The sequence below is a fragment of the Tiliqua scincoides genome, chromosome 4 (genome assembly GCF_035046505.1).
Source record: "Tiliqua scincoides isolate rTilSci1 chromosome 4, rTilSci1.hap2, whole genome shotgun sequence".
Taxonomy (NCBI): domain Eukaryota; kingdom Metazoa; phylum Chordata; class Lepidosauria; order Squamata; family Scincidae; genus Tiliqua; species Tiliqua scincoides.
The window spans coordinates 186,238,522-186,382,700 of NC_089824.1; the positions used below are offsets into that span (position 1 = coordinate 186,238,522).

Consider the following 144,179-nt stretch of genomic DNA (forward strand, 5'->3'; position numbering starts at 1 on the left):
GAAGAGCCGGAAGATAAACTGCATTGCTTATATCATCCCTTTCTAGAGTGCTTGCTTTTGACATGTTGCTTTGCCTATGGTTGTGTGGAATCAATCTTACAGCACAATCCTGTGCATGTGTTCAGCGGGGCTTACTCCCAGGAAAGTGTGCATAGAATTGCAGCCCTAGGCATTTGATAAGATTTACCACTAGGGTGTAGCGATGTCAATGTTTGTACCAGATTGTTATTGATAGTGCTGTTGTAAAATACTTCTAGCATGTGCACATTGGAGAAAAATAGTCAAGTACACCCAGGGTAAAGGTGCATAAAGGTTTACTAAAGTGCTCAAAACCAAAAGGGGGGGTTTCGATCTGGGGCTAGCTGAAGTACTTCACACATACTTATTCTAAACAGCTTTGTCTCCTGTTTTCATTGTCTGATCTGTGGAGTTGTCTCTGATCTCTGTCTCTGATTGATCTGATCATTGTCAGAACACTGTGGAGTTCTGAAGGGGGTGTCTGTGGATGATTTTGATTTGGATGAACAATTCAATTTGGGTGAACAAACTCAAATCCAGCCAAGATGGAAGTTTTGTTGACGGGGATCTGATGAGGGTGCACAACCTGTTTTGAATGGAGATGCACACACTTCTGTTTGGCAATTTGGAGATACTCCTTGATTCACTGCTACTTCTAGATGCCCAGTGGGGATCCTGGGTAGGGATGCCTTTTACCTAACTTCATATGGTGCACCAGCTGTGCCCTTTCCTGGAGAAATTGGACCTTGTCTCAGTCTGCTGTAGTCACCACCAGGCTGAATTATTGCAATGCAGTTTACATAGGCTGCCCTTGGACAGTCCAGAAACTTCAATTTGTTAGAATGTGGCTGCCAAAGTTTTGTGTGGGGTCAGGAGTTCAGACCATGTCCTTTACCAGCTTCCTTGGTTATTAGTTTGTTCCTGGGCTCAGTTCAAGGCACTGGCTTTGACCCTTTAAAACTGGAAGTGGTCTGAGATGAGATTATTTCAAGAACTTTCTTCCCACTTTCAAGACTGCCTGAGCACTCTGTCCTGTTGCTGAGTCCCTCCTCCACATACTCTTGCCAATGGAAGTCCAGGGTGCGGACAACAAATAGGACAACAGATTTTCTGTTGTGTTGCCTAAGTTGACAAGTGTCCTCTTGAAGAAGCTTGCCTGGTCCATCACTGCCTCCTTTTATATGTGCAATGACAACATACTGTGGCAAGCCTTTCAGAACTTGTCAGTCATCTCTGTAGTGATGGTATTAATTTGCTGTTTTAAGTGCAGTTGATTTTAATTGTATGTTTTTAGGTCTCCCAGTCTCCTGGCCACACACAGCTACCCACCCATGAGTGTGCTTCTCCACCCAAAGAATCTAACAGAGCCCCCAACAAGCAGACACCATGAGAGTTTTCTGAAAGGACGTTTGCTTGCTGGGACAACTGGACTGTTCCTTGCAGAATACAGACTCCAATTTGTTCTTAACAGAGCTGGTATGACTGATCAGCCTTGCCCCAAGAGAGCATAGAAAGAGGGACAACTATCTTTGAAAAGACTCATTTCTGACTTGTTATGACAGAAGTGAAGGATGTAGAGCTGGGAGCCCCTGGTTGGTCTGAGGTAAAGGAGGCAGCGTTCCTGGGGGAGCTATCCATTGGGTAGCTTGTGAACCCCCTCCCCCTGCTGAGGCCATGTTAACAGCTCACTGGTTGAAGTGTGGACTCATTTTAAAGATAGGATTGTGACTTTGCCCTTTGTGACAGGATGTGTGATGAGCATTCCTGAACCCCACACTCTCCTCTGTTTTCAGCAACAGCAGAACTGTTAATAGTTCAAGAAAGTTGGAAGATAGAGAGTAAATTCCAGACTTGGGCAGACCACGTTTTGTTAGGGTTTCATCTGCTTCAGGATTGACACAGGGCAGAATGGATAATAAATGAGGACTCAAAATAAAACCCGATAGTGAGACCACAAACTTTGAGACCTGGACACTGAAGCATGTATCTGAATCCAAACACACTGCTTGAAGGCAGAGGACTGAATTCCTCTGGGAAAACCAGGCTGGACTAAAATATTGTTGTTTTACCCCAGTGAACTTTGGAGGAATAAAAGCTTTTTTTTTTTTCAAAAAAGGGATATTTCAAAATAGAAAATCTTTGTGGATTTGTGGCTTGAGTACAGAGAAAATGCAAACTGGAAATGTTGGGGTTTGTTCCCAGGTCTCTAATTGATGCTGGTAACCACAGTTGGTGTACTCTGAGCAGAAGAGCAGCGTGTGCCTGGTTTTCTTATACATACATTCATCATCTGGGCACTGAAGATCCAAAGATATTACTTGCATTTGCAAAGCTATGATGTGTGTTATAAGTTTACAGGAAAGAGCATTTAAAAACCTCATAGCTTATTCATTGCATTCAGGCAAATCACCCTGGAGAATTGCACAGGCCAGGCAAGGTCTTCTCCCTTTCAGCAAAGTGACTGTAACTCTTTGTGAGTCATCAAGCCCTTTGTCTAGTTTTGTGCAAGTGATGCCCTCTCTGAAATTGCACAGGAAAATATGCAACCAGATTGCAAAATGTTCCTCTTTCTCTATGCGAATCTGCTGATTCACTAGAGCCTCCCTTCCTTTGAGTGATAGTTATGACACAGAGGGCACAATCCTAAGTAACTTTCCAGCACCGAGGCAAGGGCAATGAAGTTCCGAGGTGAGGGAACAAACATTCCCTTACCTTGAGGAGGCCTCCATGACTGCCACCCAACTGCAGGATGCAGCACATGCCCCATTGACACAGCTATGTCAGTACGGGAGAAAGTTGGTTAAGATTTTATGCCATTAAACAACAGTATAGTAACATACAGTCAAGAATCATGTAAAAATTTAAATGTTTTCTCCCACCGGACTACAGAAATGTGAAGTAACTAGCATTTCCCCAACACACTAATGCTTTGGAGGGTCACTCAATACCCAGCTGTCATTATATGACTTTCCAAATGGGGATTTGGTGCTCTGCATCCCATGTGACTGCTGGCCTGCCTGTTCAATGCTACTTTAGCAGTGCAGAGCTGATGCAATATAGAATTCAGCAGTGCTACTGCCCAAGGTACCAGTAAGTATTTGGTTACAAGTCCTAAACATAAGAGCAGCCAATCTGGGTCAGACTAAAGGCCTTCCTAAATCGTCACCTTGTTTTCCTCCAATCGGAAGTGACCACCACCACGAGCAGGACAGCCAATGGTATTCCTGCTCCTGAGTTTGGAGGCTCCATTCAGCCATAATGACTTAGAACCACTGACAGATGCATCAGGAATGCATCTAATCCTGTTTAAGAGGTTTCAAAGCCGGCTGCTATCACCAGAGTTTTGGCCACAAGTTCTGTTATTTATTTAAATATTTATATCCCACTTCTTCATGGGAAAATGCAAACGGTGGCCAAAATAACTGGACAACAGTAACAAAATAGAATGAATGTGGTGTGAACAAGTACTTTCTATCTGGAATCTACTGCTAATCCATTTCATTGGATGATCCTGAGCTCTAGTAGAATGTGAAGAAAGCAAAAAATAAAATAAATAAACCCATTTCTCTCTGCATCCTGCATGGTTCTTTCTCATGTATCCCCTTTAGTTGTCTTTTTTCTACATTAAGAAACCCCAAGTTATTGTAGGGAGGGTGCTCCAACTCCTAGGTTTGGTTGTTGCCTTCCACAGCTTTTCACACTCTAGTCTAGAATAACCTTTTTTAAGATGGGCTGACCAGAACGGTGTTGTGGTTTGACTAAAGACATTGCGAAACATTGCTGCTTTGAATGCCTTAGAGGGAGAGAAAGTGGGGTATCAGTGGCATCACTAGGGTTCACGTCACCTGGTGCGGGATGCCAGCGCGTCACCCCCGTACAGTGGGCGGGGCAGCACCCCAGCTTGTGGGTCTGGTGATGTACCATCACTCCACTCCCACTGGTTTTTTGGCTGTACCTTTTGATAGAACAAAGACAGAACACATTCTGCATGAAATTACATTGCATTGATTGATATATAACATGATGGTATTATTCCTCCAAACTGTGATTTTAGTGATTTTGGTCACTAGTGGTGTCACACACACACACACACACACACACACACACACACACACACACACACACACCCAGGGTGTCAACTTACTAACACTTTATTGCAGAAATTCTCAAACTTTTTGCACTGGAACCCACTTTTTAGAATGACAATCTGTCCAAGACTCACCAGAAGTGATGTCAAGGTGGAAGTGACATCATCAGGCAAATTAAAATAAATAAGTGTAAATAATTAAAGTAAAACAAATAATTAAATAAGCAGAAGCCAGCCCTGGTCCACCAAGTGAATTTCCTCTGTAGCCTGCCTGCAATAACACCCCCCTCCAAAATCAGTAAGATCTTCAGCCCTACCCAGTGCCCAGTTCAATTTAAGAACTTCTGTTTAAACCAGACCACTGTCAGGATCCACCTGGCTTTGCAAGTCTCAAAAAAGTTGACCTTATAAGCTGAAGCCTCTGTTTTGATCCTTTTTAGTAGGGGGGGGGGGAGGCTGCCTTCTGGAGCATTTGTTTAGCTCCAGGTGCATAGGATCAGGACCATTCTGATAGCCTTGTACTCTCCTTCACCTGATCTTCCACACCAGCCAAGGCACGTTTGCTTACTTGCGAACAAACACAACTGTGAGGCTTAGTTTCGCTTTCCATAGGGCTCAATACATTCATCTGCTTGGAGGGAGGGACTTTTTTCTCAGGTGTTTTTTTTGGGCTGCATTCATTGGATCAGGACCATTCTGGTGTCGTTGGATTCCTCTCAGTCTGCCCTTTCTGATGGACTAAGGCAAGTTTGCTTACTCACGAATAAACGCATGATACGTCTTACTTTCACTTTCCATAGGGATCCATGCTATTTTTTGTTCTCCAGTTTCTTGGCCATAACTTTTGATAGAAAGGAGATATTTGACTCCGGTTTTTTTCATTGCATTCCACTCGAAATTCCACATCCAATGGTATATAATATGACGGGGTTACTCCTAACCACTGCAATTTTAGTGTGTCACCCCAGTGCATGTCACGCCCCTGTGCGCGTCACCCGGTGCGGTCCGCACCCCCCGCACCTCCCTAGCGACACCACTGTGGGGTATAAATTTGTAAATAAAATAAACTATTAGCTATGGTTTCCATTTTTTTCCACATGATCTTCAGTGTGGAATTTTTTCACAATCTGGTCGCACACTGAGCTGATGTTTTCACCCACCACAACCCCAAGATTTCTTTCCGTGGTAGTCACTGCCAGTTTAGATCCTATTAGTGCACGTGTGAAGTCGACTGCTTACAGAAAGGTAGTCTTTCTGTTGCTTTGTTGCAACAAAAACAATCAAGAGGCTTGTGGCAACTTAAAGATGACATTGGTTTGTCAAGATTCCTTTTTCATGTGAAATTAGGAAGGGTTTTTTTCTGGTCCATTACTTTATATTACACTTGAGCATTTTTTATTTTGTTCACCCAGTTTGGAGTGATCCTTGTGGAGCTCTTTACAGTCCACTTGAGATTTTGTGGTGAATAATTTGGTGAATGTCCTAAATAATTTGGTGGTGTCATACCAGCTGACTGCCCTTGCACTGCAAAATGAACCTTGACAAGGATGACAGAAGGATCTTTGTGTGGCAGTCACCTTGCTTTGGCACACTGTATTGTTGCCTGATGACACACGGTGCCTTAGCATCTATAGCTGTGTTGTGTCCTCTCTCTCTAGTACTTGTGTGATGTGGAAAACTTTTCTGTTTTTTTGCATCTGCATCTTCCCTCCTTTCTCCAAAGCAAAAGTGAAGCAGAGGGAGCTGGAACCTCAGCAAAGAATGAATTGGATATAATTTTAAGAATCCATGCTATTGTTTTCGTTGTATTTATTTTTTCCATAAGACTCTCCCCTATTTTTCCCTACAAAGCATCTCCCATAAAGGCTGTGGTGGGTCAATTAATATGTTTTTCATTTGACTCAAGTCAATATAAAGCCATGTTCTAATGGTCATCCTAGTGATGTAAAATAACAGTACATCACAAGTTTTCTCCCAAATGAGTGTCAGCATGGTGCAATCCTAGGCAGGTCTACACAAAAGTAAGTCTAGTTGTGTTAAATTAGGTTAATAACGGGAAAGTGTGTACAGGATCACAATCTAAAACAGCACCAGCAATTGATGAAACAAGTATCAAAAATGGGCCTAACTGGTGCATTAATCAACTAAATTGGGGACAAATTTTAAAACAGCTGAGAAATAAGGTTGTGTGCTTCTTTTTTGAAGTTGAATCTAATAAACCTTTTTGAAACTATTTTACACCCCAGTCCTCCCTAGCTGTTATGCTGGCAGCATGCAGATTTCACTGGTACAACATGCTTTACAGCAGTCACAAATGTGACTACGCCAGCGCATTTGACACGGTTACTGCTGAAAGCAACAAGTGGTTGGCTCAACATTCCGACAGACTGGGGACATCCGCGGGAGCAGGAAAGGCTGCACAGGGAATGGAATGGGGCTGGGGGAGGGCACAGGGTGGGCTAGAATGGGTTAGCGATTGCATGGGGAGGAGGGAGAATTGGGCCCAGAAGGGTTGGATTTGGCAGCCCTGGCACTCACCAAATTCTAACCCCCTTCCCAGGCCTGATCTATCTTCATGAATCAATTCAGTCTTGCACCATCTATAGAGCTGGTGCAGGTCAGAGTTGACCCAAAGCAGCTGCTGGGACTTATCCCAGTGCAAGGGAACAAAGCAAAGGAGAACGGTTTCAGGGTAATGATTTCATTGGCTGGTTGTGGTAGTAATACAGTCTGAAGGTGGGAAAGGCAAAAGTACACATGGAGAAATGTTCGGGTTCAGATTTATACCCTTGAGAAGCCTGACTTTTCTAATGTTAGCCTTTTAAAAAAAAATAAGAATGTGACAGTATCATCAAACCAAAAATAGTATTAACTTTCATATGGTTTCACCATTTCACCTGGAATGGTGACCCAGTGTGGTCACAGAGCTATGTGATGCAAAGGATAGGGTTGAGCTTGAATCTAGGATCTCCGATGTCAAATGCCAGCTCAGCTCTTGATTCGGTTACTGGCTCGGGAAAGTCACTTTCTCACAGTCCCAGTTCTCCATCTGTTCTAATACAGATGATTTATGATTATTATTTTAAAGCATGAAGTGCACAGTATGCTAAAAAGTTGTTGGAGAAGTGATCTGTGATCATGATGCCTAGCCAACGTATTCAGCTCACGATCAGTGGGCTTGCAGTGTTTGCAAACTAAGGCAGGGCTTTGGGTCAATTGAATCGTCTAAATCTGATGGACACTAACTTGACTGTATTTAACTCAGCTGTACTTCAGCTGATACAAACATTTCATCTACACTTATTGGCACTTGTACACTTCCAGACATGCGGCAGATTTTATTTACAAATGTGGAAGTGAATCTGCTTATGATTCTTTCCAAGTTTTTGTTCTGTGAACTGGTGCAAGCACACATCAAAGTACAGTTGACTCCTCCGTTACTACCTTGAAAGAAATAGAGTAATCCCTCTGGGCTTTGCTCCAGCCTTTTTGCTTTGAGTGAACTGGGATAAACGTCAGTCTTCATCAACTGAAAGAATGAAGGCTTGGTGCCACAAAGCCAATAAACATCCCAGTCCTGAAGAAGGCATTTCCATGGTGTCTGATGGCTTCCCCACATACTAATGGTTCAATAACACTAATCTATAATGCCTTTTTTCCTAAATAAAAAGGGTTCTTGCTAACTGTTTTGCCAAATCCCAATCCACTGGGCCTTGTAAACCAGTCCAATCAATCAGAGTTGCCAATAAGCCAAGTTACAGTCCAAAGTCAGGTTCCAGGTAGGTCAGTCCAATCCGTCAGGGTATCCAAATCAAAGTCCAAAGCCCAGTCACAATCCAGTCTGATTCCCAATTCCATAAACCAAGTCAGTCAGTCAGTCAGTCAGTCAGTCAGTCTCCCCTCCCCTCCCCTCCCCTCCCCTCCAACCTGCACTCCTTCAAAACAAAAAACCCCAAACCCTTTCTGCCTCAGGTACTCCCTATATACCTGAGGGATCTCCTTATGCTCTAGTGGCTGCAGCTGTGCAGCACACCGCCAGCTACCACCTGGGCTTTAATCCTGCATTTACTCAGAGCAAGAGGCACTGTGGACATCACACCCTATCTCCTCCGTAATATCTTCCGCAATTCCAATACACTAACACCACCCCCATTTGTAGAATTCTGGCTTCTTTCAATCAGTTTGATTCAGGCATAGTGTCTTATCAGAATAGGGATTCCAGTGAAGTCATTTTCCTAGTAACTTAAACTTTCACTTCCAGTTAGCTTTTGGGCTAAAATATCTCCTGGCTACGTTATTCCAGCTGAAAGTTGCTGCAAGACATCTGTGCAAAAAAAAATCTAGTACAGGCAAGTTGATTATCTTCTAGCTGGAAACCAGGGTATTTTTTTCCACACATTCAGAGACTGTTCAGGACAGAGTGTTAAGAAACTAGCTGGATTTTTCTCCTTCACCAATGTATGGGGGTAGAGTGGAAAAACAAATGGTTAGAAGAAAAAAAGAATTGTATCTCATATATTTATGCAGGCCTTGACCTTACTCTTCCTTATTCTCAGATCTAAAGCTGTATACGTATTTCAGTTCTCCCTGCTCACCCAATTCCAATGCCATTGAATAGCAAATGAGGTGTGTGTGTGTGTGTGTGTGTGTGTGTGTGTGTGTGTGTGTGTGTGTTGGGGATCATTACAGTTGTGTGGATTCACTGGTGCCTTCACTTTCAGAAAAAGGAAAGTAATCTGCATTCACCTTATAGCAAGCAGTAATAGAGTGGTAGTTAAATCTGTGCTGGATGGGGACACAATTCCTCAAGGGGAGTTATTTCCTTTGAACTTGTCATAGGGAGCAATCCTAACCAACTTTCCAGCACTGACATAACTGTGCCCATGTGGGCATCCTGCAGTGGGGAGGCAGTCAAGGGGGGCCTCTTCAAGATAAGGGCATGTATGTTACCTTACCTTGGGGCTGCACTGCGGCTAGGCCCGTGCTGGAAAGTTGGTTAGGATTGCTCCCATAGGCAGTTAAGAGCAGTGGTGCTTCTATGCCGAGAAGACAAAAGAGCTGGGGAGAGGCTTCAACATTGTGCTCCCCAGGATCTTTCTTAGGGCCCAATCATATCCCCCCCTAGTGCTAGTGTTGAGCTCCAGCACCGCTGCTGGGTCTCACAAAGACTCAGCACTGCAGAGGAGGGGCCGCTGGCTCTGGGCCAGTGCCAGTTGGCACTGAGCCTCGGTACCTGGGTGTAAGTCACACTGCTGGGTGGTGGTGCAGGTTTTCAGGGCAGGGGGAAGGTGGGGTGGGGGAAATGATCAGCCCAGGAAAGGGTTGGATCCTATCTTCCATGTTGGGCTGCAGAGCCCGGCAAAGAAGCCAGTCTGCACTGGCAAAACAGCCAGCATAGATTTGAGTAGCCCCATTGCAGGGCCTGCGCCTGTACTCAGGGGAAGGGGACAAATATCCCCTTCCCCCAAGGAGACCTCCTGCAGCCTCCACGGAGCCTCAGGATACAGTGTTTGCCATTTTGGTGCCACTGCACCCAGTGGCCCTGCTGGGGATTGGATCAGGGGCTTGTTGGTTTATGGCTCAATTGTATCCTTACAGGGGATAGGAATGGTTACTGGCATGTGTAATCTGTTGTAAGCCATGATGGGGATCATTTAGATAGAAAGGTAATGTATAAATCTTTAAAAAAAATAATATAGTAGTAATAATAATAAGCCTTTGGAGACTTGCAAGATAGTACTACAGCCGTTTGTAGTGTCATATTGTTTTCTGTGGAGGTCCTTTAAATTTGGCTTGGCTTGTGGATTCATTCCTGTAAAACAATTGTCTGGTCAAGATCAGAGCCAATAATGAATATCTTCATGTTTATTGGTTAGTGGATCTAAGGATTTGAGTTTGGGGGACTGAGCACATTCCTTCCTTTCTTCAGCAGTTTAAATCATCTCAGTAGACTTTGAAATATCCCAGTTGTTTGTCCTGGCTGCACAAAGTCTAACTTAATGAGTGGTTGCTTCAGTGTTCTTCATTCATGTCGGCAGGGCAAACACTAGCTCTGTGAAGAAAAGTTCACAAAGTTTGTGGTCTGTTGAAAAGTTGCTGGCCTTACCCCACAGCCACTGTTGTGGTTGTGTCACTGTTGTGCTGTGTCAAGTAAAAAGAGAATTCCCACTAAGGCATCAAGCTGCTAAGAGTTATTGATATTATCTCAGTAGACATGGATAACTAGAAGAAACATTTTTTAAAAAAGCATTAATGGCCTTGATGGCTGGTGGTGACAGTTGCAAGGAAAATCTTATATGTTGGGAATGGTGGTTGTAAAAACTGCTCAGCCAACTTGATTGCAGCCTATGAAGGCAAATGTCTGAGTATTGCAGCTGGTCTTGGGTAGGGTAGCTGCTAATGGCGGTGGTTTTCGAGCAGTTGTTCTCAACCTTTAGGTTCTCAATATGCATGGATGGCAAAAATGTTGCCCCGGAGGCAAAAATTGGAATTGCTGTGGACCATATGCAACCCCCACCGCCACTCTGCACACAAAAAATACAATTAAGTTTGGTATTCCTTGTGGGCAAGACTCTGGAAGTGCCATCTGCAGCTGTGGATGGGCCATTCTTCACCTTCTCTGGTGGTACATGGGCTTGCTTGGTGAGATGCTGGAAGTGATCAAAGGTGATCTTTCCCCCCCCCCAACACCTCATGGACCACTTCTCAGGGTCTCCCTGACCACAGGTGGTCCGTAGGTCACGGGTTGGGAACTACTGTTTTAAAGAAACTGATATTTCTTAAAGTCTAGCACTGTCTGTCTGGATACCTGTTTTCTCCTTGTCTCTCCTCAATTTGTGCAATTGTGAAGACATTTGGTCCATCTGCCTTAGTTTTGCTATACTCCCTAGCAGCTGTTCTCCAGGGTTCTAGACAGGGGTCATTCCTGGCCCTTCTTGGAGATGCCAGGGATTTAGCCTGAGGCATTCTGCATACAAAACATGCTCTGCCACTAAGCCACAATTCTTCCCATTCATCTCCTGAGCTTGTTGCTTTTAAGGGACCAGACTCTCTAATGGTTACCTCTTGAAGTTTCTAAAGTACTTTGAAAATTAATGTTGCAAATAGTTGGACCAGTCATGCTTGAAGGCCCCTTGATGTGTGAAATCCTAGGCGGTTTGTTCCCAATGTTCCTTTTAGTTCTGGGAAGGTCTGGATATGGCTACAGTATATGTAGAGTGGGGTGGGGAAGAGGAGGGATTGAACAGGGGCAGAAATATGCAAAATTGAAATGTGAATTTCTGCATTAGTCATCCTTTCTTAGCATCTTGTCCTAGTAAGGGGGGGAAACAGCCAAGTTGTCCATGGCTTTTTACACAACAAAAGGAATCTTGACCCTCTGGTAAATGAGGATCAGTAGCTAGGAGCTCAGCATGAGCAAGCATTCTCAGATGAGAACAAGAAGTGATTGTCCGTATGGAGTGAAAGGCGATCTGTAATCCCATTGAAGTGGCCTCATGGTCATCTAATCGTATTTTATGAGCTACACAGAACAGACAGGCTTGTGGGATGGAGAGAGGAATTTTAACGAAGTATCAGCTTATAGCTCTCTGCGGGGGCACCTTGATCTCTGTTCTGCTGCTTGGCCAAATTTCACATTAATTAGAAAGGCAGGTGATTGAGTGTGGCCTACAATGGAGGAACCAAAGAGTTTGTATTCTTGGAGCCTAGAAAACTGGTACATTGCCCCACATTCCCTCTGCTATTTTCTTACAGAGAATGGCACCAGGCTTTTGAGAGAGATTCATTCTGGCAGGTAAAGGCTTAACTAATACGAACAGCCAGAAATACTCCCTTTGGGAACACTGAGTACATGAGAGGCACCAGAGGGCCACTGTAGAAGCTGGATCTTATCTTAAAAAGTATGTTGCTTTTGAATATCTACAGGGATTCAAAATAGGAAGAGTGGGCAATTTTGTTTGCCTCTGCAAGGTTGTGTTGTCTCTGGTAATCTCTATACTGGCATTAAAGGCTAATTGTAAGAATTTCTAGGCCCAGTATGGTGGAGGCTGAGAGAAGGGCAGAGGCTCCCTGGAAAGAAGGTGGCTGATCCTGACCCAGGCAAGAGACTCCTCAATCCTGTTTGACCTGGAGGGTAATGAAATAACTCCCTTTCTGGAGGTAACTCCCAATGTGCAAAGAGGAGGAAAAGCATGTCAGGACTCCTACCCCAACAGCCCTGGAGAGACCAAGATGTCCCCTCTGCAAGTCTTTACCCCTGACCCAGAATGGGTAAAATTCAGACGCACCAGATATATGGTGAAGTGATGACAACAGTTGTGACAGGACAATCAAACTGTGAACGTATGTAATCCTATGGAAATGGAACACTTGTTTTAAGTATATTTTCCCTTCTACTGCTGCTGCCAGTGTTCAGCAGGCCAAAAGAATTAGCCAGAATCTGGAAGGAATGTTTTCCAGGAGTTAAAAACACAGATGTTCTGGAAATTTAAACAGGCTGTCAAAAGTAACATTTGGGAAGCAAAAAGCACTTTGCATTTAAGGCAATAACAACATAAACTTCTTTCAGGGTTTTTTAAATTTATTTGTAGAAAGACCATCTTTCCACTTCTCGCACAAGGCTTTCATTCTACAGCTCTCTCCATGGGGCATGTGCAATATCTGCACAGCATTACTACCATTTGGTAACGCCCGTGTTCTTTTCGGTAACTATTTGTGACAGTGTCCATGTGAACTATGTTTAAAAACAAAACCAAAACAACATACACAATCCCCTTCATGTGTATAATCCTCCAGAGCAGCGTAGACCTGCCAAAATATGTAGACACGTCTGAGCCCTTCTCCCACTGCATGCTGGGAGAGGAGGCCCTCTTTCTATGTGGGTAAGTATTAACAATCAGATTATTCTTCTGGATGTATCATAAATGGGAGAAGACCATGGAGTGAATGTGACATTTGTGAAGCTACCTCCTGGGCTATTAATGTTTACAACTATGATGATGAGCCATTGTACTTTACAGCAAAGATGTTCTGGTTCCTCCTCTGCCAAAGTTGCAGAAGACCTTCAGAATTAACAAAATGTGTGTAAATGAGGGAAGAAAATGGAGTTGTTGTTTCTTAGAAGATGGGCTGGTTCTGGCAAGCCTGTTCCTGCTGGGGAAATGTGAAGGAGCTTGCTGTGGCATCAAATAATTATTGGGCCAGTTCAGGCAATACTTATCCCATCTGATTGGTCCCAAGAGTTTAATGATATGTGTGCTCATGGTGTGTGTGCATCCTGGCCCCACCTCACTTTCTCCTGCAAACCTTCCTAACTGCATGCGGATTGTGGTTTGTCCAAGCATCCCCCTTTCACATGCTGCTCAACATACGTAAGTTGAGCAGCACATGTAAGGGAGTAGTTAGTTCAAACCGCCCCCTTGCAATTAACAAAATGTGTAAGGGGAGAAGTGAGGGGAGAGCCCAGGATATGTATATGCCATGAGCATGAATGCCCATGAACACATGGCGCTTGTTGCCTGGGGTAAGTAGTACCCAAACTAGTCGATATAAGAAACTTTTTCAGGATCCTGTTGACAGCGAAAAAACCCTTTTTTGTGTGACCCTCAGAGTTGTAGATGCTCTTTACGTGCAATTTCAAAAGAAATAATTTATAGCCCAATTCCTGAGCTGCCCAGCAAGGCTCCCTCCTGCCACACTCCCCTTCCCTGGGAGGCTTCCTCCCCCCTCCTCCCCCCATCTTCCCTGCCTCCCCTTACACTTCCACCTACCTCTCTGCTGCTTGGCGGTCTGTGTGATTACTGAGCGGAGGAACTCCAGCACTAGCCCAGCACTGGCAGTGAGCCAGCGCACCGAGCTCAGGATTGGGCTCTCAGTGTAGTATTTATCACATTAAATAGTCCTGGAAGTTTTCGGTTACAACTTTAACTACTGTTGATCTGCAGCTTTCTTGTGCAAGCAATAATTTTAAATAAATTTTGTTCACACTGCTTTTTAGATATTGTTGTTATCTGTGTGTAATGATTAATATTCTATCTAGTTTTAAATATATTACTTACATCATGTTCCTTGGCTACTGCAAAAATACTTGTCTTGTTCCCCCACTACAAAAGTATCATCATAATAAAGACTAAGACATGTACAAAAATACTTTGCTAGATAAACCAGACAACTCATCTTCAAAGACCTCAAATAATACTCAAATTAAGGTTCTTAGAAATTGCTTCACAAGGAAATCATGTTCTTGAGAAACAGCAAATAAACATCGCACAGAGGCAACATTACTGGAATTGTCTGTAACTGTGCAGCATACTTAGATCAATGGGGTTTACTCACTAGAAAGTATGAGTGAGACATGAGTTTTAAGGACATACTGAAGCTTTCATAATGTCCACAGTAAGAAATGGAATCTGAGCTCAATTCAGCAAGTGTTTAAATTGTTCCTGTGTCCTTCACAAGTCACCCCCTTACATCTGTTTAGCATGTTCCAGCCAAATAGCATTTTAGATCATTCTTGTTCTTACTCTGCAGGTGTTTGGCCTGAAGAACCTCCAAGATACTTGCTACAGTATTCATAGCAGTGTATCTTGTAGTTAACACTGTCTTTCTTCATGCTATTACCATACCAAAAGTCAATAGTTTTTGATATTTATTTGAAAATATTTGTGTCATGCCTCTTTCCCAAAGGACCCAGTGCTGTTAACAGTATAATTTAAAAAAATACAAAAACTTAGATAAAACAATAAAACATTAAGGATGCAGTCCTAACCAACTTTCCAGGACTGGCATAGCTGTGCCAGTGGGGAATGTGCTGCATCCTGCAGTTGTGGGGCAGTCACACAGGCTTCCTCAAAGTAAGGCAATGTTCGTTCCCTTACCTCAGAGTTGCATTGCCCTTACCTTGGCGGTGGAAAGTTGGATAGGATTGCACCCTAAAATATTTAAAACTTAATATAATGTAAGATCTGGGAGGACTTCATGAAACAAATGTGTCTTTGCTAAAGGCAGAAAGGAAGGGATCACAATGAACCTCTTACCAGAAGAAATTCCACGAGGAGGCCACCACCAAGAAGGCCATTCAATGCATCCCCTCACACTGCACCTGCAGCAGTTGAGGGATGAGTGAGAGGGTGTGTCACCACACATACCAGTACACATTCAAAGTGCCTATTTTTAGTAAATAAGTGGCCTTTAGCTACCTTTCACCATTGGATCACCAAAGAGGCTGTGGTGGTTTTTCCCTTGACCCTGCAAAACTGAAGCTCAAACCTTGTACACATTTGTGACTTTTCTTATCTACATATTCCAGTTTTCCTTATTGAAGTGCTTCCTCAGCTCAACCAGTTTTACCCACCTTTGTGAACAAAACTTGGTCAGAATTCTTGGTTTTATTAGTTTATAAGGGGAAATACAGACGAAGTTCCAGGAAGCCATTAGAAAAGTTACACAACGTGTAAAGGTGCAGTTAAGCAAAGGAGCAGATAGGGCAGGGTTTTTCCTTTTCATTTAGTCATCTAGTTGGCTCGGTGACTGCTGGGAAAAAGGCAGCATGTTCCATATATTTGAGACTCCTGCCATATAATACAAACCCTTGACAGCACCCAACTTTAATGGTTGGTTGGCAACCTTCAGTCTCGAAAGACTATGGTATAAGCCTACAGCACCCAGTATTCTCAAGAGGTCTCTCATCCAAGTACTAACCAGGCCTGACCCTGCATAGCTTCTGAGATCAGAAGAGATCGGGCATGTGCAGGGTAACAGTTGCTGCTTTAATAAACTTTAATAAACTGTAAGAAAAATTAAAATGCTGGCCAGGGTTAGGTAATTTGCATCTTTTGCTACAGGGCTGGGGAAGTTGGAAAGTTGTGAGGATTTTGTCAGCTCTATAATTATCACCCGCCCATTTTCACCATTTATATTGCAAAGGTTCAAGAAATCCAATATAGCCTGAAAAGGTGAATTCCCTGGCTGGTGATATGTGTTGATAATCTCTGTTTACTTCCTCCTAGAAAGTAATGGCCTGCATTCAGTAGTGGCAACTCTGCTCCTGTCTGTAGTCCAACAGGTATTTTAAGCAGGAGCATTGTGCTTCACTCTTTACACTGAAACTGCTGTGAGTCAGACCAGTGGTGTAGCTAGCGGGAGGCTGCGGTCCGCCCCGGGTACCACCCTTGGGGGGTGACACCACAAATGTCCCAACATCGCTGACATCGCAAAGGTTAGGAGTAACCCCATCATGCCATATACCGTTGGGTGAGAAATTTCCAGCAGAATGCAATGCAAAAAAACCTGAGTGAAATATCTCCTTTCCATCAAAAGTTATGGCCAAAAAACCGGAAACCCAAAAATGCATGGAGCCCTATGGAAAGTGAAAACGAGCCATATCGTGTGTTTACTCATGAGTAGGCAGACTTGCCTTAGTCCATTGGAAAGGGCAGACTGAGAGGAATCCAACGACACCAGAATGGTTCCTGTCCAATGAAAGTAGCCCCCCAAAAACACCCAAGAAGGAAGTCCCTCCCTCCAAGCTGAGGAATGTATTGAGCCCTATGGAAAGTGAAAGGAAGCCACATGGTTGCGTTTACTCCCAAGTAGGAAAATGTGCCTTGGTTCCTGGTCAAGTTGGGCACAGGGGAGTGCAAGGCTAGCTGCATGGTTTTGATCTGATGAAACTGGAACTCAACAAAAGCTCCAGAAGGCAGCCCCCCCCCCCCCCGAATAAAACAGAGGCTTCAGCTATAAGGTGAATTTTTACTTGTTTTTAGAATTGCAGAGCTGGGTGAGTCCTGATAGTGATATGCTTACTCTCCCCCCCCCCCAAGTCTGGATCTCCCACAGTCTCCCTTTCTACCTCCCCTCCAAGCCTGGATCCCCCACAATCTCTCCCCCTTCCAAGCCTGGATCCCCCACAATCTTCCTAGTGACCAAAACTCTGGAAATTGTGACTTTTAGGAACAATACCATCATGTTATATACCATTTTATGCAGAATTTCTTCCATTGCTTGTGAGGAAATATTCACTGCTTTTATTTTCTGGCCCATTATTATTATTATTATTATTCATTTCATGTCATGACTATTACTATCTCTCAGTCTCACCTACCTCACAGGGTTGTGAGGACAAAATAAGGGGAGGAACCACGTACACCACCCTGAGAGGAAGGGTGGTATAAAAATGTTAATTACTTACTTACTTAATTGATTAATTGATTGATTAATTAATTGAGGTGTATGGGGTGATAAAATTTTATGGGCCCCAGATGTCAAATGACCTAGCTACACTTCTGAGTCAGATCATTAGTCCAACTACGTCTGGATTGTCTACTGTCTGGCTAGCAGTAGCGCTCTGCAGCAGTGTTTCTCAATCTGTGGGTTGGGACCCACTAGGTGGGTTGCGAACCAATGAATGGGTCCCCATTCATTTCAATATTTTATTTTTAATATATTAGATTTGATGCTACCGTATGTGGCTGCATTTGAGGAAATGTTACAGATCTGTACTTTTAACAGGCGTATATGCTTTCAACAATGATAGCAAATGGGACTTACTCCTGGGTAAGTGTGGTTAGGATTGCAGCCTAAGATTGTTAATTTCCCTGCCTGATGATGTCACTTCCGGTCATGACATAACTTCTGTTGGGTCCTGACAGATTTTCATTCTAAAACGTGGGTTCTGGTGCTAAAAGTGTGAGAACCACTGCTCTACAGTGTCAGCTGGGAGGCTTTGAGCCCTACTTGGAAATTCCAGGGATTGAACATGTATGCTTTGTGCTTCTGTTTGCTTTTTTAACAGTAAAGAGTCAGGTTTGGAGCCCCAGGAGCTGTGGTGGGGGAGGGAATGATGGAGGTTTTCATCTTACCATAATCATGATCTGGATCAGTCCTGCCCACTTTGTTGATTATCAAGGGGATCAAAAAGCTTTTGCAGACACCAAAGGGAGCTTTTTCCCCATTTGCCAAACAGCATCTGCAGCCCCTCCCATCCTGATCAGGACTATGCCAGGAGATAGTGTTCAAATCTCCTCTCCTCACCATGGTCCAATATGTAGGAGGTACTCAATTCTTTATCATGTTTTGGTGACCCTGGATGATAAATTGACCAGATTGTTTCAAGAACTTCCTGTTAAACCAACCTGAAAACCTTGAGACCCTTTAAAATGTTGCTCTGCTGCCAGAGGTATGGCAGGTGGTGGACACAAGATGTAGTGCCATTGCATGTGTGATAAGTGATTACACAGGCCAACACACATTTTGCTTCCTTAAACTTTACACCAATTCCTGGGTATATTTGGGGTGCCGATTCCAAAAATGGCATCCATTTTGCCCTATCACGTCTAGTTTTGGAGATGTAGTATAGCCTCATTAGTGAATGGTTCAAGCAGCTTCCTCGTGAGGAAGCCTACACCATGGCTTCCTCATGAGGAAGCTGCTTGAACCATTCACTAATGAGGCTATACTATATTTCCAAAACTAGACATGATGGGGCAAAACGGATGCCATTTTTGGAATCAGCACCCCAAATTCATATCAAACCACCATAAAATTTGGGAAAAACTTTTCTGACCCTCAATTTTGTAAGCCTGTGTTATGTTCTGCTGGTATTTCAACAGAGGAGGTTCTCAACTGCTTCTTATTTTATGTTTCTATTCAGAAACTTGTCATAAGCCACTTTGATTGTGTTTTACATAAAGATAGGCTAGAAGTTTCAGAAATACATATATACAATAAATCATATGTTGTTAGTTGCATAGCATACAGAGAGGAAAAAAGGTGCTGCTCAGGTTTTGGAGGACTCCAAGTTGCAGATCAATGGTGTTACATGAAAGCTGATGGCTGGTTCTTCTATGGATAGAAAACCAGTTCAGCCCTTGTGCTGTACCTCAAGGAAAGTTGTGTGCAATTAATGAAGTGCAGGCCTGTGTTTACTTGCATTTCTGCTGTTGAAAACCATCTGAAAAAGAGCCCACAAGAAGGAATGATTTATATATAAACAGCATCATGTTGATAGGTGGGAATGGCAGCAGAGTTTAGAAAGGAAGAACTTGTTAAACATTATATAGCACTTTATGCCTTTGAGCTATACCAATCACAATGAAGTTTTAAAAAATTCAATGCGCAGCCGAGGAAATCAGCTCACTAATTAAATTGTTTTGAAATAGAAAAAAGCAAGTGGTTTCCCTTGGAAACTGATCTCTTTTTTCTTTCTGTTTCCTTAATCAAAAACAAACACTTGTTGCAGTAGAGACAGCTAATCCAGTGATGCAGGCTCACTGGAAAAAAGGTTTGAGTCTGTTTTCCTTCTTAATACTAGCCATATAAAAAGATATGCAGACAACAGAGTTTAAATGTCTCTTATTTTTACCTTGCCATAGTCTTGATGTACCAAAGCTATAGTGAATCCTTCATATTGATATGTGCCCCATAGAGTAAGCCTCTCAGCAGTGGTGTAGCTAATAGGGGGGTTGGGGGGCAGTCCGCTCCAGGTGTCAACCTGGGGGGGGGGGCCTGACACCACTAGTGACCAAAATCACTAAAATCATGATTGTTAGGAATAATATCATCATGTTATAAACCATTTGATGCGTAATTTACAGCAGAATACAGTGGAACAAATGGAGAGAAATATCTCAATTCTATCAAACATTATTGCCAAAGTACCAGAAAACAAAAATGCAAATGTAACAAAAAGTACAATTTCCTTAACTCAGAACAGACCAATGAGACTAATTGTTCAAAGAGCCAATGAGATGTTAGCATGACACAGCATGGGACCAATAAGGTGTTCGCAAGATTACTCTCTGGGGGGTGACACCAGGGGTGGATCCAGGGTTTGTATGAGGGGGGGGCATGAGCACTAAACTTCAGAGCCCATGTCAACCAGGCGGGTAGTCCTGGGCTTCTGTTGAACTTTGGCCTCTGTGGCCAAGGTTTGCTGGGCAGGTAGATCTAGGCTCCATTCCATACTTGGAGCCCAGATCTATCTGCTGTGTAGACCTGGCCTTGGCACCTGAGTTCACTCCCAATCCTTGTGGGTGTCCTTACACATTGACAATTTTGTCATATGGGGAGTGACAAAAATTTATGGGCCCCAGGTGTCATACTACCTCTCAAGTGCTATACAATGCAGAAGGTCCCCTGGTTTATGACATCTTCAGTGCCTAGAAATGAGTGGAACACCTCACAGATGATTCTGTCCACCCAGGAAACCCATTGGTTTTCCCTGAGGTAGTAGATCTATAAAGGCTCAAGTATTAGCTTGAAGCTAATAGGAGTCATGGCAAGGTTCATACCTCTAAATCACACTTCATTTTTCATTATCTCAAGTGCTACAGAAGATGCACTTGTATTAAAATATGTTCAATGAGTGAAAGAAAAAAAGATGTACAGGTTGAGCCTCATTATCCACTGGGGTTCTGTTCTGGAACCCCCACTGGATAAAAAAAAAATCAGTGGATACCAAATCAGTGAAAGAAGAGATTTAAAGACCCACTTCCAGGTTTCTTGCTCCTCTAGTGTTGTCCCAGAATGCATTGTATAGATGCTATACTGCATTCGGCCAGTAGATGGGTGACTAATGGAATCTAATGAATGAAATTATAATTGTTTAACAGCTTAAAGGTAGGAAATTAGATTTTGGTGCTTTTGTTTTCCTTGTTACAAGGCACTTAAAGGTGGACCTCAGTATAAGTGGTGAGTCAAATCAGTGGATACCAAATCAGTGGATACCGAGGTCCTGCCTGTACTGTAATCTCTTTGCAAAGGAGGTACCGTGCACCAAATATATTTCAACTGTAATGCTTCTTGACAGTCAGGAAATTCAGCAGATATTATGTTGCAGGGATTTTTAATTTTCTACTACCTTAATCTTATTCCTGGTATCTTCACCTTCTTCCTTCTTCCTCTCATTTTCTCAATGTTCATTTAACTGAACGATTAATCCTCTCTTCAATTAATTGTGTCACAGATTTTTCCTGATTTTTCACTTTTGCAGCGTATCTTTTGTTTTTCTTCATATTGCTTTTGTTCCTACTCTAATCCATTATTCCCACTTCATTTTGTTCTTTTGATTGATTACTAATATTTAGCCTTGGATTTTTTTTTTTAATCTACTCATGATTTTACAGTTTTATTAGATGGCATGACATTCTAAAATAATTATTAAAAAATATCCCCTATTGTAATTGTTTCGTGTTTTTGCCTTTTTTTTTTGCTAGTTTTCTTTGTTGCTCTTGTTTCCATACATTCATCAAACAGGAGATAAATCCATCAAAGAGTTCAGTCAATCCAATGTCTTGATCAAATACTAATAAGGTTCACAACTGATGATCAGACGTAAAACATTTTTAGATAAATATATTGACAGATAGTCCCATCCTGACACAGCTCTCCTGCATCTCTTGAGAGTCTTACCCTCTGTTTTGCCCTCCAGCATGTAGCCTGCACAATGACTTCCATTTGACATCGGATGCTATAGCAGAGATTTGGAATAAGTCCTGCTGTACATTTTGGGGCTTGGCATATCAGCTGCCTTCCTATTGGACACAAATTTGGAAGAGAGAAAGAGCTCACCAACATGATGATGGGGCAGCAAGAAGGACTTGGGGAAATTGGTAGGTGGTAAAACAGCAGGTGTTTCCTGTAACTGCCCTTGACCAATCCCAAAGAGGAGTTCCAGTGCAGCTTCAAAGCTCTGCTGCACTGCTGCAAACACAATCCATGTGTTTACAACATAGGGGGAATGGCAGATGGCACAAAGGGCACAGTAAAGACTTTTCCTTTAACCAATGCGTGCATGCATAGATACGGTTGCGTGGTCTTTGAACACTTATGATCTAAGCACAGGACCTGCTTTTTCTGGAAGTACCCTGTAAACATGTCTCCTCAGCCCCTTCTCCCATGTTCCTCCTGGTTCTTGGAGTCTTGCCTCATAAGCAAACATCTCCTCCTTCAGGTATTTTAATTTCTAGCAGAAGTTTAGGCATTTGTCTTTTGGCAGCAATGAGTCAAGAGATGACTTTTGAACTTTAAGCTGTTGCTGTTCAACAAAAATAGAGGGGGGAAAAGACTGAAGATGATATTTGCCAACAACAGCATCTACAGACACAAATGGACCATTGAAGCAAACTCAGCTTTTGTTTGTAAGAAGAAATGAAGGCAATCCCAGACCAAGATGAGACATTTCCATTTGGGGTCATTGGTGTAATAGTAGCATCTGTCATGCCATAAACCTTTAGTACTGAGGAGTGGCTTCATGGGAACCTAAAAACGTTCAGACCTAAGTCTGTTGTGGACAGCTCAACTTCTTAATATTTTAGGAAGGTTTCCAACAATATGACCTGGTATTAATACTTCCATCTTCTTAGCCAACCAATCCCCAGACAATATTATTTATTACTAATCTCAAAAAGATAAAGATAATTATATACATGTATATAGAAGCAGCAGGCGCTTCCCTTGGATTGGTGAATCTTAAACAGGAAAGAAAAGAAAGCTACTGAAATAACCGCACATTTTCTAGAGAGAGAACATGGAGAGAAAGATGGAAGGAAGTACAATTATGATGCTCTTTTCTGAATGAGGAACGTCCCCCTTTGTTGAATGTTGGGTTACAACATATTTTGCTGTTCCTCCAGTTATTACATTAAGCAAAATTATGGTTCCTTTCTTATGGTTCCATGATGATTGATAAATGTCTTTCTATAGTTCTTTGATGATTGACTAATTGGTACAACAACAACAAAAAACCATTAGAAAAATGGGACATATCCTCAAGTGCCCAAAATAGAGGATGGGGCTATGAACTTTGTGTTCACAACTGCAATCATCTAAAAGAAAGTTCACTGGACTTATCAGCATTTACTTTTATGACAAGGGACTGGAAAATGCAAAAGTCAAGGGCCCTGCAACTGTGAACCCTGAGAGTCATGGAGTTGCAGTAATTCAGAGGTCACAGCGCTCCATTCAACAATGAAAGAGAATAACTGGAGACCAAAATGATGAAGGCTGCATTCTGGGAAACATCAGAGGGAAGGGCCTGGCATCTGAAAGAGGCAAAGCAGAAGGCAGATGAATTTTCATTGACCACAACAATCCATCAGGAGAGTTATTTGGTTTTTAAACTTGCCCTGTTGTGAGACTTTGTCACAACTGTGTCGCAATATCACAAGTCACTGTTTTTAGAACAAGTAAGTAACAAAAGTACAGGCATATAAAATCAAGATCCACATGTGCCATGAACAAATTATTATGGAGCAGTGGGCAACTGCATTGGAAGGGAGATTGAGATTGAATGACATCTATGGGCACAATCCTAACCAGGACTGCTCAGAAGTAAGTCCTATTTTGTTCAATGGGACTTACTCTTAGGAAAATGTGGTAAGGATTGCAGCCTATTTCTTATTAATCTTTTTGTGTTAAAATGTGCCCCCCTCCTTTTCAGTGTACAGACCTGAAGTCACAGTTCACTTCACCCAACATTTTAGAAGTAATATTTAATCCACCAATTATTAAACTATTATAATTGTGCCTCCTCTCAATCCAATCCATAAATTGTTTGCTTATGGGCTGGAAGCCCAGTTGAAAGGCTCACAAGCCTACACAATGTTCTCTGTTTTGTATGCATTCATACCTGCCATCCAAATCTGAGGTCTGAACACTTAAATACTTCTCTAATGTAATCCATGTGTACTTGGAGAAGAGCTTAAATTAGACCAAATAGGGTTATATCTGTGGTGCGTTGGGTATTTTTTTCTCTCAAACTGTGACTGACTCCACATAGAGGTCACTATTGATCTTTGCTGAGAATGCCCTGATCAGTTGTCACATTTTCCTCAGGGAACTTGCTAAGGGTGGAATTAGTTGGTACAAGGAAAACACAAGGATCATAACCCGGTTTCCATCACAATGCTATGCAAAGCCAGTGAGGAGCATTTGTGAGGGAGAATTAGTGGCTGGGAGTGGTGTTAACCCTTCTCTAGCATGCTGCTTTTCTGATGCACGTGACCCCCAAACAATTGTTATACTGTATATCTTTTTCCATTACTTGGACAGGATAATTGGTGGGTACAGAAGATATTTAGCACTCATATGTTTTTCAGGCAAACATCTAGTTTTGCCCTTAGATTGCATTAGAAGGACACCAAAGTGTGTGTGTGTGTGTGTGTGTGTGTGTGTGTGTGGAGACATATTATGCCTGAACTTACTCTGCACTATCTATTTTCAGGTTGAGACTGCAAATTTATGACTTTCACAGTGTCCTAACCAACTTTCTAGCACTGAGGTAAGGACAATGCAGTTCTGAGGTAAAGAAACAAACATTCCTTTACCTTGAGGAGGCCTCTGTGACTGCCACTCAACTGCAGGATGCAGCACATACCCCACTGGCACATCTTTGTCAGGGAAGGATAGTTGGTTAGGATTTGGGCCTCAGTCAGTTCCAAGCAAAGTTTTTTTCTGGAGCTAAGCTGGTGTGATCTACTCAGGGCTAAGAATGTTGAGATGGCTCTTTCAGGCATCTAGGCACTGCTCCAAGGGCTCCAGTGACAACTGGCACAATATTGACCTTCTTCTCCCAGAGATGCCCAAGTTCTTTGTTCAGCACCTGATATTTTGTTATTGTCGGGTGTACTTTGTCTTCAATTCTGCTGTCTCCTGGGATTGTAATATCAATTATCCAAGCTTGATGTTTCTCTTTGTCAGCTGCTGTTATATCTGACTTATTATGTTCTAGATCAGTGATTTTCAACCTTTTCCATCTCACGGCACACTGACAAGGCAATAAAATGGTCAAGGCACACCACCAGGTTTTTTGACAATTGACAGGGCACACCATGCTGCCAGTAGGGGCTCACATCTCCCATTGGCCCTGTTAATAAATGACCTTCCCCCAAATTCCTGTGGCACACCTGTGGACCACTCGCAGCACACCAGTGTGCCACGGCACAGTGGTTGAAAATGACTGTTCTAGATGTTGGTCTGTAATCTGAAGTCCCAAAGAATCTTTGCTTGATCATTCTCAATGATTTTGTCAGGTTTATGATCGCATGAGTTTTGGTGTGAAGGTAATTTGTATTATTTGCAAAGATTCCAGGGAACCTTTGCTGCAACGCAGTCATTACATTCTTTATAGTCAGTTTAGGTGATCTTGGTCCAGGCACCACCCAAACGGTCAACTTTTTCATGTTACAAAGGCAACGTTTGCTGTTGTCACTGGGCTTCTGAACCTTTGCTCTGATATTGTTTGTTTCAAGTGCTTGTTCCTGTGCAGCGAGGACAAGACCTCCAAGTGTCCATTCTGGAGCCATTTCCAGGAGCTTATCAATCTTGATGTCATTCAAATATTGTCCATGATTTCCTTTCCAGTTTTCTAGGAATGTTTATACCCCGATCACTACTATATGCCAATCACTACTGGAATTATTATTATTTCCATTCTTTTATAGAAAAAAGAGCACTATTCTTTTTGCGACAAAGAAAAAGAAATGCAAGGAAACCAATACTTAAAGCCCTGTCTCCTACCTTAGGGGAAACAGAAGCTGTCTAACTACTGCTTCCTACAATTCTTGTTCCTGAGTGTAATTTTTATTGCATTATAAAAAAGAAAAATATTAAAATACATAAAATCATTCCAAAGTTTGGTACAGACTACAGCTGTCTGTGCTTTCAGCCAACAGAAGCCACATATTCTGACTAGCACTGTGCCAATCTGAGCAGTGTATTTTGGCTTGCTTGGGGCCAATTGCTTGCTACCAGGAAATACTTGGGGAGAGGAAATGACAGGCAAAGTAATTTACCTTAGATGCTTTCATCAGCACAAAGTCTGTAGTTCCCAACTAAGCCCAATCCTATCCAACTTAGGATGCAGCCACAATGCAGCCCCGAGGTAAGGGAACAAACATTCCTTTGACTTGAGGAGACCTTGGTGACTGTCCCCCAACTGCAGGATGCAGCACACACCATGTTGGTACAGCTGTGTCAGTGCTGGAAAGTTGGATCAGATTGGGCCTTAAGAGTCACAACCTGGCTCATGAAAACAGTTCCTTCCATCATCTTCCATGACTGCTTTGTAGGAATGGCAGTATAGTGGTCAATTATATAGCATCCTCCAACTGAATGCACTGGTGAGTATGATACTATGTACACATCTACATTAGAAACATAACTTCCTATAGCTTTGTTTCATACAGAACCCTCTTTTCCAGGAACATATCTACACTGTTATAAGAGGTATTACACAATCACACATTCACCAGATGCACTGAAGCAATAAAATGGACAGAACTTGCAAACGGGATCTTTTCAATTAGCATTCAAAAGAACTTTGCTGACTGGAACTTAACTGTGAGTTGACAATACAGAAGGACCTTGGCCATATGGAAGGGCATTGCTGGATAATATAGTAGTATTTTAAGTGATTTTTTTTAACCTCTATTTCAATTCCGCTTTTAGCTTATTGCAGAAAAGCAATGCCTCAGTCACATTCTGATGTAGAAAATATCGTGTGGAAATGACTTGGGTGGCCTTGAATGTCATAATTTCTCAGTCTTACCGCAAAGAGTTATTGAGAGCTTAAAAACACCACTTAAAGGGCGGGCTACAAATTAATAAAGAGCATATTTTCACCAAGTGCTATAGAAGCCCCAACAAGTATTAGATTTTCTTAAGCAGTCATCAACTAAACTCTTATTAATAGGCATTTTAAAAAAAATTGGGGGGAGGGTAACCTTGATTAAAAATTCCAGTTCCAATTTTCATTCCTATGGACAAATTATGGACATGGAGTCTCGCTTTTTCTGCCACAGAGAGTTAGACTATGTATTTGCCTAAATTCATTTTTAAGAGGTGTGCTTAAAACTGGAGGCACTTCCAGTGCTGGCTTGAGAAATCCTGGTGCTGAGGTGGCATGCCAAATATTGTACCCCCATCTTACCTGCTGATGCACCAGCCTCTAATCCTTACACTTCCTGGATTGGTAATGGAAGAGGAAGTGTGGAAGAAAGGACAGTGGGAGCTACACTTCATCTTCCTTTCTCAATCCAGGGAGTAGAAGGAACAAGACAAAGAGTAGTGGGTGGGTAGAGGTGAGTGCCTTCCACCAACCTGTGCCTGAAGCGACTGCCTTAGGGCCCAATCCTATCGGGCCCGTGCCGGTCCAGCACCAGTGCTCAGTGTTGCAAACCTGCTGTAAAGCACACCTGGGACACTCTGCGTTGGTCCGGCGCTGGCTCAGCATGAGCACGTGTTGAACCAGCGCCAGGGGAGGACCACTGCCTGGAGCTCTGGGTGAGCACTGGGCAGTGGAACAGTAAGTTGTAGTGGAAAACTCCCTTACCCCGAGTAGCCCCAGCACTGCGTCCCAGCCCCATGGGATGCAGCAGTAGCCATTTTGGTGTCACTGCAGCCCTGGGTGCTGGAAAGCACACAATTGGGCTACAGGCCTCATGGATGAACCAGCACTGAATACGTCTTTCATAAAATCCAACTGCAGAGAAGCTCAGTCTGGATGGTCTTGTCCTCCTGAGCTGTTTTCACTTAAAATGAACTCTCAGGAGCTATTTTCAGCCTGATGTGGCTGTTTGTATCATAGAGCCATTTTTTGAGCATATAGTAAAGTTACTTCTCCCACCTTGCATCCCAGAACCAGTCAGGATTTGGATCCCTGTGACTGTTTTCTGTGAAAGAAAAAGCCTGTTTGGTTGTAAGCATTTATCTAAAAAATGAATTTAGAATGATGAATGCATTGTTTGGTTTCTTGGTGTCTACCTCTCCTGTTTACAGAGGAAAATGTGAGTGAACTTTCTCCTGCATGTAAATTCTTAGGGGTCCTGCAAGGCCTAGTTCTTTCTGAAATAAGCAAATCACGTTTTGTGCATCCTCAGCTCTGATCCCTGTATCTGCCTCTTCCCATATGTACTGATGGAAGAATTCCAGTCATTTTTGCAGCTGCTGTGCGATTACACCATTTCTAACCTTAAAAAGCCTTGCAGATGACACATTATGAGTCTTCTGTAATTTTCATTTTGGTTTTTCCCACTTTCCCCCCTGGCATAGACAGAAGCCCTTACACATGAAGATCGTAGGGATTCCTAACCAGGATCCCTACATAATTTCCTACGGTTAAAATACCACAGGAGTTGTTTGTGGTTTTACTGTTTAACTTAAGTGTACCCAACTCTGCCCTTATATGGATGGGCATCATAGTGTACAAATGAGCGATAGGAAAAAAAAAAAAAGTATAATGCCCAACAACTCAGTTCGCACATATCCATTCATGTTTTGTATGCTGCATTTCAGTTCTGAAAAATGGATTGTGCATATTGAACAAATTATATAAATTAATAAATTATCATGCAAAATTTGTATATTTCCAAATATACAGTGTGGGTTTTCTTATGCCAAATGTTTGAAAGTTTAGTTAGGAATACTAACCTCTGATTCTTTTTCCAAGCCAACTAGGGGCCCATTCCTATCCAACTTCCCAGTACCAGTGCAGCTGTGCCAAAAGGGTGTGTGCTGCCTCCTGCTGTGGGGGGGGCAGTCACAGAGGACTCTTCAAGAGAAGAGAAGGTTAGTTCCCTTATCCATGGGTTGCACTGTGGCTGCATTGGTGCTGGAAAGTTGGATAGGATTGGGCCCCAGTTAATCTGTGACCTTAGGATTTATGTACTAGTACTAGGGAAGGTCGTTAACTTATTCTGTCTGAGTTTGGAAATGACTTCTGGAGGAGCTAAATTCCCTCCCAAATGAGAGGCAAAGTCCCAAAACTCAGTTTCTGAACCAGAGCCGAGTCTCGCTCCTGCCTCCACAAGTCCTCTCCAAAAGCCTTCAACCCCCCTCCCCTTTATTAATGTCAGCAGCAGTGGGGACCTTCTTTCTACCTCATTGGTAGAGATTGTATACCAATTTAAAACTCTGTAGCATGGGGCTTTTTTTGCTTCCCAGTTTTCTCAAAACAGTAAGAAACAGGTAAAGTGGGATTTATGGACATTGCAGCCTTTACAAGGGCAGTCGGCTCAATCTTAGCAGCAGTGCTGGGTGCAGTGGCGCCAAAATGGTGACTGCTGTATCCAGCAGCCCTGCTGGGGCTGCCGGAGGCCTCCACGGGAGAAAGAGTGCAAGGGCCACAATGGGTCTCCTCCAGTCCATGCCTACTATTTTGCCAGTGCAGACTGGAGGAGTTCCGTGTCAGACTTTTCAGCTCGACATCAAGGAGAAGATACAGTGGAGCAGGGCTCTGCTGGTTCCACCCCCCTCCTGGCCGGCTTCACCTTCCGCCCCAACCTCCCCTCACTGCAGAATGCCTCCTTCTGCCCCCATAGACCTTACCACCTCCCAGAGTTCTTCCCTTGCTCTGGGTGGTGTCCATCCTGCGTTGGGTCCAGTGCTGGCAGCCCTTATACATAGTGTGCCATAAACGTGCTTTACGGCACATTCATGACACCCAGTGCTGGGGCTGACACGTTGGGCCCTAATTTCATTTTCATAGATCTCACAAAGATCCATGGGTCTCATTGCCTTTCTTTCTTACTGCTTGGGGGAAAAAGAAAAAGCCCCATGCCACACAATTAAAAATCCCCAACGAAGAAAGGAGCTTCCTGCTGCTAATAAAGGTAAGCAAAAGTTTAGTGGAAGGCTGGTTGGGAGGATGCTTGGGGAATGGAAGATCAGCAAAAGCACTGACAGCTTCTCAAAATGACTCAGTAAATGACCTGACCTTTTGAAGAAAAGATCCAAAGAAATCATTTTCAAACAACTTAGAGGTGAACCTCAACCAGGTACTGATCTCAAGTTAGTACTAGCACACTGTCTAGAACAGTGTTTCTCAACCTATGGGTCAGGACCCACTAGGTGGGTATTGAGCCAATTTCAGGTGGCTCCCCATTCAATTCAATATTTTATTTTTAATATATTAGACTTGATGTTACCATGCTATGTAACTGCATTTGGGGAAATGTTATAGACCTGTACTTTTAACAAGCTACAAAGTTGTTTGTTTTTTTTTTAACAAGGATAGTAAATGGGACTTACTTCTGGGTAAGTGCGGGTAGGATTGCAGCCTAGGATTGTGAAAAATTTTCCTGCTTGATGATGTCACTTCCGGTCATGGCATCACTTCTGGTGGGTCCTGACAGATTCTCATTCTAAAAAGTGGGTGCTGGTGCTAAAAGTTTGAGAACCACTGGTCTCTAGAACAAAAAAAATAATCATGGCATTCTTTAACGTGAAGAACATTGGATTGAATGGAGAGCTTGGCTTCAAGGCTTATTAATAGGTTCTGTATCCAACCTGAGATTATTATAGTTTATAAAGGAATTAGGGCTCAATTCTATCCAACTTTCCTGTACCAGTGCAGCCTCAATGCAGACCTAAGGTAAGGGAACAAACATTCCTTTGTCTTGAGGAGACCTCTGTTACTGCCTCCCTACCACAGGATGCAGCGCATGCCCCATTGGCATGGTTGCACCGGCACTAGAAAATTGGATAGGTTTTGGCCCTCAAAACTGCATCCAACCTGTGGTTATCACAGTGCATCTATGAAGAATGGTGATGGTGGCAATGGTGGATCCTGCCCTTCTGGTCCTCCATCCTTATTTCAATGCTACCATGGTCACTGTCTATATTAAGCCATTTCTGCCCAATGTTGCCTATGCGCAACAGGGATCAAATGTGAACACCTGTGGGCTGGGAAGAAATGGGTTAATTAGGAACTCTGCATTATTACACCATCTTTGCTACATTTGCATTCTGTCCAATGATGCATTCCCTGCAACTTAAGTATCACATCAAGAAAAAAAGTTGGCTCAACAAGAGATATTTCTACCCTATTTTGTCTCTTTAATTGGCTGGGAGAAATATGATGATAAGATTCACTCAAACTGTAGTGTGTGGGGGATTTGGAATTCCACTACTGAATGCTAAAGTATCAATCAAGAAGATGCAGCTATTTGAGGTTTTCTTCTGAACTTTGAATATGATTTAATGCAGTTGTAATTTAGAAAATACTATTATCTCATTCACACAGACAGATACATCAGTACAAACATTTCCAGTTTTTCAGAATAAAATAGCGATTCCTAGATCAGGAACCAGACACTTACCTGACAGTCTATTGCAGGACTTAATTCTGTACTTCACATTGACCACAGCAGGAATTACTTAGGAATAAAAATGCAGAGCATTGTGCTATTAATGTTGGGAATCAGAATTTGGGTGGGTAAGAAAGGGCAGCCAGCACACGTTTAACAGTTTGTATGGCGCCTGCAAATGAATTTGATTGGCAGTTATCTCCCCCTCTGGCAAGCATCTGAAGTGTAGGTGTAACTGGAAGCAGTCTAAATATGCTGGATGCACTACACATGCCAGTTCCCCAGCTTGCTTTAGCAATCTGGAGAGTAAGCCTGTGTCAGTTTCCAAGCTCTTTGAAGAAACGCCAGGGCCTACACATGTTTCACATTAATACAATCTGGAGACAGCACCGAAGCAGCAGTTTTGTTATGTCAGTGGTAACATAATGGTTGAGGCTTGATTAAACTAAGAAAGCTCAAGTCATGCCAGGGTTACAATTTGCCCCCCCCCCCCCCAATGTAATGTAGGCCTTAGAATCTGGACAGGTTACATAAACTGATCTCCATGACCAGCACACTCAATCACTTGGGTGAACGCATTTAGTGTTCCTGAATATCTGAAATCCATTTTAGGACAGAGTGTTATTTTTATCTGCCACTGATGTCTCCTTCATGTTCTCCACCTAAAAATCTACAAATCCTTCACATTCATTTTCTAGTATCCATTGGCTGCCCTAGAATCCTCTTCTAATGTCTCCATTCACTTGGCACTTTGTCGGCTCCTTTTCCATCTGGAAAGTACAGTGTCAGATGTAGTAAACAACAGCTACCAACTATAGCACAGCATAAAAATGTGATTTTTTACTTGGCATTCTATATATGCTACTCCACTTTATGCCCAGCTGTGGTCCTTGGACTGCACCATTCTCAGCTCCACTAGATGGAGCTGAAAAGCAGCAGAAACTATCTCAGAGGGTCACATTAAATCAGGGGTGCTCAATAGGTGGATCGCGATCTACCGGTAGATCGCGAGGCAAAATGAGTAGATCGCGGAGTGCCGACCCCCCCCTTCAGGTGCCTCTGGGAGGAAACGCCGGGAGTAAGGCCCATTGTACTCAATGGGGCTTACTCCCAGGTAAGTGTGGCTAGGATTGCAGTCTCACAGCCTAATCCTAGGCATGTCTACTCAGGAGTAAGTCCTGTTATACTCAGTGGGGCTCAAAGTACACCAACATACATTGTACACATAAATGTTATATGTTATGATGGCGCAAACATTGTAAAAAAAACTCTGGTAGATCTCCGGGCCTTGCTGGGTTTCAGAGTAGCTCTTGAGCCAAAAAAGTGTGAGCACCCCTGCATTAAATGTTACCACAACCCCTACAAGAACACTGCTTAAAAGCCCTCCTATAAGATTGGGCCCTTGCAGCAAGCACAACATTAGAAAAGATCGCATTAACACCATATGTGTTAGTCAAATCACATAAGGTGTTCCTGTATCTGACTGTAGCGGATATTTGTGTGGAGACTCTGTATGTTGATAACCTTGACCATTCCTCCCAGGATATGTCCAAGCCAGTAACACATCAAGATTTGAAGCTTGAAATGGCCAGCTCAGACACTTACTAGCAAGCAAATTCACTTGACATTAAGCATCCAGCCTCTGCAATTCCAATGAGTAAGCACCTCACTTCAGTTTACTGAATTTTCTTTCCCACTGACAGCAAAACCAACATGAACATAACATTAAATAAACTGATATTCTTACTGAGATCTGCTTGAGTGTTGCTTCCTCACACTTGCTATGACTCAGGCTGGGTTGCCTACTTAAGGCAGTGACTTGAATAAGTGTCCAAGCATGCTGCTTAACAAGGCAAGCTACCATATTTCCAAATTTATCTGCGCATCTGATTGCAAGCAAATGCTCAAAAGGGCAGCACAGAACTCAAAATAAGGAGGCATAGGTTGTTCCTCCTTATTTGGGAAATAAATTTGACAGACGGATTGGATGCAGGCACAGCCTGACAAGACCTTGAATAACCAGTCCAACTAGTGGCACAAAGGTTGGTATCAATACATGTTAGATGAGGGAGGCCAAAATTCAAATCCTTACTCATCCACTACCCAAGCCAAGCCAGCACCCAAAACAGTGACAAATGTCACCCTCCAAACTTTGCCTTGTGTATGTGTGAACACCAGCATGTGCCTGCGCACCTTTCCTATCTCCTCTGCTTCCATCACATCTTTTAAGCTGGTTGGGCAGGCAGGATCTTGGGAGTGGGACTCCTCGCCAAGCATCCTTTCCAGCTGGCTAATTTACAAGAAACAGTGGGGGAGGAAAGGAAGTGACAGAGGCAGAAGCCCTTTTCCCAGTCACAGAAGTGACTGAGAACAGGACTGCAATAGTGTCTTCCTCCTCCTCCATTTCTGTCACTGAGGTCTTTGGCAGTGCTGCTGGAAAAGTAGGAGGAAGTAAGTCATGACCGCACCTTCCTCTCACTCATTCTTCAAGGACAGCATGTAAGGAGAGAATGGGGCAGGGGTAGGGTAGAACAATAAGCTAGTTGGGGGAGGTGGTGGAGCACAGGGTGCAAGACCCCCTCCCCCACCAATCTGCTGCCTCCCCAAGCCGCTGCTTCACCTAACCTTATGCGGGAGGGTCTGCCCCAGGTCCACAGCAAATCTATTACAGTATATGCACAGGAAGATGTTTAAACAGTGGCTAAGAAATGACAAAATGTTATACATCTTATTATGTCTTTAGAAATGTACTTTGGATGGATGTTTACAAACATTAATATACTTGACTTCATTTACCTGGCTTTAATTTGGGCCAGTGTGGAAGTTTGAAGACTTCCAGGTCAAAGAGATAGTTTTACTATCTCTGGCATTTTTCTAAATGGACAAGCATGACTGCTTGTGCTTTTTGCCAACTTCAAATAATGGTCAACTGCATATGAAGACTGATATGTTTGGTGGAAAAATTAGGATGTGAATGCACTGAAAACTGTATTTCACTTTCAGAGTATTTGAGATAACAGTCATGGTGCAGCTAACATGGTTGTGAGAAACATCTGTTAAAGGATATGCCATTAAATTAATGAACATACATAACACATAGGTTGTTTCCAAAAGAGTTTAATAAATAATGAGGAATCATGTCTTTACTGTATAAATATGGGGTCCTCATAACTTAAAATAATTTACAGGGGGCCGGGAGGAGATGGGTGGTGGAGGGTTGGTCTGTTTCAGAGGTTCTCTGTTTTCCTACTGATTACACACACACAGGCAGTGTCAATCCGAATGAAGCGCCAGGCTGCCTGCTTGCCTTCCATGGTCAGTGCCTTGACAAAGGTGTGTGTAGTGGTGCAGTAGGAATTCCAATGTCTGGCATCAATGCCCCTGCACCCGTTGGAGACTGGCTTAGGGTCTCTGCACTTGGTCTCAAAAAAGTATTGCTTGAAAGCATTGTTGTTCAGATTCACATCCACTAACACAGCCACCTCTTTGCCTTTGATGTCTGTTGCTGTGGTTTTGTTAGCAACCCACACACTAATACTGTCACATACAGAATACTCTCCCCGATTGTGCACAGGGTGTGTTGACCTCTTGGCTCGGGTATTCCTGTTGAGAGAGTCTGTGCCATCAAGGAACTCTATACTCTGCCCATCTCTTAGCAAAGGAGGTGGCTGAGTGCTGAATAAAACCCGTGGGGATTGGAATCGTCTCTTCTGAAAAAGCTTTGGATCCACTATGATGTTTGTAGCTTGTCCAGTTTCTCTGTTCTCTACTTTCCCAATAGCAGGCTGGTTGCGGTGTCCGTGCCGAGCCGTTTTCACCACACGGTGGGCTTTAGTCCGGCTGCTTTCAGAAATGTTGGACGTTGCAGGAGATGCCAGTGGCGCATTATCTTCAGATTTCGGTGCTGCCCATATGCCAATCAGAAAAGCAATGATCAGAGTGTAGCACAGCATGGACATTACGCTATGCACCTAGGAGAGAACAGAACCAGAAGATTTCTGTGAGCAAAGAAGGCATACAAAAAAACCCCATTCCATCTCTAGTGGGTACTGCAGGACATGACATGTCCTTTATAAGGCTGAGGCATGTGGATTCCAGATGTGGAATTCTTTTTTTTTTTTTTCCATTTCAGAAAGCCTCATGCAAATACCAGTAAAGCGGAAAGACTAAGAAATAATAGCTGGATTGTTGTTAATTTCTCTGGTATTTGTTGTTTGCTTACGGAGCACTCATCTGGGGTTATTAATGTAGCAAGCAGATGCTAGTGACGATCTCCACTGTTCCACTGCAGCATCTTCAACAAGAATAATAATAATAATAACTTTATTTTTTATCCCGCCTTTCTCCCCAAAGGGACTCAAGGCGGCTTACAACATATAAAAACATAATTTAAAAACAAATAAAAACATATTAACACATCATAAAAAACAGCAGTCAGAGTAAAAAATAGGTAAAAAGAGCATAGAGCAGCAGCAAGTCATAAAAGAATCAGGCCTGTAAAAAATATTAAAAGATGTTAAAAAGATGTTAAAAGGCCGAGAACTCAGAAGGCCTGTTTAAACAGAAGGGTCTTCAGGCCTCGCCGAAAGGTCTCAAGAGAGGGAGCCATTCTTAAGTCAGGGGGAAGGGAGTTCCATAGCGTTGGTGCCACTACTGAGAAGGCCCTATTTCTTGCAGCCGCCCAAGAGCTATTACTACTACCTTTCTAAAGTGTCATGAGCCTCAAGCTTAGCCAAAGGGCAGTAGAAATGCCAGCACTGTATACATCCGATAGAAGACATAGGCATTTGGTGGGCACACAAAGCACAGTGAACATCAGAAAGGTTTCTCCAAATAACAAAGGCCTACAAAATTGAGGGTCAGAAAAGTTTTTCCCAAACTTTATGATGGGTTGATGTGAATTTGGGGTGCCGATTCCAAAAATGGCATCCGTTTTTCCCTATCACATCTAGTTTTGGAGATATAGTATAGCCTCATTAGTGAATGGTTCAAGCAGCCTCCTCATGAGGAAGCCATGGTGTAGGCTTCCTCATGAGGAAGCTGCTTGAACCATTCACTAAAGAGGCTATGCCGTGTCTCCAAAACTAGACGTGATAGGGCAAAACGGATGCCACTTTTGGAATCTGCACCCCAAATATACCAAGGAATTGGTGTAACATTTAAGGAAGCAAAATGCGGGTTGGCCTGTGTAATTAGAAAACTGATAGGAAACTGGCATTCTGAGACAAAAACATATCAACAGGCCCCAACTCAAGATCATCATTAACTGTAGAACTGTCAGTTTTACCAGTTGTGGAAATCTCCAGGGTTGCGCTGAAAGAGACTACATTCTGCTATGGAAATCAAACACTTCTTACCACCCTGATACTGTGTCAAAGCCACACATTCAGCCATGCCAAGTTACAGCATTACAGCTGCCACACAGAATGCAGGATCAGGGTCACATTTCTACCCCTTCACCAAACTGGGGAGGGAGAGGTCTGCCTGCCAATCAACAGCCTTCAGGCGGAGTTATCTGAGGAGAAGATGAGGCAGCATCTTGCTCAACCTCCCTGCTTCACTTCTCTACCACTGTCATCCACATATTCCTATAAAACCTCACACACACATATGCTCAAGTCTTCTCTGGAGAGTGAGAAAGGCTGAGAAAGGTGACAGGGAAGGGAAGCCAATTGCTCTGTTGGTGAAAGGCAGGTTGATTTTTTTTTATTTTTTAGTTGCCAGGAATTTAGAATATTTGGGGGGTGCTGAATCAAAAAATGGCATCTTTTGCCTGATTGGCTCTAGATACCAGAACCAAGCGTATGGCCAATAACTACTAGCTATTCAGGGTTCAATCCTATGCATCTTTCCAGCACTGGTGCAGCCACCATGCAGTCCCAAGATAAGGGCAAAATGTTTCCATACCATGGAGGAGGCCTCTGACCGTTCCCCACGCCACAGAATGCAATGTGTACCCCATTGGCACAGCTGCACTAGCACTGGAAAACCAGATAGGATTGGGCCCTAAAGGCCCAATCCTATCCAATTTTCCAGTGCCGGTGCTGCTGTGCCTGTGGGGTATGCACTGCTTCCAGTGTTGGGGAAGCAGTCACAAAGGCCTCCTCAAGGTATGGATAGGATTGGGCACAAGGGCCCAATCCTATCCAACTTTCCAGCCCTGGTGCTGGAAAACTGAGCATTGGGAGAGTTCAAACAGACCAAAGAAAATAATTCTTTACCCAGCATGTAATTAATCTAAGGAACTCAGATTAATTGACGCAGGATGTGATGATGGCACCTGGTCTGGATGCCTTTAAAAGGGGATTGGACAGATTTTTGGAAGAAATGTCCATCATGGGTTATAAGCCATGATGGGTATGTGCAACTTCCTGGTTTTAGAAGTAGGCTGCCTCAGAATGCCAGGTTCAAGGGAGTGGCAACAGGATGCAGGTATCTTATCGTATGTGCTCCTTGAGGCATCTGGTGGGCCACTGCTAGACACAGGAAGTTGGACAGGTTGGGCCTTTGGTCTGATTCAGTTGAGCTCTTCTTATGTTCTTATAGTTTTGGGGACATGGCACAGCCACCTTATATGCCAATTCAATCTTCTCAGTATGTCCACATATGGAGAAAAACTCAAGTGAGAAGGTTCAGAGACCCCAATATTGTTGATATTCATTTCGACACCCTCCTGGAAAAAGGTGCTAGTAAGTCTGACACACAATGCCCTTGTGCCCACTCAGTGTGGTCATTCTTTGCTAGGGCCAACTCCTCATATCAAGCTCAAGGTTCTTTGATTTTTCAAGATTCTGTGTTTTTCCTGACATAGACACTGAAGATATTCATAGATTAAAAAGGTACATGGCACCAAGCATTAGAAGTTACTCAAAATTCTTGTCATTAGAAGTGAGAAAAATGTGAGAAAAAAATGCCAAGAGGTAATCTAATTATTCTCATCATGGTGATCTCACTACAAAAGCTGAGGCAGTGAAGGGAGAGATGGATCTCACTGCTGAAGGTGAACGGGAGTCCCAAAATCAAGCCAGGTCTACACTCAGAGTGAGAAATGGGGCTGCTTAGTCTTCTGTGTTATGCAGAAGCAAAGCAGCAATTGCTCCTGTTTGTTTAAGGGCACAACTGCCACAGGCTACTTCCCCCCCCCCCCACTTCCCTGACAATTCAAATTAAAGTCAGATGTCTCAGGACAGCTAAAAGGAATTTTCTGATGTCAGGAGAGAAGTTAATGAAAAAGGTTTGTACAATCCAGGCACAATTTACACACACCCAATAGTAGCTTCCACAGTTGTTGTTTACATATAGCCCTCTGTTTATAACTCCCTTCTGAACAGGGAAAAGGAGGTTAGGGTGGAATGGTAATAAAATGGTTTTTTGGGGTTGTGCTCAAGAAGGAATTTACTGCTTTGAAATGTAGCAACGTTCAAAGATTTATCTCCCTTCCTTGGGGTCTTTTTATTACATAGTTAACAAACATCAGGGTAGTGTTGGCTTCCAGCTTCTAAATTGGATCTTTCTGTCAGTGATTAGATGAGCAGGAAATGAAAAAAAAAAAAAAAGATTGAAAAAGCAAAGAGTATAAGTCAGGTACCTCTATTTGCACATGCATAGTCAAAATTGCCCAGATTCTGTGTAATACCTGGGATAAGCATGGTCAGGTACGGAGACATAACCACAGGTCATTATTTATGTTATTTCAAGAGGAACTTTATAAATATTCATGGAACATGCTACGTGCAACCTGGATGTTCAAGAAGTTACAGTGCCAAGGTCAGGCACACATCTTTCTTGCTAGCCTAGCTAAGAAAGATTTTCACAATAGTTCTCAACATCAAAATGCCATGCCACTGTAACTATAACCACCATTTGCAAACCAGGTCTTCATATATATGCAGTACATTCAGGACCATCCCATAACATTTCACTCTCTGAGGTAGAATAATCAATGAACATCCCTTTCAGTCTTCTCCCAGAACCAAAGGTGCCACAACTGGTATTTTTTTCTAAGCATGTCTATCGCCCAGCTTCTTTCTCTACCATTTTCGCATCATGACAATCAATGGTAGTACCACAAATTTTTAAAAGGTTATTAAAAAGTATAACTAGTTTTAACTGTTTCAACTTGGCTACTGTAGAGGGAGAAGTGAGACAGCAAGGCGCTCTCCAATAGTCTAGAAAGGACCAATATGATACTGTAAGTACATGCAAATGGAACAATTGCATGCTCTTGCCCTGTTTTTCCTTACATTCATTTTCTTTCTCTTATTGTTGTCTCCCTTGTGTCTCTTTCTGACTGTGATCTTTCCTGGGATTGAAACAGAGCCATGTCCTCATTGTGTGTAAAGTGCCATGCACACAGATGTACAATATTATTAAGGATCCACTGAATTTGCAAGTGTTCCTTTTCCAAAAATGCATGGGTACATGTATGAGTTTACATGGTATGAGCATGTATCCTTATAATTCCTGGCTGACCTCTGATTTATTTTTTTAAAAGAAGGCCCTTGAAACGACTCTTATATATTTTTTTAAAAAAACCACCCATTAATGATTCTGTAACTGATTGACAGCCCAAGGAAGGAAGGAAGGAAGTGCTAAAGGAAGTGCTAGCGGAATGCATGTTTTGCAGGCAATGGCTGCTGCAAAAGCACTGTAAAGTACTCTGCAGCAGCGCAGGGAGCTGGCATGCCAGAGAAAGGCCAGAGCTTTCCCATGCAAACTGGTGGAGCAACAAAGGCCCTCGGGACCAGCTAAGCCTGGAGTGGAGGGGGAAACAGGAGGGGAGGAGGTTGAAAGTGCTGGGGAGAGGGCAGAATGGGGAGGAGACAGAGGAAGGGGGTGGGCAGACAGAGACTGAGAGGGGGCAGGATAGGCAGCAGCAGCACACACCAAATCCCGGATCCCTTCCCAGGCCTGATTCCACCTACAGGGATCAATGCAGATTTGCACCAGTGATATCACTGGTGCAGGTCCGAGCTGACCCACTGCAGCTGCTGGACTTACCCTGGGGAAAGAGACAAATGTTACTTTACCCTGAGACCTCCAGCAGCCAAAAATTGTGGAGCTACCACAATCTTCAACCTCTCTGGTTTGCATTTCCAGGTGGCAACAATTAATGGTGAAGAAGTGGTGCAGGAGAGGTCCTAGTAGTGGGTTACTCTTGGCAGTGGAAACAGCATTCTTGGTGGCAGCAGATGTTATAAGTGCTAGAGATGTGCAAACTGATCACCAAAGTGCTGGGCGAGTGACTCCATTACTATTAAGTGCCCTCAGCATTTCCATGCTGAGTCCCATCACAGTAGGTCCACACTCCATGGCTTGCCTCTCCAGGTGGGACTGGAACTATGATGAAGAGAGAGGTGGCAACAGATGGTCCCTTTCAGTGGCAAGAGAAGTGATATGCTTTTGGTGATGATGGCAGTAGGGACTTTGGCAACCTGAGCTTGCTTGCCTTATTTATTTTATACGTACATATACATTTATCTCCCTAATCGGCAGTCAGCTTGGAGTTAGTCCACTTGTATGCATAGGGCTTAGGAGGAGAGAGAGGAAGGGCTTATGGCTATTTTAAACTTTGCGCACAGCAGCTGTTTCCTGGCTGCTTTTCCAGTCCAATAGGGTTGGCAACCTGAGATCTTTCACGCTCTGCAATCTGCTGCCTGAAGTGGCCTGCTTTACGGCAGGGCTGGCTCCAGCTGTGATATCAAAAACAAGTAGTAGCAATAATTCAGTGGCAATTAATGGCAAACAGGCACATCATACATGAGGCTTCTATAACCTGTGGAGCCAACTGCACAGCAGGAAATTCTTGAAGCAAGTTGCTGAAAGTAAATTTTAATAGCAGCCTACTTAGTTGCCTACTTCATAATGAAAGCAGCCAATAGTTACATTGCAGGGGGCTGTCAAGTCAATTTCTGTGATGATGAATTAAGCCCACACTACAAAAAGTAGGCAAAGAACAAAACAAATTGAAGAGGAAATACCGTCACTAAAATAGGAATAAGCTGCCACTTTAGCCTTCCCTAGAAGAAACTGATCAAGCCCAAATTTTAATAGTCCATCCACACACAGTACACACAGTACACCCTTGTGCACTTTTTCTTTGCTTACTAGCAGGGAGCTGGTGTAGACTGTAGCTAAGAGACTGAGCTGCAAATCAGGACTTGCCTGGTTCAAATCTCATTGCTGCCATGATCTTCTGAAGTAGCCTTAGGCAAGCCAATCAGTTCCAGTTGCAGTCTAGGGATAATAATCTGGGTAGGTAGGCCCCGATCCTACCCAACTTTCTAGAGCTGATGCAGTAGTACCAAAGGGGTGTGTGCTGCATCCTGTGGTGGTGGGGGCAGTCAGAGAGGCCTACTCAAGTTAAAGGAACTTTTGTTCCTTCACTTTGGGACTGTATTGGTTCTGGAAAGCTGGATAGGATTGGACCCTTACATAGTTGATATAAGGACTAGAGGCCCAATCCTATCCAAGCTTCCAGCACTGGTGCAGCATATGCTGTGCCCTTTGGCAGGGGGACAGTCATGGAAGCCTCCTCCAGGCAAGAGAATGCTTGTCCCCTTTCCTCAGGGCTGAATTGCAGCTGCACCGGCACTGGAAAGTTGGATAGGATTGGGCCCTACATCAGCAATAATACTTGTGAAGTGCCTTGCGTGCTTAGAATGCACTATACAATACAAATATTAAGTATTATTATCAATTTGTGAACGGCCTCTTGTTAACGCAAAAGCTGCTCCACCAGCAAGGTCTTTACTACATCCAGCGCTGAGCTTAGATTAGGTGTAGTAAGCGGGTTGCACACAGCAAAGAGAGACTTGTGTTGGCAAAATAAAAGTATCCATTAATTTGAAAAATAAAAATAGCCAAGGAAACTTGTCCAGTTTTTAAAAGATGAACAGGGCCATGGCCTGGTTGATATGTCTAAGCTGAACTCCTAAACTTCAGCTGAAGCGGAACTTCAACCAAAATGTCCTTATCCTTGTTGCTGAAATTTAAAACCATGCCAGTATCAAATACATTTACTACAACAGTTGAAGCCCCACTCAGAAAAGCAACTGATTTTTTTTAACTACCTTGTTAAAAGATTCCATGCAAACACTCTGATGTTTTGATTTGTTGGTCAACATATGTTGGTCAACTCTTCAATATCATTACAGTTCTACCAATATACTTAGCCCATGTTCTGTAGTTTACAGTCTTTTGTGAATGGGATTGATTCAGAATAAGGTTGATTGCTATTACAGACACATGTCAAATTCAAGTACAGAGGGGCCCCCATATTCACGGATCCTGTATTCGCTGATTGGGTCCGCAGACCCCTCTATGCACGCCCTCTCTGTGCGCCCCCTCTGAGCCCAGCAGAGGTCATAGACATCCATCCGCGGCCTCTGCCGGGCTCAGATTGAGCTATAGTGCTCAAAACCTGAGAGCCAGGGTGGTGTAGTGAACATAAGAACATAAGAACATAAGAACAGCCCCACTGGATCAGGCCATAGGCCCATCTAGTCCAGCTTCCTGTATCTCACAGCGGCCCACCAAATGCCCCAGGGAGCACACCAGATAACAAGAGACCTCATCCTGGTGCTCTCCCCTACATCTGGCATTCTGACTTAACCCATTCCTAAAATCAGGAGGTTGCGCATACACATCATGGCTTGTACCCCATAATGGATTTTTCCTCCAGAAACTCGTCCAATCCCCTTTTAAAGGCGTTTAGGCTAGACGCCAGCACCACATCCTGTGGCAAGGAGTTCCACAGACCGACCACGCGCTGAGTAAAGAAATATTTTCTTTTGTCTGTCCTAACCCGCCCAACACTCAATTTTAGTGGATGTCCCCTGGTTCTGGTATTATGTGAGAGTGTAAAGAGCATCTCCCTATCCACTCTGTCCATCCCCTGCATAATTTTGTATGTCTCAATCATGTCCCCCCTCAAGCGTCTCTTTTCTAGGCTGAAGAGGCCCAAACGCCGTAGTGGTTTGGGAGGTGGACTTAGACCAGGAAGATCCAGGTTCTAATCCCCCCTCGGCCACAAAGCTTCCTGGGTGACCTTGGGCCAGTCACTTTCTCTAAGCCTCACCTATCTCACAGGGTTGTCGTGAGGGCAAGAAGAAGGGGAGGAGCAGCTGTGTAAAACCACCCTGAGCTCTTCGGAGGAAGGGTGGTATAAAAATGTGAAAAATAAAATTAAAATAAAACACATGTCTTCTGGTTTCTCTATTAAACCAGAAGTCATGCTTTTAATACCTTATAAGGCATTTAAAAAGTGATTTCCAGATTCTCTGTGAAACCAGAAGTCATGTGTTTTGAGCTCTAGAGCTCAGTCTTAGCCTGGCAGGGGCTGCAGATGGATGGGGGGGAGGTGTTTGCCTTCTTCTGTGGTTTCAGGTAACCATGGGGGAACCCCAGCAGATATGGGGGCATGCCTATGTTGGCCTCTTCCCCTAAAATATAAGACCTTCATGCCACAAAATGCACAGAATTAGTTTCGTAGGGCCATCCTATTAAAAAACACGTTGGCCATAAAATCTGTCACTTTAAGCAATGTTAATCACAGAGCTGCTACTACAGGCTTATGCCAGAAATAATTCAACAGCATTTCCAAGCAGTGCCACCCTAAGAAAACAGTTTCTACATCAACTGGCAGCTTGTTTTAACCACAGGCTAAACTTCTATTTCAGCAGATTTTTCAGTGTCCCTTTCCTCTATATTTTCTGGATTCACCATCCAGTCTAAATCCAGTAAATGAAGCAGTGTCAAGCAAAATGGTACTAAGGACAGATCTGTCAGTGTTTCCATTGTGTTCCAGTTCTCAGGGATTAACATCATACGATGAAATGAAACCTCTTCACCAGTTGTCAATTCAGATACTTTTTCTTCCTGCTGTTTGAAATCCATTTAGTTCAACAGCAGGCAGTTATATTTTACCTTTTTCAAAGGCTTCCTTCTCTGTCCATGCACTACAGAACACTACAGATTCCCAGACAAGGGTCAAAATTAGTCAGCTGTAATTTGAAGCACAATAAAATTATAAAAACAACTAATTGCCTTAATGAAATACTATTAAGTACTTGATAATGTATTATACAAGTGACCCATATATGGGTCTTCCCCAAGATTGATCCCCAAGATTGATATTTGTGCCAATTCTCTCCCTGATAACACTGAAAAATAAGCATTAATCTACACTTCTCTGTACAGTAGCAATACCTTGCTAAAAGGAAAGAGGCCTTTTCTGATTATTTTGGAAGAATTGTGTTTAAAACAGTTAATAATAATAAAAAAGCATGTTCGTTGCAGATTATTAATACCACAATCAGTATACTGTTAACTTGGTGCAAACCACCAGGTCACAGGCAATTTACAGCCCAATCCTAGTTTCGGTTGGCCCGTAGTGTGCAGTGGTGCTGATGTGGGCTCAGTGACATGCTATGGGGTGACTTAGGACCATGATGTGATAGAAGGTAAAAGATTTTTTTTCACGTACTTACTCTGCTGTGCCATGGTTCCCACTGGGCCTACATGGACCAATGTCAGCCAAGTCCAAGGGGTGAGTTGTGGCCAGGAAGAGAGCACAGGATACAAATGGCGCTGCTACCTCTGATAACTGTCCCTTGCCCTCTGTTGATATGTCCCTAGTTGGCCCTGATCCCTGCCACTCCTCTCCCCACCAACCAACCGCTGCTCTCCCCACCAACCAACCCAACCACCAGGACTTATGGTGGTTGGGTACACCAGTGGTGCACCCATGTGATCCCTACCTATCCGCACTGGCAGCTTTGTTCCACACACCATCGCTGTGGCTGCTGAGCCAGAAGCCTAGACCTGCTGATGATGGAATGCAAGTTCCATCAGCAGAAGGCTTAGGTAAGGCTGGACCATAAGTGACATCTCAGTGACATGGGCTCCCTTGAGCATTTTCTAAATGGAAGGCATGACTGATAGGAAAGGCATAGCAGATATAACCACTTATGTTAATCATAACAAAATAAGTTGCTATTTTACATAATAAACAAATGAATCTCTCCATCATTGGTATTTGTGCAAAATCTGGTTTGTAATTATAACACAGATATCTTGAACATCAGAATAATCAAACTTCAGTGTGTCCCTATATACACAGGGATTGGTCTTGCATGTACGGGCCTCTCTACTTCAAAGTCCAGGTTCTGACTGTCTCTAGGGATTTGGGTCATTACACCCTCAGAATACCATGGACCATTCCTGATGTGGAGTTCAAGTTGGAATGGATGTGAGCAACTTTCAAACTAGCTGGATGACTCTGTGCTGACATGATGGTAGCTGCCATTACTGCTATGGGGTAGGCTTTTAAATGAGCGCTAGCCTGTGTTTGGTCACATTTATCATGAGACTTCCTCCACCACTGCTCTAGTAATCTTTCCAACTGCTCCATTGCCTATAGCTCTCCCTAAAACTAGGAAGTTCAAGGGTTTTCAGCCTTGAACCTGGACTTCGAAGTAGAGAGGCCCGTACATGCAAGACCAAGTGGAAGGAGATGCTTAGGAAGGATCATGTCACTTGCCCAGGCTATTTTTTCCATTCCAAAGATTAATCAGGTCCACAGTCAACAGGTCCACAGTCCTGGCAACAGGGCAATCCTCCATAGTGGTCAGAATTCCAACCAGATCATCATTCTCCAAGGGTAGACCATTCTACTAGGCCCCTCTCCCTTGCTGAACTTGCAGAAAATGTAAATCCTCATGGGTAACTATCTGTCCATGAGAAGGGAACTACCTGAAATCCCCCCACCCATGTATCAACATCCTGACCAGTGGCAAACATCAAATTCAGGGTTTGTCCTGCAATGTGGGTAGTTGTTGGCAACCTTCAGTCTCAAAAGACTATGGAATTGTGCTCTGAATGGTGGTTCTGGAACAGCGTCTAGTGTGGCTGAAAAGGCCGATTCGGGAGTGGCAATGTGGGTAGGATCAGATATAAACAAAGACAGCCCCATGGTTGTCATAACAGCCCTGAAGTTCTGAGTCACCACAAGCAAGGGGGTTTCAGCATGGATGTTGAAGTCCCCCAGACAAAAACCCAAGGAGAACCCAACATCGCACCACCTCTGTCAGCTCAAGCAGAGAGACCGTTGGCCAGTGAGGTGGACAGTACACCAAGAGAATTCCAGCTCAGTCATCCACCACTAGATTTCCATATTCAAAATTAGGCAACTGCTGGATAGGGCACCTAGAGAGGGAGATGGCAGCACAGCAGATAACTGCACCCTCACCTCTCTGCCCTCCAGTCCTCACTTGCTGCTGTCGAAGGAAACTTGGAGGACAATATTGGGAAAGGTAAGCCCAACAATTGCTAGAAGATTCTCAAACTACCTGCTCAATGAGGAACAAAACTGTACTTTTCTTGTGACTTTTTGGAAAGTATGCAAAGCCTTCATCATCCAAAAGTCCTGCAACTATTAAGTGGGAGCTCCGGTCCCATAGTACTGCTGTTATGCACTGTTCAGGAGATTATTTTCATTTTCTTTTTAATTTTATTGGTACAGCTTTATGGTTCCATTTGCTAGAAGCTGCCTTAAGGCTTCATGGAGGAGAATACAAATATTTAAAATAGCTAAATAAATGTTACATATCCCTGCTGGTATTTGACAAAATGTCAACATCATGGTTGGCTCTAATAAAGATTAGTTATCAAGAGTATTTTGAAGCTTATGTTTAAAGTGGATCTATCTAGCCTTTCATTAACTCAGTAGCAAAGGTCAGGGGGAGATGAAAACCTGCTATCCTAAATTTCTTTGATACACATATAATTACATTTCAAAAACAAAAAAAGCTCACAATCTTCTAGTGTTTCGTATTTCTGGTTCCATTTGACCATGACATCATGAACAAAGGACAACTCTCCAGTCAGTGAATTGGCTCCAGGGTTAACAAGAGCTCCATAGAACCCATCTGCCTCAAGAGACTTGGTTTATTTGAGTAAGAGAATCCTTGAGATCAAGAGCAGATTTCTTTTTTCCCACACCTATAGAATGAAGGAAGCCAGGCGCTCTCTCCCTCACCACTAACTCCATGCAATTTAGATATTTAAGACTCAAAGAACATGAATTCAAACAATTCCCAGCAGAAATTGCCGTCTCTCTTTCTCTCTCTGCACTGTCTTGTTTCAATTATATCCAAAGCCTACAGCTCAGTCACCCACTTTTGGGAAAGAAAAATCAGCTTATTCTGAATAAAGAGTGACACCCCTAAATCAGCCATACTGTGCAGAATTCAGATGCAGAAAAAAGAGCACTGAAATGTCTAGATTTGGGTCTTAATAATGAATGAATACAATCCAAATTGTTGGAATCACGTGAAAGTGCACAAAAGCATTCAAGGAGGGAATGCACTACCTGCCTCAGTACCTAGAATGATGCTCTCTGTTTTACCACAAGCAATGAAAGTGAAATAGTGCAGTGTGGTAAAACAAGTGATTTGACAAGGTTGGCATTTGGATGCACATCTATCTGCACTATGTTTTTCTTCTCCCCAAAAGGATGTGCGTTTGAGAATGAGCATTCCAATGTGCATTCTGGCATGACTAGAGTTGGATGAAGGCTTCAGAACATGAAGGCGAGGCAGTTTATTTGCACTCACTGATGTCACCACATACCCAAATGTAATGATTACCCAACTATGAGATACATATTTATTTGTAAATTTGTACCCCGCTTTATCTCCCCAACAGGCATTCAAAGTGGCTTACAAAAATAATAAAAACATTAAAAAATAATTTAAAAATATAACATTAAGATCTCCTAAAATCCAGTAAGCAACCTAAAAAATCTCATTAAAAGCCAAGAGCATGACAAAAGCAGAAAACTATGTTCGTAATGAGATTCCTCATTGGTTGGGCCTATATAAATAAAAAGAAAAAGCTTTATTAAAATTTTTAAAACATGCTACCAAAGCAGGTTAGGAATCAATGGCTGTGATGAGCCACCCAAAAATCAGAAAAAGTAGATAGCAAGGGTTTTTTTTAAAGAGTGCTTTCCACACTTTGTGAAAACTGCATGAGTGAAAACTCAGCATAACTCTAATGGCCAGCCTTTCATGTGAAAGAATCTTTTTTTTTACTTTTAAGTGAAACGAATCTTGGGAGACGTGCATTTAGATTCACACGTCTGTGTACAAGCTGCTGTCCAGTTGGCCATAGAACTGATTATGTGATACAAATGCTGATAAACTGCTAATTCCTGTGCAAACATGAGTCCTAAAATGTTTCCACTAATAACATGATACAGCCAAAATGCATTCTATTAACAGCTCATAATTCTCACCACGTCTGGTTGGAATGTGTTCGCACTACCTACATTTTCCCTGTTTTCTCTTTTGAGGTCTTTCTCCTCTCATTCTGCAGCCCTGTAAAGAAGGTGATTTCATTGCTTTGTCATTCCTCATAATATGAAACATGAAAGACCAGGAAAATATATTAAAGCCCAAAGTTGCACAATCAGTAATTAAAGCCATACAGCTTTGTGCAGCTTTCAGTGCAAAATGAAAACCAAGGTCTTGAGTTTATGTAAGGACACTCCTGAAACTTGCGCGTAATTGATGGCATTGTCCTCTGCAGGCATAAGATGCATCAGTGAGGGTCTGGTGAGTTTTTACTGGAAACAAATGGGATTCTTCCAAAGGCATCTGCACCCCTTTTCCTGCACTGTATACTGCACCAGCAATTCTCTCCTGCTTCTAGTTAACAGAGATGGCAAAGCCTGATACATGGCTTTATGACAGCAGGTGCATTAATATGATTTCCTCAGTTGAAAGAGAATCTTTCTTTTTCATCTTTCTTTTATGTAGCAAGGTACCATTGTTTTCTTTCCCCTCATCCATGCCGTTTATGTTTTTGAGTTATGAATATGTTGGCTGCACCAATTCACATTTCCAGAACTGACTGTCAGAGGACAACCAGGTCTCTCGCTTAAAAAAAAACCCACAGGTACTCAACTCTGCTTTTGTATTCACTCCTCAGGAATTTCCATCATGAACCATAATGAGTGTGACTACTTTACTTTTCTCTAACCAGCTCTGGAACAAAACACTTCTACTGGAGGAATCCTTCTTCCAGTATTCCAGGATTCCAGGAATCCTTCTTCCATCCAACATTTCTACTGGAGGAATCCTTCTTCCATTGTTCAGATTTGTGGGGGTGTTATGTCTTTTCCTGTTCCATGGGTAGTTTTGAGACACACAACAACAAAAGGATACTTTCCATGATAAATAAAATACAATAACATAATTTTGCCTATAACCAACCCTGTCCCTATTGTTATGATATTTCAGCACAGCCTAAGCTGGACTGGTTACGTTCTGCAATTCAGGATCTAGCGAAGATCCTGGGAGTCACAGGGAACCAACGTTGGACTCCTGCTATTCAAACAGTATTGTTTTCTGAAGCTGAGTGGTGAAATTGACAAGGTCAAGTTGTTGTTGTTACCACTTCATCACAGTCTATGCCAGGCTGGTTATAGTCAGCAATTCGGGATCTAGCCAAGATCCTGGGAGTTGCAGAAATATCTTTGTAGGATTCCAAGCAACGCTTTCTGGAGCTGAGCTGGTGTAATTTGCTCTATTTATTACTACTACTACATCTCACTCTTCCACAACAATAACAGTTCTCAAAGCAGTTTACATAGTAAAGAATGAAAAATAAGGTTCCCATGCTCAAAAGGACTGTCAAATGAAATTGCATGAACGTTAAGGTCCAATATGCATGTTAATACATATGTCTGGTTATTTCACTAAAAGTTTTTTTGGAACTGTCAAATGACTGTCAAATGAAATTGCATGAACGTTAAGGTCCAATATGCATGTTAATACATATGTCTGGTTATTTCACTAAAAGTTCTTTTGGAATAGAAATAGAAGTTTTTTTTACTCTTATATGCATCAATATACCTTTATGTATTATATCCTATACTATATATACTATTATGTATATTATCCACTGCTTTGAGTTTTAGAAAAGCGGTATATAAAGCTTTTAATTAAATATCTTATGTCTTACTGTAGTGTTTCTCAAACTGTGTGTCGGGACCCACTAGGTGGGTCGTGAGCCAATTTCAGGTAGGTCCCCATTCATTTCAATATTTTATTTTTAATCTGTTAGACTTGACACTACCATGGTATGTGACTGCATTTGGAGAAATGTTACAGACCTGTACTTCTAAGAGGCTACTATGTATATTCTTTTAACAATGACAGTCAATGGAACTTACTCCTGGGTAAGTGTGGGTAGGATTGCAGCCTAGGATTGTTAAACGTTTTCCTGCTTGATAATGTCACTTCCGGTCATGACATCACTTCCAGTGGGTCCTGACAAATTCTCATTCTAAAAAAGTGGGTCCCAGTGCTAAATGTGTGAGAACCACTGCCTTACTGCATTCTTGCTTACGATAAACAGACTAGTTTGGTATGTTTTTATCTTCCTGAGTCTCAACAAAGAGAGTATATAGCTGCAAAGATACTGAGCTGCAAACCAGGACATCCCTGATTTCAATCTTGTATTTTCCACAAAGTCATTAAGGAGGCCATAGGTTTACCACCACCACTCAATCTCAGCCCTGCTATTTGCAATATTTATTTATTTATTTATTCACAAATATAGGGATAATAATACTGATCTACCTTAACGGGCTGTTGAAAGAATTTATGAAACAATGTATGCGAAATGTTTTCAGACACTTGATAAGTGCAAATTTACTCCTACTAACCAAAAAAACCAGAGACATATTCTGAAAGCACTTTCCTAGGAGTGCCTGAAGCGCACAGCAAGACAAACATCTGTTCACCCAAGTTCCTTCCCCACCCTCCACCCCCCTCAACACAAGAAATCAGATCTGTAGATTGAAGCACAGAAAAGGTGAACACATATTCCATGTCAAGATTAGGAGCATCAGAAGTACTGAAACAGTGCATGATATTCCTCAAAAGTGATTTTGTCCCGAAATCCAAGAGTCTAGCGTTTGAGTCCAGCTCAGACACAGCTTTGGCAAATCATTCACTCTGTGCATCAAGTTTCTATCTGTCAAATGGGGAACAACAACAGCTTCATTATTGTGGCTGCTGTGCTGATTAAGGAGATAATGAGTTAATAGTGCCATGCACAACAAAACGTTTAATATGAAAGGCAATAATGAAGCAAAAGCAAGATAATCTTACAGTGACTCATGAGGAAGCTTTTCTTCCATTCTGCTTTTCATCATATACTTGTGCAACACACACGATGAATCCAAGTCATGCTGAGTAATCTTTCATCACACAAATTGAACTATTACAGCTAATGAGAACAATTATACCTATGAGAATAATTATATTCTAATTGATATAAAGATAAAACATTACAGTAAGGATCTATAGAAAAGAGGCTTAGGGCAAATACTCCCATTTGAATTGCATCTAGAATACAGCTTGCAAAAATTTGCCTTAAAAAATCTCATTCAGAAACACACATGCTTTTATCGCAAGAGATGCACACAGTGTAGTCAACAGCACACGAGAAGCTCCATTCCAGTCTCACAATCTACTATTCAAATCATGTCAGCAGGCTGACAACTCTTTAGCCTCTCTAACACACACTACCGAACACTTAACTGAAAGATAATGGTTCTTGGGATGTATAGCATACAAACAAAAAACATCCTAGAATTCAAACAATATTTTACTGATTTTTACAAACATCCCATCAGGCCTGTTCTCAGCAGGGTGTAGCCAAGTAGGAGCAAAGCTTTAGTAGTTCTCCTACAGCGGGAATGGTGATATCATCAGGAGTGCTCAGGTGCTGCCTCTGACATTTTTTTTCAAAGAACCTCAGACAAAAAGAACCATCAGGCACAGCAGAAACGAGGGGCATACTTTGGCGTCTAGTCCACCGTCCTTCCAAAGTGCTGCCTGAGAGACCATTTGGAGCTCATGTTACGTTAAGTCCAATCCCATGCATATTTACCTGGAGTAACTCCTACTGAACATAGGGCAACCTAGGGCCCAATCCTATGCATTCCATTCCCTTCCGAAGCAAGCCAGCCAAAATTGCTTGCACTGCCGCCTGTGACTCATAAGAGTGCTAGCATGCCAGAGAATTATAAGTAAGTTAAGTGCATACATTTAATTACTCAGATTGTTGAATAGCCACTGTACTCTGGTTTGTTGCTGAGATTTTGGCTCCAATCAATTCCACGTAATCTGGTTCAGTGTCACTACATGTGCTGGGAAAAAAAAATCTGTCTGTTTACCCTGGCAGTGTTTGTTGTCTCAATGTCAACTGTGTGATTTTCACATAGAAAAGTGAACACTTTATAAACCCAGAAACTGGGTTTATAAACCCAGACTTTATAAACCCAGAAACAGATAATAGTGGCAAATTTAGAAGGGCAGGACATCCTTGACCTCCCCATAGCCTCACTCCTATAAGACTATCCAACCTCCCCCTCCCCCCAAAAAATCAACTTTAAACTTCTTAATTACAGTACAGTGTTTCTCCTCCTGTTTGCCTCCAACACTTCCACAGCCATGCATTCCACCAATCAACCAATCATGTGCTAATGTAAAAAGAACTGCATCCTTTTTATTTGGTCAAGGCAAACACACAGCCTTTAATCACAGTCAGATGCCTCCATTGTGCCTTTTAAAAATTAAGCCTTTGTACTGTTTCAGCATCATTTTGAAACCTCTGATAAATAATAAAATCTCTAATAATATGTCTACTCCAATTTCCCTCCAGGAAGCTCCATTTCAACCATTTGGAGGAGTTCTATTAAACATTTTGAAAAACTTTAGGGTTCCATTCTCCATACCTTTTTTCAAGCTGTACCTCACCTCTTCCCAAAGCAACACAGCTAGAGTAGATTAGTGGAAGTATTATATTTTATTTATTTACTAATTAAAGTATTCCCACCCTGCCTCTCAGTCAAAAATTCCCAAGCGGACTTAACAACATATTTAAAACAAATAAATAAATACTAAAACAGACCCAGCAACTTTATAAAAACTAATATTAAATATCAAGAATCAGAGAGAACAACATCTTTAGTTACTGCTGACACACCATTAAAAAGAGCACTTGATGACTGGTTAGGGCAGAAGCAGTATTTTACAACCAAAAAGGCCCTACTTTGCACTGCTGCTTGCGACAATTTATCTGGTACAGGAGAAAGGTATTTGGAGAAAGGTCTCAGAAGATCTTAGAGGCTGGGCAGGCTCATAGGGGAGCAGGTGGTCCTTCAAGTACTCTGAACTTAGGTCATTTGGGGCTTTAAAGGACAAAACCAACTCTTCGAATAGAACCCAGAAACAAAGTTGGTGCACCTTTGTAAACATGAGCAGGGTGTGTTCCATAAATCATAGTAGCCTTCCTGCTACATTTTGAACCAACTGAAGTGCATGAACAGTGTTCAGAGGCACCTCCACATAGAATGCATTCAAGAAATCTAACCTGGATATTATCAGGGCACGCAAACGATGTCCGGGTCCCATTTCTCCAAGAAGGGCCACAGCTGATGTACCAGCCAAAGGCAGTAAAAAGGTGCTATGAGCCATGGAAGACAACTGCCATGGGAAGAGCTATGAGCCATGGAAGACATATGGACAAGTGCCATCGGAAGAGCAGCAGTCCCCCAGCAAAGAACCAGACAGTCAAGAATGGATAGGAAAGAATGTTGCCCCCAATTTCCATCCAAATTAGTGAACTAGTCCAAATGTTCAGTACCTTAGCTGATGGTATTGAAAGCCCCTGAGAGCTCGAGGAGGAGAGGCAGGGATGTGGTTGACATGGAAGCATCACATATAGGAATCACTTCCAAAAAATTTTTTGTGAATGAGAGAGTTTGTTCTATTTGTCTTTGAGGGTGCTGATGTGTCACAGCCAATAGGTATGTGTGGGATCGCAAGCTAGTTTAACATTCTGTGATCTAGTCACTTTTGTAGGCTTATTTGTAAACCTGAATTAGAATTTGACTACTTACACTGAAGGAAGCAGAGTTATGGAGAACTTTGTGAAATACCCACATGATATCACTGAACGTTACAGCCTTAAAGGAAAAAAAGGAAAACCTCTCTTCCAGTTGCTTGCAGACGATTGCATAGGTGGCCAGATGAGTGGTTGTTTACAAGCCTGGTGTAATCTCTTGCAAGGGTGTGAATCTCCTAAGAAAGATCAGAATGGGCCTCTGATCAGTTGGTGGTTCAGTGAACCATGATATAAATGACAACCCATATTACACTGACAAGTAAGAACCCATTCACAGTTGCAAAGAAGAAGACATCATGTACATAAAGCTGTGGAATATGCTCACTGAGTGTGTTCACTGAGGTCAGTAACAAACACAGGTCATCATGCAAGCCCTCTCAGATACCTTAAAGCAGTGGTTCTCAAACTTTTGGACCTCTGGAGCCCTTTACATTCCTAAACTGAGGGCGCAAACCTAACTAACTTTCCAGCACTGACATAGCTGTGCCAGTGGTGCATGTGCTGCATCCTGCAGTTGGGGGGCAGTCACAGAGGCCTCCTCAAGGTAAGGCAATGTTTGTTCCCTTACCTTGGAGTTGCATTGCCCTTATGTCAGTGCTGGAAAATTGGTTAGGATTGCGGCCTAAGTCTTGGAGAACCCCCACCAGTGCATATGCAGAGTCTTGGGGGGCCCCAGAGCACTGATGCATGCCCGGAATGGCACAGCACCAAGCAGATGGAGGCCACTTATGGTCTGCTCATGCAGCCCAGGTCTTTGGGAGCCCCAGGTCTCCTAGGAGCACACTTTGAGAAATGCTACCTTAGAGGACAGCTGTGCTCTCAAAACCAAGAAGAGGAAAGGAATGTTGTTACGCTAATAATGGAAACAAAGGAATGTAGTTGATAGAGACAATCAGAAAAGAAATGGAAGGATGTACCTAAAGGGATTGGGGGCGGGGCTGGAAATTGAACACAGAAACAGTGACAAAGGAGCTGATATGATCTATAGATATATCCAGTTTTCTAAATTCCAGTGAAAGGGGAATTGAAATCAGGTTAATAACTTTTCTAGGTTATGCTACTGTCTTATTGTTCACTCTTTGTATAGTCAGACTATGCTACTAAATAAAAATAGTAATCTCAAAAGCATCTTTTCATATCTGAATAATGCAAATAAATGATAAACTGCTTCATGAACTACTCTTGCTGAAAAGAGGTATATAAATATTCTAATAATAACAGCAGCAATGTCTCACCTTAACACTGTGGGCTATTTTCATTTCGACACCACATACAGAGGTATCTCTCAGAATACTACCATGCAGTAAATCAGCACATGCATTTCATATGGCAGCACATGCATTTCAGGGGAATATGTAAAATAGCTGTATCTGTGTTGAAGAAATGAGCAAAATGAAACGCAGATCTCTTCTGGGCCCTATAAAAGACCGGTTGCCTTCTTTGAAAATATACCTAATAACACTAGAATGGATATATGCTAGTGTAAGCCTATGAACGAACAATTTTTTTAAAAGCTCTTTCAGAAGTTTCTGAAAAAGTGCTTACTTTTTGTAGAGCTTGGGGTAGTGATGGGAGTGGTGGCTTACCTCCACCAATGTCCAGCACAATGGCTGGTTCTTCTAGTAGCTGGTGGATAATATTGTGATAATATTGCCTGATAGAATACAGGGGCAGAGTTGGCATTTTGGTTTGTTGCAGGTCTGGTCCCTGTGCTTGTTTCTGTCACTTTTGGTTATTAGCTGTTTTGGGTTGGGGGGGGGCGCTGCCTGCAAACAAGAACGGGCTTACCATCCAAGGCCTGTGAGAGGTGGGTGTCCTTGTCCATGATGTGCTATAGGTAATTGTTGTTGCATCAGAGTAGTTTTACAGCCCAATCCTGAGCTGCCTGGGCATGTGGCTGCTGCCGCAACCTGTGTACCCAAAGCAGCCGCGGGCGGCATCTCAAGAGAAGGGGACTTTCATCCCCTTCCCCTTGGTAAAGGGAGTAGCCCCGCAACAGGGTTACTTGATTCATCGCCAACCAAAAGGTCAGTGGTGAGGTAAAAGCCTTCATGTAGGGCGGTGAGCCCAACGTGGAGGCTTTGGATCCGGCAGAGAATTGCTCCACCAGTCCCGCCTCCTTCCCTCCCTGCTCCCTCCCCCCAGCATGCCTCTCCCCACCCTCTCCCCACCTCCGGGTCATGCTTCCTCCCTGCCCACCACCCGCTTCCCCCCTGCCCAGAACGCCTCCCCCCATTTCCCCGCTTTCCTCTCCGCTGCTTGGCGGTCCGTGTGCCCACCTGGCACTAGTCCAGAACTAGCCAGTGCTAGGCTAGCATGGGTGCTTGCCCGGCATTAGGGCATGCAAACACGCCTTCATTGGTTAGGTATTGCAATGGAATACAATGGAATCAGTTAGAAGACAGACAGACAGACAGACAGACAGACAGACAGACAGACAGACAGACAGACAGACAGACAGGTAGGTAGGTAGATTCTACAGTGACTCTGGACTGGATACAGAGCAGTACAAACAGTAGATAAGAACAACAAAAATAATAAATAATAAACACAAAACAAAAATCAACACCACCAGCAACTGATCAGTAGCAGCCACAAAATGTAACCATGAGAAATACATATCAAATGCTTTCATGAAAGTTTTCACTAGCCACTTAAAGTCCCACAGGCTGAGTGTCTGCCTGTTTTGCTAATGTATGTCTTTTGCTACTATGGTGCCACAATTTATAGGGCAGCTGCACTTTTCTGTTTTACAAAGAACTGGGTGTGGATAATTAAGATATTACCCACCTCTTCATTTTTAACATCCAGCCCAGAATACAATAACAACAGTAGGTGGCTTGACTGGTAGATAATGCAGTCTATCAGTTCCTGGAAATCAGGTTAAAAATCACTTTGGAGGCACTTTGATGAGATTTGGGAACCATGTTCATTTGGTGAGAAAATGATGGTAAAGAGGTAAATGCCCTTGCAGAGGAAGCAAAGACAGTTACAAACAAAACTGGATGCTTCTCAGAAAGCGAGCAGTAAAAGAAGAACATTGATGCTGGCAGTCTCAACCCTGTGAAACAGCAACGGAAACAGGAACACAAGCTAGCAATTCCCACAACTACAGATTCTGAACTTGTTATTCCCCTCACCTAGACAGAAAGCACATGTCTATGCACATGTCTAATGATCAGCAACCATCTGTGGTAAGGCAACCCATCACCTTCAGGACACTTCTGTTAACAGTTTGCCACAAGGCCAAACTGTTGCTCTGAAAATCCTAAGTGCTAACCTGGTGACACAGCCACTGCCAAGTTACTTTGACAGAAAAGATAACATAATCTAAATTAGATACCCAAGAAAAAAATGACCTTGCAAAAAACAGTTCTAAAATTAGCACTGTTCAGTCCCAATGCAGTGTGCCAAAGGGCCTGTCAAAATAGTGAAGGAGAATGAATTAATGACCATGCTCCAGACCTGTGAAAAAGCCTCCTTAAAGAAAATGACAGAGGGCTTGAATAGGATTCTTCAGGGAAGAATGGCTGCACATGTGCAACAGTGGAGCATGCTGCTAGGTAGCCTTACCTGAAAAAGTCAGTATTTGGTTAGCCAAACACAGGGCAGTAAATGAAACCACAAAGCGAAGAAGACAGAAACAACCCCTCCACTCCAGAATCCAGACAACATGCTTGCTTTACAAAGTTTCATAACTACTGTACTAAGACACTGGCATACAAGCAAGGAGCTGAAAGGTATGAAAACAAACCAAAGAGTGCACTCACACTATTGTGGTTATAGCATTTCAAGTGGCTTAGAGCATTTTAACATTGCCCAGTGTTCAAATATACATCTGGTCCCTTTTTCAGAAAAGGGAGTTCAAAAAGACACAGATCAGCTGAGCCCCTGCATATATTCCAAACCAGACATGGATAGCCTGAGTCAGTGAGAAGCTTGGTTCCTGAGGGTCCCCTCTGTGTGAATGGTAAAATGGCTGAGGTCTGCCCGGTGCAAATACCTCCTCCCCAAGTATCATAAAGCACAGTATACCTGCTGCAAATGCGTGGGGTTGTGCATGCTTGAACGGCGAGATTTACCAGGCATCCTGCTTTTCAATGTAATAGCACCAGCAGGGAACATTCAACTAGGTCAGGAGCCATGTGGATTAATCTGGAAGTGAGGGTCACTGAAATGTGAGGACTAAGCTGTGAATATAAATGGAGGTCATATAAGGTCAAGCTGAGTGCATTGAAGCTATGGTGTTATACCAAATTATCCCAAAGGAGCCATGGGACAACAACAATCGGAGCAAGGTTAGCTAGCCCAAACACAGGCAGAACAAAAAGATCAGATCTAATGAAATAATGCAGAAAGAGGCTTTAAGGCTGTCCTACAGGGTCAGGTTTACAAAACCTATATTTCAAACTTTTAGACATTAGCATTAAGTTTTTATTCACAATTCTTGTGCAGGATTAGAAAAAAAAAATCCAATTACATTTCATTTGTATGTGCACGGATAACTAGCTGCTTAGGATTTTTCTGGGTCTGGTCACTGGTCACCACAAGCGCTCTTCATACCACAGTATTTGATATGTTGGATATCACTAACATAGCAATATGATTGATTAGTTCCACAGGGGTAGCCATCAATTTGTTAGTCTTTAAAGTTCTACAGGACTCTTTGTTGTGATTAAATAGATTGTTTTTAAATAAAACAGATTATTATAATAGAGAAAAGAACTGGAACAGAGCTTGTTAAGCTGGTAAACAAGTGTCAGGACTAAACCTTTTCAGGCTACAAGTACTATAGTGTCACACATGCACTGAATATTCTTTCATAAAAAATAGAAATAATCCTTGCAGCTAGAAACTAGATGTCAGGGAAACTGCTAGCTAGAAATTTCCCCACTACCATCTAGTTTTCCAAGAGCAGGTTTTTTTCTTATTTTTTTGTAAAAGGAGGCCCATTCAGTTATGTTAGCCAGCCCTTGCATTCTGAGGTCCAGATACAAGTTTGTTCCCTCAGTGAGAACTAGGACTACCAGCTGCCCCTCAAATTATTTTATTCTCCCTTCCAAAGCAAATGGCATAGCAAATTTTGGGAAAGCATTTTTGCTCAGCCCTAGTAGTTATCATTAGGTTTGCCAGTTTGTGACTGGGATGACGGTTCTTATAATTTAATGTCATATTAGTGTCAAACTCAGCAGCAGTGGCTTCCCTGACCATAGTGCTTCAGTGATCAGCTATCCACCCTTCTCGCCTTCCAGCGGTATCATAAGAACAGCCCTGCAGGATCAGGCCATAGGCTCAACTAGTCCAGCTTCCTGTATCTCACAGTGGCCCACCAAATACCCCAGATAACAAGAGACCTCATCCTGGTGCCCTCCCTGTGTCTGACGTAGCCCATTTCTAAAACCAGGAGGTTGCACATACACATCATGTCTTGTAATCCATAATGGATTTTTCCTCCAGAAATTTGTCCAATCGCCTTTAAAAGGCATCTAGGCCAGATGCCATCACCACATCCTGTGGCAAGGAGTTCCACAGACCAACCGCACGCTGAGTAAAGAAATGTTTTCTTTTGTCTGTTCTAACTCTCCCAACACTCAATTTTAGTGGATGTTCCCTGGTTCTGGTGTTATGTGAGATTGTAAAGAGCATCTCTCTATCCACTCTATCCTTCCCGTGCATAATTTTGTATGTCTCAATCATGTCACCACTCAGGCGACTTTTCTAGGCTGAAGAGGCCCAAACGACGTAGCCTTTCCTCATAAGGAAGGTGCCCCAGCCCAGTAACAATCTTAGGGCCCACTCCTATCCAATTTCCCAGTGCTCGTGCAGTTGTGTCAATGCGGTGTGTGGTCATGTGGTGGAGGTGTAGTCACTAGGCCTTTCTTAAGGTATGGGAACATTTGTTCTCTTATCACAGGGCTGCATTGTGGCTACACTGGAGCTGGAAAGTTGGACAGGATTGGGCCCTCAGTCGCTCTCTTTTGCACCTTTTCAATTTCCACTATGTCCATTTTGAGATGTGTTGACCATAACTGGACATAATACTCCCGGTTAATAAATCTTTTATTAACCTCTAGGTTAATGAATCTTTTATTTATTTTACTTTAAAAATTTCTGTCCTTCCTTCCCTTGCCAAGGGATAGCCCAAGGCGTCTATCATTGCTTGATACTGGCTCTACATTAGACTACGGTGGAAAATGTTAGACCTCATGTCATGGCTTTTTTTAACATGGAATACTTAGAGGTACATGTAGAATCAAGCAGGCAATCCTAGTTTACAATAGTTATTCTGGCTAACTGATAAATGGTTGGACTATGCACTGAGGTGAAAGAAGTCACTAACAAATTGTAAAGGGAACAACAGCCACTCAATTTAAGAAAGGCTAGGGAGAATTAAATGGAGAATTTCATGAATCACTAGGGTGGAGTTGAGATTATGCCAACATGGCTATTATTTTCTAACCACATTTCTTCAATGAGATTATAAAAAAATTACGATAATGAAGTTGAAAAATTGCCATACCCTAGTTTAGAGCAACGTCTAGTTTGTGGGCTCCTGAGGTTGTTTTATGTTGTCCACTAGATACTGTTAATGTTCTTAAAAAAAAAAAAGCTAGCTTTCATTTAGAAAAGCATATTTTTTAATGAACCATTCTTTATGAAATTGTAGACATCAGTGTGACTTGGAAATAAGCTCTAAAATTAAAAATGTAAAACCTAATGAAGTAAATCATTTTCATCATTTCAGGGGCAAATAGATGTCCTTCAAGAACTGAATGAAACAACATTCTTCAAATGTACAGAATATCCAGGGGTATCCCTTATACATTGAACTGTCATGTAACTGATTCCTTCCTCCCAGTTCAGTATTGTTTGCACCAGTACTTTTCAATCTGGGGACTTTTGTTTGTTTTTGCATGTACCACCTCTTCCACCAGAGGTAGCAGCTATGCACATGGTGGCCTTCCCCACAATTGTCCCTGCAGTATAGGAGAGGGTTCTTGGGTTGCTACTGCTTTCTCATCTCTCCTTTGCTCTGCATGTTCCTTTTCCAAACTATGCCTTTTGGAAGCACTAAGGCACCTGCACAGACGCATCCTGCTCACTGGTGAACACCTTGTGTTCATAGCCATTACCACTTCTGGTGAGGTCAAGTTAGGTGGGACAATACCACATGGTCACCATGGCAGTGGAATCAAGTACCACCTGCCATGCTGGCTGTAGTACCAATGGATGAAAAGCACTGGCCAATACCGAGTGGCAAAGGATCTCTGGGGCTTCAGGCAAGGGTCTTTCCCAGTGCTACAAGAGAAACATACTTCAAGAATTCCATACCATCATCAAATAATATATCATAAATTATGGCACCTGATGTGACCCTGGAACCTGTGCCTTGCTATTGTCTGTACTGCATCACAAAGCTGGTACTTAAGTCTCATTAGACAGCGGCACGGGTGGGCAAGGATGGGGGTGAAACTAGGTGGGGAGAGGGAGGTTGGGGACACAGTGGGGGTGGATCTGGTGGCAATGGCACATGCCAGATCCTATGCTCTCATTTTTGAGCCACCCTACCCCTTTCTTCTCCTTGGTCTTGTACCAACTACAGGGCTGGCCCAGGTCCAAGGAGATCCACTGCAGATCAAGAGGCTTATGGAGGGGCAAGGGAAAATAATTTCCCTCTAAAGCCTACCAATTCCCCCTCCACCCACTGGATACAGCATGCTCGTTTTTTGCACTGCTGCACTGGTGGGGGGGGGGGGAAAGGATAGGATAGGTCTCAAGACAATGAACCAGGGCACCCAGGATCAAAACCCCAAAACACAGCCTTGTGATAAGCCTTCATATTAGATGTACACCCTCTTTTCTTTGGCTACTTTAAGGAGATTCTTTACTGTTTCTAAATGAGAGAAGCCTGCTATCCATATGAAACCTTGGGGGCTCACTGTTTCTACCACATGAATTCTTTCTTTGTTGCCTCATGTTACATCTCTGAAAATACACTTGTTATGTTGGGAAAAAGGTAACAGGGAAGTCTAACAAAAGCTTGAGTTATATGTTGCTTTACGTTTAGCTCAAAATGCACAGCAAACAGCTGAAAAGATCCAAATCTCAGTTGCATTTGCCTTGTGCAGTGAAGGCCTCTTCACCTTTTGAAATGTTTTGGTCACTTTATTAAACAGCCATACCAGTTTTTGTGATGAAGGGTACATTATTTTATCTGGGCATATGACAATTGATAAAAGATTAACAAAGCAGACCATGACGTATATCCATCCTGAAGCCAGATATTTTAGTTTATACATTAAGCCTGCGCTCCTCCAAATGTAAGTTAACAAAACATAACCTCAAGCATCTCTCTAATTTGCTGGCATAGCCAATGTTTATTCAAATGAAGCAGCTAATGTTTGAAATTAAATTTAAATCATCTGATAAGGTCAATATGAAATCTGGAATTAATATCTGTATTAGCTCAGTAAAAAACATTATTTGGGGTCTTAGTCTGAAAAATCAGATTTTGAGTATTTGCTTTTACAAATACTTGAGTTTGCCCCATGAGAATCCATTACATCTGAGCCTGATAGTTTCAATTAGCTTTTCTTCAGTCACTTGAGGCTGCTAATCCATTCAAAGGTCCAGAACATTACATTCATTAACTTTGGCACTGAAGTTTAGGTGGGCTCTCTCAATGTTTGTGTACTTGAGGATATTGTGGAGTTCTTTATGGGGGGGGGGGGGCTGCTGACCTCCATATCTAAAGCTTAACACAGCAAGTCAAAGCCAAACAGGAAATACTGTATTTCTAGGTATACACAGAATCCTGTTTAAACTTGTTAAAATTTCAAAATGGCTCTGCTAGTGTAATTATTATTATTATTATTATTATTATCAACAGAATTTATATGCCGCTTTTCAACAAAAGTTCCAGAACTTTTCCAGAAGTTCCAGAACTTCCTCCCCTCTCCTACCAGCAACTTCTCTAGCCACCACAGCAACACCTTGGTTTTCTCAGCTAGCCTTGGGCATGGCAGTCACACACCTGTCTCCAGCAGTCCCTGTTCCAGTAATCCTCAGAAGTCCATTCACCCATCTGTCCATTAGTCGGTCAACAGTTCTGGAACAGTTTTGGAACAAAAGTTCTAGAACCAGGGGACATCCACTAAAATTGAGTGTTGGGAGAGTTAGAACAGACAAAAGAAAATATTTATTTACTCAGCGTGTGGTTGGTCTGTGGAACTCCTTGCCGCAGGATGTGGTGATGGCGACTGGCCTGGACGCCTTTAAAAGGGCATTGGACAAGTTTCTGGAGGAAAAATCCATTACGGGGTACAAGCCATGATGTATATGCGCAACCTCCTGATTTTAGAAATGGGTTATGTCAGAATGCCAGATGCAAGGGAGGGCACCAGGATGCAGGTCTCTTGTTATCTGGTGTGCTCCTTGGGGCATTTGGTGGGCCGCTGTGAGATACAGGAAGCTGGACTAGATGGGCCTATGGCCTGATCTAGTGGGGCTGTTCTTATATTCTTATGTTCACAAAGTGGTTTACAGAGAAAAATCAAATAACTAATGGCTCCCTGTCCCAAAAGGTTCACAATCTAAAAGATGCAAAAGAACACCAGCAGACAGCCACTAGAAAAGACAGTGCTGGAGTGAGGTGGGCCAGTTACTCTCCCCCTGCTAAATAAAAGAGGAGCCCCCACTTGAAAAAGTGACTCTTACCCAGTTAGCAGGGGTAACTACAGTGGAATGGCTATAGAAAAGCAACTTTAGAATGTTATAGGCAGCCCGATCAAATGCAACTACATGCACTGTAATGCATTGGTGCCAGTGGAAAATCCAATGCAGTCTGTGGAGGAATTTTGGCCCCTGGAGGCCTCCTTGAGGCAAGGGAACATTTGTTCTCTTGCATCTGGGTAAGCCACTGCTGGCCTGGCAGGTCTATTTTGACCTGTGCCAGTAATATTACTGGCACAAGTCCACATGGACCTGTGAAAGGGGATTGAGCCCATGAAGCAGGCTTGGATTCAACAGAAACCTCTGCCAACAAATCTGCCCCTTCCCCCCACCACTCCACCCTTCTCTCCCACCACCCATCCCCTGCCATCCTTCATCCCTGCATGATCTTACGTGGGGTGGTGGGCATCCAGAGTCCACTGACACATGGAGCCAGACGTACACTTGCAGCAGTGGCCAGCCTGTGCACTCCAGCATGTTGCATTTTGCAACAGCTGGAAAGTGCCTAGCACTGCTGGAACACGAGTTCTGGTGGCAATAAGCACTTTAGAATTGGACTATCAATCATATTATAACTTTTATCACTCTTGCATACAAACTTATTACCTTATTTCTGGCTATGCTTGGAAAGCACGGAATCATGTTTCATCCCTCTTTCCTACTTTTTCTATGAAACATCTAATCACAAAGGCACACCCTTTCCATTCAATGCTGTACTGTACAAAATCTTCCTTGCGTTACCCACTGGAGAATAGAGGGAGGGGCAATATATAAATAAGGGTGGCATTACATTACAAAAAGCTACTCTGTTGTGAGGTGATAACACAGCCCATGAGAACTCCTTTGTTTGCACACCACAATTAGTCCATTCACAACCGTTTCCAGCTGTGTTGGTGGAAGTCTAATCAGAAACCAAGAGGGACCCAATCAAGCCAAAAATACCTTTAATTTTACACTGGAATCCATGTAAAGGTGTCAAGACCCACACAGGCCACCCGCTGCTTCCTGGTTCACGGTTTCCAAAGAAGGGGAGAGGAAGGAAAGTATGAACTGAATCCATGTCTTCGCGTGACCTTTTCAGTTCCTGGGCGTGAAACTGGGGAGCAGGCTTAAGGTGGGTGTTCTCATTTTCTGTTTGCCAGTGCTGGAGGGAAGGCAGCTGTTACAGACCTCACAAAACTGGTCATTTTCTTGCCCACAGAATACATTAATGAGGCCTGGAAAAGGGAATTAATGTGAACCAGAAAGAGAACAGAAGTTAGATGCTTGTGGGCCTAGACTCTTCTCAATGGCTGACTAAGGGAGTCAGCCATTGAGAAGAGTCTAGTCCAGGGGTGCTCACACTTTTTTGGCTCGAGAGCTACTTTGAAAACCAGCAAGGCCCGGAGATCTACCAGAGTTTTTTTTACAATGTTCACGCCATCATAACATATAACATTTATGTGTACAATGTATGTTGGTGTACTTTGAGCCCCACTGAGTATAACAGGACTTACTCCTGAGTAGACATGCCTAGGATTAGGCTGTGAGGCTGCAATCCTAGCCACACTTACCTGGGAGTAAGCCCCATTGAGTACAATGGGCCTTACTCCCGGCGTTTCCTCCCAGAGGCGCCTGAAGGGGGGCGGTCGGCACTCCGCGATCTACTCATTTTGCCTCGCGATCTACCGGTAGATCGCGATCCACCTATTGAGCACCCCTGGTCTAGTCCCACAAGCATCTAACTTCTGTTCTCTTTCTTGTTCACATCAATTCCCTTTTCCGCCATGCTGTGCGGGTATTCTCGTCATTCCTACACAATGGGAATCTTTTTCATTTCCAGCTCTTCATCAGGTCTATGGTATGTGCTCAGGCTTTTCAAAATAGTTAGATATTTGACTAGATATTATTTGCAGAAAAAGTTCCAGTTTTCACTCAATTTTAGAGGAAAGGTCACGTAACAGTTGCCACCACAAGATAAAATTACTTTTGTATAAAGATGCATGCCAAAATATTAACAACCTTTGCTTTGAAGCAGGATGATTCTGCCTAAATAGTCTGTGAATACAGAGAATAAATGCAGTTTGTTCTCCTAGGACTAAAACAAATATTGAAAGCATATTTCATAATTCACAAGTGCCAGCCTGTCCTAAAATCAATTTTTGTACATGTAGGATCAACAATGTTCCTCACTTTGCCCTTCATAATCTGTAGAAACTTTCATAAACAAAGAGGATAGGGCAAACTTGGCATTCACACCACAGTTTTTAAGCGATTCTGGATGTGCATCAGACTGTAGAATATAGTGCCAATGGTGTAAACATTCCACCACCTTTTTTCCAGTCAGAGTGCTGATGGAGTTCTCTGAGTTTGTTTGCATTGCATTGAGTTCTGTGCATTTGCATGGAGGTGCACAAATAAACAACTACGCAGCAGCAGTGGTGTCTGGCAAATCCAGAGGCGGTTCTGCGCCCCCGCACAGAGGAGAAGTGGCAGAGTGACGCTTCTATGTGAGCCTTGTGCTGCCGAATTATGCAGGCTCACAGAGCATAAGCCTGCACGCACCACAGCATGAAGTGCACAGATACAAAGAGATATGAGGACAGCTGTGGCACAGCAAAAAGTCCTCCGACTGGCTCCCTCTCCCTTCAGTGGCCACAGTCCTTGTGAGAGTGGCACCAAGTATCCCTTAGCAGTGGGTGCTCCCCACTAGAAGAAACATGTGGTAGTGTGTCAATCAGGTGACCCTCCCCCCCGCGCGCACACACGCGTCAGGATGATGGTAGACATATCCCTCGCCAGACGAGACACGCCACTGGTCATGAACTCTAAAGTTCTATACAGACATTCTGAGACCAAAAAGTCTGCCTCTCTCCATTGGAATTCTGAGGAGATTCACTTGCATGTCTCTCAACTGCTAGACGTGCAGTTAGAGGAGATGTTGGAGGGATTTCTTGGTGGTGGCCCCTTCCCTGTGGAACCCCCTTCCACAAAAGGTTCTCTATGCTCTCTCCTTCTCCTTTGGAAGCAGTTAAAATCCACTTGTTTCATCAGGTCTTCCCCGATTTTGTTTTGTAAATTTTGAGAACTTTTAATCAACCAATCGCTCTATTGTTTTCATTTTCTATTCTTTAACTATGCTGACAGCTTCCTCAGAACACTTATTAGCCGTTTTTGACTTTTGCCCCTCTGCTGCTAATGTTATTGAAACTCCTGCAGGAGGTGGGCGATGCTGTGTCATCCTTGTGTTATATTTGTGCGTGTGTAGTGTCCTTAGGGCAGCCATTTTCAACCACTGTGCCATGTCACACCGGTTTGCCATGGGAGTTTGGGAGAGGGTCATTTATTAGTAGGGCCAGTGGGGGATGTGAGCCCCCCACCAACAGCATGGTGTGCCTTGTCAATGGTCAAAAAACTGATGGTGTGCCTTCACAATTTTAGTGCCTTGTCAGTGTGTTGTGAAAGGAAAAAGACTGAAAACCACTGCATTAGGGCATCTCCCCATGGTTAAAAATGGTGCGTGTGGCTGTTATTCATTCCTAGTGGCTTGTGGCAGTTGTTCCCTCATCATTGGCAGTGCCTTGGCCCTGTACCTGCCTCACTCACCAGTCTGTTCATCCTGGCAGTGCTTCACTGGCCACCAGCATTGGATTTAGATGGATGCTGTGACTGGTTCATTGGACTTTGCACTGATGCACAGATGTTGCACCATCATGGTCCTGATGCTGCTTTATGGATGAGGGACTGTATTGGGGTTTCCATGGATGCCACTGCATTGCACTGTTGAGAAGGGTTGTGCCAGCATTACTAGGAGGGCTGCACTGGCATGGCCCTGCCTGGACGGGTGTAGAATACAACAGACGTTGGACTGTGTGACACTAGTGCAAAATCCAAATAGTTAAATTAGTTATACCCATTAGTTAAATCCAGTAGCAACCTTGGATGATACCATTTCCTTTGCTGAAAAGGAAGCTCTCATGTACTTGCAGCTCAGAACTGGGGTCTGGCCAGAAGTCAGCAAAAGAAGATTCTAAAGGGAAGCCTGGATCTCTTCCCACTAAGGTAAAGTTCAACGTGGCTGGCAGGAAATACAGCAGGCTTTGGCATTATATTACTTGCATCTGCCAAACAGAGAGCTTAAGATAACTAGTTGTAAGTTGTTTTGTGCCTGTTGGGTCACATGCTTGTTACACATTGACTCCAGAAAAGCAAAACAAACCCTGCAAATAAAGGCTTCTGAGCAATTTCATGAACAAGGTGGAAACTGTTATTTACTGATATTGGAACAGTAGCACGTTAGAGAGCAATCTTCTTAATTTCCACTGTAAGTGAACTGCTAAGAACAGTGAGAGCTGATGTTGCTTGAACACCATTGCTTTTACTTGAAAGAGATTCCCATTAGGAAACGTAGCTCTATCCAAACAAATGCACTCCTATCCTGAACAGAAGAAGCCCTTCTTCTCTTGTTTGCTTGCTTCTGAGTAGACATGGATAGGATTGTGCTATAAAGGAAGGATTTGTAGGCCTATGTCACATAAATTTCAAATTTCATAATTTGGTAATCCTTTCATCATATTTTGAGAAGCTCTACTCTCTCAAAATATATTGCCATCATTCTTTGTCACTTAGAAAGCTATGTTACAAATCCTTTTGGCACTCCTAAATAGATATCATGCTGTAAGTATTTTTGAATGGCACAAACGTATGCACATTTCTACCAATAACAACTACAGCCAAAACAGGGTCCCTGATAATGTTGGTTTCAGTACAAGGGATGAGCTCCAAATATTACTCAGTCTTCTACTTCACGCTTTCTGACAAGTAGAGGAAACTTGCATTTTTGCTTGACATTAAGCTGTGTACCTTCAGCAAAGAAAAACAAAATATACAGCATTTTCAAAAGGCATCCATATGATCCATTTACTCTGCTATAGGCATTTATGAGGACGGAAACTGCACTACAAGCCCATCGGTAACTGAATAATAAGAACTTTTAGCATGCCCTTCTATAGTCACATAGGTTAACCCTCATTCATGCTTGGATGCAAGGCAATATTGGGCCTCTTCAGCCTAGAAAAGAAGTGCCTGAGGGGGGACATAATTGAGACATACAAAATTATGCACAGGAAGGATAGAGTGGCTAGATAGATGCCCTTTACACTCTCACATAATACCAGAACCAGGGGACATCCACTAAAATTGAGTGTTGGGAGGGTTAGGACAGACAAAAGAAAATATTTCTTTACTCAGCGTGTGGTTGGTCTGTGGAACTCCTTGCCGCAGGATGTGGTGATGGCATCTGGCCTGGACACCTTTAAAAGGGGATTGGACAAATTTCTGGAAGAAAATTCCATTATGGATTACAAGACATGATGTGTATGTGCAACCTCCTGATTTTAGAAATGGGCTATGTCAGATGCAAGGGAGGGCCCAAGATGCAGGTCTCTTGTTATCTGGTGTGCTCTCTGGGGCATTTGGTGGGCCACTGTCAGATACAGGAAGCTGGACTAGATGAGCCTATGGCCTGATCCAGCAGGGCTGTTCTTATGTTCTTATGCAAGTGATTATTTAGAAGAATGTCACCGTATTTGCATATGTGGGGAATTCCTCACATGCTAATATGATGTCATAGCTAATGCAAGAATGAATAATCTTAGTTCATTAATGATGCTCCGGTGCCACTTTTTAACTACCAATCGCACAGAGATAAGAACTGCAACGTATTAAAAAAAAAATCTTACTCTAGTTTGTAAATATTTTAGTAGCTGATTGTACAGCAGTTACTATATTCTGTTAACGTATAGCACAAAATACAAACAAGAAGACATGGGCATTCAGTCTCATTTCATGGCGCTCAAAAGTTAGAGCAATCAGGACTACAAATAATTTTTCCTCTGCTAGCACAAAGTCAGTGTCACATACTGTCATTAGAGAACTCTGGACCGAAAAATCAACATTACCAGGAGTTACAAAAGAGTAAAAAGGATGCACAAAATTTCAGGTAAAACAGACCATAAAAACTAGCAGAAACCTATCAAAATAACCAATCAGCAATGCCAAATATTTAAAAATTGTCTAAACCCCAAAGGACTCTGAAAGAGAATTGTCTTGTCAGTGCCTGAAGATCAGTGAGGAGGAAGCAAGGAGAACCCCATTGGACAGAAGTTCCATTTTGTTTTAAATTTTATTTATTTAGATATTTTTAACTGCGTCCCACACCTGTCACAGAAACACAATGCAGGATGCCCAAAGAGTACTTGAGTTAACAAATAGACTTGTATGGAAATAGGTACTCGTGTCCTACACCATTTAGGATTTGAATAATCAAAATCAGTACAGCAGTATGAATTGGTCCTGGAAACGAAGTGGGAGCACCGTTAAAGTATTGGAGCGATATGCTCTGAAGAGCCAGTTCCACTTAATCACTTGCTGGCTGCAGTTTCTGAGCACTTTACAAAGGCACATAGGTCACAATACAGTTTGTTTCTGCAGTGGTGTCCAAAAAGGAAGTATTTAAGTTCCTGAACTGGCAATCAATGCTGCCAGGCTTGTCAGTCATTTCTTCTTGCCACATGCCCCAAGCAAATATTTTTTTTTTCTCACTGGTTAAGAACTGTGGTTCAAAAATTGTGGTTTTAGGGCACTTGATAGAGCACTGCAGATGGCTGGAAGATTACATGTAGCTGTTTCCTTTCCTCATTACCTGCTGACTGATCACTTTGAAAATGACTAGAGACACAACCAATATTTTTCCACATAGCAAAATGCCTTAATGCTGCTATTCTGTATAAGAAGGGGAAATATCTTAGAATGTAAATAACATCTCATCTATAATCAGGGAATAGAGATGGGGGAAACTTACATAGTACCCCTAAGAAAACCCAGTTTTTACGGGAGCATGTAAAATCTAAGTATCCAACATGACAGGAGGGAGAGAAGGTAAATACCACTTCAGGTTGCTTTTACAAGAATAAAAGAACTGATAAGCTAATTGCTGTATAGACTACGGCTGATTAGACTTCTAACATTGGTCAACAAATCAAAGGTTTCAATTTGGAGGGTATATTATAAAGATTGACAATAAGCTTGTGATACGCAATACCAAAGAAAGGAGGAAGTACAAAGATACGGCTGAATTAAAGATCAACACATTGATCAAGTTAGTTGACCAGTGAACAAGTTGTCTGCAGCTGAATTTCATTGTTCTCAGTGGGTTAGTCCTCCAGTCCAGATGATCAACTAAACAAAAGTTATTCAAGATCATGAACGCAGCCCTAGCCCTCCTCCTTTTACTTCCATGGATTCATTGTGGAGTCACTACATCATCACCCTTGCTTGTTTAAAATAGGGGTGTCAAACGCGTTTCATACAGAGGGCTGAATAGCATTCATGATGCCTGCTAAGGGCCAGAAGTAATGTCATTAGGCAGGAAGTGATGTCATTAAACAGGTCTTAACCAAAATAAGCACTTTTTCTCACTCAGGAACTCATTAGCTGCAAATGACAGAAGAGAAAATACGCAAATTTGATCGTATTTCAAGATATGGGAGAGCCCAATTTTCATGTGGGCTGCCCTTTCAGCAGTAACTCCTTAGCACTGTTCAGCAGCTGAGAGCCTGAGAGCTGGATAAAAAGCTTCTGTGGGCCGCATCCAGACCCCGGGCATTATGTTTGACACCCCTGGTTTAAACCATGATCTTGAGGCGAGTGCAAAGATAGGATATCTGGTTTAATGCTGGTTTACAAGCCAGGATGTTAAACCAACTTTAAACTCTGGTGTAACATCTTGGTTTGTAAACAAGGGTTAAATAAGAGTGCCTGGTTTTAATTAACCACAGGGTACAGTTTAAGCAAACCAATGACCTCAACAAGTGGGAAACCCTGGCCTCTGAGCGGCCCGCTTAGAGGCAGGCTGTGCAGCATGGCCTTTCCCAGTTTGAAGAGACACTTGGCCAACAGTCTGAGGCTAAGAGGCAAAGAAGGAAGGCCCATAGCCACGGAGACAGACCAGGGACAGACTGCACTTGCTCCCAGTGTGGAAGGGATTGTCACTCCCGAATTGGCCTTTTCAGCCACACTAGACGCTGTTCCAGAACCACCTTTCAGAGCGCGATACCATAGACTTTCGAGACTGAAGGTTGCCAACACCCAACACATTCCTCAGCATAGACATAGAGAATGTTTTGGGGGGGGGGAGCAGGACACACAAATAAGCATGTGGGTTCATTAGTCTTTGGGCCATGTTCATAATCGTTATTACAGTTACGATTAGCTGATAAGCTGAACGGGCCCAATGCTACTGCAGTCATCATGAATAACTCTCATTTAATTAGAGCTTAAATGTGATGGGAAACCACATTAGCAGTTCATATTAGAATAGTTAATGACAAAGCAAAGCAAGTTTGAGTTGGGTACTTCCTTGTTACGAGCCTAAACTGGAAGGAGATTATGCCACCTGTGCCAAGATGATAATCATTTTTAAGTGTTTAATAATGATGATAATCTAGCATCCCTGAGGAAAATTGTGGAGGAGAATGGGAATAAACAGCTATCTGATGAAACAGATATTTGCATATACCAGATGACTACATTCACAGTGCAATCACAGAGCAAAGCATTTACCCAGAAGATCCATTTTTCTAAATGTATGTCAAGTTTTTAATATCATTCAGCATTATTTTTATTTCTTTTTTTTCACTGACCATTTGTAATATGGGGTGGGGAGTGTTTGGCTAGGCTCTCTTTTTCAACTGTTCATGACAGTCACAGTTCCTTCTACCACAAAAACCTTTTGGTTAACCCAAATAATGGGGGCGTCTTGTGGGTCATGGCTACCATGCCAAACAGATCATGAGCAAAAACAAATGTCAAGACTGTGAACATTTCAGTAGCTACAGAGCAGCAATTAGGCAAAGTCTGATGGAAAATCTATATTCCAGTCTACCACAAGTCAGTATTAATTAGGTAACAAAACAGTCTACAGTTCATCATCATTATATTGCTATTCACTTGAAAGGTTCATAATGATTTTTTCTTTGGTCATTTTATGAGCTCTTTAAGGAGTGTTTAATCAAGTATTAGTGAAGAATTAAAACAAACTCCCATCACTAATCCAAAATACTTTGTTCAAGATATACAGCTGAATGCTCAGTTAGGCCATGATTTCATGCTGTAAAGAAATTTTTATATTATGCATGGACCTGTCAGAATTCATGCATACTAAACTGGTTCATACAAGATGAACACTTAAAAAGGGTGACTCCGCCACCTGAATATATTTGCAGGACTACAGTATTGTTCTTCAACACAACATTCAAATATTTCAATTTAAGCTCCAACTCACCATGGGTTATAAGCCATAGTAAGTACGTGCTAGCTCCTGGTTTTAGAGGTAGGCTGTCTCTGATTGCCAGATGCAGGGGAGGGCACCAGGACACAGATTGTGCCTGTTGTCTTGTGTGCTCCCTGAAGCATTTGGTGGGTCCCTGTGAGATGCAGGAAGCTGGACTAGATGGGCCTTTGGCCTGATCCAGGGGGGCTCTTCTTATGTTCTTAACCACAATGTTGATCACATCCATAAGACAATTTTAAGGCAAGAAGCCAAGAACAGGATAAATGGAGTCATTCCATTTTATCCTACAATGATTCTATATAGTAGGCTAGTTAAAAGTTGGAAATCAGTAACCATAAGTCAATGCAAAAAGGTAACCAGCAATTTCAGCTTCTGAAGAATTCATACCAGATAGTAAAACGTATTTCTTTTGCCAACAATGCCCTGCTAAATTTGAAGAGGAAATTTTTTTTAACCATTTCCTTGTATTAGATTAATAAAATTTGATAAGGATGTGATTAGGCGTGTAATGACAGGAACTTTAACAACCTTAACAGAAACATGAAATCAACTTCCAGAAGGGCAGAAGGAACTGTAGTCCACAGTGGCTTACATATAAATGAATTTAGTAGGGTTGTAAAAAGGACAGTTAAGAATGTGCTGGTTTTTGAGACACAAAGATGATCATGAAATATGCAAGCTGACATCACCGTCTGCTTGCTGATACACTCCCACATGGAGTGGATGGAGATGTAAGAGAACATTTATCACAGCACTAAAATAGGGAGCACAGTTGCATCAGTTAGGTTCTATTTTTGGAAGGAACTAAGATTCTACAGACCAATCCTAACAAACTTCCCAGTGCTGATGAAGCTATGCCAATAGGGCACATGCTGCATCCTGAAGTGGGGGGCAGTCACAGAGGCCTCCTCAAGGGAAGGGGATGTTTGTTCGCCTACCATGGGGCTGCATTGGTGTTGATTAGGACTGGGCTGCCAGCGAGATGAAACTCTGGTAACAGGCTGAATCAGCAGTCTATAACTAGATTTCTCTTTCCTAGCTACTTTTGTGATTCAAATTCATGTTTTGCCTGTGGGTTTTTGTTTTTTTTAATCCTTGCTTTGTTACAATGATTCTTGCAGAACCTACTTAATAGAGTATAATGCCCGAGAGGAAAATGAAATAATTGGCAAGAACAGCTAGCATGGAGTAACTTGCATTTTGGCAGTACCAAAAAAGCTTCTGTTAAGTATTTATAGAACAGATATGGTATGCATTAGGTTGGGTTAGGGCTTGATAGCAAAGGGATGAGGATATCATCTCATTTCTGCCAACTGTTACTGAAACATGAAGAAATAAAATGCTGCTGTAAGGGACTTCCTGGACTAGATGACCTTTTAGGCACCTTCTAACTCTATGATTCTATAATTCTGTTAAATACTCTGAACACAATGTAGGGGAATGATTACAGCTGCATTACACTTGGCTAGTATGTCTGTAGCCCCAGCAACCTCATGGTGGAAGGGGAAAAATGCAATCAAGAGTGTGCACCAACCTTTCTCCAATATTAGAATGGCCAACTGATAGGCCCCTGCTCTAAATTATACCATGAGACTTTGGAAATGCCAGGTTCTGTTTATTTTAATAATTATATGCTTAATTTAAAAATTTATATACTGTAATTCAGACTATTAGCATCTCAGAGCGGCTGGCATTTATTTATTTATTTGAAACATTTATAACCCACCTTTCCCAAAGCTCAAGGCAGCTTACAAAACTTAATACATAAAACACGGCATAAAATTATAGCATATATTAAAAATGATACCATAACAACAAAACTAATCAAGAACAGAAAAAAGAATAGCAGAAAATGAACATAGATTAAAACACAAGAAATCAAAGAACTAAAAGATCTGGGTGGGTACAAAGATTTCAAACTGGCACAGGAAAAACATTAGCAGCCATGGCGATCGACTCCAAAACACCATGGGCATGATCCTAAGTATTTTAAGTTGCATTTGTTTCAATGAGACAGAGTTATGCACGCCCAAGTTTCCCAAGAAAATCAATTAAGACTCAAGGCCTGCTCATACATGAACCACTCAAGTGGTGAGTTGAGGGGAGCAGCAAACTGATGACAGGTGCCTTGATCCTGCCATCCTCCCACTGCTCATTGCTCATCAAGCAGCTCTCCGATTCTGTTCCCATTAGCTAAGATCAAGTGGGAAGAGGGTCAGACCAGTGGAGGCCCTGCTGGAGAAAGAAAAAACTTTTGCAGCATTGCCTTGGCTATCCAGAGGTTTGGCATAGCGGCCAGGTAGGCAGGGAGAGCATTCCCGCAGCTTATCTGCAGCTTTGGTGCAGCCTCCCTTTCTCCATATTAAAACAAATTGGACTGAGCAGAGCAGGTAAGTAACCAGATCCAGAACCCCTCATGTACTTTCAGACTATATATATATATATATATATATATATATATATAGCCAGATTCGTGTATTTAAAACTACTGCATGTATACATTTTGCTTCAATACGAAGTGTTTAAATGGCGTACAGCAGACTTAAAAACTATTTAAAAAATCAATACAAGCATTAAACTACAAAACCGATACAGTACAATAAAACAACAACCCCAACTTAAATGGATTACTGGTTCTATATACCGTACTGTCATGAAGAAGTGCATAGACCTCCCTGATATGCATACCAAGAAGTAAAATCTTTGACTTAAAAAAAAAAAGTGAGGGGGAGGAGAAGGAGATGTAAGCTCCCTATAGCAACATGCTATTGTTGAAAACTGCATCAAGAATTGGTCTTTGAACCTCAGTATGAATTTCACCCTCTTCATGTTTTCCTTGTGAAGGAGACAAGACTGGGATAAAGTTCAGGGTGTTCACAGGACAAAAGAAAAAGCCTCAAGACCATTCCCTTATATGGCAACATTCTGGACATGTTATAAAATCTGTGAAGAGAATAGGTTTCCCCAAATCAGCCATGGGTACCTTTCATACAGGCCTGACCCTAGCTGACCTGGTGTCCCAAATGATTCTGCTACCCTTTTTGTTTCCAGCACAAGTCCCCTGCCCCCCCCCCCCACATTCTATCACTGCCTCTGTATCCTCACATCTCCTGTACCTGTTGCATCTTCAACAATGGCTCGGTGAAGAGGATGTTGAGAGTTTTGCTCCCAAGATCCTCCCTGACCTGCAAGTGAAGATAAGAAGGAAAAAAGAGGAGAGTCTCTTCTAGATTGCAGAGAGTGATCACAGCATTTATTTCTACTTCCTCCCCAGTTCCACCATTGTGTTCTTTGGCAGAGGTGCTGAAGAAGAACATAACCTCCACTTTCTCACTTACTTTATAAGGAAAGCAGACAAAGAGAATGGGCAGCAGCCAGGTGGAGCAGTTGGGCAGGCAGGGAGAAGTGGTGCGCATGGAGTGCTCACCCACCAGTTGATCACCTTCCCCAGCCCACCTTGAAGCAGCTGATTCACTGTCACACTAGCTTTTAAAGGGAAGGAGAGAAGGAAATGCATCATAACTCTTTATGTTCTGCATGCATCATAACTCTTTGTTCTCTTAATGTTCTTATATGTTCTATAAATTTAGTTATAATTTCTGAATGTTTTGAATGTTCTGATTTATAATTTCTGAATGTTTTGAATGTTCTGATTTATAATTTCTGAATGTTCTGAGTTATAATTTCTGAATGTTCTGCACTGTGTTTTCTGCAATTAAAAACATCTACAGTTTGTTTCAGATTTAATTGCAGTCCAGCATGTATTTGCTTATTGTTTTATTTGATGTCATACCCTTTTCTTTAACCATGCACATGCCGCAATAGGGGTCAGCTTACTTTTGCTCATAGAAATCTTTAAACAAAAGGTGCCAACGGTGCTTATTTCTCTTTCGATACTTTATCAGGCATAACAATTATGTCTCAAAATAGTAACTAAAAATTTGTCCTTCCATCACCCTTGATCATTGACTTTGGATCATGCCTGCTTATATTTTCTGTACTTGAATTTTAATACCCAAACACCCCCCTGCCCCCCCCCCCACACACAGAGTATGGGTTAAGAATGCATGCACATGCAGCTTGAAGCTGTTCGCTTCAAAACACTCAGAGGTGATGACTCTATGCTTTCCTGATCAGCACTTGCAAATGTCTTTGAAGAGGAAAACTGTGAATTATACACATGGGCCCAATAAATGATGCAATATAGTTCTGTTTGCAATATGCCTGTTTCTTGTAATTCTCCAGTACAAGTACAGAAATGTATCATCAGCCACTATTATTTTCCCGTGTGTAGCAGTTATAATTGTTTAGCAAGAGGTATAAGATAACATACACTGGAATAAACATAGTAACAAACCAAACTAGGCATTGGCATCGCTAGGAGGGTACGGGCTGCACCAGGTGATGCGCCAGGGGGAGTGACATGCCCTGGGGGAGGGCGCACTAACATCACGGGGTTAGGAGCTACCACGTCATGCCATACACCATTGGATGTGGAATGGCCAGCGGAGTGCAGTGTGCAAAAAACATTGAAATTGCTCCTTTCGTTCAAAAGTTATGGCCAAAAAACCAGAAGGAAAAAATGCATGGAGCCCTTTGGAAAGTGAAAGTGAGCCGTATCACACGTTTACTCGTGAGTAGGCATACCTGCCAAAGTCTGTTGGAAAGGGCAGGCTGAGAGCAATCCAATGACACCACAATGGTCCTGATTCAATGAATGCAGCCCCCCCAAAACACCCGAGAAGCTCCCCCCTCCCAGCTGCGAGTCTGACCCTGAAAAGAAGCCACGTAGCCGCATTTACTCGTGAATAGGTGGACTTGCCTTAGTCGAGACAGGCTGAGAGGCTCCAAGGACGTCAGAATGGTCTTCATCCAATGAGTGCAGCCCCCAAAAACACTGGAGAAGGAGGTTCCTCCCTCCCAGCTGCCTCCCTCCCACTCTATGGAGCCTTATGGAAAGCAAAGCAGCCTCACAGTCGAGTTTACATGCGAGTAGGCAGACGTGCCTTGGCTGGTGGTCAGGCCAGGCAAAGGGGAATGTGAGGACACCAGAAGGGTCCTGATCCAATGGAGCTAGAGTGCAACAGAAGGCAACCTTCCCCCCCCCCCCCAAAAAAAAAAAAGAACAAAAAAGAGGCTTGAATGGTAAGGGGAAAGTTTTCTATTTTGCACTTGTAAAGCCAGGTGAGTCTTTATTCTGATGTGCCTGAAAGAAGAACTTTAAACTGGGCACTGGGAAGGCTGAAAATCTCACTGATGCTTTTTGGGGGTTGTTACTGCAGGCAGATTACAGAGTAAGCCCCACTGATCACTATGGGACTTACTTCAGAGTAGACATGCATAGGATTGGGCTCACAGGCTGCAATTCTACCCACACTTTACTGAGAGTAAGCCCCATTGACCACTATGGAACTTACTTCAGAGTACATTCACTTGGTGGAACAGGACTGGCTCCCCCTTATTTAATTATTTTATTTTAATTTAATTATTTATAATTATTTATTTTAATTGCTTGATGATGTCACTTCTGGCCATGACATCACTTCCAATGGGTCCTGGACAGATTGTCATTCTAAAAAGTAGGTCCCAGTATTAAAAGTTTGAGAACTGCTGCAATAAGTTGTTAGTAAGTTGACACGGGGTGTGTGTGCGTGAGAGAGAGACACTACAAGTCTTCAGAATCACTAAAAGAGTTTGGAGGAATAATACCATCATGTTATATATCAATCAATGCATAATTTCATGCAGAATGGAATGAAACAATCCACATTGAAATATCTGTGTTCTAACAAAAGGTACAGCCAAAAAACCAATGGGGGCGTGGCGATGGTACATCACCACGCCCACCTGGGGCATTGCCCCACCCACTGCATGGGGTGACACGCAGGCCTCCCGCACCAGGTGACGCGAATCCTATTGACGCCACTGAAACTAGGTAAAGGAATCTGTGAAGTCCAACCCTACCTTGTTTCAAAGGGAGAAAGCTTTTCTCTTTAGCAGCTCATGGCTTGTGCTCAGTAGAAATCAAAACAGGGCTTTTGAAGAAAACAAGCAGGAAGTGGTTGGAAGTTGCATGGGACAGGTGAAGAAAAAGCTTGCTGCAGAATGGAGTGGAAAATTTGTAAGGAAGAAAGAGCTGATAGAGAACCAAAAGCATAATGGAAAAAAATGTCTTAAGTTTTGGCCAGTTTAGTGATACAAACCTATTAGGCACTCCCAATCGGAAAATGTTACTGCTTCACATTGGTAACGGTACATAAGCCCTCCCCCTCCTTGGCCAACAAATTGAGACAATAAACAGAGGAGAAATATAAATTTTTATAAGTTCTGGATCAGGCCTCAGGAAAGTGACTGCATGTCTGGGCTGTTGTGGTGTTGAACAAAACAGAACAAATGCTAGAGCAGTGTTTCTCAAACTGTGGGTTGGGACCCACTAGGTAGTCCTGAGTATAAATGGTCCTGACAGATTCTCATTCTAAAAAGTGGGTCCCGGTGCTAAAAGGTTGAGAACTACTGAGGTTGCAATTGTTCAAAGAGATATGAGGAGTATTTACTTCCCCCCCCCAAAAAGAATCACTTGCATGTATGCTCACCACAACATGTTACCTTTTACTTACTGACCAATGGTGGAAGCTAAGAGGTTCCCTCTAAAGTAAAGAGATGTGGCAACAGCATTTGTGAAGTACACTTCTTCCTCTGCTCTAGGGCAGTGGTTCTCAAACTTTTAGCACTGGAACTCACTTCTTAGAATGAAAATCTGTCAGGACCCACTGGAAGTGATGCCATAACCAGAAGTGACATCATTAAGCAGGAAAAATTTTTAATTCTAGGTTGCAATCCTAGCCACATTTACCCAGGAGTAAGTCCCATTGACTATCATTGTTAAAAGAATATACATAGTAGCTTGTTAAATGTACAGGTCTGTGACATTTCCCCAAATGCAGTCAAAGACCAGGGTAGCATCAAGTCTAATATATCAAAAATGAAATGAATGAGGACGCACCTGAAATCAGCTCGCGACCCACCTAGTGGGTTCCAACCCACAGTTTAAGAAACACTGCCCTAGAGCAATGTTTCTCAAACTGTGGGTCGGGACCTGCCAGGTGGGTCGCAAACCACTTTCAATATTTTATTTTTAATATATTATATATTCTTTTCCATATAATCTATGTATATTCTTTTAACAATGATAGTCAATGGGACTAACTCCTGGGTAAGTGTGGGTAGGATTGCAGCCTAGGATTGTTAAAAATTTTCCTGTTTGATGATGTCACTTCTGGTCATGACATCACTTTCGCTGGGTCTTGACAAGATTCTCATTCTAAAAAGTGGGTCCTGGTGCTAAATGTGTGAGAACCACTGCTCTAGGGTATAATTCACCAAGAAGTTATTCTGGACAACCAATGAGTCTGATACAAGGAAATTCTCCTGTGCAACTAGTCTCTGAGTAGATGGGTGGAATGAGGCTGGGATAGGGATGAAGGCAGCTCAGGCCTGGGAGAAGAATGGGTTTGGCAGCAGTGATGCAAGGTGTATCTTAACCCCCTCCCAGGGCCTGAACTACCTTCTCAGGTCAATGCGGACTCCTGCCAGCTATATAGCTGGTGCAAGTCCAAGTTGACCCACCGGGCCCATAGGGGCTAATCCAGGGCAAAGCAACAAGTGTTCCCTTACCCTGAGGAGGCTTCCCCATGCCAAAACTCCCCTGCAGGATTCAGTAGAGCCCACATTGACACCACTTCATCACCACTGAGGGTGCTGTGATGGATTGGGTTGTTATTGTTTCTATCAGTTGCTATTTTAGCATTTAATCTAATTTAAAACCAACCACCATTTTTATCTTAATATATGCTGCATTATTTTGATGTTTTATGATTTGTGAAATGGTTTTGATGAAGAGGAGTACAAGTAATAAATTAAAAGAATACTCTCATCATCAAAGCTATTACTACACACCTATGTGAGAGTAGTTACAATTGTTTTTCTGAAGAAATGGATATGTGGCTAGGTATTTATGGGAGTTAAGCACATTATCCTGAACATTCATGCCAAGAATGCTGGGAAAATATCCTGTGTTGTTTTTTTTTTTTCTTACTATAAAGAACTGTTACTATAATGGAAGAGCAAGAGCTTAGAATCATGCATTTTTCCTATTCTGTTAACCAGAATTAGGTATTAATATTGACAAACAAACCATTAGTCAAAAGATGACTGTCTCTATGGTAGCATCTGTTTTCTTGTTTGAACTGCTAGCAAATAGCAACATGCAAAGGAATTCATAAATCAGTTATCACTGTCATTAATATCTGTCCCCTGTGAAATGTTACCAATGGGTGGGAAAGCAAGCAAAAGCTCGGGTCACCTAAATGGAAATGCTACTTAGAGCTATTAATATTACCACATTTAAGATTAGGGCATAGAAATCCCAGTTCCGTTCTGTTTTATCTGCAAGTAGTAAAAATTACTTGGGGTTTTCCCAAATTTAAGAGAAATGCAACAATCTCACAAGAAGTGTACAAAGCAAGGAAGCAGTACTGAAGCTTCAATAAGCCAGGAATAAGGCGTGTTGATAAAAATTATTAAATTACTCTTAATGGTATTCATGGCAGTTTTGCTGGTCATGGGCTGAAATCCAAAGTACTATAGTGGAAAGTTGGTTAGGATTGGGCTGTTACACTCTTGGGTCCTGTGCTGCCTTACACTGATGCCAGGCAAACAGCTTTAGCACACTGCCTCTGCTTCCAGCTATATCAAATACTGCAGATTAGATGAGGGTGTGGATTCACAGTCCAATTCTATGGGCCATTTACAACAGTGGATCTATTGATCTGCTGTCATAAATGACCCTGTGACAGCGCAAACATTGCACAAATGCTCCACTAGCCCAGGTAAGGTGTCAGAGGGGTTGGTTCATGTTTGGAAGGGGGAGGGTTGGTAGCAAGGAGCAGGCTGGAGTGGATAGATCTCAGCAGCAAAAGCACATGACAGATCCTATCTCGTATTTTCCAAGCTTTCCTCTCCTTGGACTTATGCCAGCAAAGTAGCTGGCTTAGGTCCAAGGAAACCCATAAGCAATCTGTAAGCATACTAGGGGGGAAATTAAGGCTGTCTGATCCCACCATAGTATGCTGCATGCACTCTGCTGATGTGGCTACATGTTATGGAATGGTGGGGGATAGAAATGAGCTGTCAATCTCTCATCACTAAAGTTTCCACCTTTTTCACTGTTCCCACTTCACTACAACAGCAGCCTGACATGTAGGGATTTAGCAAAGGAAGCTTTTCTCAACAATTATCTCTATGCTAGGAAAAGCTTCATCTTCTAAATTTGTGGCTCATGCTTAAAGAAATGAAGTAGGGTGGCAAAAAGAAGACTTAAAAAAAATCTATTTACCACATACACTTCAGAAAAAATTATTCAGACATATTCAATCTGAAGATTTTTGTTCACTATAGTACACTCTTGCATTCTTCAGAAAGGTACTTCCTGCTTTGACTGTTTTAGTGCTTAGGTTTCCTTCATGAACCCTGAACAGCTTCTTTCTTCTGAGTTTTGTATTTTTCATATAGCTTTTCCCTGTTATACTATATGTCAGTTTTTCATGAAAATCCAACAAAACCATACCTTTTCTGCCTCCTAAACAGAACAGCACCCAGAAATATTCTAAATGAGCCACAAGTTTTAACCCAGTTTGCTTTGGAAAGTGTCTTTTGTCTAGTTGGTCTGTGTGATATATTTTCAGGACTGCACAATTTCCTGACATGCTAGCTTTGAACTTGTCAGAGCAATAGCTCATAAATTAAACACCACTGATATGAAGCAAGCAGGGACTATCCCCCACTGCCAAAATTTGAAAAAAGTCCTGTTACTAGAATGGGATAAACAAGTTCTCTTCTAAGAGTATATAAGAGAACTTGCATTGATTCAATCTCATTCAGTCAATGGGACAATGTCATCATCCATGAAATCTGTGCTGAAACCAATGCAGGACTTTCTGCAATACTTTGCACAAGTGTTATGCAATTAGCTCACCAAGAGAGATATGGAGTCATAATGTACATTATGGGAAGGACATAAAAGGTTACAAAGTTTGGTTTAGATATTAAATCCTGAATTCCAAAATGATAAATTAGGATTGCAAAAATCACAGGATTGAATATTGCTGACAACACACACAAGCAGAACAATCAAAGGAAAGATAAGATTTCCAGATGGGACAGGAAGCAGAGTTCCGAGTAAACAGAACTTATTTATCTCCTGACTAACATGTTTAAACAAAATTTGTATAATATGCTCTGCTGAACCATGAATGATCAGGTCTAGCCAGAAATGTATTTAGACAACATCACTGTCAAGCAGTTATATGTGTGGTTTTACATTTTAATCATCTATAGCAGCAAATTTCAACCACTGTGCCACGACACATTAGTGTGCTGTGAATGGTCTATAGATGTGCCACAGGAGTTTGGGGGAGGGTCATATGTTAGTAAGGCCAATGGGGAATGTGAAACCCGTCAGCTGTGCAGTGTGTCTTGTCAATTTTCAAATGATACCTCCTCCCTGCCTCTCCCCAAGCCCCCTTCTACCTCTTCACCACCCCATGGTTCATGCAACTGCTGAGCGGCGAAGCACTGGCGTACGAGTTGACCCATGGTGGTTGCTGGGGCTTACCGCGGGGCAAGAGAATAAGTGTTCCCTTACCCCAAGGATGTACCATCATACCAAAACTCCCCCATAGGATACAATGGAAGCCACACTGGCACCACTGGATCACTGCATTAAGACAGTTCAGTGATTCAGTACCATATTTTAAGACAGAGGTTTAATCAGAAATGGATTCCATTACTACAAATTTGTGTCTGAAAAGAAACTGTTTTAATCAAACTGAAAAAAAAATTATACTTTTACAAATGAAGAACATGTAACTTAGGAATTGAAATTCCTGGGCCACTGAACTTTACTTTGCACAGTTCCCTTTCAATGTGTTTGATCACTGTTTAGATCCAGCAGAATAGCAGAAGTTTCCCGAGTAACTGCAAAATATTTTCCATCCTGGTCTCATGTGTGAGGCTTCCTTAAATTGTTTCTGACAGTTGTAACTTTCATAGCCCAAATATGTGCCGCATTATCTCTTGTTTTGAAGCAGAAGTCTCTCTCCATGGATCTTGTTGCACACATGCTATCCAGCCTCCCTGTTCTAAAGCAATGAATTTTACCTTTTGATCACTATGTCCTATCTTTAAATCTAACATGCTGAATCAAGACCTGGCAACTGAGATAAAACAGGGTCTTTTAACAGGGTAAGCTGTTGAGGTAATAGGCTGTTGAGCTAGCCACCCCAGTGACAATACCCTGTTCTGAACTATATTACATGGAAGTAAATTCTCCTGCAATAAGCTACTTCCGAGTAATGCAGTTAAGACTGGGACACCCAAATTAACAAATGGAGCATACATGTTACAGATGCTTTCTACTTGCACAGTTATCAGGATAACTGTATACAGAAATGAAGCCTTTGTTTTAATTCACTTTCTGTGTCTCAATAACAGGTCTGTTGTCTTTGTTGAGTTTGCTTTTTTAATCAGATAATCCATTAAGGAAAATTACCGTGCTTCAATGTTCCATTTTTTCTGCATGTGTCAACATTTAATTAGTACATGCTTTTATTTATTTATTTAATTTAATTATTTATTTATTTATAATCCTATCTGTATGTTTGTTTTTAAACCCCTGGAAAACAACTGCGCTTGGTACATGTCAACATTTAACTAGTATGTGTCAACATTTAACTAGTACATGCTTTTATTTATTTATTTATTTTTAATCCTACCTGTATGTTTGTTTTTAAACCCCTGGAAAACAACTGAGCTTGGTACATCCACAGCTGCTCCTGGAGTCCCAGGTGGCGTCGGTGGCCAGGAGAGCCTTTGCTCAGCTTCGGTTGATTCGCCAGCTGCGACTGTACCTGAGCTGTGCGGACCTGGCCACAGTAACCCATGCCCTAGTGACATCTAGATTAGATTATTGCAATGCGCTCTACGTGGGGCTGCCTTTGAAGACGGTCCGGAAATTACAACTAATACAGAACACGGCTGCTCGTGTGGTTGCTGGGGCATGTCGGTTTGACTCTGTCGAGCCATTGCTCCAGTGGTTACACTGGTAGCCGGTTTTGTTCCGGGCCCAATTCAAGGTGCTAGTTTTGACTTTTAAAGCCCTTTACAGCTCGGGTCCGGGGTATTTGAGGGACCGCCTCCTTCCCTACAATCCGGCCCATGCTCTTAGATCATCTGGGGGGCCCCTTTTGACTGTGCCGCCACTAAGATGTGAGAGGGGCGGCGGCCAGGAAGAGGGCCTTCACGGTGGTGGCCCCCGAACTGTGGAATACCCTCCCCTTAGAACTGAGAACTGCTCCCTCGTTGCTAATGTTTTGGCATAGACTGAAGACCTTTTTATTTCAAAAAGCTTTTAATTGTTGACAGGCTGGCTGGCGTTCCTGCTTTTTATATGAAAATCCACGGGGTTTGTTTTGTTTTTAGATTTTTTAATTATTGTAAATTGTTTTTTAATGATTGTTTTTTATGTTGTACTTTTAAATTGTTTGTTAGCTGCCTTGTGTGCCTGTTGGGCAAAAAGGCGGGGTATAAATTAATAAAATAATAATAATAATAATAATAATAATAATGTGGATCCAATCAGAAAATGAAGGTTGAAAACCAAACTGGCAATAGTCTTTATAACGAAGTTCAATTCTAATGAAAACAAGGGCAACCCAAGCTGATTCTCTGCTCAAAATGGTGGTGGATCTGCCACCCAACACTCCAAATTTCATTATGCTCTCTCCTGCCAGTGTGCACGACAGAGGATAATGAAAGGATGTTAAACCTTGAGAGGGGAGAGGATATATCTAGATTCCCTCACATTAGCCAGCCAGAAATTAGCCATACACACTAGTACTCAACGCTCTGCTCCTGTTCAGCTTCTCATATAGTGCTAGGCCAGGAGGATCCTGTTCCTCCCCACCTGACCATTTTACAAGAAGCCATGGAGGAGAAAAGGCAGCAGCCCTTTCCCCAAGCACTCAAGAAAGCCTATATGAAAAGGATCAAAGCTATGGAGCTGGAAGTAAAGATAAGGCTCCCCTTTGCATCTTCTCTGAATGCATGACGATAGGATGAGGCAAGTGGGTAGAGCAGCAAGGCAGGAGCTGTGCTGGGGGAGCAAGAACAAGTGGTAGGACACCTCCCAACAGTTTACTGCCTTCTCTCAAACCACCATCATCTGTGGCTAGACATTTCTGTTCAACTGGTCCCCAAAATCAAAGCAAAAGCTTTCCTGTTCAGTCGTAAGTAGCTGACAGCAAAAATCCAGCCCTGATCCTCTGGTCGGACACGCTTATACCATGTAAGAACTTTCCTCTAGGGCTGCCTTGTTGCAGTGCAGGGTGAGTACCCAGTCTGGGAGAAAAATGGGCCTCTACTGACTCTTGTATGGAACACATGTGAATTCAGAAATAAAAATCATGGTAATAATGAACCCTATTTATTTGTAGGCTCCTTGGCAGCACAGTGATATTTAGAGGCACAGAAAAGAATTCTGGAATTAAGGAAGAGATCATCCAAGTGTCAATTTGGCTATAAACAACGGCTAGGGAATTTAAACGGGACAAGTGAAGTTGTTTGCTTTATGAGTTGTGGAACATTTCATGAAAAATATTTTTAAGAAACATTTTTTAGATACTCTTTTGCTTAGTCAATTATGCTGATCCCTAGATACTTTACTGCAACCACCAAATCAAAGATCATATGACCTGAACTTGTTTTCTATGGTTCTGATTCAAATATACTGTAGATCCTATTTCACAGACAATAAGTGGCAGAAACTCAAGAGAAAAATATACAAATGTGCATACATACAGTACAGACATGCTCTCTTTTTCTCTCTGTGCGTGCACATGCCTTCTTATAGGTACAGGGCACTTGTGGAATGGCAACATCACATTTATCCCATAACAGCGGCCATGCAGCAGTTGTGCTTTTGTGGTAGTAGCAGCCCTCTGTTTGATGCTGTCTCATCACAGTGTTCCCCACAAGGGTGCCAGGAAGAGCTGGACTGCTGATTGTCTAGCAACAACCACTTCCTAAAGGTCCATGGAACCCATGGATGTGGACACAATCATGTATAAGGATTATTATGTTTTTCATTATCATGTTTTTTAACCAGAATGAACAGCAAGTGTGCATAGGCAGCAGAATCCATTCTGTTGCACCCACTTGCAAAGCATAGAGTATGTTGCTTCTGCTTGGGATATACAATAAATTACATATGTTGCAGAAAGATGTAATGAAGTGCAGTTCTTCACCATTGTGGGCACTGCTAGTAGAACTAAGTTGCCCATGAAATTTATATTCCAGAAGTCTAAACTAAACAAAAAGAAAGATTGTAACAGACTGTACAATCTATTTGTAGCTTCATGCCACAAGATACTATAATGACTCATGTTTAAGCCATTTAATAAAAGAAGATCCCACACACAAGCTTCAGGAGGAGAAAGTGTGCAATATCAGGATGTTGCACAGGCAATGGAGGACTTCCCCAGCTCCCACTTGTACATACTTTCAGAGCTGCAGGGATAGGTCGACCTGGAACACCACCTGTTGCCATCTTGAATCAGCCACTGCTGACTCTGCACTACAAAATAAGAAAAAGCCCCTCACGCTGTTCTTTGCACAATTTCTTCAAATGCAGAAGTGCAGGACTTCTGGTTTTATTTGAAGGGACCTCATTAATGGAGGAGGTCCTTTGTTTGCATGGTCTCTGTAAATAAAATTGGAAATCCCACACTTCCACATTTGAAGAAACTGATCAAGAAATGTGGGAAGGAGACTGATGATCTGCTTTCCACTCACTCTGAGAAGACAGAAAGGGGATCAATGACGCTCACATCTGTGACAGGGTGGAAGGAGGCAGTGGTACCTGAACTCACTGTCCTCTTCCCTCTGCAATCTGCTGCTGGTGCAACTTGCATCACTTTGCCTCCCAGGTAGGCTGCCCCTGCAGAATTGCCTTATAATGAGGTCAAGCTATGGTCTATCTAGTGTTACTTATTTTGAAAGGTATTGGTTCCCTAGGTTTGCACAAAGGGATTTTTCCCACTGCTACTTAAAATCCATTTAACTGGAGATGCCTCAGACTGAACTTGGCACCGGTGCAAAATGTGTGTTCTTCAACTCAGCTATGGCCTCTTCCCGGGTAAGAGATCAATAGAAGGAAAAGAAGGATTTGCAGCCATCTCACCTCTCATCTGAGGTCTAGTATGAAAGATTAAGCAAGGCCCTGCCCTTTCTACTGCCATATAATACTTTCCTTTTCCCCCCTGCACAGTACAGTACTTGGAAACTGCTGCAATATGTCATTGTGCAAGATAACTACAGTAAAGGCAGGTATGGTCTGGTTACAGACAGTTTGGATAACTAATGTAGCACCAAATCTTGTTCTATATTTGCTTGTATTCCATTCGGTTTTACAGGAAACAAACCCCAGCAGAAAAATTACAGTAGTAAGGCTAAAGTTCATTTTTTAAAAATCCCTTAATTCTCAGCCATAATTTCACACTCAGAGGGGAAACTGAAATTAATGAGAGCTGTAAAAACAAAACATCTCTCTGCCCAGAACTGACAGCCACAGTAATGCGTAGAATACCAACATCACAGTTGGTCTTAGTGGCTGCAAAAAAGGGGGAGGATACATTTCACGTATGTAATATGAAACTGGTGAAGCAATAATGTACCTCCCATTGGAATATGAATTCTGCTAATTTCCTCTGTGTGGTTCAAAGCTGTCAAAAAGAACCTAATCTTTTATTCGTTTCCCAGTCAGTCACCACCTTGCAGGGAAGCTAACTAAGCCTTAAGTGGAACAGCTTTAAATGTGCAGCCTGTCTTACAAACACAGCTATTCAAAAACAAAATAAATGACCAACTGCCAGGCTGCAAATTTTACAGTCATCTTTATTGCACTTCAGTGTTAGAGGCAAGACCTGCGATTATATTTTGACAACAGTTGTCACATTTAACCAAGATAGAGGAAAATCCCCCAAAGCACAGCCAAATAAATCATCATACCTGCTGTTGGGTGAATTCCTATCTTTGTGCCTGAACCTGTTCAGCTGAAAATCTTTGCTACTTAAGTATGCAACAAAATAATAGCTAGACTGGAACAGCAGAGAAGAATTAGCTGATAGTTTATTCTGCTGGCTCCGATGAAAACTATTCCCAGTGAAAATAGTGCTGTAGTGGTAATTTTGAAGTACAGGAACTCAGCCTGTCACTCTCCATAACCACACTCCGCAAGTTCTTAAAAAGATACTTCATGACACTCTATTGGCTGTCATACAAAGCAACTTTAAATTTCTTCCTTAGAAGAGTACTTTTTCTGCTTCCTATTTCTACTTTGAAAGATGTAGGCTATTTCATCTCAAACTCTTGGAGTGCATTGTAACAGTTGAAACAAATGTATAAAAATTGAAAAAAATGATGAAAAGTATCCTAAATAAATATACGTAAAGACGTGTTAGTGTGCTAGCCAAGGCGTGTTTATTCAGATCAATGGATGAGGTAGTTGAACTGTGTTCAATAGGACATACTCCCAACTCAGGTCTCAATCCTACAGGAGGTAAGTAAAAATATTTTGCATTGACCTCCTGATAGTCTGCCTGATCTCCACTGAGTCTCTATTTTGGTGGCGTATGTCTGAGCATGGAAAACGGGTTGGAAAGTTTTGACAAGAGGGGATAAATTCTGGCTTGCACCATTGCATGGAAGATATCCACTGAGTTATGATAAGTGTGCTTTTAATGCCGAGGACTAGTAGCAGCCACAGTGGGGGACCCACCTAGGTTCACCAGACTTCAAAAAGGAAATCTATGAAAAAAAAATACTATTTGTTTGTTTGTAATAGTAGTAGTTGTAGTTGGCAACCTTCAGTCTCGAAAGACTATGGTATCGTGCTCTGAAAGGTGGTTCTGGAACAGCGTCTAGTGTGGCTGAAAAGGCCAATTCGGGAGTGACAATCCCTTCCACACTGGGAGCAAGTGCAGTCTGTCCCTGGTCTGTCTCCCTGGCTATGGGCCTTCTTTCTTTGCCTCTTAGCCTCAGACTGTTGGCCAAGTGTCTCTTCAAACTGGGAAAGGCCATGTTGCATAGCCTGCCTCCAAGCGGGCCGCTCAGAGGCCAGGGTTTCCCACAAAAAACACTTATCTTCCTTTAAAAGTGGGTCCTGGTACTAAAAAGTTTGGAAACCACTGTTCTAGAAGCTGGGTGTTCTGCAAATGGCTAATTTACCTGTACTGAGATTTTCTTTTTGCATTGCTAATGAAATTAAAACAACTCTTTCTTACTGAAATATGTGATTTTTCAATCAAACATTATTAATGAAAGTACCACATGGGAAAAGGAAAGCCATTCTGAAAGACCGGATCATCATTTTAGATCTTCTTAAAAACCCATTCAAATGTTTTGAATGTTTACAGTTATGAACTTCCTGCAGTAAAAGCCTTTCTAGGAAATTCCATAATTATCAACTAATTTTAAAAGTGCAAACTTCTAAGAAACTTTTTTTCAGGCAAAGAACTGATATGGTTCAGATAGGAGTACAGTCCTGCCACAGCTATGCAAAGTGGTTGAAGTTTCCTTCATGCAATCATTAAACTATAACATATTCTTCCTCTGTGACCTTTTTATCTACTGCCACTCATCCCTTGCACAAGGTAGATTCTTTTGAGTAAGCTGGAACATGTAATCATATATTACAACTGTCCCAGTAATAGAAAATTTAATGTATTTTGCAGTTTGATATGGCCACTTGTCAATGGATCCTCTTTTTCTATAAAGCCTACAATACCAGTAACTCAGAATCCTTGGAAAGAGAAAAAAGAGTGTTTCCTGGGAAGCAAATATTTAAGCAAATAAAGCCTCCAAGGTGTTTCTAACACTGAACATGAATACAGCTGTAGGTATGAGAGATATCAGTACAAACTTAGATATATTCTACACTTTCAGAAACTTTGCTCCATTAACTATCCTTGATTTCTTAAACAAGTTAGTCACAGAATTCTGGCATTACATCCAAAATCTAATTTTTCTCTCGTTTCTCTGGTTTTTAGTTGAGCAGTATGCCATTTAGTACATGAGTATTATTATTCTTATTAACAGGATTTATATACTGCTTTTCAACAAAAAAAGTTCACAAAAGTTTGAGTACCCTTCAGACAAACAGAAGCTAAAGCTCTCTTTTGACTTGCATGTTTTAGGTAAAATGCAACATAAAGTTAGGAGTGGAAATTTTTTAACTGGCCCCATTCTTTCATTTTAAAACCAGTCATACAGATACATGTTAAGCAAGTTGGGGCTCAATCATATCCCCCACCAGCCCATAGCATGCAGCACAGATGACAGACCGTGCACTACATGCCATTGGGGGGGGGGAGGGTTGACTAGAGGGCCCAAGAGAAATAAGTAAAAATCTTCATTACTTACCTGCCCATAGATCACCTGGTTATTTAGCTGGCATTAGTCCAAGGAGATATTGGGAGGGGGGGGGCTTTTGGGTTGGGGAAGGGGGCATCAGATCTTGGCACGTGTAGCTAGTGCTGAGACGGTGTGGAGGGGATCGGATTCAGCGGCAGTCTTTGCTGCCATCTCCACCCTGCTCCTGAGCCTGAACTATTCCCCAAGGAGCCCTACCCCTGCCCATGGCAGGGATTGGATTTGGCCCAGCTGGCTCCCGAGTAAGTGCAAATGCACCTTATGGCATGTTTGCAACCCTTGGAGCAGGAGCAGGGATAGCTGTGCAGTTAGAATTGCGCTGCAAAAGGAATAGAATTTAAAATCCTCCTTCCAAGCAGAATGATATAGCTTTACTGATGCCAGTGGAATTCAATCCAATTTTTGGGAGCACAGAAGTCACGAACCGTAGTGCACATGTGGAATATAGCTCCACTTCACATTTTAAGTAACTCATAGGAATCACAAACTCTTGCATAAGCCAACAAACATTCAGCTGTCCAATGCAGACTTTGAGTCTATTTTAGCTTTAACTACACATAAACTCAGTAGCATCTTACTATGAAACCTAAACCAAAGATGTCAATGCCAAGAAAAGAAAATATCTTATAAATACTGCAGTAGCAACATGCCTTTAAATTGGTATTGGTAATTGGTAATTACATTGGTAATTACATTGGTAATTATTAATCAAGAATGAATGACTGTAAAAGCCTATGTCTTTCAAGGCCACAGGTTCTCTTTTGCACTGCACCCACATGTATCATGGGTTTGTATTATAAAGATAGGCACAATTTGGATAATATCACAAGGCTGTAATCATGAACGTATCTACCAGGAAGTAAGGCTCCTTTGTGATACCTGTAAGTAAACATGTTTGCAATTTGGCTGCAAGTCCTACCACTGCTGGAAGCAACAGTGACAGACAGCAGTTGCTCACTACTCCAGGTAGGACTACGCAGGAGGAGGGAGGGAAGCGGGGACGGGTGGAATGAGGTAAGCAGAACTGGGAGGTGATGGGGCAGGGAGGAGGAAATTAAGTCCTGGAAAGGAGTAGATTTGGCAGCAGTGGCACCCACCGAATTCTCACCCCCTTTCCAAGCACCTTCTCAGATCCATGTGAACTTGTGCCAGTGGTTTTGCTGGTACAGGTCTAAGTAGACCCACTGGACCCTTCACAGGGACACAGCAACAAATGTTTCCTTCTACTGAAGTCTCCAGAGGCCGTAAGTCCCCCAGTGGATGCAGTGGGTGCCATGTTGCTGCTGCTGCACTACCCACAGGTAGTTAGATAGGATTGGGCTGCCCCTCTTCATTTTATTCAATAAAAAGTAATATTCCAGATTTCCAGAGCCTTTTCCCATCAATAGCCACTGAAAGCTGTAACTATATCTCCACATAATTTATCTCTACTTACAATTAAGCATGCAAATGGGTACCCATCTTGTGCCTTTTACTACACCTTCCAGCAGAAAGAAAATTAATCTTCTCTGGGTTAATCCTGACACATAGCAAATACAGGTTGTGTACTTTTACCACCAGAGGATTAGTAATCCAGAAGTGAAAGCTTGTACAAATGACTTGAATTAGTTGCTTTTATGGTGCCTTAACTCTGTCAGTTACATAGAAGTGCTGAAAATGATGGAACCAATAAAATTAATGCCATTTCCAAGACTTAGAGAGAGAGAGGTAAAAAAAATAATGCTTCTCCTGATCATTGAATGACTTTTCAGAATGCTTGATTAACAGCTAAGTATCAATTCAAGGATGAAAGACCTATTAACTTTATGATCTTAAAAGTACATATAAGAAAACTGATGCTCAGTATAAACTGTGTATTTTTGAAAACAAAAAACAATTTTTATATAGGGAAAATACATGGAAATTGTTTTCTAGGCTATATGGGCTATTTAGAATTCTGCAGAACCTTAAAAATTAACCCATTACGTTCATGGACTGTGATGAAGTGGTAACCGAGTTCATTTCATGCAGGGGTGGCCAACCTTTCGACTTGTCAAGCAGCACCCGCTGGAATTGCCTCTACACAATTGTTAAAGGTCCAGGAACCCTAAAATTGAAAGGTTGGTTACCCTGATCTAATGTAACAGACATCATTCAAATAAATTCACTTTCTCTATGAATGCATCATTAGCATAAACAGTAGCCAATGAAACAATTCATTAGTGAAACCTGTTTGCTTCCGCCATGGGGTGATGAAGGTGAAAGAGGAATGACATTCTTACCAGGAAATGCTAAGAGGCAACAGAAGAAGCAACAACAGGATTTCGATTTCAGTTTCAGTGGTCAAAATTCCTGATACAGAAAAAGTAAAGATCCTGAAGGAGGGATATGTTCTGACAGTTAGTGGAAATTGATTGAAAAGAAGACAGGCAAATGACCAGGAAAAAAACCAAAAGCCTCAGGCTGGCCTGCTCTTGTGGTTTTAATAGTTCTTTTTGCCTACATAGGTGAAGCTTTTCATGACATAGAGATAAATATAAAGATAATGGGTTATTTAGGGTGCCGGAGCTGATTCAAAAGTTGGCAACCTTACACATTTTGTGGATATTTTCTTTTTAGTAACTAACTAAAGTTTTCAGGTTAGTCTTTACTCATCTTAATAATTGACTATATCTGTTATACTACTGAAAAATAACCAAAATAAGTCACTTTAATCATAATGTTTTGGATGACACAGCAGACCATTTAGAGGAAAGTGGATGCAAAATGGTGGGCTCGGACCACCCATGATTCACAAGGGCCATATGAATGGGTCACTAAGCTGTCAGACAAATTAGGCACACAATAGATTGATGGTGGAGGCTGAGGAAAAAGGATTTTTGAGTCAGAGTGTGAGAGAGACAAATAAATGACACACCAAACAAAGATAAAATTATGTTGTTGAGTCCCTTGTGTAATATTCCAGGAGCAACAGACTGACAGCACTCCTTTAGTCAGCAAAAAAAGAGAGCTAAAAGCACTCTAAAAGAGATTGAAAATACTTTATTTCTATACTGTTGATTCTGTCACTTCAGTGGAGATTGAACTGCTGGAGTTCCTTCCTACTTTTCCCCAAACTGAGATTAAAGTATTGTCAACTTCCAACTGCGGAGTAAAGCAATATTGTCATTGGAAAGGGTTTCTGCCCAACCATTTCTATCTAGGTGGGCAGATGAACTTTATAGCAGCTCACACTGTTCTCTAAAATACTTTGAAGAGGTATTACTGGATCTTCTAGACTAGAGGTAATATCAGTTCTTGCCAGCTGCACTTCCAACAGAAAGCTATGACTGTAGATGCACTTTACAAAATAGAAGCTAGATCAAGGATGAGCTAGGGGCAGTGTTCAGAGGTGGATCGCTCCCCTTGCAATATTCCATTCCCTGGGATGAAAGGTGATCACCAGCTGGGTACTGGGCAGGGGGGATTTTCCCAAATGGTTAGGATCTTTATGTGCTGATTCCATTCCCTGGGAGGAGGGCGAGAGGGAAGAAGATAGATAGAGGCTGAGAGTGTTTTCTCTTTTTGTTAAAAGGGTTGAAGAACAACTGTAACAGAGGCCTCAGAGGCCTCAAAATTGGTGTTATATTAATTGCCCAAGTAAGGAGAATCATTTCTAAAAGTGGCAGCAAAGATTTCTTAGGCTGACTCTAGACGCAGCTGTCCACACATACAAACTGCATGCTGGATCCTAGACTAGCCCATATGAAAGATGGGATAAGTACAATTAAGACAGCAAACAGCACAGTTCTACTGAGTGACCATTACCTAAAAAATCTGCAGTCACTGGTACTTCTTTCTTTGAGTAATCCTACATCCCTCTACATTTTTTTAACTCACTTTAGTGCTTTGGCACTGGGAAGACACTTAACATGTACTTGGAGTACATTCCATAGCAAAATATTTTTCATAGCCAAAGCATTTGACTGTTTTCTGTTATCCAGACACTGGTGCTTCAAGCACAGTAGCTTTTATCAACTCCAGATCTCACATTGTGGTGGTAAAGTCTTGGCTTGGTAGAAAAAAAACTGATTTTGATGTATAGATTCTTTCCTCTCCAGGTCTTTTCAATGCTCTTTAGTTCATTGTGATGGATACATTTCTTGTTTCTGGCCATCTATCATTTCCATGGATTACTGTTTACAATCCTATGGGTGGTCTAGTATTTCCACTAAAGTTCCACTTGCTCCACAGGCCAGAACCATGACAGGGGTAAACTGGGTAAGCAACATTAACTTCAAAGCAGCTACATGCAACTCAGGAGTAGATTCTCTCCTTTTATCTACCTGCTGCTCTAGGTATATCTCTTTTGTCTTACAATAGTACAAAGGCCAAGAAAAAAAACACAAAAGTCAAAAATTTCCCCCTCCTTCTATAAGTGAATTAATCCCAGACCATGAATCGTTTAAAGTTTAGCCTATAACAAAGTCAACTATTTCCATCTGAAATGCCAGATCTTCATGTGGAACAATTTTTCCCCTGAAATTTTGTTTTATTATTGAAATTACTCTTCCACCTCAAATCGGAGAGAATCACAAGGGTTTCTGGCAGACAATCTATTGCAATGTCTTCTATTTCTCAAAAATAAGCTATGTGTGTAATCTGGCTCACAGCTCAACGTAAAGGAACCTGTAGAGAGATGATACAGAACTAGGTTTTTTTTAGAGCTTAATCCTTGGTATATTGAGTGACAATAAAGCTCCATAAATGTTAGAAGGACTTACTTCTGAGAAAGCTGCTATGCACTCCATTTTTTTATTTGGTAACTTCCCTTACAGCACAATCCTATATGTCTAATCAGAAGTAAATCCTGTTGAGTTCAGTGGGGCCTACTCCCAGGTACACGTGTACAGGACTGCAGTTTTAGTAGAGGTTATTAAAGAAATTAGGAACAATTTTGTACTGTTTATCAGATGACTGAACTCAGCTTATACTGGTAAGTTGGGAACAGCCAGCAGAGGTCACCATTGCTTTAAATGGTACTATAAACAGTGGCATTTTTTTCATTGAAGAACTTTCAGGGATTGTCCTGGAGAACTGAATCCCAGAAGATTGGACTGGCCTTAGGTGACAAAAATTGATCTTGAATTACTTCTGTATATTTCATGACAACAATGAAGTACAAAAAACTATAACAGTATTACTATAATATAATCAGAATTGTGATATTTAAGAACAAATAATTAATCAACTTCTTCCTTCACGCTAGGACTAGCCAAACTGAATGAAGAGATCTTTATGTATTTCTTGGAACATGCCTTATTTTGCTTAACATAAGCAAACTGACTCATAATTCTAATTTGTATTATTTACATCAACAAGTGGGTTCTATTGTACCACAAGTTTAGATCTCATATACATTTGTGTCTAGATGTAGATTGGTAAGACAGGCATTTCTCAGTTAGAAAACAAGGTAGAGTTTTCTGAATTCAAACTCTTGCTGACTGTTTAAAGTGGGGAGTAATGATTCTTTTGAATAATGGCTGCCACTAGCAGTCATACATTTCATGGTCATAGACTAATCCTTGTGCCCTCTGCACATCTCTTAAATGAAACTGAAAATAACTTCCATTAAAGAAAAGGAAAGCTCTTAAATTTATGGTTGCCTAAACCTTGGACATAGTAACAAGCACAACAGTCATCATTACTTCCTTTTATATCATTTTACAAAAGACATTCTGTCCCTTTAGGGTAAGTTCCCTGCATTTCTCAAGTTGTTGAATAATCATCTCAATTCCACACACTCCATGTCTGAAAGTGACTGTATTACTGAACAATGTCTCCAGATGTTTCTGAGATTGTTAAGCAATGATTCAAAAACTTGTCTTGTTAAGGTCCTGATCTTCTTTAGCCTCCTCATGTGGCCTATCCAACTGACTTGGCTGTTGGTCCTTATGGCCCTTTTGACATGGGGGAGGATGACAAGGATGCCCAAAGTCCCCTTTTCTTCCAGTTAGTAACTCCATGGACTGGAATAACATTTTACAACTGTACAATACAACTCACCACAGCTGCAGAATGACTTTCAGCCCAATCCTCTACATGTCTACTCAGAAGTAAGTCCCATTCTGTTCAATGGAGCTTACTCCCAGGGCAGTGTACAACAACACAGTATAATTCCCCCAAAATTATGATAGTCAATACACTCTCAGGCTGCAATCCTATCCACACTTACTTGGGAGTAAGCCCCACTGGCTATAAAGGAGTAGAGTAGACATGCATAGACAGCCACTGCTACAGTGTGTATAGAATCGCCACCTTAGTTATGAGATGTTGATCAAGCAACCCTATACTGAAGACACACCACTGAATCTCAATAGGCAAACCATCAGAGAAACTGAATTTCTTGGTACAACAGAAGATACAGAACCTCACAGTTCAGTTACATTCTCAACACATCATCCAGTACAAGGAAAAACCCACACCTAGATGTACCTTACACCAAAACAGCATTACATTATTACAATGTGTCGCCCACAAGTACCCACAAATTCCTATCAAATAGTTTTAATAATGCACCTTCCAAGCTGTTCTGCTTTGGAAAACTAGCCTAGTAAGCAAGGAAAGGCTCAAAGTTCAGTGGAAGGAGCTGTTCCTCAAAGTTCAGTGGAAAGACCACTTTGAGTTAAGTGGAAGGACCACTTCCAAGTTGAGTGGAAGGAAGGTTCAAAGTTAAGTGGAAGGACCTTCCAAGCTGTTCTACTTTGGAAAACTAGCCTAGCAAGCTCAAAGTTAAGTGGAAGGAGAATCAAGTCCATAAACTTCCAACCAAAGCAAAACAGCGCCCTCCCCACCTCATGGGGTGCCTTTAACCTTCGCAGATCTGGCGTCCCCCTTCGAAAAAGACAGCTTCATCACCCAACATCAATCAATGAGCGCCGTGGGTTCCTATCCTTCCTGTCCCTGCCAGGCAGCTAGAAGGGAGCTAGGGGGGGACGTGTGTGTTGTCCAGTGCCAGCAAAAAGGAAGGGCTCTCCAAAGGTATCTGTGTGTGTTGTGTGTGATCTCTCCACAGGGGAGTGAGTGATCTCTCCAACGGTGTGTGTGTGAGATCTTTCCAAAGTGTGTGTGTGATCTCTCACTCCAAAGGTGTGTGTTTGTGTGTGTGTGAGAGAGAGAGATCTTCCCAAAGTGTGTGCGCGTTGTCCAGTGGAAGGGCTCGCGGAGCCTGGCTTGCAGTGTGCTGGTGCCCAGAGGGAACCCCTGCGGTCCACCGCTCCGCGCAAGGCGACCAAAGCAGCCCCGCTCCCCCCAGCCGACCAGTCTCAGTCCCAGTCCCCCCCAGGCGAGGCTGGCCTCACTCACCTCCGCGCTGCGGCCGCCGCGGGCAGGTGGAGAGACACCCGCTAGGAGCTGCTGCTGCTGCTGCTCTCAGCGCCCGGGCTGCAGGGAATCGGCGAGCGCCTCGCTCCGTGGCCACTTGCCCGGCGCGCACGAGCCATTCACTTCACACGCGCGCGGAAGGAGCCTCGTTCATCGCGCTCCCCACGCCGCTGCCACTGCCTCACGAGAGGGACGCGGGTGCCGGCGCTCCGCTGGGGTCCTAGCGCCATAGGCTCGCGCCTCCCGGTCGCGGCGAGTCCCCAGAGGGGCGCCGACTGGCTCCCCGGGAACGAGCTCAGCCGGGCAGCCCGCAGCCGCCTCGCGCGCTCGCCTGCAACTGGGAGGCACGTGCCTGGCTCCTGCGGGATGTTCGGAGAAATGCAGTCCGCTCAGGGACTTCCTCGGCTCCTGATAGGAGCAGGAGGGGCGGCGCGAGGACCAGCATCCCGGGAACCGCCCCCAGCCCGCGCGCCCACCCCGCCAGGCTGCCCTGCAGGGCTGGTGCAAACCTGGTGCGCCTCCTCAGCCCTCTGGGGTCAAATTCATGGGCACGACCTGGCTGCAGCCCGAGCCCCCCACTGTAACTGAGTGTTGGGAGAGTTAGGACAAGCCAAAGAAAGTCTTTCTGCACCCAGCGTGTGGTTAGTCTGTGGAACTCCTTGCCACAGCACGTGGCCATGGCATCTGGCCTGAATGCCTTTAAAAGGGAACTGGACAGATTTCTGGAGGAAAAGTACATTGCCGCTAACAAGCCATGATGGGGATGTGCAATCTCCTGGTTAGTAGTAGGCTATCTTTGAATGCTAGACAGTGGCGTAGCTAGGGGGGTGCTGGCCGCACCGGGTGACGCGCACAGGGGGGTGACGTGCTAAAATAGTAGTGGTTCGGCGTAACCTCATCATATTATATACCATTGGATGCGGAATTTCGAGCGGAAGGCAATGCAAAAAAATCGGAGTGAAATATCTCCTTTCTGTCAAAAGTTATGGCCAAAAAACTGGAGAACAAAAATGCATGGATCCCTATGGAAAGTGAAAGTGAGCCGTATTGCGCATTTACTCGCAAGTAGGAGAACTTGCAAAGGGCAGGCTGAGTGGAATCCAATGACACCAGAATGGTGATCCAATGAATGCAGCCCCAAAAAACACCTGAGAAGAAAGTCCTTCCCTTCAAGCAGATGAATGTACTGAGCCCTATGGAAAGCAAAACTAAGCCTCACTGTCGAGTTTACTCATGAGTAAGCAAATGTGCCTTGGCTGGTGTGGAAGATCAGGTGAAGGAGAGTGCAAGGCTACCACAATGGTCCTGATCCTATGCAACTGCAGCTAAACAAGTGCTCCAGAAGGCAGCCTCCCCCCTCCACTAAAAAGGATCAAAACAGAGGCTTTAGCTCAGGGGTGCTCACACTTTTTTGGCTCGAGAGCTACTTTGAAAACCAGCAAGGCCCAGAGATCTACCAGAGTTTTTTTTTACAATGTTCGTGCCATCATAACATATAACATATATGTGTACAATGTATGTTGGTGTACCTTGAGCCCCACTGAGTCTAACAGGACTTACTCCTGAGTAGAGTAAGTGAGGCTTACTAAGTAAGTGAGGCTGTGAGGCTGCAATCCTAGCCACACTTACCTGGGAGTAAGCCCCATTGAGTACAATGGGCCTTACTCCCGGCGTTTCCTCCCAGAGGCACCTGAAAGGGGGGGGTCAGCACTCCGCGATCTACTCATTTTGCCTCACGATCCACCTATTGAGCACCCCTGCTTTAGCTGATAAGGTGAACCTTTTTGAGACTTGCAAAGCCAGGTGGATCCTGACAGTGATCTGGTTTAAACAGAAGTTCTTAAATTGAACTGGGCACTGGGTAGGGCTGAAAACCTTATGATTTTTGTAGCAGGCAGGCTACAGAGCAAATTTACTTGGTGGAACAGAGCTGGCTTCTGCTTATTTAATTATTTGCTTTACTTTAATTATTTATACTTATTTATTTTTATTTGCCTGATGATGTCACTTCCACCATGACATCACTTCTGGTGGGTCTTGGACAGATTTTCATTCTAAAAAGTGGGTCCCAGTGCTTAAAGTTTTAGAACTGCTGCATTAGTAAGTTGACACTCTGGGGTGTGTGTGACATCACTAGTGACCAAAACAACTAAAATCATAATTTGGAAGAATAATACCATCATGTTATATATCAATCAATGCATAATTTCATGCAGAATATGTTCTATCTTTGTTCTATCAAATGGTACAGCCAAAAAACCAGTGGGGGCGGAGTGATGGTACATTGCCATGCCCACCACCTGGGTTGTTGTCCCGCCCACTGCATGGGGGGTGACGCGCTGGCATCCCGCACCGGGTGACGCAAACCTTAGTGACACCAGTGATGCTAGATACAAGGGAGGTCTCCTGTATGCTCCCTGAGGCATCTGGTGGGCTACTGTGAGATGCAGGAAGCTGGACTGGTTGGGCCTTTGGCCTGATGCAGCGGGGCTCTTCTTATGTTCCCCTCTTTGGCACTGACACCACTGGTGCATCCTCACCCCAATTCAGAGCCCATTCCTGCTTCCCAGCTCCACTCCCCCCCCCATCTCTGGTAGTAGCATTTTATCTGCTGCATGGCCCCATGCTTGATGAGCCAGCCACCCATGCACTGCCTTGCAGTTTGAAAAGAGCAGCAAGATGAGGGGACCAGCAGAAAGGACACGAGGGAGGACACAGACGCATCCTCCCTGAAAGTGCCAGGCTTTTCTGACTCAAAGGGTCCCTTTGTGGGTTGGTCAGGCACTCCCCATGTAACTCAGGGGAAGCAAATGTGCAAGCTCTTTGAATAATTACCTATAGTACCAAGTTTTATTCAAGCATGGATCTAGGAGAACATCCAAATTGGAGTCCAAAGAGAATATCAACCTTGAAAGATTCCTATCCCCTGTATCAGTTCATTAATTCATTTTAGTAGTGCCCACTGCAACTGAAATAGCCTCTGATGCTACATGAGACAGGTAATTCACCTACAAGAGCCATAATAAATATTTTACATAATCTGAATTTGTATGCCAAATAAATAGATAGCAAAGTACTGTACTGTTTTAAGAGAGAGTCAATCCTAAAGGGCAATGTTGGAATTTCCTATTAAAATGTGCCAAAGTAACAGTTCAAAAATAGCTAAGAGGGAACTAAAAGATTCACAATGACTCCCCAAATTATTCAGGTAAAAAAAAAAAAAGGAATCTTCATTCATAAATGCTGAAGAATGAGACATTGTGCAAAATCTGGATGCAGAAATTAAAAAAGGCCAAACTGGAAACATTCATCAATGTTTTAAATTTTGAAATATAGGAATTCCATATTATTGTTATTATTATTAATCACCTTTTAATTCCACATGGCTGCTCCCCTCCTTTTTTCCTCACAACAATCCTGTGAGGTAGAGAGAAAATGACTGGCAGAAGATCACCCCAGATGCCTCCTGGCTGAGAGGGGACTTGAACCTGGATCTTCCAGGTCTGAGTCCACCTCCCAAACCACTACACCACCCCAGCTCTCTACCAACCAGTGGTAGATAACACCACCAACCAATTGCAACAGTGACAAATTTGTCAAAAAGAAAATTGGGAAATTTATATTAATGAGCAGATTGCAAACTGATGATTTGTAAGCTGGTAGTCACAACTAGCCATAACCAAGATAAACTGCAAATCCGTACATTCTGAAGTGCTTCTTTGAAGACATTAATAACTAACAAATTCAGTCCACTTCATGCACCAGAGCAAGTAGACCACTGAATATAAAAGCTCATGCCGCAATCAACTTGCAAATTCCCAAAGTGTCATAGCATACCTGGCACCTCCAAATACATGTATGTCTACCCAATAGCAAACTGCATAATTCATCAATAACAAAGCAATAAATCACTCCACCCCTGGATGCAAATATACAGCTTGGATCTTTGAAGACTCAATTATAAAGCTTCTATCTGGCTCTTCTCTCTGCTTTTCTTTCTTCTCTACCTACAAGGGTAGCTAAGGTAAGATCTTATCTCTAAAAGAATGAAGGCCTGCAAAATAGCTTGTGATACTGCTTTGTGATATTTGCTTCACCCTTCTATGGAACATTATCTGCTTCACCCTTCTATGGAACATAATGGAGGTCTTTAGATCTGATTCAAACATTGCTACAGGCATGTGGTTGCCATTGAAAATCAGTTTCATGTCTGTATTCAGGATCTCATGTGATTGGATAAGTACCTCTGCCAACCCACTAGCTTTCCAGGAGGTTCCATGCTGGTTCTACTTCCCACACATTTAGGCTGCAATCCTAACCACACTTTCCTGAGAGTAAGCCCCATTGGGGAAATAGGACTTACTTCTGAGTAGACCTGGTTAGGACTGTGCCCTTAATCTAATGTGAGAAGTCAAATCCAGATGTTAGCAGCTACATGGATCCTCAAACCCATGACAAATTTCTTCTGTAGATGTAACAGAGCAATATAGTCATTCAACTAATGCTTCTTACTTTGGTCATATTTTCTTTTAAAAAATTTTTATTTTATAACCATAGACAGAATCAAAGAATAATGTCAATGTGCTATAAAAACGTTAATAGGCACAGCCAAATGACTACCAAATATGTTACCAAGTATTTAACCTGGCAAAAATAAACTCTGAACATGTCATGAATCTTACTTTAGAAAACAGCGACCCTGACCCCATTCAAGTGCATAGGACATGATATCACATTTCTGATTCTATCCAGCAGAGGGAAGTCTTATGAGATGTGCATTATGTCTTTCAACTCAGGTAAGACTGAAATAATGAGATACTAATTTTATCACTATATATGTGCCATTGACATAATTTACCATATTGTTATTCTATTTTGAAAACCCCATATAGTGCTTAAAGTTTTGTTCTGTGTTAAAATAGATGAAGGTTTCAATACCCTGCCTTAAGAATTTGCTATTGATTGGAATGCAAACTGCATTCTTCAGTCTCCAGCAGCTTGAGCAAATATAGGAGATAAGGAATATGTGCATGTTGATTTATGAACACTGCTAGTCAGCTTTGCAGATTTTTAATGTCTGCATGGAAGATATCAAGACAAGGTTTCTCAGAAACTGCAAACAAAAACAATCCGGATCTGTATAATGGTCAACAATGCAGTGACAGTTCCTGGGTGGAGGTGAGGACAAGGCAGCAGCAACAGACTGTCCCCTTTCTTTCTCTGTTGTGTTTAACAATTCCCAGAGGTTGTATCTGGAAACAGAACACCTGGGAATGTAAAGTGACACTGGAACAAAGAAGGTGGTCTGAATCTGAGGCTCCTTCCCCACAATAACCAGGCTTGCCAGGTGGTAGTGATGAACAGGGGGCCTTTGCAGCCTCAGGGCTGACTGGTACAGATGCGGCAGTATGTGCCCTGCCAGTGCCCACCTGTTCAGCCATCTCCAATAATCTTCCCATATTTATGTTTTTGAACAACCCTAAACCTGTTTGTTTAGTAAGTGAGGCTAATCCAATTAGGTCTTCATAACAGCTCCTTCACATCATCTTAAAACTGTTATAAACTACCCTCTTGGGAGGGTCTCATCATGCCCAGCTTATTCTCCCCACCCCCAGCCTCTTTTACCTAATATCCAGCCTGTTTCTGGAGAATTTAAAAAAGCTTACCCATAACCATTTTGGCATATTAGTTGGTCTCAAAAATTGATAACTAAATGACAGCTTTTGGACTTTTTCTAATGGACCATAATTGTTAACTACAATTTTTTAATTTCTGAAAAACTGAGCCACTGAATCACAGGCAGACAGCTCTGCAAAGGGACCGTGTAGTCCCTAAATCTTTTTCCTCCTCCACTGAAAAATACAGAGGTAATTTTTTTCATGTGGTATGTGTGATCAACCTATCCCAGCAGAAAATAATTGAGACATCAAGCATTGATATATTACTTGCTATAAACCTATGGTCTTGTGATAATTTTGAAAATAGCTGGCCTGCCCACATCTTCTTGTCACCAACTGTTGTGCTAAGAGGGTGAGGATGGAAAAATAGAAGTTGTACAGAATCATAGCTGAGGCAGAGATTTCCTTCTTCTGTTGCAACTCAGATTTCTAATCAACTTTATTCCAAAACTGATCGGTGGTGACAGCTAAACCACAATATTAATAACTAATTAAGACCCAGCTTCCAGTAATTCCTCACTCAGATATGGTAACTCCACCTAAGGAAAAGGATGCGCAACTTTTGTATTGGGTGTGCATGTCAATATATTCTCCAGAAAATAGTCTGAAGTCGGGAACAAGTTGGCCTGCCAGGCTAAGTAATAAAGTTGGCATCACCTAGAATTGAGGGCTTTCTAGGTATTCTTTCTTTAACATCTTTATATTCTGCCTTTTGTTCCCAAAGCAACCACCAATGCAGCTAACAACAGCAATTTAAAACAGGTAATAAAACAACCACAACAAAATATAAACAAGAATATTAAACCAAAACACAAGGAAAAGATGCCCAACAAAATATAGGAGTGAAAACAACCAAGACTGAAAAAAAACATAAGTGGGAAAGGATGAGTGGAAACTGAAACAAGTGAATTTTTGCATGGGGGTGGCAATAGCCTGCAAAGGGGGGGGGGTGCCATTGTGGACCTATGCCTCAGGTGCAGGACTGTCTGCCGCTGCTTGAGGAGGAAATTCCACAGCCTTTCTCATATCCCCAGGAGATGTATTTCTGTCAGGGATAGGACATGAAGCAGGTCCTTCCATGTTGAATGAAGTGCACAGGCAGATTCATGCAGAAGGTGGTCCTTCAGAAATCCAGGCCGCAGGACATGTAGGGCTTTAAAGGTGTATAACTTGGGTTGGGTCCAGAAAACATACAGACAACCAGTAAAATTGACAAAACACTTGCATTATGTAGTCAGACCATAAAGCCTCCAAAGAGACCCCAGCAGCTGCATTTGTAGCAGATGAAGTTTCTGGGTCATCTTCAAGGCAGCCTTGAATACAGCACATTACAGCTGTGATGGTGTGCATAACTGTGGCCAGATCTGCCTTCTTCAGGAAGGACACTGCTGGTGCAATAATCTTAGCTGAGTGTTCAATCCTGAGCTCTTTAGCATCAGCGGTATAAGCATACCACTGGTGCTGTGTCGTAAGGCATGTCGGTAGCACCTAGCGAGGAGAGGTTGCTGACACTGGGTCAGCACCAGTTTGCGCTGAGACTCAGGGCTGGCAGGCAATCCAGGCAGGAAGTAGTACTGGGATGGGAGACAGGGAGTGGTTGGAATGGGGCAGTGGGAGGGTGGGGCAGGGGAGGAACTTGGGCTGGAGGGGGTTGTGAAAGGTGGAGCCCTGCTCTGCCAGATCCTGAAGTCCTTGTCAGGCCGAAAGGTCTGACACAGAGTCTCTCTGCGCTGGCAAAGTAGTTGGCGCAGACTTGTGAAGCCCTATTGCAGAAACCTCCAACAGCTGCTGCAGGGCCTCAGGATGCAGCGGTAGCTGCTTTGGTGCCGCTGCACCCAGCAGCAGTGCTGCCTTTAGGACTGAGATGCCTATGTGCGCCACACTTCAGCCACAACTGGAATTTCAGAGTCAAGACTGGGTCAAGGGGCACCCCCAAGCAACATGCCAATGAGGTGTGTAGAGAACTGCTGAAATGTGCTTCCTGAAAATTTTTACAAAGGCATTTTACAAAGGGAGGCTGAACATCAGCCCCAGTGTTCAAAGAGGTCTTTACAGGTATTATTCCATGAAGAAATTTCGATAGAACCCTCCATTTCTCCAGATGTTTCCTTTCATAGTGCAGTCTATCCTCTCAAATAGCAAATTGGTATTGGAGGATGATGGAGAGAAGGCAGAACTGCTCAATTCTTCTTTTGCACTTGTCTTCCCCTACTAGGGGAAGGAGACCCAATCTAATAACAGTTACGCTAATGAGAAAGTGAGGGTTATCATAATTCAAGATAGGTGAAGGGATGGTAAGGGAACACCTAATTACTTTAAATCAACGTAAGTCTCCACGACAAGATGAACAACATCCCAAGCAGGGCTATTCCGTACAGTTGTGCACTGCGCAAAAGCTCTACATCTATGGGGGCACCATTCACATAGGAAAGAGGAGGATTGCCAACAGAACGTCACTTCCAGTGGGAAGGAAGGGCACCTTTTTCTACTGAGCACAAAGGCTCCATATGGTCTGAGGCAGTCCTGACCCCAAGGTCCTGGAGATTTTGCAGATGTGACCACTGTCTGTAAATTTTGCTCCTCTAAATTTACAGAATGAGTCAGGTGCCCAACGACCAGAGTGGAGCAAATGTCATCCCTGTCTTTGAAAAGAGGGGGGAAGAGAATCGGGGAAACAGACCAATCAGCATGATGTCAGTGCCTCAAAAGATTCTGGAACAGATTATGTAGCCGAATGTCTGCAAACACTTAGAAAATAATGGGCTGATTTTGACAAGCAGAAGTTGTGCCAAACTAATATCATCTCCTTACATGATAGAGGGACTAGTCTAGTGGATTGTGGGAACAAAGTGGTAACATGTAGGCTAGATGTTAGTCCTATTAGATAGGTTAAACCCCTGCTAATTGGGTAAGAGGCACTTTTTCAAGTGGGTGCTCCTTTTTTAGCAGGGGGAGAGTATCTGGCCCATCTCACCCCAGCAGTGTCTGTTCTGGTGGCTGTCTGCTGGTATTCTTTTGCATCTTTTTAGATTGTGAGCCCTTTTGGGACAGGGAGCCACTTAGTTATTTGATTTTTCTCTGTAAACCGCTTTGTGGACTTTTAGTTGAAAAGCGGTATATAAATACTGTTAATAATAAAAGCCGTTTCAACAGCCAACAAGTGCTAATAAATGGCTCCACATCATAAATGGGCTCCACATCAATCTAGAGAGAAGTGTCATGTTGGCTGCTACAGGGCTCTGTTTGGGGACCTGTGCTGCTCAACATTTTAATAAATGACCTGAATGAATATATAGAAGGAATGCATATCAAATGCGCCAATGATCCTTTTTCCACTCTGCACCCTCCTTTCCAACTCCGTTTGAAGGGTCAAGCACAGGCAGGCACTGCTACTGGCGTACTGCCATCCCAGCCATCTCTACTTTCACTAGGGTTGGGTCAAGCAAAGCAGTGTCATGCAGTCCATGTAGCAGAGGGACCAACTACTGCCTGTCATATTGTGAAGTATCACCATTGGTACAACTCGTTGAAAAGCATTGGCTTAAGAACAACGGGAACAGAGAAAGCTATGTTTTCATAACAGTTGAGTAGGTGAAGAATTGCATGTGGAATGATAATAGAACAGAACGGAGAACACCTGGAAGAAGTCTAGTTTTTCAGGGTGTTTTGTCACAGTCATGGTATGAGATGGTGCAGAAATGGAAAATGTTTCTAAGCAGAGAAGGGGATATTTCAGAATAATGCAATTTTTCCTTAGTAAAATTTGATCAAAAACCAGTTCAGCACAGAGTCAGTGGCTCTTATACTACACAGAATAGTTGAATTATTTATTATCCTAAATTTAATCAGTGACATATGAATTGTCTACCCGTATGTTTGAAGATGGCTTGTTTAATAATAAAAAAGGTCAACTCCTGTATTTAAGGTAATCAGCCTGATCCCAAACTCCTTTGCTCTGGGGTTCACACTTCACATGAAGATAAATCACTCAAATTGTTGGGAAAAGGGAAGGCATGGAGGGACATATGGGACTGTTAGGCAGGAAAAGGGGGATCGGAAATATGAGGCAGCGAAGCGAGGAGAATCCCAGTACTTACTGTTCTTGCTTGCTTGGAATACTGTACGCTGTTGCAAAATGTGGTTGGATGATAAATTTGCACCTGGAAAGAAAAAAGATTGAACAAAATTTGGTGTGCTGAAAATGTATCACTCTTAGAATCCAACAAAATTAGGAGATGTATCTGGAAATTCTCATATCTAGCTATAGTCTGAATGTGTGTTCTAGGTAGAGAGTAACAAAAATAGAAAATGGGAGGCAGTGATTTTTATTTTAAACTTCCCCACCAGGAATTGTGCAAATTTAATGGAAAGAGAGTGCTGCCCATTTCTGCTTTTACGTAGTTCTGAATTCAAATACAGATGCAAAATCAATTAAAAATAATCTTTCCAGGCTTGCCTTACATTTTTAACTGTACTATTTTTACCGATGATGACCATTCGTTGGTGCAATGCAGTTTTTTGCATTTCAGTATCTTCCAGATTCCACCATCCACAACTGACCAGGAGAAAATAACTCAACAAAGGGCAGGTCCTATTTTCTCTAATCCCCATCATCTTTGGTATTGCTAACCAGTTGAATGCAGAGAATTAAAGAGCAGAGGGGGCACATATTTAAGATTGCAAGCACAGATTATTTATCCCTTAACACTCAGCTGAAAACAGTAAAATAATGGATTTTTTCACCTTTCACTTGATGATGAAAGAAAGGTCCTAATTCAAATTACTGTGAGCAAAAATTAAAGGCAACATGTTTACCTATCAGTATGCAATACAGGGATGTAAAAGCGTGTCTGCGGCAATAATATTTTATTAGAAGCACAAAGCCTATGGATTATAATATCAATATCTTATATTTATTATATAATTAATTAGAAATTTTTTTAATATTTATAAAAAATTACTATTACTAGCAAAGTATTGATGGCACATATATAAATCTGCACTCTGTATGGAATCTGCATTCCATGCAGTCCATACGGCAGCTGTAGTATAGCAGGTAGCTATAGATCTGGGTAGCAAGAAGCAAGGACATGTTGATGGTTGTCTAATTCCCAGACACAGAATTCAAAAGGAACATGTTTATAACCAGAAGCTGTTAGTATTAAAATCTTCCCTTTATGGAGCACAGATAATACATCGCTGGGTTTTTTTTTGTTTCAGCTGTAGTGATGCCAAATTCTATCCTATATTTCCGGAGTCCAGATCGAGGGCACCTGAAGCCCTAACACCAATGCTGCAAGTGATCATTGTTTGTTCCACATTACAGGGTTTGAGCAGAATTCCAAGTGGGCTGCGGTGTTTGGCGCTGACCACAAATCATTTGAGAGAAGCATTCAGTTCAGTATTTCTGCCCCTCCTCACAGTGCTCATTGGAGGAGTGGTGTGAAGACATCATGCTGCGTGCACATTTCAACCCTTCTGGCTGAGAAACAAATTAAAATCTGAGTTTGCTTTTCAGAAAACGGAGGTGATGAAATCTGAGGCTGCAATCCTATACACCTATCTGGGAGTAAGTTCCATTAAACTGAGATGGGGCTCACTTCTGAGTAGACAGGTATAGCCTTGCACTTGGGGAGAGCTGGGAGCATTTTTACAGTCCAGTCCTAAGGAGCCTCCTTTACTCTGCTGGAATGAGTGTTCTGGTGGCGTAAAGCCCTTTACAGCTGGTGCAAAAACAATAGCACTAACGGAAGTGGTCTGGCCATCACTGCAAGCAGTGAGCAGTTGGGTACCTGTGACAATGGAGCAGGAACACCTGCTGCCCCTGGTAAGGCCATTCAGGGGAGGGAGGGAGGGCAGGGGGTGGGAGGAGATAGGGATGGGGAGAATGGCAAATCAGGCCAGGGAAGGGGGTGGGTTCAGCAGCTGCAACACATTGATCTGCCTTCACAGGTCAACATGGACTTGCACCAGCTTGTTACATGAAAATTCCCTTTTTCCTTTTAGTTGTGATTTTGGTTATGTTACTATGGACTAAAATATCATGCAGGCTAAACTTCTCACAGGTCACATTTCCAAAACTCTGGTCAAGTCACAGGCTCATGGTTACACAACCACCACCTCCCTATGGTTACACATTATGGGAGGAAGTCTGGCATCTTAAATCATTGCTTAAGTGTCTCCTACATTACTGTATTCACTGTATTGTTTTAACCCAATTACTGTTTAAGTACTGTATGCAAATTTGAACTGCCTTCTTGTGTTGCTGATTCATTGTATTATTTAAGTTCCCCCATCTAGGAAGCCAGCCATAGACCCCATTGAATTTTGCTGATAACTGACCTCCTGATCCTTTCAATGTTTTACATTGACCCATTGACTACCATTTACATTGATTACAATGTTGTGTGGTAGTAAGCAAGCTACCATCCAGCTCAGCTCAGTCAGAACCCCTTTTTAAGAGAGGGCTTCCTCTCACATGCTCTCTCTGGCTCTCTCTCCAAGGACCAACACATCTGTGTTGTGTCAGAGGGTCCTCTTCACAGGACTCTCCCCCCCCCCCCAACTGCTCTACAGGACAGGTAACTGTCTTGCACCTAGAACTCTTTCTCTTCTTCCCCCCTTTTTTTTCTCCCCTTCTCTCCCCATCTTTAGTTAGCAGCTGGGTTTGGCAGACCAGGGACCCCTAAAATCCTTCCCTACAACCTTTCCTTTTTCTAATTTCCTCAGATGCACCAAATACACTTTACGTGCAACCACCATGAAAGCTATGTACACTAGATTCTAAGTACTAGGACCAAGAAACATACATTTATCATTTCTCCATGTGCATTATGTTTACCTTTGTACTTTTGTAATAAAATTATAACTTTTATTAAAAGTTATCTTTCTCTCAGTTTCTTCTTTAAGTAAAAGGGAATTTCTCTGCATTACGCCATCTTGTTATCCAGCCTGCGATCCTAAGTTTCCAATAAGGGCAGTGTAATAATTCCCCTAAACAAAACAGCCCTTTTGGTAACAAGCTATAGGGGCATACCGCAGGGCAAGGGAACAAATGTTCGCTTACCCAGAGGAGCCCTCAACATGCCAAATCTTCCTTGCACCGCAGGATACAGTGAAAGCCGCTTTGGCACCACTGCATAATCACAAAGGATTGGGCTGTTTATTTGCTAAATTAATGGACCGTTTCTTTCTTCCCCAGTTGTGTGCCCCATCAGTAGCCATTTTACAACAGTGGAAGCCTCTTCTGCTGCCATAAATGGCTGTGCACAACAGCCCAATCCAGAGTAGGATTAGGTTGTCTGAGGCACACAGAAAGCATACCCTGTATTAAAGGATAAAGCAGATTAATTCTGCGCAAACATTGTTGTGTTACACTTTCAGCCCAGACCTAACCAACTTTTCAGTGCCAAAGCAGTTGTGTGAACAGTGTGCTGCATTCTGCGCCATGGATGGGGGGGGCAGTCACAGAGGCCATCTCAAGCGAGGGAATGTTTGTTCACTTATCTCAGGACTGCATTGCAGTTGCATCAGTGCTGGAAAGTTTGTTAGGACTGGACAGTTTGTTTTGGAAAATTCAAAATTGAAAACTCCAAAAGGAGGAGATAAATTGTCCAGTATTCATGCCTATGACTTGACATTTTTTAATAATTCACTATAGTAAATATGAACAGCACACAGAGAAGTAAGAAGTTCTCTAACACTTTGCCTCTGTTCTCAAAATCAGACTCCTGATTCCCTAAACACAGCTGAGGCGGTCCTTGATGTTATGTTGATTTCCTGTTTGCCTAATTTTGATTTTTATCTTGTATAAAATCCTGATTGAGAAAGTAATTATAAGATGCTTATGGCTGCTCTTGATAAATCATCCAAATCTATATTCTCACTTTGGGAAGCTCTTTTTTTCAGCAACCTAAATAGAATTGAATATAAATGTAACTACCCCCTATCTTTTACTACATATTGTATGTTATAACTGTTTTCATATTTTTAATTAATACTGTTACAATTTTTAATTATTGTTCCTGTACAGTACTATTATGAGTTGACACAGCATAGCCTAGACTAGTGGTTTCCAAACTGTGTATCAGGACCCACTAGTGGGTTGCAACCTGATTTTTGGTGATGGAAAGATCAGAAAACTAACTGCCTCAAGCTTGGAAGGTACTGAAAAAATCAGACACTGTAGCTGCTAATTACCCTGCAAAGAGTTTAGTTCCTGCAGTTTGCAAGATAGCTGCTAACTGCCCTGCAAGGAGTTGAGCCCAGTTTGCAAGCATGTGTAAATAGAGAGAGATAAAGTTTGAGGGTCTTTTTTTTGGTGAATATTACAATCAAACAAACAAACATTTCTTTCTAGATCTCCTTTTTAAAAAGTCTGATAAACCTAGGTGGGTTCTGATAGAGTGTTGTTTTAAAAAGTGGGTCCTGGTGCTAGAACACTGGGGAACCTCTGGCCTATACAAAAATGTTCAATAAATCCCCAAGCATACTGTTTAAGCAGAGCATCAGGTTTTGCAGAGGTCAAACTAAGAAACCTCTAGAAGAGAAATATAGTGGAAAACGGATGTAGAGAGAGGAACTTTATACGCTCCTTTTCCCAGAACTAGCTCTCAGCATCCCACTCAGACTAGCTAAACCCCAATCCCACTGATGATCGGATAAAAGGGCAACCCAATCCTAACCTGTGCTGGCACAGCCAGGCTGCATGGCCTGTGCCGTATTCAGCACAGGTTACGAGGTGACTGGAGGCTTCTTCAGGGTAAGGGGATATTTTTCCTTGTGTTGAGCCCCAGTCTACCCTAGCTTCTCGGATCTGCACCATATATAGCTGGCGCAAATCCAAGAAGCCTGGAGTAATGCGGGGGGTGGGGGTTAGGATACAGTGGAAGAGACCTTCACTAATGTCACTCCCCCCTGGACCCAATTCTTTCCCACCCAGAAACACTGCCTCCCCGCCACCCTCCTCATGCCCCTTTGCCACCCAGCGCAACCTTAACTGGGGCATCCGACCGAATGACTTGATGCAATGAATGACTTGGGCAGGAGGTCTGGTCTAGAGGGTTGAGCCTCCATTTGCCTGAAGATAACATCTGAAGTTCGCCAGTTTGAGGCTACCGGCACCGTGCGACCTTGAACCAGCTGACAAGCTGAGCCGAGTTATTCCATCTGCTCTGAGCGTGGGAGGATGGAGGCCAGAATGTGTGAACAGATCAATAAAGGAACATCTGAATGTTGTGGTTTCTTGAAAGATAGAAACCTTCTTTCAAATTGTAAAAATCCCCATGGGGATTTAAACTGCCTGCCTATGTAAACCGCCTTGAATAAAGTCTAAGGAGAAATCTGAGGACCAAGAAAGGCGGTATAGAAATACCTGTATTATTATTATGTTGGCAGGGTGGTGCAGGCCTCCCTGCCAGTAATAATAAAATAATAATAACTATTTTTACCCCGCCTTTCTCCCCGAAGGGACTCAAGAGTACAGCCTCCTCTTCCAATGCTGTGAATATGGTTTATGGCATTTCACGGCACCTTTGGCTGGCGCAGAGCCTGCTGCCCTGTCCAAGAGCACAGTTAGAATTGCACTCTGTGTGAGGAAAACCAAAAGTTCTTGCTCTATGTTTCAATCTGTATAAATGCTAAACAAAATAGCATACTGAATGCTGAATTTGTCTCCCATCAGAGTATCTCTGGGTAGCAAAATTAAAATGAAATGCCCTTAGGCTTTACAGTTGACAAAATGAGAAATGGTACCTTGTGCTAAAGAAGAACATCCTTGAGCCACTGGTAGAACCTCTTTAGATAATTCTTCTGTTTATAGAGAGTGTACGAGTGTACTTATCTGGGAGCAGAACCACCCAGGAGCCAGAAATCAGGCTGGGCAGCAGCAGGGGGAGGGAGCCTGCCTTAGCCCCCGCAGCTTGCAGGGGAAATGGAGCCATGGGGCTGCTATAGGAAGATCCTCACACCCACCAGGAGGGCAGTAACAAGGCAAGAGGGGACTGGCCTGTGAACTCCTGGCAGCAAGCTATGGCAAGACACACCAGGCACTCAGTGGCAAACCTGGCCTGTTCCTGAGCCCAGTACTGGGGCCATGAGGGACCAAGCCAGTCCCTGACCGGCTGGGGTGGGCCTCTGGCAGATGGCATGAAGCTCCAGGGCTCACCATTGGCCCCCTGCCTACTGGTCTGCAGGGACAACACCGGCCTCAGGCCCAGTCCACTCCAGGGGCGAGGTGGTGGGCAGCAGTGCCTACAGACTAGCTTGTAGGTAGAGCAGGAAGGAGAGGTACAGGTGAGAAAAGAGAAGGAAGGATCAGGTGGCCAGCATTGTAACCCTCACAGGGAGGAAGGGGTGGAGCTTAAGGTGGCTGGTCTCCAGCATAAAGCCCACCCCAGCCAGGGATGAAGGTAGAACTGGCTAAGCTACTAGCTGGAGCAGATGTTGGCTAGCCAAAGCAGCCTGGGGCTGTGAGAGTTCTAGATAGTGAGGAGAAGGACCTGGGTGATGCAGCCCCCTTCTCCCCCAATCCTACTGAGGCTTCTTGGGCCAGGCTGACACTGCTGAGGCCAGACCATGAGGTGCCCTCCTATAACCAAAGAGGTCCCCTGTGTCCCAGGCCTGACAGAGAGGTAGTCTATAGAAAAAGAAAAAAAAAGCAAACAGTGTTCCATATCATTTGAGGTATGCACAAGTGTTCTTTTTGCTGCAGGTTTGGCAGCTGCTGTGATGTGAAGCTAGAGGTCTGACTAGCTTGCTTATCATTCAAAGGAAAAAATACTTGCATGCTGCACTTTGTATGATACAGTTTCCTGTGCAACAATGATTTGCATAAAGAAACGTACATGTGAAAATCAACACTTCATGCAGCTTTGAGGCTAAATCAGCAGTGCTACCTGACATTAAATTGAGGGAGTTGTTGGTAATCATAGATTGTTTTCCCTGTCTTCATCCTTGTCAGTTTTCCTTGAAGTGCAAAGAGAAATCCTAACCTTGTCAGTATCTCATCACCTCCTATTGCAGCAGCTATATTTCATATGGAGCAGCAAATGGCACCCTCATGGGTGAGTGACTTGAAGTAGAAAAAGGGTGCAGGGGCACAGGGCTAGAGCCCTATCCTTACCCATGCCACATCCTGAATCTGAATCAAGTGCCTGGTAGCTGAATACTTCTATTTAAAAAGAAAACAACCCCTACATACCCTATAGACGATGATGTATTTAATGTCTCAACTTGTCTGACATGTCTCTATCGAACAGAGAAATGCTTATATGCATATTCTGCATAGTATCTTGTATAATTTTGTTTATGACATTATTGTGCATAACATCTCTATATGGATTTACTGAGACGTACCTTAAATCGCGCTTATTTTCTGCTGCATGAAAATATTCAAAGCACTGCATGTTGTAAAGGCACTCTTCCTCTGACAGCCCTATCAAACCTATGTTTCTCCCCACTGATACAGCTGTGCCAACGGGATGCTTGCTGCATCCCGCATTGAAGTTTCAAGCCTCTTCAAGGTAAGGGAACATTTGTTCTCTTGCCCCAGGGCTAGCTTCCACTGTCCCAATGGGTCTACTTGGATCTGTGCCAGTTACTTTGCTGGCACCAGTCTGAGAGGACCCAGGGAGGTGGACTGAGGCCAGGAACGGGGACAAGTTATTGGTGGCACTGATATCACCCCTTCCCTGGCTTCAACACCTCCTCTCCACACTAGTCTCCACCCTGTTTTCTCCCCTTCCCTTATCTTTCTTCCCACCCACCCCACCTCAACTCTGCCCACTGTCCACACCCTTCAGTGACTTACTGGGGCTTCTCCGTGGCTGCTGGTGCAAGGTCACAGCTGCTTGCCACTTGTGATGGTAAATATGGTGGTCCAGCTATGCAGAACAGTAGGTTGTGCTTTGCAACTGCTGTTAAGCACACTGTGCCTCTGGAACACATTCCCACAGCACAGAGGCCCAACAGGATTGGCCCAACAGGATTGGATCACTCAGAAATAATTTTCTAAGGCAAGCAAGCCTAAACTGTCTTACATGGGAGTAAGTCTCAATGAACTCAATGGCTTACTTCTAAGTAGACATGGTCTACTGTTCTAAGTAGACAGGTCTGCGTAGAAGTAGTCAGACTCATGTTCAGGTCTCCCAGGAAAGTGTGTAAAGAACTGCAGCCAAAGTTTTAAGGCATGTTCTTAATTTTTTTTAATTTATTCTGTTCATGGTTAAGATAGATAACTAACTGCCCAATCTATGCATTTCTACTCAGAAGTAAGTCCTATTATAGCAAATGGGACTTACTTCCAGGTAAGTGTGCATAGGATTGTAGCCTAAGAATCCTAGTGCTAATTCACAGCTACAGATAAACGGGTCATATAAACCAACTGTTTAGTAAATTGCTGAAGAACTGGCACTCTTTCTCAGCTGTTTTGCCATATGAATCCCCTCTGAAATCAATATGCACACAGTTGAACTGGGGCATATTCAGAAAATCAATCCTGTACTTGATTTCCTGTGTAATTGTATTGCAACAAAGACAAGGACATGCTAGGAAATACTCAGAATGAAAAAACCAGATAGCTCCATTTGGTTTACAGTACAGTACGGAAGCAAAGTTTCCATTTGGGGGCAGGACAATACCTTTTCCATACTAGAGGAAAATAGAATGGAAATTATATAGTGTGCCTTTTGTATCTGCACTGGCATCATAAAGGAAAACAACCAATCTTGATACCATTCAAGATGAAATGTGTCAACAGTGGGCTTTACTGTTCTTAAGGGGAATGGTCTCAAAATAATTAGCAAGCACAGTATCTACTGACCCATCCAATGGTAATTGCAGTTCCCAATCATACAAATGGCCTGGAGCCATGTAGGTCCTTGTCAACCATGATAGTTTCTCATTCAACTGTTGCCTATTAGCTAGTGGTGGCAGCTCAGAGTAGAGCACATCATTGATTTAGAACATGAACCATGTTGTGAAATTGGAAACAAAGCAAAGTTAGGCAGATGACCTGATACTTCCATTGGGTGGTTATATTCAAGGTGGCTGTTACATCCCAGGTAGAATAAAGGTGTTTTGCTATAAAGCAAGCACTTGCATACAGGATCTGTGGAGCTGAAAACTGTGGATTTTAAATTCCCTGTCCATGTTTAAGGGAAGATGAAAGAGCCATCATGCTCCCTGTGGCAGAGTAACCAGGTCTCCAGCTTCAAGGTAGTATTGTAGGTACAAACAGAGAAGAATAACTTTTCGAAGTGCTTTAAAAAAAAAAAAAGATGCTCCCTTTGATATTCACCAAGAGTTTGTTCATCTCATTAGCATTCTATTATGCAAGTCCCTGGCAGACTAATCATGACAGCTGTTGTTCTGCTGTTTATTCTCTCTGCAGAGCAATTTCGTTATCAAAATGTTATTTTAATTAAAGTCGGATATCCACAAGAAGGAGGAGTGAAGACTATTCTTCCAAGATGAACAGCCAGGCAGGTGGGCTCAGCTCAAAGACCAAATTCAGAGGAAGTGGGTTCACTTTTCACTTTGCATCAAGGATTTTAATTATTAAGAATAAGATGTGAGTTGATTATGATTGCGTATAAAATGTGTTATCATAGCTTTTATGGCATGTCAATAAGAGAAAAAAAGAAGAATTAGGCCTGATGCCCTTGTTCAAACAGTGGCATGCTGGTTATATAACCTGCAACCATGTGAATGCTGCTCTAAATGGCAAGCTGTTTATGTCAGTGCTATTGTAAAAATTATATACACAGCCACCACATATAGCACAAAAAGCAAAGCACCACTGCAAAGCACAAAAAGAAGCTGTTTACATGTGTAAACTGGGCCTTGGGCTATTTTCACAAAATCTGCATAAAGCTATTGAATGTTATACTTGATGTGGTCAAGGTCTCTCCACATTTGTTTCTTTTTCTGACACTACTAGGACTAGATGCTTCCATCTTTGCACATACCTTTTCAACTGTAAAAGCTACTTCTAATTCTGTTGTCATTGTGGACTGAATTGGATGATACACCAGCCCACTGTGTGGAGAGGAGGAGCAAGTGTGCACACTATATTTTTCTTGGTGCATAACATGCTCCACCTTTTAGAAATTAAGTCACATGAGAGTGAACGCCAATATTCCCAGGCCTTTCAAACCAGCTCCTGTCTAATATTCTATTTCCATTGCAGCTAGTTGGCTCTGTCACCCCTGATTGGGCAATAGCTGCCTGTTTACCTTCCTCCTGTGGCTGAGGTGCCTGTGATTGTTCCCTGATGTTAATCTGGCCTCCAAATTAAACATTAGCACTATTTTTTTCCTATTTCACGTGTCTGCTTCCCTCCCTTAAGATTCTTTTCTAGATTATTTATGCAATGAAGAGAACTCTGCCCTTTCTGATTTGATCAGAAGGGTTCATGTTCAGAATGAGCTGAACGATTGATTAACATCTTGGTATTACCATATACAATACTAAGTAACTTTTTCATGATTTTCCTTATCGTATTATCTATGTTAAAAGAACAATGATTGATTTCTGATAACAAAAACACTACTTAGGTCTGAAAAGGAGCAACATCCAGTTCCCAGTAAACCTTGCAGTTGGAATCTGGTTGAGCAAGTCTGATGACTAGGCACTAGAAGAACATGCTGCCAGAAATAAATTGCCTTTTTACTATTTTTACTATTTAATCCAAAATTTCAAAGAGTTTTGGATTACTTATAGGAAGTGGCTGACATAAGTTAGATAAAAACAAAATAGTTGTTTACCCATTAGAGTAAGGAACAGGAAATGGATGCGGCTAAAGAAGTGGAACGTTTTGTTGGATATGCCAGGGTGGAACAGACTTCAATTCCAATTTGGAGATGGTTGGAGGTTTGGAGGTTGCAGGGGCTTGACAAGCCTCTAAGCAAGCAAGATGATACATGAATTGCTAAGTGCAACCCTAAATGACTGATGGGAGACAACAGGAAGTGGAAACTGGGGAAACCTTGTGAATAGCACATCAAATGTTCTGTAACTGTTTCCACCATCATTAAGTTAGTGAAATTCATTGCCTAATTTTAGTGCACAACCATTGGATCAGGGTGTGCCACAGGGTGTTGTGCACTGAACCCTGTTCTACAGTGTTTACTACTAGTTTACTACCCACTCCTACCCAACATTCCAATGCTGATGCAGCCATGCTAATAGGTTGTGTGCTGTATCCGGTGGTGGTGGGAGTCAAATGGAGATCTCCTCAAGATAAGGGAACATTTGTTGCTGCATCCTGCATTGCGGGTGCATCAGCACTGGAAAGTTGGAAAGGACTGGGCCCTACAATGGCAGAATTTTGAACTTTTCCACTTCAGACTACAGTTGTGGAGAGAGCCATGTTTTTGAATCTTCTCCTATTGCATCCTGCATGTAGGAAAATGAGAAAATCAGGATGAGATCTGTGCTAAACCTTTTCAATGTGCTCATATACAACAAATTGGGCATCACTTATCTGAAATGCTTGGGACCAGAAGTGTTTTGGATATCAGATTTTTCCGTATTTCAGAATACTTGCATATGCATAATGAGAGATTTTGGGGATGGGGTCCAAGTCTAAACACAAAATTCATTCATGTTTTATATACCCCTAATACCCTCGGTTCTCAGACTCCTCAGGAATTTGTGCTGCTGCCAGGGATGGATGGGTTTTTTTTAACTTGCCTGCAGCCAGCACTGCAGTTCTGGGGGGTCCAGGAGGTCTGATGAACCCTCTGCAGGGCTCCCTGTGCTGGCAAAAGTCTTTTAAAAAGTCTGAAAAATGGGGGTGGCAATTCTGGTTTTCCTGACAAAACTGGAAGTGCTTGTTTTTTTCGTTTTTTTTTTTTTAGAGGGAGGAGAGAAGGAGGAGCCTCACAGATAGGAGAAGGGAGTTTTGGCCATAGGAACAAGTTGGTTTTTGCAAGCAGGGAGGGACAAGTAAAGGTGGAGAAAAGCTGGGGGGAGGTGGTTCCTGGAGCTATAGAAAATGAGTTATGAGGTATTAGCACTTCACTGTATATGACATTTTTTGGATAAGGTAAAAATCTTTCCATTACACTATCCAATGCTGGAGGCATCAAAGACTATGGTTTGGTATTGGAACACATTTGAAGGAAGAGGTTGTGGTAAGGAGTCTGTAGACTGTTCCATTGCTACTAGGTGGTCCTAAGCAAGGTCCTGATTTTAAGCAAGGCAGAGGTTAAAAGAACAATACAAATCAAAGATTGGGCTAATTGTATGTAGCTACAGCAATCTGTCTACAATGTGCCCTACATGCTCAGGAGGAATCCAAACCAATTGGGAAAACAGAGTTTACTCCAGGACATGTATTGCAGTGTTTGCAGATTACTGGGAAATGCTATACAATACAGACCATACCTTTTTATGGGGACATTCCTGCTCTAAAGAAAGCAAATTTCTCTTGTTTTAGGTAAGCTTTTATGTTTGATATTTCTAGCAGCACTTTTCATAATAAGGCCATGTAATAGAAGGCCAGTATTAGGGGGTTTTGTATACATCAATTTTTTGCATGAAGACCTGGCACAATATTAAACAAAACTCATTTTAAATAAATAGTAAAGTTGGTTAATTACATTAAATGGTTAATATGAGCACAGGCTAAGATGGGGTTGTAGATGATTGCTGAGATTTTGTTGCTAGAACATCCTGTGTTCTTAGCACAATTTAATAACACTTGGTTGCTTTCTGTTGACAGCAATAGGCACCTGGAGGGTTTTTTATTTTTATTTTTTCAGGATGCTAAAAAAAAGCTCCAGAAGCAGATCTAAACATATGTATCACAGTTAATGACATCACATCTTTCTTGGCCTGGGTTTCAGCATGCTGCAGCTAAGAGGCTCTAATTGCTAAACAGGTAGAAGAGGTCAAAGATCAGATGTAGCAGACAGGCTGAAATCAAGTGCCTGATCAGATTCACAAGGTTTGGATGGATCAGAGGCAGAAGATTTTGCTAGGGCCAAGTTCAGAGCAAGTGTGACAAGTTGAGGTTGGATGAGGCAAGGAGAAGCTGAGTGAAGTGAGGCCGGATGAGATGAGGTTGGATGGGACAGGGATACGGCAAGTGTATGCTGTTGCTCTAGTTGAGCAAGTTGCTCAGATTGAGGAACAAGCGCTATATGGGACCAGGGGAGTTGCTAGTTCAGGGCTCAGAGATAAGGGAGGGGATTAGGATGAATTATAGTGAATACTAGCAATTAATAAAGAACTATTCATCTTGCACAGCTGAGGATTATTGATGAGAGGTGCCGAAGTAGCTGCCTAAAAACACAGCCAGACCCTTATTCCTTCTTCAGCTCACCTGGACTGAAGATACCAGTTCAAGCCATTCAATACCAGTTCAAGCCATTATATGGGTGGCGCTGTTCAAACCATTACCAGTTCAAGCCATTATATGGGTGGCACTGCTAGAGTCCCCAGTTTGAGACCCCAGCACCTTTCAATTACACTGTACTACCCTACAAAATTTGGTGCTTTATAAGGTCCCTTTCTCAGATCCATCTGGCCACATAGGAACCATTGTCCAATGTAGCTGTGTTGTTTGTGTGACAGACTACTGAGATGTTCGAAGTATTAAATTGCAGAGTGCTTTTATCTGTGCAAGCATAGACAATGGACCATGAGAGTGTGTGCATGTGGGGGGGGCAGGGGCATTAGTAAAGGAAGGTGTATGGCACTCCCTTGACACTTTCATTGGAATGGGCCTGATATTCTGTTCAATAGCTTGTGTTATAAACCTTTTGGTCAGTTTGCCCCAGGGTGTGAGTGCAGTGGATCAAAACATCCCTGATATTTTAACTTTTGTTTGCCAAGAAATACACTGGCACCACTGCAAACCCCAAATTCAAATATTAGTACCAAGTATTCCTTTGGCAGATATGCCATGTTGATTTTGACTCACCATTGCATCCACTCTACTGAACTGGCCTCTTACACTCAGGAAAGGATCATGCCAAAAGCTCATTTCTTGCATTGTTAGGCTTGGTGACATCCATGAAGTTTCCTTAATTAGAACCATGAAGTTCACAAACAGCCCAATCCTATGAGTACCTTCTGATGACAGAATAAATGTTCCATCAGTGGAAGGCCCACCTCGGTGGCACTGCAGCTGTAGTGACAATGTGCGCAGCAGGGTTGTCATGAAAGGCTGACAACTGCACACATGAACCCCTGGGGCACTCAGCCACCATTGGAGGAGGTGGGCTGGGGGGGGGAGAGGATCGGGGTGGAGATTGGGGCCAGCAGGGGGGCATGTTGGGAGAAGGCAGGCGACAGATATTGGCAGCAATGGCACAGCTAATATCTTATGCTTCCTGCCCAGCCTTGACACTTTCCCTTGGGTCCATTCAGACTTGTGTCAGCTAAAGAGCTGGTGCTGATCTGAACCATTGGGAACCATGGTGTGGCAGAATAGGTAAGTAATAACTTCATCTACTCACCTCTCTGGCATGTCAAGATCTCCAGCTGGCCCACAGGATGCAGTGGAGATTGTCAGCTCCACTGCATCCCTCAGGCTGGCCGAGGATATGATTGGACCATTAGTAAGCTCAAGTTGGCCAGGACGAACTTTCTTCTGTTACACTCCTCCATTGTTGATAGGGCAGCCTGTGTGACCTTCTTTAAAAACAATGGAGTGGTTCAGGAGGTGAAGAACATACAGGGTTTCTGGTAAGGAGAACCAGGATTTACTGCTGAGTTGAGGGGCAGCAGAAGGAAAAGGGCATATGAAATAAATGTAGTCTTAGAAAAAGCAGTACAGTGTCTTTTTAAAATTTTACTCTGGGGCAACTTAAGGAATCGGCTGTCAAACCCACAGCAAGAATTGCAGGCAAAAGCAAAGGGGGAAGTCAAACTTAAAAGAAACTTGCAAGTAACAACTTGCTTGATTGCTAAATTAGCTTCCTCTGCTTTCAGACCCTTTCCACTTCGTTCTTTTTATTTATTTATAAACACTTCACACTTCCAGTTTCAAAGGGACCTCCAGGGCAGCTTACCAAAAATTTAAACTGAAAAACAATAAAGCCATTTTGAAATGAAATGCATCATAATCGACAAAATCAAAAAAAGAACCCCAGCATCAAAAGAAGAACCCCAGTAATAAATCTACAAACTGGCCCAGCAGCTGATACACCTAAACCCCCCTAAAGGCCTTCCAGAACAGCCAGGTTTTCATTGCAGTAATTGGGCCATGTTGGCCTTCCTTCAGAAGGGCATTCCATACGTGGCGTGTCATCATGTAGTAAGGCCCTATCTCCTGTGCTGCTCACTTTGCTTCTGAAGGTGGTGAACATGGAGCAGAGTCTTAAAAATCCTGGACCCAGATCATTTAGGACTTTAAAGATTAATAGCAGCACCTTGAACTGGACTGGAAACAAACCAGTAACCAAAGTAGGCAGAATAACAATAGGGTAAAGTGGTTCATGGAGTGGACTCCCATTAGAAGTCTGGCGACAGCTATTTAAGCCAGTTGAAGTTACCAAGCACTCATCAGACACAGCCCCACACAGAGTGCCCTACACTAGTCCATCTTGGTTTGTTACCATGTGTAGCTACCACTGCTGTGCCAGAGCTTGGAGGAGTGAAGAAAGTGGTGAGGTGGCTCACTCCGGCGCTCCTAATAGCATCTCAGTGAAACAGTTGATCAGTGCAAGCATGTAAGTGGATGACCACACAAACCATGGCGGTTGGGGGAGGGCCTGTGATGACTGGAGAGTTCAAAGGGCAGGGGGAAGAACCAGATAGGGGGGAGGAATGGAGGTGGGGGGAGAGAAGCAGAGGATCGGGGAGTGAGAGAAGAGACAACAGGGAAGCAGGGAGAGGAGAAAGAAGAGGAGAGCCTGAGTATGGATGTAACGGAATGGAGACAGGACAGATAGAAAAGTGCCAAGACTAAGAGTGGGGAGAGGGAAGTTGATACAAAAGTGGGAGGAAGAAGAGTGAAGACTATGCCAGTGCAAGAAGGATGAGGAAAAAGAAGGAAGAGCTTGGGGTGAATGACTCAGGGCTAGTAAGAGAGAAGAAATAGAAGACAAGATACATCTGAAAGACAGAAGAGCAATGGTATTTGAAGTGGGTAGCAGGGAGCAACCTAAGAGAGTGGGAAAGAAGAGAGGGCAGCTGTAAAAGTCAAATAGCACAAGGGAAGAAGCAGGGGGCAGGAGGTGGGGGAGTTGGAGCGTAAGCAACATAAAGTGGGAATACGGAAACAGATGGCAGTCAGTGTAAACTGAAGATGGAAGCATAAGACTTGTGCAGTTGGAAGCTCATCACCAAATCAAACTGGGATCATCTGAAAGAAGGTGCATCTAGCTCTTCTTCACTTGAACAGCTGTAATACCTATAACATTACATCCCACCCCTATGACACATGCTTACCACTTGGAGATGAGGTACTTACCACTTGGAGTATGACATCATGGCATGAATAGCTGGTAGGCAGCCCAACCCTACACTTACTGGTGCCTGGAGGAACAACAGTGCCAAAATGACCTTAGGGCAAGGGGACTTTCCTACCTTCCCCTGAGGAAAGCCTCAGCCCTGCAATAGGGCTTCTCAACTCTGTGTAGACTATTTTGCTGATACAGACTTGAGAACCTCTGTGTTGGGCTTTCCAGTCCAACATGGAGAATAGGATCAGGTGGAGCAGAACCTCCCCTCCCAGACCAGTTCCTCCCCCCACCCTCCCTCTGCCCCAGAATGCCTCCCTACACCACAAAAGCCCCTACTGCCTCCCTGAGTACTTACCTTCCTCCGAGTGGCATTCGTCCAGCGCTGGACCCAGCACCAACTGGCACTGGCCCAATGCTCCCTACTCTGAGGATGCCATAAATATGCTTTACAACACGTTTACAACACCCAGCGCTGATGCTAGAGCTCAGTGGAGCTTAGCACTAGGGCCAAATAGAATGGGACCTGGCTTGGTTCACACTAGGGCCAAATAGAATGGGGCCCTGCTTGGTTCATTCATGCTGTCCAAACATGGAAACAATAAAGAAAAGTGAGGTGAATCAGTAGAAAGAATACCACATCTCCAGAGTCCAGGAAAGTGAATTCTGGGATACAATGGCATTTCCTTTGGGTACATATTCATAACTAGTAAAAATAATTTTTTATGTTTTCAGTTGCTTCTTCCAATGTTTTTAAAATGATTGCAATAATCCAGTTATGTGAGTTCAAACAGCTGACTGCTTTGCAGAAACCCACATTTGTACTTTTCTTTTTCAAGTATTGAAAAAGATCTTCAGAAAGTCGGGTTCAATTTCTCCTCTTTTAATCAAAGATAAACAACACAAGAACTAAAAAATGCATCATGGCAGTACAGCTCCAACTTGAGGTTTCAGACCCTCTGCTGTGAAATGCCTTTTCTTTATTTGCTTACAGCTTTTGCCAAAAACCAGCTGGAAACGGAAGCCTTGTAAATTCACACTAACTGTCAGCAAGAAGATATAATGTGGTTTAAAAGTGTGATGGAATCAGTTGGATAACTTTAGATGAAATTTCTATTGATGAAAAAATAAGGAGGTAAGAGCTAGAGTCCTTAAGCAACATGCTGATGGTTGTGTTTTCCACTGTCCCACAAAATGATCAAGAATAAGATATCTGTCAGAGGGCATCTTCCCCCAGGAATTCTACCATCCAGTTGGGTTCATGATTCTCTGAGGCTGCAAGGATTTTTGCAGAAATACAGTTGGGGTACATCCCTACAATGATCCAATCTCCATTGATTAGCAGAGCATCAGTTTTCAGAGCAAAGCAGCGGGGCTAAAAGGTGTCTTGCAGACTGTCAGACCCAGTGGTGGGATTCAAATAAACTAACAACAGGTTCTATGTCCTAATGAGCAATGAGCAACTCAGCTTCAATTGTCTGCCGCAAAGGAAGTTGAAAGACTATGGCTGCACTCCTATACTGTACAATACACACTTTCCTGGGTGTAAGTCCCATTGAACATAATGGGACTTACTTCTGAGTAGACAGTCATAGGATTGCACTGTAACTTTAACACGCACCCAATGTCTAAATCCAAATTGCAAGGCTGCAGTTCTGTCCTCTATAGTCATACTTACAGGCCTCTGGCCACTAGTTTCCAAGGAGGATAAACATGCAGCTGAAATGCACACTTCAAATTGACATTTTTTCTTGAATTCTCAAGGCAGTTGTATAATGAAATCAGGAAGGCACCGAGAAGAGGTGGGAACTGCCAGGGCTCCAGGTTACCAACCTCTGGAGACACCATAGCAGCATAGCACCTTCACATCTGCATGAAACAACTTGCTGCACTGGGCTTTGAGCTGGGCCACCTTCCTTCTCAGTGGGAACTTGGTGATTTTTACCAGAGCAGTCAATCCTCTCAAGGATCTGGTTCACTTTTAGTGGTGAACATCTGGTCAGCAAAAAAGCACTGAGCACATAGTCTGACACCTCATCATCAACCAAAAGCAACAACAGCATAATAACATCTTTACATCTCCCCTTCTTTTTTTGTTCTATTACAGCATTCCTCAGCATCTGCCTCTCACCCGCTGTACCATTTTGCATGGCCCACCTCTGGGAAGTACAACTGGAAGTAACTGGAATGACTTTATCACCTGTTATTTCCATACTAAGAGGCCAGACATGATGCAACAAACAATGGTAAGAGACTCAGGCTACAATCCTATCCACTTTTTCCTGGTAGTAAGTCCCATTGACTATAATGGAACTTACTTCTGAGTAGACATGCATAGGATTGGGCTCCCAGGGTAGATGGGAGGGCTTTTTTGAGTGCAAGAAAAGCAGAACTGAGCCTCCTACCACTGTTTGTTGCATCGTATTGCTGGTCTCACTGCCAGGCAGTGGAGGTCTGGGGGGGAGGGTCCTGCCATGCGTACCACTGGGCACCACCTCAAGTACCACTGGTGGTATGAGTACTACTGGTTGAGAAATGCTGCTCTATTACTTTTACCTCCCAGCCCCAAAAAGAATTCCAGTGAACTCTAAAGCTTCCCTCTCCAACTTCCAACTCTGCAATCCAATGCACGTCTACTCAGAAGCCCAACAAGTTCAAGGGGAGTTGTTGACTTCCAGGGTTTGAGAGAGAATGGCAGCCTTGAAGGACAGTTTCACTAATGAGCAAAAAAGTACTATGAGGGGACTGTTCTTTTAGGTTGCTTTCCAACAGGCAACAGCAGATATACATCACTTTGGTCTACTCTAGTGGTGAGTCTCCCACAAGTTTGAGGGCTGCTACTGACCAGGGAGTGCAAAGCAGGGGCCTGCAGTGGGTGGGGAGGCAGGTGAGGCAGAACCTCCCCACCACAGTCCTTCGAAAGTGTTGCAGCTGTGTAGGTGCCCAAGCACCCACAACCCAGCCTAAAAATGAAAATTAACAGCACATGTAACAAGCCTTGCAGGTTTTGAGATTCACCCTGATCACAAGTTCTTTCCAGGGCTTCTCCAGTTCTTCTTCATTAGGTGATAAGAGCTAAACCCAATTTGCAAACTTGTTCAAAAAATCTTCAATTTCTAGTCAGCCTGCCATTTCACTTGCGGGGGAGGGAGAATAACCTAAAGGAACTTTTCTGCTAGAGAAGGGGCAAAGCTAACTGTACCATCCTCAGCCCAATCCTATGCAACCCTACACAGGAGTAAATCACATTCTATAGTCAACTGGGCTTGCTTCCCAGGTGTGAGTAGGATTGCAGCCTAAGGGCTATCCAACTTTCCAGAGCCAATGCAGCCATATTGCAGTCCCGAGGTAAGGGAACAAACATTCCCTTGTCACAAGGAGACCTCCAGGACTTGGTGCTAGAAAGTTACAGTTAAGAGGATTTAGGACCCAATCCTATCCAATTTTCCAGTGCCAGTGCAGCTGTACCAATAGGGCATGTACTGCATCCTGTGGTGGGGGGCAGGGAACATTTGTTCCCTTCCCTCAGGGCTGCATTGTGACTGCACAGGTGCTAGAAGAAAGCCTCACTGTGCACAATAGGACTTACTTCTGAGTAGACATGCATAGGATTGTGCCCTAAGGTTGCAATCCTACTTCCACTTTACTGGGAATAAGCCCCATTGGCTATAATGAGATTTACTTCTGAGTAGATATGCATAGGATTCTGCTCAAAGGCTGTAATCCTATCCACACTTTTCTGGGAGTAAGACCCATTGAACACAATAGGACTTACTTCTGAGAAGACCTGCATAGGATTGTGCCCTTAATGAAGTAATGTTTTGTGCCACATTCCTGCCTTTTTTTAACCTGAGAAATTTCAACTGTGGGAGCATCGCCTCTATGTGTCTGATAGTGTATTATACAATCATTGTGTAACAACACATTGTATTGCAATGAAAAGATCCCAGGCACAAAACTGCATTCCCAAACCCCAAGGATGAAAACCAACCCCATGGTGCAGTCCTGTGCTTGTGGGAAGTAAGGGCACAATCCCTATGCCCGTCTACTCAGAAGTAAGTTCCATTATAGTCAATAGAGCTTACTGCAGCATGAGAGCCCAAGCCTATGCATGTCTACTCATTATAGAGTCTCATTATAGCCAAAGGGGCTTACTCGCAAGAAAGTGTGGCTAGGAGTGCAGCCTTTGAGCACAATCCTATGCATGTCTACTCAGGAGTAAGTCATTATAGCCAAAGGGGCTTACTCCCAGGAAAGTGTGGCAAACTCAGAGACAGGATGAGATGTTTCCTTCCTTCACCTTCTGATTGACAGTGGCTGCAATCCTAACCACACTTTCCTGAGAGTAAGCTCCATTGAACAAAGTAGGAGTTACTTCTGAGTAGACTTGATTAGAATTGTGCTCAGTGCCTACCCAGAGGTAAGTTCCATTGTGTTCAATGGGGAGGGGAGGCATGGGGCGGGCAGCTGGGCTGCTTCTCTTGCCCTCTTCAGCGAGGCTGCATGGGCTGGAGGGGACGTGTGGCAGCGGGGGCTCTTTGGGCAGGAGCTGCTCTGGCGCCCGCCTCTTCATCCCACCCGCACCCCCAGCCCACCGGGAGAGCTGAGCCCAAGGAGCCTCCAGGCGCAGGAGCAGTCTACTCACTAGTTGGCGAGGGGCAGGCCGGGCAGCTGGGCTGCTTCGGCTGTTCGCGCCCTCGCCTACATTCTTTGGCGCAGTCGCAGGAGGTGTCAGAGCTGCGCACGCGCAGACTCCAGTTGGCCGCATTTGGCTCGCCCCGGCAGCCTCAGCACCCGCTGGGAGCAACCCCCTTCCCCCCCCCAGACGGGTTGGCCCCGCATGGCAGCTGCCCCCAGGAGGGTTAGCCCTCACATTTCAAGGCGCGAGCTCCCTGGCCAGCAAATGGTTCTTAGAACCAACAACTGGATTAGGTAGGGGTTCTATAGAACCGGTGAGAACTGGCTGAATCCCACCACTGGTCAGACCACTTTATTTTCTAGTATAAGCCCATTTGTGTCACAGAGAAAAGCAAATGTCTCAAGCTGGCCTCGACATTTTGACTTCAGACTGTATATTAAAGTCCTGCATAACAATCAGTCTGGGAGGCATCAACAGGAACTTCAAGATTAATTCAGTCACAGGAATGGAAGACAGAAATTCCAGTTTGCAATAAGATCATTCGCTTCATGTTGGGAGAGGTGCTGCGCAGTCCTAAACTGCACTTGGGCTGGCACTGGGGACTTGCTCCGGTCCAGGAGGGTCACAAACATGCCTTAAAGCACATTTGCACCCCCTCATGAGCAAGCCACGCTGGCGCATGGAGGCTGAATCCAGCCTGGGCCGACACAAGGGGTCTGAGGTGGGCAGGGAGGAGTCAGGAGGTAGGCGTTCCTGGGCGGGGAGAAGGCACGTAGTGGGTGGCCCCGGAGGTGGGCGGGGGAGGGAGTTGGAGGCAGGGCTGAGATCCAGCAGTTATGCTGGGTCTCAACCCCTGTTCCCAGGGAGTTTGAAGCGGCTTGAAGCTGCTCCGCTCTACTCTGACTTGCACTGAGGTGGTGCGGGTCTGTAGTAGTAGTAGTAGTAGTAGCAGTAGTAGTAACTTTATTGTCATTGTGCTACAGCACAACGAAATTTATGCACCTTTGAGATACAAGCATAAATATGTACTACAATTCCAACAATCACACTCTACACACTCACCCACACATTCTATACAACATGCATCATAATATAAAAACAGTATAACAGACCATAATGCCCAGGAGCATGGTAACAACTATATCGCCTTATTCAACGTAATTATGGCTGTGGGATAAAAACTGTTCAGGAATCGTGTGGTGCGTGCTCTAATAGTTCTGTATTATCTACCCGAACAGTTCAAAGAACTTATGAGCTGGATGGAAGGGGTCTCTCAGAATACCTTGTGACTTATGCAGACAGCGAGATGTATAGATGTCCTCCAAAGCTGGTAGATGAAGGTTGATGATGTGATTATTAAGAATTATTTTAATAATTCTCTGCAGAGCTTTTTTGTCCCCTGCAGAGCAAATTTCGTACTGTATGAGGAGACCCATAGGGGCCAGAACACCTTACCCAGGGGTAAGGGGAAAAGTTTCCCCTTGCCTCTGACTGAGCCGATTCTGCCCCCTATCCTACGCTGGATACAGCACAAGCTGTTTCGCTTACCTGTTCCAGCGCAGGGTAGGATTGCGGCCTTAGAGGCCTGGTAGACAAAGGCTTTGTTACAGATTGTTTAAATGGGGGTTGAAATGAGTTAAAACTTGTTTTAGCCAAAAAGGCATTTTGGTCACTGACACCTTGTGGGTAGATCCATAGTTGCCAATAGCAATGGTCTTCACCTTTTTTCATGCCACAACCCCAACAAACAAACAAATAAGCAAACAAACAAATCATGACCCACAGTCTATTCCGCCCCTCCTCCTGGAATCCTATCCGCCCATCCCCACCCCCTATCTGCTCCCCAACACTGTTCGCTGTAACCAAATATTCTTGGCAGAAAAAGTTACCATGAAGTTTGGCCTTGTGAAAGCTATTTTAGCACAATTGCTAAGAACCTGAGCAGGACTGGGACACCATCTCCTGGTACCTGAGGGGTACACCAGATGCTTTCCCCTTTACCTGGTGGTGTTCTAGTCCAGGGGTGCTCACACTTTTTTGGCTCGAGAGCTACTTTGAAACCCAGCAAGGCCCGGAGATCTACCAGAGGTTTTTTTTATAATGTTTGCGCCATCATAACATATAACATTTATGTGTACAATGTATGTTGGTGTACCTTGAGCCCCACTGCATATAACAGGACTTACTCCTGAGTAGACATGCCTAGGATTAGGCTGTGAGGCTGCAATCCTAGCCACACTTACCTGGGAGTAAGCCCCATTGAGTACAATGGGCCTTACTCCCGGCGTTTCCTTCCAGAGGCACCTGAAAGGGGGGGGTCGGCACTCCGCGATCTACTCATTTTGCCTCGTGATCTACCGGTAGATCGCGATCCACCTATTGAGCACCCCTGTTCTAGTCCAGTGGTCTTCAACTTTTTCCATTCCTTTAACTTGCTGTACCTCACAACTGAGGTGACTCCAAGGTTGAAGAACACTGACCTATAGCTGTCCATGGGTCTAGTAGGACTTTTCTGGACCTCCTTCTTACTACACCCCCTTACACATAATCCACAGCTGCTCTTGAGGGTTGGGGGGGGGGGTCCCTTGAAGCGAAGTCTATTGCAGCGCAAGATGGGAAAGATGGGCAGAACTCATGTAAGCAGGCAGGAGACCTTGAAGCCCACATGAGACTGTTTGATTACTGGCCTATCATTATCGTTAAAAAGACTTATACACCACTTTTCAACAGTAGAAAAAGTATATGAACAAACCTATACTCCAGATACTCTAGTCTGAGTGGCCTATGTTATGTCCATGGATGTCAGTGCACTGACAGCCCTGCTGGCATAGCAGCTGGTCCACTGGCAGTTGAATGCTGGATACTGGCACAATTACATGCCAGCATAACTCAGGCACCAGTGCAACGGCTCCCAGCAGGGAGACCAAGATAGGAAGGAGCAGAATGTAGGGGAAATATGGGTGGGATAAGGAAGAGTTGATGTATGTATTCTATCAGACTATGAACATGCTCCCAATGCCAGGAAAATGCTATGCTAATGACAGAGTTTAAAAAGGGGAAAACCATAGGGTTCAATGAGAAAGGGAAAAACACCACCCCAGTTTGCTATGACGGAGCATAAGATACGGACTACACATCACAGCCAATCACAGCATACAAGCTCCAGTACTTAAGCTCTACCAGGGAGACTACCCTCACATGAAAAAGTACAGCATAGGACTATAACTCTGTGGCTTCTTGTTGTCGGCACTTACAGCACACACATGAGAACTTTGGTGAGGGGAACTATGGAGAAAAGGAGCTTGATACACAAATGGAGCACTCTGCACAGACAACTGGTTGTTCCTCACAACAGGTATGAAAAGATACTGTGTTAACACTTGTCTTCTCTGAATTTTTATTGCAGGGATTCTGCCCCAGGAGGCTCCATGCACAAACTTCTCGGGGATTCTTTCTGCCCCGGGAACCTTCACCTCACCACCCCAACAGACGAAGAAAGCACAATGAACCCCTTGCAGGTAAGCAAAGGGAGAGGGAATCCAGTACCATAATGTTGTGGTTCTGCATATCTGTCTCATGCCTTCCCCCCCCCCCCACCAACAGCCAGCCAGATACTGACTCTTTAGTATTGTCTGTGCCATAAATTGTGTTGCTTAACCATCTCTTCCAATTGCAACAGCTAACAGCAGTAGGTGTCTGCTCTCCTGTGGTGAATGCCAGGTACTTCCAGTTGCTACTACTAGCCAAACACTCATCTGAATCCCTTTTGTTTACCGCAGCCACATGGGCAGAACAGACATTTCTCACAGAGATCCAGTGGAATCCCCACCACCACAGGAAAGGGAAAGGTGATGATCTTTGGAGAGATTACATGGTCTCACTCCCAACAGGGCACCACTGTACACTATGTACACATATGTACACTATAGTGGCTCCACTCTCACAAGCCCAAACATGCATCTCAATCCAGAGAACATGTGTTCCTGGTGCTGTTGGCTATCCCTTGTCATTCTATGTGTGTGTGTGTGTGTGTCCCTGCTCCCCGCAGGCAGGTGTCCCATAGGCAATCACTTTGCAGACCCCAAGGGAAGCTTTCAACCTGCCTCTCTGCAGCAACAAATGCAGTGACAAGCTACTGCTTGGCAAGATTGTTGACCCACTCATTCCAAATAGGCCCTGTGGCTTTGCAAACTCCATGAAAGACAGTGACCCAACTAGGGCGGCTGTACTTTATTGACACCTGCTACGTGGCTGTCTGCCAGATAATATGCAATGGCACAACAAGCTTGCTGGGAGGAGATTGTTGGCAACCCCATTTGTGAGTTTCTCCTTGAGATGCTGTAATGGAAGATCAGAAGATCATCAGGTGGATGATGTGGTGTTGACAGCGATTCCATGTTTTGACAGCTGTTTGACAGCTCTGGGAAGGGCAGGGCTGGCTCCACAGCTGTAATCAATCAAGGCCAATGGAGACTCTGATGGACACCTGAGCTTCATTTGACCTTGATGGGACTTGAATGGACATGGACTCACGGACATGGAAGAGATGGCTCACCTGAGCCTAATTTGGAGCTAACGAGGTAGCTCACAGCTGAGCTGCATTTGGACTTAACAAGGGTCTGCAGGATAAAAGGCGGCTTCAGAAGGGGCAAAGGGCTGGCCAGGAGTGGGTCCCTGACCCAGACCAAGAGGGCTACCTGACCCAGACCTACAGGAGAGGGGGACTGCCAGGACTCTGCTGGAGGAGATGCTCTGCTGGAGAGTACACTGCTGGAGAGGAGGGACTCTGCTTCAGAAGACTGGACTGTGCTTTGGAGATTAGATTGGACTTGGACTGAAGGCTTTGAACCTTTAACCACTGAGTTAAGCAGAGTTTTGGGGAGGGAAAGCCTCTGGACAAGAGGACTTGCAGGGAGTGTCTGTGTTTATAGCAATAAATTTGGTTAGTTGCTATAGATAAGGAGTTCTGTGTTCATTCCTTTGCACACCACAGCTGTTTTTTCTTGGAAAAGGAGGGTGTTAATTAGCCAAAAAAGCAGGCATTAGAAGGGAGTTGGGGTATTTGGACGAGACAAATTGGCGTAGTCGGCAGGGGTTGAAAATTGGGACAGGACAGATGCTGGTCTATCAGAGATACAGTTCAATAAAAACTTAGACTTGATTGCACTTCTTGCCTCTGTGTTAGTAACTAGGAATCCCTTCTTACCATTTTAATTGTTCCTTATCTCAGCCAGCATCAGGGTGGGACCCTACAGGGAAAGGGCAACAGTTGCAGCAGGACAGGGAGGGCCACATATGGAAAGCCACACTGGCAGCTACCAGTGATGATGTAAAGGGCATTGGGTTTGTGCGTGAGTGTGACTAGATGAGGGCTGCCACAGTAGCAGTCTGTGTTACATGCAAGCCCAATGATTGTGATGCTGGGATGCCTAGCAGTTTTCTGCTTCTGCCCCTTTACTGCTTATGGTAAAGTAGCTCCTTGGAGGATGGAAGTGGTGTGGCATCCTTGTGTGTGTCCACGCGCTGTGTCACTGGGACATTTCCAGTTGGTTGGTTGCTGTGTAACCCATTCCATTTGGCTGCTGGGGGGGGGGTGTCGTGATCACTCATTGGCATTGTGGCTGCCCCACCTCCTGTGGCGGTGTGCCTCTGGCCACTGATACTAGGTCTGAGCGAAAGTGGTGCTTGGCTCCTTGCACATCGGGCCCATATCACACTGATGTCAGGCTGCTACTCTATGGGTGAGTGGCTATCGGGTTTCTGTGGATGCTGGGTCACTGCTGAGAGAACTGAGCCTGGGCTCTGGTAATCCTCCTCCCCCTTCATGCTGGATGGGCTTAGGATACAGCCAACATCCTGCTGGTGTTGTTGTGTTGTTGTTGTGCTGTCAGGTGACATCAGTATATGATTTGGCTGGTTGGTATGTATAAAATAAAAGAAAAGTTGGTTCTCTGCCCCATAGGGCTCACAATATATATAAAAACACAGGGGACACCAGCAAACAGCCACTGGAAAAGAAAACAGCTATACTCCGGTGAAGAGGGACAGTTGCTCTCTCCATGCTAAATCCAAGAGAACTAGCACTGAAAAAGTGCCTCTTAGCCCATTAAAAGATGCACGGGACACACACGTACGCACATGAAAATAAACACGTTCTTTATGGCAGCATGTTGAAAATGTCAAAGCAATAAAAATATTGCCATGAACAAGCCGTGCTTATCATTTTTTGAGAGTATAGTAATCACACAAAGCATTTCTAAATTATTGCGGATGCTGTATAAACATAACCTTTTTTAAAAAACTAGAAGGAGTCTGGACTATTGCTATGATGGAAAATTGAATCTCTTTGGTGATATCATTAAATAATAAAAACTTGTTGGCCTAGTAAGAATCAAGTGGATTCTGCAAGATCTGTATAGCTCACCTGCTTCATGATATAGAATCTGACCTTAAGATACTGCCTCTCTGACAGGTTTACACAGTAGGTCATGGCCCAGCTCTTGCCTTACTGCATATGAGTTGCAACTGCTTCCTTGTGTTCCAACCCTACAGTTTCTTTTTGGTAACAATTAGATGGTGGAACCATTCAAGTTGTGTGGAAGACACAGCCCTCATTTTCCATACCAGCTTGTGACATTTGTGTGGGGGGTGGAACTGTGCCATTTCCTTCCATCAAAAAAAATGGTTGGCAACCTTCAGTCTCAAAAGACTATGGTATAAGCCTACAGCACCCAGTATTCCCAGGCAGTCTCCCATCCAAGTACTAACCAGGCCTGACCCTGCTTAGCTTCTGAGATCAGACGAGATTGGGCATGTGCAGGGTAACATTCCTCCATCTAGATAGTACAAAATGTGGGACACCACCAAAGTAAGGTGGCTGCCATATTACTGTGATAATGTATGTCCATATGACTTTTCAATCTGAGTTCTGTGGAATAAATATGGCCAAGCAGACCCAGCAGAACCTTTACACACCTACTGCTGTCTCTCTGTCCTTTACATGTACGCTTTAGATTTGGTCTTGTAAAGCTTTTCTGCTTGATTTTTTACAAGCTCTATCTCTTGTTAGCACTTTCATTCTGTGGATTATATTGTGCCAATAAGTTTCAGGCAGACATCCAGCTGATTTTGATAGGAAATTCTGTTTTAAAATGAATGATACAGACCATCCCTCTCATCCTTCTAATCTGTTTTGCATTGGTTCTCCCTTGGCTCTAACATTCCTTACTTGTTCCAAGTCAGTATTGCCTGTAAACTTAAATCAACAAATTGGATTTTTTTTCTTTTTCCAGAAATGTCTCCAGCCGAAAAAACAACTGACAGCCCAGTCCTATCCTGCCCCCCCCCCAATACAGCCCATGCCAAAAGGCTTGCGCTGCATCCTGTGGGGGTCTGGGAGATCGAAAGGCTTGAGAGAGGTAAAGGGAAATATTTTCCCTTACCACTCTGTAAGCCCCTCAGCTAGTAATGGGTCTGTCTCATCAGACTTGAGCCAGCTCAATAGCTGGTGCCTGTCTGAGAAGAGAAAGGGGGCATACTGGCTGCTTTTGGAGAGGTTAGCATCTGGTGCTACCCCTTCCCACTTCTGTCATACCCCCAGCCTCTCCCACCCTGTTCTGTCTCCCACCCTGTTCTGTCTCCCCCACTGACCAAGCTTGCTGAGTGCTCCATCACCTGCTGCCACACGCAAGGCCACTGCCACTATGTTCCTGAAGTGCATGGCGCTGTGTGCTTTTGAAGGCTGTTTCCATTGGCCAGAAGCAAGCCCCACTGCCAAACTCTAGTTCTGGTGGTGGGGAGAAAGGATAGAATTGGACCATTAGTTTTTCCTCTGCAAGTCTCATTGTACCTGTTAGTATGACCTTGTTTCTTGCATGGTTCTGATGCTTAGATACCAGCCATGGCAATGACCGTGCTCATGGCATCCTGCAAAGCAGACCAGGGGAATTTTGGAGGGACGGTCAGGTCACTCAAGTAACACAATTCTCATGAAGGTACATTATGCAAACTCTGTGCAACCTAGTACCTCCTATTTATGGTACTGTTTCCCAACATTATTGTTTAGCAATGAATTAGCTTCCATGTGGGCAGAGCCTTAGATGGAGCTTGCTTTAGATCAGAAACTGAGCTAGACAGTTTGTTTAAATTGGCAACGAGATATCTGGGAAATTAATCCAAGCAGAATACTTGTTTTATACTGTGACCTTGTTGATGGCATTTGCTGTCAGGAGACCAGAGCAAGCCTCAGGGGAAAAATATGAGAGAAAGAAATGAATGTGTGAACATTTGTGTCATTCATTGATAAGAGGGAATCAAAGCAGCAAGGATCCAGACTGTTCTGTTCAAGTCCGCTGTTCAGTAGAATATGTATTCAGTATAGTGACAATAAGTCTCAAGCATTACGCATAAGGTAATGTGATACTGTGCATTCTCCAGCCAAACTCAGTTTGAGAACCGCAAGTCTGGCTCTTGAGTAGTGCACATTTAAATCAACCAAAACTCCTCCTTCCTTCTTGGACATAATGGTGTGGAGGTTCATTTCCAACTTTTTGATCTGTTACTAAGACAGCACTTTGGCTTATAAAGGAAAATCACTCAATTACCAAAGGAATTTGTATACAAAGACACATTTGTGGTTGGAGCAGCACCTGAATGAAGAAGCAGAATATTAGCCTAGGGCCAAATCCTATCCAATTTTCCATGGCTGGTGCAGTGGTGCCAATGGGTGTGTGCTGAATCCTTTGGTGGGGTGGCAGTCACATCTGTTCCCTTACCTCTGGGCTGCATTGTAGCTGCACTGGTGCTGGAAAGTTGGATAGGATTGGGCCCCTAGTCTAGTCCAGTCCACACATTCCACCCACTGGAAGTGATGTCATGACCAGAAGTGACATCATCAAGTAGGAAAATTTTTTGCAATCCTAGGCTGCAATCCTACCAATACTTACCCAGAAGTAAGTTCTATTTACTAACATTGCTGAAAGAATATACAGTAGCTTGTTAAAAGTACTGCATTTCCCCAAATGCAGTCACATACCATAGTAGCATCAAGTCTAACACATTAAAAATAAAATATTGAAATGAATGGGGACCCACCTTAAATTGGCTTGCGACCCACCTAGTGTGTCCCAACCCACAGTTTGAGAAACACTGGTTTAGTCTATAGTGCTCAGAGAGCAATGCAAAGGACCTGATGCTGGGATTAAAACACAAACCATCCCCACGCTGTAACTACATCAGTGCCCCCTCCCCTAAAACTATAACCTAATTCACACATGCACCCAGCTTGGTACAATGCAACCAAGTGGAGGACTGTGCATTTGTTCTGCAATGAATAGGAAATTGAACTGAATCAGGCCCCTTCAGTCCAGTTTTCATTCATCTGGGGGGGGGGAATGCCTATGGTCCCATTTGGATCCCATGAAATGCCATGATGAAGGAGGACGAGAGAGGACTTACCTTGTAATGTGGCAGAGTGGCAGGCTTCTCCCCCCCACCCTTTTCTTTAATTTTTTTTTAATTATAATCAGAGCTACTTACTTCAGCTGTTTCTTAGCCAGTGGCAGTGTCCAAGTTTTTGTAGCAATAGTCTTGTTTTTTTTCACCACAATGCCCTGGACTGAAGCAACATCTACAACCCAATCCTATCCCCTGCCACATTATAGCATGCAGCTCTGCCAACATAGCGCATGGTGCTTGCTGTGGTAGGGGTGGTGATTGGACAGTTTGCCAAAGGTAAGTAAAAATATTGTACTTACCTCCTTATTCGCCAGCCAACCATTTATGGGTCTCCTTAGACTTGTGCCAGCCATTTAGCTGGGTGCATGTGCAAGGAGAGCCAGGGGGTGTGTCTAAATTTCATTTGTCTTATAAAAATTCCTGAGACTTCATTTTAAATTACTCTGATATTTCAATTGAAATGAAGCCCCGCCCCCATCAAGGTCACTTCACTTTCATTCACATTTCACTACCAACCCTAGATATGAAAGGCAGAATTCTTCCCAAGAGGTTTTCAGTCAATCCTATGTGTGTCTACTCAGAAGTAAGTCTCATTGAATTCAATGGGACTTACTCCTAAGTAAGTGTGTATCAGATTTGAACCTTTGTCAGTCCTATTGAAACTTTGTTTGCTTCCTTCAATATGTCTCTAATTTTTTCCCCTAACAATTCCAAATTTGTCACAATACTTAGCTTTAGGTGAAATTTGGTGATACCTTTGCAGGGAAAGCAGTGCTGCAACAGTTTCTGGCTCAATATGGTACTCCTAAAATAATAATAATAATAATAATTAATAATAATCATCTTTATTTGTATCCCGCCCTTCTCCTGAAAAGAACCCAAGACGGCTTACAACATGTAAAAACAATTTTAAAAAGCATGATTTAACACAGATAAAAACATATTAAAAAAACATTAACAATGGCCATAAAAACATTAGTCAGAATAAAGTCAGAATAAAAAGAGCATAAAGCAGCAAATCATAGAGGAATCCAGTCTGTCAAAAAGAAACTAAAAGATGTATAAAAGTGTTTAAAAGGCCATGGAACCAGAAGGCTTGTTTAAAGTGCAGGGTCTTCAGGCCTCGCCGAAAAAACTCAAGAGAGGGAGCCATTCTCAAGTCAAGGGGAAGGGAGTTCCACAACGTTGGTGCCACTACTGAGAAGGCCCTATTTCTTGCCGCCGCCCCACGAACCTCCTTGGGCAGTGGCACTTGTAAAAAGGCCTTCTCTGATGACCTGAGAGGAGGAGCTGGATTGTACGGGTGTCATGCAGGTGCTGGATTATCGGCTTGCTCTGAATGGGGTTGCACTCCCTCTGAAGGAGCAGGTCCGCAGCTTGGGGGTCCACCTGGACTTGCAGCTGTTCCTGGATTCCCAGGTGGCGGCTGTGGCTAGGGGGCCTTCGCTCAGCTTCGGCTGGTGCGCCAGCTGCGTCCGTACTTAGATCGTGCAGACCTGGCCACGGTGATCCATGCTAAGGTGACATCGAGGTTAGATTATTGTAACGCGCTTTATGTGGGGCTGCCCCTGAAGACGGTTAGGAAACTGCAATTAGTACAGAATACGGTGGCCCGTGTGGTCACTGGAGCTAGGCGGTTTGACTCGGTCAGCCCGCTTCTCCGGGGGGGCTACATTGGCTGCCCATTCGTTTCCGGGCCCAATTCAAGGTGCTGGTTTTGTAGTCCCCGGAGAAGCGAACTGACCGAGTCAAACCGCCTACATCCAGTAACTACACAGGCCGCCGCATTCTGCACTAGTTGCAGTTTCCGAACCTTCTTCAAGTTCGGCAGCCCCACATAAAGCGCGTTACAATAATCTAACCTCAATGTCACCGTAGCATGGATCACCGTGGCCAGGTCTGCACGATCTAAGTACGGACGCAGCTGGCGCACCAGCCGAAGCTGAGCGAAGGCCCCCTAGCCACAGCCGCCACCTGGGAATACAGGAGCAGCTGTGAGTCCAGGTGGACCCCCAAGCTGCAGACCTGCTCCTTCAGGGGGAGTGCAACCCCATTCAGAGCAAGCCGATAATCCAGCACCTGCATCGAGGATTTCCGAACCAGGAGAGCCTCTGTCTTATCCGGATTTAATTTCAGCTTGTTAGCCCCCATCCAGATCCTCACTGCTTCCAGACAGCACGCCAGGCCCTCAGCCGCCACCCTGGAGTCTGGAGGAAAGGAGAGATAGAGCTGGGTGTCATCAGCATATTGATGGCACCCCACTCCAAACCCCCGGATGACCTCTCCCAGCGGTTTCATGTAGATGTTAAATAGCATGGGGGACAGAATTGAACCCTGCGGCACCCCGCACCTCAAAGGTCAGGGTGTCGAACAGGCATCCCTCAGCACTACCATCTGGGACCAACCCTCCAAGTAGGAGCGGAACCACCGCAAAACAGTGCCTCCAACTCCCAACTCGGCCAGTCGGCCCAGAAGGATACCATGGTTGATAGTATCGAAAGCCACCAAGAAGTCCAGCAGGACCAACAGGGACGCACTCCCCCTGTCCAGTCCCCATCGTAGGTCATCCACCAAGGCGACCAAGGCAGTTTCTTTCCCAAAGCCTGGCCTGAAACCAGATTGAAAAGGATCCAGATAATCCGCTTCATCCAAGACCCTCTGGAGTTTGGCCGCCACCACCCGCTCAATTACCTTGCCCAGAAACGGGATGTTAGAGAGTGGCCGGTAGTTATTCAACACAGTGGAATCCAGGGAGGGCTTCTTCAGGAGGGGGCGAACCACCGCCCGTTTCAAAGTGAGTGGCAATGTCCCCACCCCCAAAGAAGAGTTGACCACCCTCCCCGTCCACTCAGCCAGTCCACCCCGGGCAGCTCTTATCAGCCAAGCTGGGCAAGGGTCAAACAGGCAGGCAAACGGCCTCACACTCCAAAGGAGTCTGTCCACATCCTCAGGCTGCACAAGCTGAAAAGAATCCCACAACACTGGACAAGCAGTTGCAAACGGGACATCATGAGATATTGTCAATGTGGCATCCAAGTCGTGGCGAATACGATTGATTTTATCTGATCAAATTAAAACACTGATCAAATTAAACATTTCTAACAAAATGCCACCTTTTGTTGTAGTTACTATGCGGAAAAACTATGACACCATAGTCAGTGCTCCAGTATTAGGTTGCTGGACCCTGGGGCACATCTTTCAAACTGAGTCCATCATGACACACACCCCACCTCTGGTGGCACACTGGGCAATATAACTGCCATAGAGGGGATTCAGAGGTCGGCCTGCCTAGGTTGGCCCTCTGATGAGCATGGGCCCTCAACCTGTGCCCCACTTGGCTGATGCCTGATGCCATTCCTATCCAGAGCTCTTCTCTATGCACTTTTGGTTCTATCACAGGCTGACTTCCAGTAAGCAGTAAAGATGTGTCAGTTGTGGCCACTTTCATCTTTTTAAGTAGTGCCATCTCCTTCATTTGTTTTTCGTCCTGATAGTCCAGGCACACCATTTATAAGGATTTTTTCATTGCATTTATGGTTCTATAATTTAGTCTGGACTCTCCATTGAAGCTGTCAGATGGGTCGTCACCCTGCCTGGAGATTAACCTGCGATTGCAATAGTTGCTATATAAAGAGAAAAGTTCAGGCTTATAAATTGCAGATTCTGTAAACAGGCTTCCATTTTCCCTATAAAGGTAAAAAAGATGCTGTAAATGTGGTAACTGTTGCCTTGTGTTTTTTGACAATTACATTAGCCATGGTTTGTTGCTTTCAGAAAGCAGAACTAGCACTGAAGTTTAACTGTACGTGGATTTCTGAGAAATCCACTGTTTATCTATTCTAATAGCAACTGAAAACTATTTTTCCGTAGGTTGTGGTAAACATAGATAGCATACTGAGTCTCCCATTGTACACAATGCCAAATGATGTTGTCATAATCTCATTGAGTGTGTGTGTGGGAAGCGGGAATGCCTCTGTTACTAGAATGCAGTCTGTGCGCTATATAAATGCTGGACACTTGATCAGATCTACAAGGCTCATCTCCATGGCATGTCAGCCACACATATAGCTGCGAGAATTTGTACGATGGAAATGGTTTATACAAGACTGGAAGATGCTGTCAGTTGCCGTCAGGAGTAAAACATTTATAGGGGGCAATAAAGTTTGCAATCAAGGCAAAGCTGGATAGTCTGCGCAGAACCACCATTCCAAAAGTCTTCTTTCAAAGAAAAGAACTGTGTGTGCGCACATCACTTAAACATGCTTTGAAATTTCAGAAGCACATAAGATTCTTCTGTTGAAATGAATGTCCATAATTTGGAGTATTCTGACAGAAGTCATAGGAAGCAGCTTTCTTAGAGTGAGAACATCAGTCCATCTATCTCAGTATTGGCTACACTGATTGGCAGTGACTCTCCATGATTTCAAGTAGGGATCTTTTCAAGCCATTTGGTGAATGTTGAGATTCACCAAATTTTGGGCATTCTAGTAAATATCTCCGTTATCCTCAATGTGTACAATTACAAGATTCTTTAACAGCCCAATCTTTTTGGGGTTTTATGGTAGTGGATCTCATCATCTGTCACCATATGTCTTGGACTGACATCACATCATCTTTGTGTCATCACTGATTTTCTCTGTATATGGTGGCATTTCCCCTGTGTTAAGAATTTTTTTAAGAATAAAAGTTATTTAATAACTAGCATTAAGCTGAGATGGGATTAATGGAAATTCCCCTTAAATTTTTAAAATGTATTGTGAGATTTATAATCATAACAAAATGGAAATCTGTTAGTTGATACTAACTAGGCAAAGACTGGAACTCTTATCATCCTGAACTGTCAAGTACTCTTTATTGGCTTCTAAAACTAT

The 144,179-nt window shown here is 43.1% G+C and overlaps 1 protein-coding gene across 2 annotated transcripts; it reads right to left on the reverse strand.

Moving 5' to 3' along the window:
* Window positions 1–34,289: 34,289 nt before the first annotated feature.
* On the reverse strand, window positions 34,290–99,483 carry NGF (nerve growth factor). Of its 2 annotated transcripts, XM_066623929.1 has the most exons (3): window positions 99,104–99,483; window positions 54,170–54,350; window positions 34,290–35,159 (listed from the first exon to the last, which is right to left on the reverse strand). In XM_066623929.1, the coding sequence occupies exons 2-3, from the start codon at window positions 54,212–54,214 to the stop codon at window positions 34,416–34,418; spliced, it is 789 nt and encodes a 262-aa protein (XP_066480026.1). In that variant the 5' UTR covers window positions 54,215–54,350; window positions 99,104–99,483; the 3' UTR covers window positions 34,290–34,415. The 2 variants fall into 2 exon arrangements, with proteins under 2 accessions (XP_066480026.1, XP_066480027.1); XM_066623930.1 differs by lacking the exon at window positions 54,170–54,350.
* Between the last annotated feature and the right edge of the window lie 44,696 nt (window positions 99,484–144,179).

Excerpts from the sequence above, each read along its gene's own strand:
- NGF (XM_066623929.1), bottom strand. The coding sequence starts at position 54,214 with ATGTGGGTATTTCACAAAGTTCTCCATAACTCTGCTTCCTTCAGT. Across the intron at positions 35,160-54,169 it reads ATAACTCTGCTTCCTTCAGT|GTGCATAGCGTAATGTCCAT; the intron begins GTAAGTAGTCAA and ends GTTCTCTCCTAG.